Source organism: Ammodytes marinus, assembly GCF_949987685.1.
Source record: "Ammodytes marinus genome assembly, chromosome: 3".
Taxonomy (NCBI): Eukaryota; Metazoa; Chordata; class Actinopteri; order Uranoscopiformes; family Ammodytidae; genus Ammodytes; species Ammodytes marinus.
Window position 1 is genome coordinate 15,653,947 of NC_137232.1, and position 121,896 is coordinate 15,775,842.

General features: G+C 40.1%; 3 protein-coding genes across 3 annotated transcripts in view; all 3 read right to left on the reverse strand.

The window, feature by feature from the left end:
- The window catches only part of mtus2b (microtubule associated tumor suppressor candidate 2b), a gene marked incomplete at its 5' end in the record, with an annotated part of 19,151 nt that extends 15,632 nt beyond the window's left edge, over positions 1 to 3,519 (reverse strand). Inside the window, 2 exons of the mRNA XM_080024745.1 lie at positions 38 to 221; positions 1,711 to 3,519. Of these exons, the coding sequence (XP_079880871.1) occupies positions 38 to 221; positions 1,711 to 3,519 (1,993 nt within the window). The remainder of the gene's footprint in view (positions 1 to 37; positions 222 to 1,710) is intronic.
- A 6,790-nt stretch (positions 3,520 to 10,309) lies between these two features.
- LOC307269452 (high affinity cationic amino acid transporter 1-like) lies at positions 10,310 to 26,388 on the reverse strand. Its single transcript, XM_080052420.1, has 12 exons — positions 26,282 to 26,388; positions 16,185 to 16,600; positions 15,653 to 15,811; positions 15,378 to 15,549; positions 15,155 to 15,288; positions 14,850 to 15,072; positions 14,203 to 14,342; positions 13,896 to 13,998; positions 13,357 to 13,553; positions 13,111 to 13,262; positions 10,545 to 10,653; positions 10,310 to 10,443 (listed from the first exon to the last, which is right to left on the reverse strand). Exons 2-12 carry the CDS (start codon positions 16,552 to 16,554, stop codon positions 10,349 to 10,351), a joined length of 1,854 nt encoding a protein of 617 aa, XP_079908546.1. The 5' UTR covers positions 16,555 to 16,600; positions 26,282 to 26,388; the 3' UTR covers positions 10,310 to 10,348.
- Positions 26,389 to 30,692: 4,304 nt separating this feature from the next.
- Positions 30,693 to 120,721, reverse strand: gbe1b (glucan (1,4-alpha-), branching enzyme 1b). Its single transcript, XM_080054038.1, has 16 exons — positions 120,476 to 120,721; positions 99,403 to 99,572; positions 95,821 to 95,936; positions 93,548 to 93,673; positions 92,743 to 92,878; positions 89,411 to 89,501; positions 87,331 to 87,540; positions 77,235 to 77,350; positions 76,064 to 76,191; positions 75,695 to 75,793; positions 68,746 to 68,856; positions 68,488 to 68,659; positions 54,496 to 54,680; positions 50,713 to 50,843; positions 42,847 to 42,964; positions 30,693 to 32,753 (listed from the first exon to the last, which is right to left on the reverse strand). The coding sequence occupies exons 1-16, from the start codon at positions 120,571 to 120,573 to the stop codon at positions 32,691 to 32,693; spliced, it is 2,070 nt and encodes a 689-aa protein (XP_079910164.1). The 5' UTR covers positions 120,574 to 120,721; the 3' UTR covers positions 30,693 to 32,690.
- Between the last annotated feature and the right edge of the window lie 1,175 nt (positions 120,722 to 121,896).

Sequence of the window (121,896 nt, forward strand, 5' to 3'; positions counted from 1 at the left end):
TTTTTCTCACAATATGCCACACGTATAACCGTCTCACCTGCATGGTCCTGGTAATGGCCTTGAGTTGACACTCCAGAATGGCTTTGGGTCAGTGCTGACCTTTGACTTGACTGCTGAACTCTTGTTTTGGCTCCAGGCTGTCTGGTGACCGCCCCTAACCCCAGCTGAGGCCTCGCGGCTCTGGGTGAGCGGTAGACACTGCCTCCTTCCTGGGCAGCTTGCTGGTGAGGAACATTCCAATACATGGTTAGAAAAATTGTAATTAAGTTGCTCTGAGCAGATAAAACCTTTGCATTACGTACTTTGACATTTTGCTGCTAATTTCAACCACTGTACGTAGCAAAAAGGCTATTAAAGGGGTAGTTCAGGATTTTAGACATAGGGCCTTATTCCCAAGTTAGCCTTGGTGTTCTTTATCAGTGGAGACCGTTTTCAACACATTTAATTCAGTCCTTCTAGTTGCAGAGTGCGCTCGTGCTAAGCTAGCGCACGGCATCGGGGGGATACCAGCCTGCTACTAAAACAGTCTTACCCACTCCACAGTACACCCGAGGCCAATCGATTATAACGCCAGACTATCGATGTAAATGTCTGTGTTGATAGAATAATTTTAGAAATAAAACCAACCTCGCATCGCATGAATTATGGCATTTTGAGGGACTACTTTCTTAGCAGCAGCGGACTTTTACTTTGCTGTGTAACCGAATCACTACAGCAGAAAGTAAACAGAGCAGCGTGGGACAGAAACTGAAACTGCACTGCCACCAGTCTACCGTCATTCTGTCCCGGTTCTCTGCTGCAGCTCCAGCGGGGGCTGTCTCTACAGACGCTCTTTCTCTTTCTGCCCTTTGAGCATCCCTCTCAATTCTTCATCAGTGTATTCCGGCTCGTACAGGTACGGGCAGCAGCAGGTAAACAAACTATTATAGAGCCTGTAACCTAGGTATTAGTCCGCCGCTGCCGCAGCCTACAAGGACTAAAGTCCCTCAAAATGCAATATGCGAGGTTGGTTTTATTTCTAAAATTATTCTATCAACACAGACATTTACATCGATTGTCTGGCGTTATAATTGATTGGCCTCGGGTGTACTGTGGAGTGGGTAAGACTGTTTTAGTAGCAGGCTAGGTATCCCCCCGATGCCGTGCGCTAGCTTAGCACGAGCGCACTCTGCAACTAGAAGGACTGAATTAAATGTGTTGAAAACTGTCTCCACTGATAAAGAACACCAAGGCTAACTTGGGAATAAGGCCCTATGTCTAAAATCCTGAACTACCCCTTTAATAGTTTATGGGCTAAGATTTATCTATATGAAAATGTGTTTTTAGAAGCACTGTAGCAAGTGTGACAAAAGCCTGTCAATATTTAAAAACTTGTTGAAGCCAAATACATGTCAAAGCCAAAGCATCGGCCGATCAGTAGCTTAGCTTTTATCGATAGCATTGTTGCTTGTTATGGTGGGGTGGACAGAGCCACTTTGACCCGTTGGTGGAACCTTGGCTGTGAAAAACACCGGATCTTTTTTCAGCGCGCACACAGTACGAGCAGGTAGTGGATCATGAGAAGATTTTCACTTATTTTGACAAAAAGGTTTTTTGACAACAAGTGTTCCTCCAGAATTGTGACTCCACCTTTAATTATTTTGCTTGGCCACTAATATCATGCAGCTCTGTCATGTGACAACTATATCATATCAAAAGTCTATGTCCTACCTGTTGATGATATTTCTCAGGCATATCCTCATGAAAGCTGCCCGACTTTCCACCTAGCCTTTGAGGGATGGTGCTGCCTTGAGGATAGTGCCCCGCCTTCTGCAACTCCTGACGGTATTTGTCAAACAGCACGTTGGAGGAACATAGCACCGGAGTGGTTTTGGGTTGAGGACCACCCTTTATATCTTTATGAGCTGGTGGGCTGGAGTAGGGAGATTGTCTATGTGGGAGCATAGAGGCTTCGAGGTGGGCATCTGGCACCTGTGGCTTTGCATGAGGATTCTTTCGAACATAGGTAATGATTTTTGGTCGGACATTTTTTGGCTTCTGGGGAGGAGAAGACGTCCTTGGTCCAGGCTCTTTCTGCTGAGGCATGACAGGTTTGGGAATGCCACTGGTCAGGTTTGTCTTGCCTGGAGGTTTTGCTGTTTGACTGAAACCTCTCTGAGGGGATTCACTCCGCTCTGAGCTCAGTGCCCTGACACCTTGGACCTTGGCTGGAGAACAAGGCGGTTGTCTCTTGGGCGAACAGGAGGTGATTTTGGGGGAGGAAGGATTGGCTGGTCGACTAGGGCTTCCCCATGGCTTCCTCCTCTCCAGACTTGAAGAGCCGGAGGTGACAGTGTTCTCAATAGAGCTTTGCTTTTTCACTGTGTTATCAAAGGATAGCTGCTTCTTGAACGTATACTCAAATGATGGCTGCTTTTTATAACTCCTGTCAAACGAGTTTTGCTTTTTCATGGTGTTATCAAATGATCCCTGTTTCTGGCTTATGGCTTTGGATTCAATTGAAGACGAAGTCCCCTGTGTACCCGTCTTTTGTTGGGTGCAGTTCACATCAGTGGCCTCATCAGCTTGTGTGCCTTTATCTATTTTAGTGTTGCTTTCTTCATGGGATTTTCTTGCGCTGAGCGAACACTTAAGCTGAGTACTTCTCCCTCCTTCACAATCTTTCTCTGAAATGGCATTCATAGCTTTATTTCTCTGGTTATTGTTCTCGCTGTGCTCATCAGTGACATTCTTACATAGAACAACTTCATTGCTCACTTTTGCCTGTGGTACCACATCCTCTATGTGAACTGTTGAATTCAAATTCATGTCTACATTATTCCGGTGTGTTGTGCTTTTTCCAGAGGAGGCAGAGGGATGATCTCCCCTTTTAGAGATCTGAACTCTTTCGGTGACGCTGTCGCAACTCTGGGAAACCAGAGTCTGGTCTTCTGAGATGGTTGAGTAGGGACCAGAGGCCATGTGCCAGGAGTCCGTCGTCTGGGTCCTTCCAGCAGTGTCCATTCCAGTGTCCATGTTTGAAATGGTGGACAGACAGGTCACAAAGACGTCCGTTTCTGAGCTTAACTCATTCCTGGATGCCTCATGAGAGACACTAGATTCCTGCTCATTGGCACCACACCGAATATTCTTTCTCTCTTCCCTGTTCTTATTGTCCATAGCTTGCTCCTCATTGGCTTTGCTGCATGATGAAGGCTTTTCCTGATGCTCCCTATGGTCTGTTACTCCGACATAATCCTCTCCGTCTTCAACCACGTAGGCCTCCAGCTCCCGACACTCCAGCATCTCAAACTCAGCCAAGTCGGGGTCGTCACACTGGGAGTCTGTCCCCCAGATGATGACCTTATCCTGCTCTGCTGTTCCAGTCACCAGTCCTGACAGAATGCTGGTATCGCCCGTCGTCCCTCCATCCTCTGTCTGGATATCATTGGCGTTGGCATCGCCGTCAGCCAGCACACCCCCCTGCTGGTTGTTATTCCTCATCTCGCCCTCAGCAAAGGGCTCTGCTCGCTCGCTCATTTTAGAGTTTACAGCACCAGCGCCCTAGAGAGTACTTTAAAAATTAATCATCCATGGCATCAAACACAAAAAAGTCGTTCCACCCATCAAAGAGCCTTAGTGGCACAGCAGGACATCTTTTTTACATTTTGTTCCAGTTGGCCAGTCAATCAGAAAGTTGAATGTCATGTTTAATTTGGAGGATGGATCTTCATGACTTCTGGGGGTCCTTATCCTGTGTTAACACAAACGATTACAAATAAAAGATTACTCAACAAAACAAGTACTTAACAGGTGTGCATTTTTATAAAGCCAGACATTTCAGCAGTGCATAAAATTATATTTTTATTTATTATAGTCATTTATATTTTTTAGCAGCTCAGCATATGTGGATGATATTGTCATTTGTATGTATGATTGTATTGTATCTGTTTCCGCCTGCCTGTGATTAGTGTACATACGTAGAACCCATATGACATTAAAGATGTAACATTATGTCTTATGGACAGCTTGTTTATGCTTCCCTGAGATTTCTTAAAACTAAACTGCCTCTTTGTCATAACAAGATATTTAATATTGCGTGACAACTGACATTTTCTGTAATCTTTAACATTTTACTTTTTGTCAGTCATTGCTTACTGTTCTAACCACTGCTGTAATGCTCTTGTAAACATGAAGCCTGACTGATCCCAGATCATATAGTTCCCAGCCTGTAAGGAACAACAGCACATCACTGTTTGACTTTAGCAGCTTTTAGTTATTCTTGTAGAGGAGCATTGCTTGGCATAATGACAGCATGCTGCCCTGTGGGGCAAACAGGTGGCAATTAAGTCTGTTTGCTCCTCCATTAGCTATGAATGGATTCACATTTATAGTGTAAACATGTAACATAATGGTGTCTTCAGTAACATAATGCATTATTAGCCCCAAATCAAGTGACCTCTGCACACTAGAAGTCAAGAGGAACTTGTAGAAGACAAAAGTAACACTGACTCCCTGAGTGGAAAAAATCAGTCAGTGCCATGTGGGACTGACTCTCCCTACTGAGATCATTATAGGGGAACTTGTCAAGCTTACAGTTAGACTGTCAAAATGAATTATGTTTTCGTATAACAGCCTGGCCACTCTTTACTGATTAAAAGAGTAATATTTAACACCTGCTGAAAACTCAGAGGTTTTTAGCAGCCAGCAAATGTGCTTACTGTCAGCAAATGTGTTCACTGTTTCTTGAGGGGATCTCTAATTGGGTTATACTCTAAAAGGAAAGGAGACAGTGATGCACCATCACTGCAGTTTTCCTTCAGTGATCTTATTTGAAGCCTCCATCTAAACACATTATAAAGATGCCTGCAATTGAGTGGACACTTATACAGTACAGGAAGCTTTATCAGATGCTCTGGTTTCAAGCAGAAATCATTTCTCACCTGCATATTAATTCCCAGGTCTTGGCCATTATTCGTCTCTGGTTATCAAGTTCAGCTAGGTACCTTAACCTCCCCAATACTTTTTTCAGTGAAATATGAATACTGTTAAAAAAAGGAAAAAAAAAAAGGTATGCAGTGTTACCTGAACACGCTGGGACAAAAGCAGGGCCTAAATAAATTCACTATTTGTCAAGGGAATTAGCAATACATGTAGCTGCTCCACCTAATCTCTTTGCTACCTATTTTCCCTCGTCAATTCACTTACACTGCAGGAAATAGCATCTCATTTCCATTGAGACTGTGCAGTTGTGTAATTGCAGAGTTTGCTACATGTTTAGAACAAGGAGAATGAGTTACAAAACATGTATATATATATGTCCCTGTATGTTTTCTTTCTTTTATATTTCCGGAAGTATAGTTGAAAATGAACGCAAAGAGGGTTCAAGGACACCAAGTTTCTGTTTGAAGCACAAGCAAAAACTCCCCAGACTAAATGCTGTGTCAGCACCTGCACTGCAGAAAAGAAACCAATGAATCAGATTATCTCACACCTGCCTCTCCCCCAGACTCCTGATCAGGTCTCTCACAGCACTGTACAGTTACATATCATTTAACATGTTTGTTAGAATATGCACATTTAAAATGTACAGAAGGACAACGATAACAAACCAATACAAAGTGGAGGGAGAGGCAAACAAACCAGTGATCTTATTTGAAGCCTCCACCTAAATAATTTTTTAATTCCATAACGTTATAGAGAACACAAAACAGTTCTGATGTTCAACCACGTTTAGACACAAACTCCCTCTGTGTAACCAACCAGCTGATGAAGCTCGGTCTTACAAGCAGCTTTCTGCCTGACAGGGATGGACGAGAGAGGATGAATTGGATAAATGAAGTCTTGTTTCAAGAGAGAGAGAGAAGCTGCAGTCTGGTAACAGTCTTGTCTCTGCTGCTGCTGCAATGATTGCTTCTCCTTTCCTGAGAATTGATGTTCAACTCCAAAAAACAGAGCACCCAACAGCCCAGTACATCAAACAATCTCATTAGAAGAGAGACAATATGATGGATATGGCTCACTGGTTTAAAAGTTTAAACTTTTCTGTTGTTGTTGTTGCTGTCATCATACTCCAAGAGTACGGAAGAAAACAAGATCAAGGATACATTAAACAACTGTGGGACAGATGGCCCGTGCATCTGGCATCACTAAATCTATATCATTTGAGAAATTGAAGTCAAACTAAGGCTAACATGTTTGGTGCAATTGGATGTCAGAATTTCTTTCGGGATCAATCAAGTATCCATCCATCAATCTAACACACAACATCTCTCAGAACCCCCAAGATGCACCCTTGCTGGCTTTAACGAGACTGAACAAATGCACACCTAAATCTCCCCTGCCTTACCTGCCCTAGTTGTGTGAGTTCACGCTGCTCTGACTGTGGATTCTGTCATTTTCTGCTTCACAGTCTCCCATTATGGATTGCGGGAAAGCATTACAGAGATAATTAAACATTTTAATTCATTTCAACCTCTTTCTCTTCACAAATCTCTAGAGATGTCTCGAGACCACGAGTCTTACCAACTGAGAAATGCAATGCAAGTAGACTGAAGCGACATTCCTTTAAAAAGCCATTTGTCATTTGCACCGTACCAGAACATAATGTACATGCAGCCTGTGTCTCTTCCATCGGTTTGTTTAGTTTTTTCCTAAATTGACATTCCCTTGTTGTTTTCCTTTCATGATTTTGTTTTCTTCCTGCTGCTGCAACAGCTGATAAGCGGTGACACCTTAATGGCATGAGGGGGGATAGAGCAAATTTATGGACTATACCCTACAACATGTTTCCATGTACATGTTTCCCCATCCCCCCATTGTGGAGCAAGTCCCCCCCGCCACCTGCCTTCTAATATGGAGCATGATGGCAAGACCTTCATCAGGGTCTGTTATGAATTCTGTGCATCCTTGCGCGAGTTTGTGTGAATGTGTGTGTGTGTGTTTTTTTTGTGTGTGTATGATCAAATAGAAGCCCCCTACAGCTTTAGCAGTCAAATATCTGAAGCAGAGCAAAGATCAAGGCCTTCGTTCATTTGTCCATCTATGGCTCCACTTGATGCTTGAACTGGAATAATCCTCATGAAATATTGAGGGTGAATAAAAATGGAGGCGTCTCCCTCCCAGTTGAACGCTCCAGTGGCCCTGACTTCTTTGTGTAACCAGCCAGCGCTCGTAGAATATCTTCTGTTGATGTGACTTCAGCACATTGAAACAGCAGCAGCAGCAGTGTGTGTCCAAGGCCTATACCGTAGGTGGAGAAGCATCATAAAATGCGGGAAAACATGCATGTGACATATAGATTTTTCTTGTGTGAAAGAAAAAACATGTAATGGCTTTCGTGGTGAATGAGAAGCCTTAACCGGTAGATGACTGAGGCCTCAGTGGTCCTCCATAGCTCATCAACACATTTTACGTAACAAAATCTGGCCTCTGTAAGACTGTGGTCACTCATACCAAACCAGCAGAAATGTGTCACTTCACTCCTGGTGGTCAATCATTCAGCTGGTGCTGCCTTGTTCCTCATTTTACAGTTTCTAAAAATAAAGTGCATCTACACACATGATCCCCACACAGGAAGAGAGGAGGAGGCTCTTCATGGACATATTATAAAAGGGCTCTTCTGACAACATGTTAGATAAAGGTTAAAAACACATAATCTAGGTTGTGACCTAAACACTCTCTCTCTCTCTCTCTCTCTCTCTGAGGTGAGCCCACCTATGGCGAGGTAACCTTTCTTTCATCTGGCCCATACAACAGCTACAAGAGAATTTGCACTCCTGCAAACAATTAGCCAAACAACTAGAAAACAACAACGTTACGACAAACACCTCCAACTGCAGCATGATCCGCAGTCCCTCCAGTAGATGCAGTAGTGTTAATAGATAGCCTACAGTTATTAGCGCTGTTGATCTGACAGAGATCGAGAGGGAGACAGAAAAACACCCGCCGTCCCCGGTGTGAAATGGAAGTCCTTACCGTATAGTTTCGGCTCATGTGCAGGAGAAAAGCTCGACAGTGAAGAGAAGAAATAGCAGGAGAGACATCCAGGTGGAGCCGTGATGAAGAGGATACAGTCTGCAGCATCGCTGGAGAACAGGGAGGAGAGGAGACCGAACGCCCATGTCAACCTGGGCTCATGTCGCCCCCTGCAGGTCAAATAATCCACTTACTGTACATTTCCTTCAATTATTTAGAGCGACACACTGTATGTAGGTGTTATAGATTGGCCCATTACATTTTTACCTCTAGAGAGATAAGACCTTTTTAAAATCATTATACGAAGATTCACAACCCTATATTTTTATTTAAGTGCAAAGAAAAATAAGCCATTATTATTATTAGCAGTATACTAGTACAACCTGGACAGCTATAGCCTACTGTATCATCTTATTTTTTTTGTTTTGTTAATCAACTGCCTTCAACCGTTTAGTATCCAAGAAAAATATTTTCTTTACTTTTCTTTTTTTTTACAAACAATTAAATAAAGTAAATGAATGTCTCAAAACAAACAGATACAAAAGAGGATGAAAAGGGAACATACATACATAATAAATCAGAGACAAAGTCTGTGGCTCTGACTTTCAGCATCATTTATTTACAGCACAAACTATACAAACCAAAAAAGACAACACATGCTGAACAGCTGACCTTCACTGCTCTTATCAAATGTAAACATGTTTATAATATTATGCATAAATATAAAATCAAAATCTTTTTTACAAGCTTCATACAGTTTTGAAATACTTAAACTTTCAAATGGTGACACATGCAAATCTTTACATTAAACCGACAACGTCAAGGACCAAAATTCAAGGTATTTGTTTTACTTGAAGCCTAACATGAGTTATACTATAACTACAGCATCCATAACAAAAATGCTACATCCCTGTCAGTTAAACAGGATTTAATATATTACATCTAACTAAAAAGGGAGATGACATTCAACTGATGAAGGACTCCTAAAAACAAATATATTATGTCTATTAGCAGTTAACAGCAAAGATACAACTTAACACAATGCTTGTAACAAAATATTTGATACATAAAAGCTGATGGGTGAAATATGTGAAAGCTGTAATATGGCCAGGCATAATCAAAACTGTATTTGCAAAAATAAAAACGTAAACTGTTGGAAATTGGCATTACTAAAACACAGTATTGATGCATGTGATTGTAAAAGATCTCTGACTGATGTAAAAATCTCCCGTTTTGATAAAAATACACACACACTGTGTATATTTACAAAGATTTCTATTATTTTCAAGGCTATTTAATGCTACAGCAACTTCATCAATATATAGCGACATTGTGTTGACACAAAGTCCAATTAAATGTCACAGAATATGGCTTCAGGATCCATCAATCGTTTTCCTCAATGGAATATAATGAGCAAAAAAAAAAACTTTATCATAGATTCTATTTAAAAAGGAACTCCAGATTAAGATATTCCTGGCTAAGGCACTTTCAGATATGTTACTTTGTGAGGTACACCGTTACAGTTTCCTGAGTGCACAGTATCAGTTTTGGCTTTTCAAAATAAAAGCGAGCAAAACAAAAGTGAGTCCTTAAGCTATGGAAACCACATCTGTTCAATGTCAACTGGTTGTAATTCATCCCTTTTAGATGCATGGGCACTTAGGTGAACTTTCTCTTATAAATTATCAATATAAGATTTAAAGTTGTAGATTATATACAGACAATATAAATATATTTCACAATTCTAGCTGATGATAGAGCGATATCAGATCTCTTAAAGGTGTAACATTCATTTGAGAAATAGGCACTTAGAATACAACCTCTGAGGTACTTGATATTAGCAGCTTTTTCTCTTTGGCTAGATAACAAAGTGCAGTTCCCTGATGGGGGCAACAGTAGTGTATTTGATCTCTGGTAAATGTGTGTTGTGAGGAACCATCAATGAGCTTTTGATTTGGACTTAGTGTCCAACACAGATGCATGCAAGTTTGCCAAAAGGGAAAAACATTCTGACAAACTGTGGATCAAGTTTAACTATGGATATATGTACAATTTATTCCTTGATAATAATTTTCTGTCCACAGAATGTATGGTGTTATGTGAAATTGATCAGATAAAAGTGCAAAACATACAAAAATAACTTTTAAACTATAGCAAATATTTTTTTTTAATCTTAATTCATCTGGTGCAACAAAATGTTTATACTTGGCCTTTACATCTAATAAGTGTTTTTATTTTTGAAACCATTTTTGCCCTGAATTAACAGCTGAACGCTCTGATCGGACGGGGTGAATAAAAGTCTCTGAATATGTCTCCTGGATTTGTAGCTAAGAAATTGACCACATGTCAAAGTTCGATATGCAGAACAGATTTGTGAACCTCTAGTTTTTTTTCAGTAATCTTCGTCTTCCTCTTTGGAGGCGTCCTTTGTGAAAGCTTCATTCTCTACACTGTTACGAACACCGTAGCTGAAGTAGATTACGAAACCTACAAATTGAGGAGAAACATTTCCGCAAAGACATTAATTACTTTTCAGAACGTGGAGTCAATATGTTCAATTGTTTGCCGAAAAAAACAAAGTACTGTACCTAAGACCATCCAGATGGCAAAGCGCATCCAGGTGCCTTTGTCGAGCTGCATCATCAGATAGACGTTGATGAACAAACTAATGACTGGGATAAAGGGCAGCAGGGGAACCTGTCAGGAGAGAGCATGTGTATTCAACCAGTAATTACATCACAACCTTTAATGTTAAAAGAGAAACTCTCAAAGCATATTATAATTGGGGGCATGTACCTCATGAATGGTGTTAAAAACAACAACTGCTATTTTTTAAAGTCCAATCATGCATTTCTAAAAGATAATTTCGGACCTGTCAGATAAATTGTGTGTACTATTACGGAGCTGTCATAGTGCTGTCACTGTGGGGATATTATCATTATGAATATTGGTTCATTAGCCTAACCGTAAATTACATATCAGTGGTTTCGTATGTTTTAGTCCATAAAACCTCGTAGACACTTATTTTCCTTTTATATTTTGACACAATGGAAAACTTAAAAAGATTATTCCAAAAGCATTCATAAATCTAAGCTTGTTTCATATTTTTAGGCATTCATTATACTATGAAAATGTTTTAATGAAGTTGCAAAGAGCTGGCTGCTCTATTTAAGACCTATTAAATTGGGGTTTAGTCTCTCCCAGTTGATTTTAATAGTGAAACAAAATTAATCAATAACATTACTTATGGTCTACTTTGTAAATAGACGTTTTTTGGCATGGTAGAACAGATGATAAACTCTGAAGGGCAAATACTCCCCTTCCACACTTTGCTCGTTGACACTTGCTCTGTTCACTGTATTTTACAGCACTCACAATATACTGTAGCAGTTAAACTGCAATAACACAACAAACGTTTAAATGGCTTTTTATGAAACTTTTCTCTCCACTCTATATACAGTCATATGAAAAAGTTTGGGAACCCCTCTCAGCCGGCATTATAATTGACTCTGCTTTCACAAAAAAAAGATAAAAGTGGTATGTCTTTAATTTACCAGGAACAGCTAAGTACTGGGATGTTTTCCAAACAAAGATTTTTTGAAAAGCAGTATTTGGTTGTATGAAATAAAATAAAATGTGAAAAACTGGCTGTGCAAAAATATGGGTACCCTTGTGGTTTTGTTGATTTTAATGCCTGTAACAGCATGTACAACTGATGACTTTAAACACAAAGTTGGTTGGATTATGTTGTTAAGCCTTGAACCTCATAGAATTGTCTGTTTAATCATGAGAAAATGTATTTTAGGTGCCTAAATGCAAGTTGCACTTCTCTTTGACTCTCTGCTGAAGTGAGACAGAATGGGATCATCAAAACAGCTCCCAAAAGATCTTAAAAACAAAGATTATTCATTGTCATGGTTTAGGGGAAGGCTACAAGAAGCTTTCCCAAAGGTTTCAATTGTCAATTTCGACTGTAGGGAACGTTGTCAGGAAATGGAAGGACACAGGCACAGTGGCAGTTAAACCCAGGCATGGGAGACCAAGAAAAAAACAGGAGCGGCATAGGTGGAGGATTGTGAGAATGGTTGCACACAACCCACAGATCACCTCCAAAGACCTGCAAGAACATCTGGCTGCAGATTGTGTATCTGTACATCGTTCAACAATTCAGCGCAATTTGCACCAAAACATCTGCTTTTTATAAAGACCAAATAACTTAATTTTTGTCTCATCAGTCCAAAGCATTTTCTTCCAATATGAATCTGGCTTGTCTAAATGAGCTTTTGCATACTCCATGCAACTGTATCTGTGGCGTGGGCGCAGAAAGGGCTTCCTTCTCATCACCTGGCCATACAGATGTTTTGGTGCAAATTGCACTGATTTGTTGAACCATGTACAGATACACAATCTGCAGCCAGATGTTCTTGCAGGTCTTTGGAGGTGATCTTTGGGTTGTGTGCAACCATTCTCACAATCCGCCGCATATGCCGCTCTTGTACTTTTCTTGGTCTGCTAGACCTGGGTTTAACTGCAACTGTGCCTGTGTCCTTCCATTCCCTGACAACGTTCCTTACAGTAGAAATTGACAATTGAAACCGTTGGGAAAGCTTCTTGTAGCCTTCCCCTAAACCATGATAATGAATAATCTTTGTTTTTGAGATCTTTTGGGAGCAATTTTGATGATCCCATTCTGTCTCACTTCAGCAGAGAGTCAAAGAGAAGTGCAACTTGCATTTAGGCACCTAAAATACATTTTCTCATGATTAAACAGACATTTCTATGAGGTTCAAGGCTTAACAACATAATCCAACCAACTTTGTGTTTAAATTCATCAGTTTTACATGCTGTTACAGGCATTAAAATCAACAAAACCACAAGGGTACCCATATTTTTGCACAGCCAGTTTTTCACATTTTATTTTATTTCATACAACCAAATACTGCTTTTCAAAAAATCTTTGTTTGGAAAACATCCCAGTACTTAGCTGTTCCTGGTAAATTAAAGACATACCACTTTTATATTTTTTTTGTGAAAGCAGAGTCAATTATAATGCCGGCTGAGAGGGGTTCCCAAACTTTTTCATATGATTGTAAGACCTTATGTTCTCTCAGAGTAATTTACAATTTGTACTAATATGAATAAAAATCTCTTTACCATAAAAGTTGGCTTGGCCTTGCTTTGGGGCTGTCTCCCCACAATGAGGGTGAGGATGAGACAGAGGACCAGGATTATACTGAGGACGGATAGGGACCAGTATGCCAGCCCTCCTTGGACAGCTACAACACTGAAGACGCACACCAAAACACCTGTAGGGAACAATACAATAAGTCATCAGATAAAATGCTGTTCACTAACAAGGTAAATAATTCCTTTTTTATCTGGGCTTTGCATGTGTCTCACCAATAATACTGGTGCAAATGTTGACAGTGAACCCGGACAGAGGGGACGGGTCCAGGTTTGAAGGGTAAAATAGATTCCTGAAGGTGAAGTGATCTTCTGGTTGTGTTAACATGATCGCCACGTTGAAAGGGTCAACTTCATGTTCATCCTGAGTGTTGGCCATCTCATAGGCTCCACTGGGCTGTGCAGGCTGGTACCTATACGGACAACAAAACAAACAGTCAAAAACCAAGCTTAGAAACTACAGGACACACAACAATATTTTAAAATTGTTAACAAGTTTGAAAACACACACACACACACACACACACACTGGCTTTAACAGTTTATCTCTACTGAATAATTAACAAATGATTAGGACAAGGCATTATATATACATACAATTCATGAAATATGAACTATATATTTTGGGCTGACACCTGACTGGGGATTTCCTACCCAGTGATTGGATGTGGTGAATATGGTGTTATCCAGCCTGCATCCGCCCTAGCAACCTGTCAACACTCGAATGGATATATAAAGTGAAAGGTGAGGCCTACCTGAGGACTAGCACACAGGCAGCCACCAGAGTGTAGGCCAGCAAAGTGCCAATAGACATGAGGTCCACCAGGTCCCTCAGGTCAAACAGGAAAGCCATCACAGCTGCAGGAGTCACACAGGAGAAGAAATAAACGTGTGATAGATGAAAGACTTATTCAAACAAATATAAAAGGTTAAAAAAAATGCACAAAGAACATTTATACTTTTAAAATGAATTGTTTCCTCAATTGCTATACAGCCTTATGTATTTACAACTGTTTGCCACTAGGAGGCACTGTAGCTTCTGGCCTCCTCTTAGCCACTTACCAGACATGAGCCCTGCGGCCCAGGTGGCGATGACTGGCGTGTTGTTCCTCTCACTGACTCGGGCCAGAGAGGAGAAGAGCAGACCGTCCCGAGCCATGGCAAAGATGATGCGTGGAAGAGGAAACATGGAGCCAAGGAGACTGATACATTGATGGGGACAGAAGGAGGGAGAGGGCAAAGGCTTATAAATACATACAAATTATGAAAAATAATTGGATGTGCACTGCAAATTAGCTTAGTTAATAAAATATTTTGTGAATATTCCCTGCATTTTAAAATGCAATAAAACACTATACAATTAAAACATGTATGGAAATATCCGTAATACAATATGCTGTGATAAAGCTGTTTTCCTTATCTAACTTGATTATGTATAGATAAACGGTGTTATATACAGAATACATTTTTGGTGATTTTGGGCTATATCAATAAAATGTATTCAAAAAACTGTCATCTGGCAAATAAGTGGTTGGAGTAAGTGGATTATTTTTAAGACTACATCCAGATCAAGTAATGAATACAATATACACAACTATTATAATATTCTAAATTTAGAATACTGTATATAAATGATTCATTCCTAAAAAAAAACATGCCAACATTCCCTACAGCTCCTCATGCTGAGAGGCAGTAGTAGAGCCTCTTACCTGCTTGACAAGGCACATAATGAGCCAATGGCCACAGCATAAGTGGCTCCCTCCCAGCCCACATACTTAAAGGCCACTGGCAGAGGGCTGCTCATGTCGAGCATGTAGTAGGGCATCATCAGAGTGAGGGCTGCGGACACACCGAAGTACGCCACAAAACATATAAGCAGCGATGCAACGATTCCAATAGGAATGGCCCGCTGAGGATTCTTCACTTCTTCGCCTGTGGAGGAAATACAAGTGATTATGTCAGAGAGTATAGGGGTGATGTGTGTTGATTATCAATGTAATGTATCTCTGCTCACTTGTAGTTGAAATGCAGTCAAAGCCGACAAAGGCATAAAAACAGGTGGCGGCTCCAGAGAAGACTCCAGACAAACCAAAAGGCATGAAGCCACCTGCACCAAGACTTTCTTCAGATGGTAAGACATCGGACACACTGGAAGAAACAGAAATAAAACATTTGCTTATCTTAAATATAATAAATCGTTCTTTACATATTGGGAATAAGCCTTTCATTTCACTCACTTGAAGTTAGAGTTGTTGGTGGGGTGGAGGATTTCTTCAGGGTTCAAGTTCCAGTTTTTTCGGGTTCCTTTGACAAAGCCGGTGATGATCACAAACAGCAGCACCACTACGTTGATGCAGGTGAATACTTTATTTACCACGGCCGACTCCTTCACTCCAAATACAAGCAGTCCTGCAAGAATATTAAAAAAGACAATGTGAAAAGATGTAAGATTAGGATGAAAAGTTGATTAAACATGAGTTATCTTGCTGCTATCTATGAGGCTGCTCCTCACCTGTCAATAGGATTATGATGAAGACAGCAAATATGTCTGGATACTCTGCAAGGACGCCCGGGGCGTTCATGGACATGTATTGTTTGCAGAATTCCTCGATGTGCCTTCCATTTAGCTCATCAAAGGTTGCGCTCCATGCTCTGGCCACACTTGCAGTTCCTGTGCACATAAAAGTATTAATGTAAACTGAAAAATATCTGGTGTAGCCGCATACTTATTTCTTACCCTCACCAATAGTACTTGGTATCAAAGTTCAATATTTGTTTTGGCACAGATCGAAATGCCTCGATATCAAGTATCGAAAAATGTCCAGCACTGAAATGTTGAGTATCGAAAAATGTCTAGTCGTTTAACGTCAGTGAGCCAATAAGCAAGCAGCATGCTTGATGTGCCCAGATCTAAAGTGCTGATGATTTTGTGGAGCTGCAGTGGCTCAGGAGATCAGGTATTTGTGCTAATCTAAACTGCTGTATCGAAGTCAAGGTATCAGTATCGGTATCAAACATTTTGAACAATACTGAACCCTACTCACCGATGACATAAGCGAGGATGAGGTTCCAGCCTGTGATAAAGGCCCACAGTTCCCCGACCGTCACATAGGTGTAGAGGTAAGCCGAGCCCGTTCTGGGGACGCGGGCTCCAAACTCTGCGTAGCACAGACCTGCCAGGACTGAGGCCATGGCCGCGATGAGGAAGGACAGGATGATAGCTGGTCCAGAGCTGTCCCGGGCCACAGCTCCAGCCAGCACATAGACTCCAGCACCCAGAGTACTGCCCACACCCAGGGCTACCAGGTCAAACGTGTTCAGGCTCCGACACAATTGGGACTGTCCTGGATTACAGTTCACTACCTTCACCCTCAGGAGCTGCCTCCCTAAGCCTTTTAACGTAGACAGAATCATCCTGACAGGCAATATGGACCAAAAGCCTTTACAGAAGATGATTTAGCTGTTGATGAAACAAGACAGGAATTAAAGAGATTATTACTTTATTTTACAAATAGACAAAGGTTAGGGGAAAAAAAACATTCTTGTGCTGTTGCAGTCCCAAATCAGTCATGTCTTTGTGACTATTTTTTAATTGATGTTGATTTGATGTTTAAATACATTTGAATACTAAATTAGCCTTTACCAGAATACAATTAGTACTTCAGACAGCACATGCAACATGTTCAAGATGAATACATTTAATTTCTATTTAAAGATATTTTTTGGCATTTTTATGCTTTATTGACAGTGCAGAGAGACAGAGGTGAAATGGGGCAGAGAGGGGAGTGACATGCAGAGAACGACCGCGGGTGGTCAATACATTTAATTTCTGAAACTATTTGAAAAAATATACTTTACAATTAAATGTCAGGATCAGTTAACATTGCTCAGTTGAATTGTAAAAGCAATGCATCTGCATTCAGCATTCTGATTGTACATGAAAAGTTAGGTCATGTAATATGAACTATTTGGCACCTCTTACTTTTAAAGTACCACAAACGATTTGGACATATACAGTAACTACTTCAAAATGAAAGGGTTTCCTAAACAATTGCTTTTATTTGTGATCAAAGTATATTGCCTAGGTTAGATTGTAGGCAGCAATAACAATCCCTATCAAAGGTATTAATTAAATGGTTGCTGAATTTTCATTCATGCCTGATTTTTGTGACCAAAACGTTGCTTATGAAATAAACGTATCAGCGTTTAAAAAAAGTTTTTCCTAGTTTGACTTTTCATTCATCAAATGACAACATGAACACAATCTTCTTCAGATACTGCAAAGTGAAATAATGAAATATCAATATCACAAAGTCAGCTTCAAGCACTTGTCACTTGTTCATATCTCATTGTTCATTTCCTAATGACAATAGATACAAAAGTAAACAGAACCATGAGGTTGCCAGCCATTCTTATCATAATCCTGGCAGTCGAATATCCTATTTCAAAGCATGTTCCTAAACAGCACATATGTAGATCTGGCCAACAACACAGACAAGTACTCACGTTCACAACACAATACAAAACAGGATCTTGTGTCTCCACTGATACGCGCAGTTACTCTTCTTTCAGTTTATCAATCCACCTGAACTCTTCCTCCACACAGCAGTTGTACACTAATTTGTTTAGATTAGAGAGAGGACGTTTACAAGCGCTGTTTTGACATGTGACGCGCATGCCTCTTAGTGTACAAACCATTCAGGTGTTCGACACAGAAATAGAACAGTGACACATCACATGGTCTCCAGACTAGAGCAGCTGCCATGACGTCATAGCCATACCCCCCATGTAGGTCCCATTGACACTGGCAGGCATTAATCACTATAGTCAACACATGTAAACCAGACAAGTACAACAATAAAATGTGACCCAATTGTATTTTTCCACCTTCTCACAGCAGAAATACAGTTAATTTAAACACAATCGCACACTGTGTGAATATGCAGATGCACAGAGGGGCATGTCTGCTACATATCAGGAATTTATAATGTGTAAAACGTAAGAGTCAACTAAATGAGCCAAAGCAGGAGCTAAACAGTTATGTGTTGTCTGTCTAGGTTATGACGACCTTGTAAGAGCCAGGCAATTCATTGGGTCAACAGTTTGATTAGACCAACATGCGGATGCCATAACAAGCCTGGTGGATGCACATAAAGCTGAATCTACCACTAATATTCAGTCAATGTAAGACGTAGATCATGAAGAAATGTGCCTTTATATGTTGCACAAGTGAGAACACGTCATATCTAATCCAGGGCAAAAGGGGCTAGAACAGTCAGTGGTTCAGAAAGCACCGCAGGGGCATAGTGTAGCTAAAGCATGCCGAGATGTGCAGTGAGTGTCTGAGCTAAAAAAGGATGGTGGGCAGGATAGGACCCTACCCTCTCCTCAGCCAATCAGCTAACTGGACACCTGCGTGCGACTCATAGGGGGCATGTGGGTGAATTTGGAATAGCATCACATGCTGATCACTATTTGGCCTCAGGGGGAAACACTTGCTCCTTTATAATGTCTTTTATGTTAGCTGTGACATTGTTCAAATGCATGGAGAAGGCAGCAGAGTAAACGTATACATTAACTATACACTTCTATAAAGTTAGCACCAAAATGATCATTATTTAAGCAGCTTAATACAGATATTTAGAATGTGGCGTGACTGTCCTAAAGGTTACCAAAATATGTTGCCCGATGTAAGGCTTAACCCAGAGCACATGGGGGCATGAATATGTATTGTGAGAACTCAAGTAACGGAATTTAACATGCATTAAATTGACCTCGGGGCACCACCCTGAGGTAAAGGGAAAATTATGTCAATATTGAATTCAGCCTCAAATCTGAAGGCTGCAACTAAGTTGTTTGACTAGTAAACAGTGGCCACAGTGTTTAATACAAACACACACACACACACACACACACACACACACACACACACACACACACACACCAAGTAGTTATACATTAAAGGTTAATATAACTACACATACAATTAATAATTACTAACAAAAATTAATCCAATGAAATCTACCTCGGAAAAATGAATGAATGAAGAGCGGCATAACCCCCCCCCCACCAAAAGTTCTGTAACAGTTTAAATTAAATTTGTAATGTGTTTTGTATCTTTGTTCACACACACACACACACACACACACACACACACACAGAGAGAGAGAGAGAGAGAGAGAGAGAGAGAGAGAGAGAGAGAGAGAGAGAGAGAGAGAGAGAGAGAGAGAGAGAGATCACACCAGATAAAAGCATCACCTCTGCTGTAGAATGTGAGTGGTGACACCCTAGTTAAAAGCCAGGTGCAGTGTCAAAAACAGTCCCTCGTTACAGCAGCTGACATGACCTTGCAGGCTTCTTTCTGATCCAATGTTTACTTTCTGTTCCTTCCTCATGCTCTATACTCTATGAACTTCAGGCACAATCACAAATGTCACAGTGACATCAAATACAGCATGTACACTATAACTTGTCTGTTTACTCTGTGAGGTGGGATGTCAAACGCTTGCAGAAAGTATCTCTTCAGGGCTTAAAACTTCCATCACATGCCTCAGTAGTAAAGAATGGACTGATTCACAGAAACAGTCCTCAGTCTGAGAAAAGTGTCGGACCACTGACTGGCATTGGGCCTGATATATTGCTCCCCTTTTATTATAAAAACAAAAACAAGAACTTAAAAATCCTCATTTATTTGGCAGGTAATAATTGCCTATTTCAAATGCTCAAAAGCTTGTTTGAAATAATTTGCATATTTTTTTTAAGCATTTTCGGTAACACTTTATTTGAAGGCGTATACATAACGCTGTCATAAGACTGTCATAAGACTGTCATTACACTGTCATGACACATGTCATGAACATTATGAATGGTTATGAATGGTTATGACTGTTGTCATAAAGTGTCATTCGGTAAATTATGTCACGTTTAATGACACATTGACATTGTATGAGATGTCTTTTTTATGACAACCTGACATAAGCTAAGACAAAATAACTTGTCGATGTCTTGGTAATGACAACCTGACATAAGCTAAGACAAAATAACTTGGTAATGACAACCTGACATAAGCTAAGACAAAATAACTTGTCCGTGTCTTTGTAATGACAACCTGACATAAGCTAAGACAAAATAACTTGGTAATGACAACCTGACATAAGCTAAGACAAAATAACTTGTCCGTGTCTTTGTAATGACAACCTGACATTAATAAAGACAAAATATCTTGGTTATGTCGACTTGACATTAACCAATAACATGACCTGTCATAAACATGTAATAGTAGGCTTAATAATCAAATGTAAAAAACTATTTTGATTTATGTTGTAAGATTACATTAAACTGTCATATGTGGAAGGTTTTGATATTGACTGTCATGAGACCTTTATTATACTGTCATGAATGTTTCTGTTGGCCTGAAGTAAAGTGAAACAATTTGGACAGTTCGTTAACATGTCATGAAGCGTTATTACACAGTCTAATGCCTTTATAACAGGCTCATGAATGATTATTTTGGCCTCAGGTAAAGTGAAACAATTTGGACAGTTCATTAACATGTTATGAAGCGTTATTACACTGTCTAATGCCTTTATAACAGGCTCATGAATGATTATTTTGGCCTCAGGTAAAGTGAAACAATTTGTACATGTCATTAACATGTCATGAAGCATTATTATACTGTCATGAAGTATTGACTTTACCTCAAAGTGAAACAATTTGGACTTTTCAGTAAATATTATTACACTTAATTATACACACAACAGTGTTAACTGCAGTAGTATCCCCTTTATAGATGTAACATGAAGCATATCAGTATTACATGTGGAAAATACCTTAACAAAAGCAATATAAGTCAAGACAGTCTGTTTTATTTGCATTGAGACACTAAACAAAAAATATATACATACACTTAAAACAGAAATAAGAACTACTTTAAAATCAAATGCACTTTCCAGTCCTTAAATTAACAATCCAGAGATTGTATGTTATATAATATATGTTATAATGGCTGCTAAAAATCACCAGGAAGAGATCAGCTTAAACACAAAAGGAGGGCAAATGGCACTCAGCCTTCAAACTTTGTAGGCATGTTAGCTTCAGCATATAACTACTAATGCAAACTTGTAAGTGAATACGGTGCTTAAACAGGCAGATTGCAGATCAGCAAATCATAGAGCTATTAGCACACACAATAATAACAGAAATATACATTAGATCAGGTTGAAGTAAATAAAAGATACATAAAATAAAAGAGACTGTGTAGGCCTACTGCCCTGGCAGTGCGTAGTATGGAGCATGACAGCCAGCTAACATTTAAAAGCCCAATAAAGAATGAAAGACACAATGCTTGACTTCTCTTGTTTCTTCGTTAATCTTGTATTGGTAGGGTTTTCTTTGTAAAACTGTAACATAGACATGAAAAAATAAATCAATATACACACAGTACCAGACCTATACAGACAGTAGACAATACACACTAAGTAGTATATGGTAAGTATACACACAGCTATGCTATTCCTATTTAAGTATTAAACAATACATGACTGTAAAAACACAGCTTAGCATGTGTGACAAAGTATAGTGAGCTAGCAAACAATTAGCTTCTGTAGTAGTGTACCTGCTAGCTAACAGGGCCACATGTGCAATCAAATAAACATACAAGTAGCTTACTTTACATTCTTACACCTGAAAGCTAATGATAACATTACAAACTATCAACACTTACATTCAAATAGTCTCCAAGGCAAAGGCGTTATAAAGAAATACCCTGCAGCATTTATCTGTAGGCTATGCTGGTCCTAGTCTGCATACAACTGTGAACAAAATGTAGGCTACATGATGAAACACCGGAGATTTGGCGCTAGATCCTGTATGAAACACGTGAGGGCTCACTCTGACACTTTTTCCAAAAACCAAGATAAAATAAAAATATTAACACTTCATATTCACTTAGGAAAACTGCTATATAACAATACTTGCAATTGCAATATGTCAAGACAGTCTGTGCTGCCTTAACTATAAGTCAGTAATTATTGTTGTATAGCAGTTTTTCAAAGTAAATATGAAGTTTTAATATTTTAATTTTTGGAAAAAGCGTCAGAGTGAGCCCTCACTTGTTGCATACAGGATTTAGCGCCAAATATCCGGTAGTAGCCTAGCTTACAATTTTTTTCACAGTTGTATGCAGTCTACCGGGACATCATAGCCTATACATGCTGCTGAGTATATCTTTATAACGCCTTTGCCTTGGAGACTATTTGTCTGTAAGTGTTGACAGTGTGCAATGTTAACATTAGCTTTCAGGTGTAAGAATGTAAAGTAAGCTACTTGTATGTTTATTTGATTGCACATGTGGCCCTGTTAGCTAGCAGGTACACTACTACAGAAGCTAATTGTTTGCTAGCTCACTATACTTTGTCATACATGCTAAGCTGTGTTTTTACAGTCATGTATTGTTTAATACTTAAATAGGAATAGCATAGCTGTGTGTATACTTACCATATACTACTTACTGTGTATTGTCTAATGTCTGTATAGGTCTGGTACTGTGTGTATATTGATTTATTTTTTCATGTCTATGTTACAGTTTTACAAAGAAAACCCTACCAATACAAGATTAACGAAGAAACAAGAGAAGTCAAGCATTGTGTCTTTCATTCTTTATTGGGCTTTTAAATGTTAGCTGGCTGTCATGCTCCATACTACGCACTGCCAGGGCAGTAGGCCTACACAGTCTCTTTTATTTTATGTATCTTTTATTTACTTCAACCTGATCTAATGTATATTTCTGTTATTATTGTGTGTGCTAATAGCTCTATGATTTGCTGATCTGCAATCTGCCTGTTTAAGCACCGTATTCACTTACAAGTTTGCACTAGTAGTTATATGCTGAAGCTAACATGCCTACAAAGTTTGAAGGCTGAGTGCCATTTGCCCTCCTTTTGTGTTTAAGCTGATCTCTTCCTGGTGATTTTTAGCAGCCATTATAACATATATTATATAACATACAATCTCTGGATTGTTAATTTAAGGACTGGAAAGTGCATTTGATTTTAAAGTAGTTCTTATTTCTGTTTTAAGTGTATGTATATATTTTTTGTTTAGTGTCTCAATGCAAATAAAACAGACTGTCTTGACTTATATTGCTTTTGTTAAGGTATTTTCCACATGTAATACTGATATGCTTCATGTTACATCTATAAAGGGGATACTACTGCAGTTAACACTGTTGTGTGTATAATTAAGTGTAATAATATTTACTGAAAAGTCCAAATTGTTTCACTTTGAGGTAAAGTCAATACTTCATGACAGTATAATAAAGGTTTCATGACAGTCAATGTCAAAATTAGACAGTGTAATAACACTTAATGACATGTTAATGAAATGTACAAATTGTTTCACTTTACCTGAGGCCAAAATAATCATTCATGAGCATGTTATAAAGGCATTAGACAGTGTAATAACGCTTCATGACATGTTAATGAACTGTCCAAATTGTTTCACTTTACTTCAGGCCAACAGAAACATTCATGACAGTATAATAAAGGTCTCATGACAGTCAATATCAAAACCTTCCAAATATGACAGTTTAATGTAATCTTACAACATAAATCAAAATAGTTTTTTACATTTGATTATTAAGCCTACTATTACATGTTTATGACAGGTCATGTTATTGGTTAATGTCAAGTCGACATAACCAAGATATTTTGTCTTTATTAATGTCAGGTTGTCATTACAAAGACATGGACAAGTTATTTTGTCTTAGCTTATGTCAGGTTGTCATTACCAAGTTATTTAGTCTTAGCTTATGTCAGGTTGTCATTACCAAGTTATTTTGTCTTAGCTTATGTCAGGTTGTCATTACCAAGACATCGACAAGTTATTTTGTCTTAGCTTATGTCAGGTTGTCATAAAAAAGACATCTCATACAATGTCAATGTGTCATTAAACGTGACATAATTTACCGAATGACACTTTATGACAACAGTCATAACCATTCATAACCATTCATAATGTTCATGACATGTGTCATGACAGTGTAATGACAGTCTTATGACAGTCTTATGACAGCGTTATGTATACGCCTTCAAATAAAGTGTTACCGCATTTTCCATGCCTAATTGCCTAACATGTCAGAAACATGTAATTTCCACAGCACTTATCCAACTCTCCAACAGAGCACAAATGGTCTAGTTAAATACCCAACAAGGCGCATAATTCTAGTTCATTTATTTATTCGTAGGGAACTGGAGCAGAAAATAAACACTTATCTGATTTATGTTGGTCACTGCACGGTCAGTTATTCTAAATGGAACACATATCAAAAACAGATATACTCTCGAACACCTTTGACAAAGTTTTTTGGTCTAAAGTATCAATATCAAATGTATTCTATGTTACGTGCGTCTGTCGCAGTTTTACCTTCAAATCTAAAACAAAATGAGAGAATCACAGGATTGAATGCCTACCAAATGCAAAGTTCAGTCAAGAAAAAAGTCATTTAGTTCAGCAGAGAGAAAACTGATGCAGAAGCGACCTTGGGGAAATCAAACTCAGACTGAGATATCAGCTGTGTGGATAACACTGGAAATGAATGGCGACAACATAAACAAAGCTGAAAAGAAATACAACATAGTGATTTGTTTTTTGTTTGTTTTGTAGAGGATGGGTTCAGCCGTATTGAAAGGATTTGAATGCCCTCTTTTACTTCCCACAGATAGTGTTTCCGTCCTGAGTTACCGTGGCAGAAAGAAGAATTATTGCACTAACAACACAATCACTTAGGAAGATATTAATTCGATAAATCATTTGAACAATTAAGACTTTTGAAGCCTGATATTAGATTTAGCTGAACTATGCATTTTTTTTTAAATGTTGTCCCTGTCACCTCCACTCAAATCCCATTGGAAAGGGATCTCTCTACATCCTTCAAGGAACGGAGGAAAAACTACAGTGCCAACGACACATTTGGGCAGACAGACATAACCCAAAAAATGCCTAAAATGATCCATATGTCTACTTTGCTTTCGTCATTCATGCAAAACCTATGTTTGTATTTTAACTAATTTCTCTCACTGTCCTCTACTCTTTGTTCTCTCTCTCACTCTGCCTGTCCCTTACTCTGTGACTCCTCACTTCTATCAGATAAAGTAGACTAGAAGTAATTTTAGCAAACATAATTACTTATTATTTATTAAATAGATGTGTTTAAGTTTGCACCATTAATGATTTGAGTTATAAAAATGTATTTCAAACAGTAAGAGGACGTAAATTGCGTGTTATACATTACTTTTGTAATAAATATGTATGACTATAATAATTATGCCAGGTGTTTGAGCTGCTGTTATATTTAGCCCATCTGTTCCACTGTAATTAGCCTACAAAAGAACATACAGGCTGTATCTGTGGTTTAATTTAAAGTGTTTAAATAGGATCAGTTTTTATTGGTGTGGAACAGCATAGGAATAATGCTAATCCTAAATGTTAAATCCCAAAGCTGTGCTTTGATTGAGGAAATATTATAATGTCTTATGTCTAACACAGAGTCATACAGTAGGCTATGTAAATGTTACCAGCCTGAAAATATATTAATAAAAAAAAACATGTAATGACAGGCAATTAATTTAGAGATACTGAATGGAAAGAAAAACATTTATATATGCAAATGTATATATGTCTCATCAGCCTGAGTCTCCCATTGGAGGGATGGAGTTAATGTCTGGGAATGAATGTTCCTGAACTACAATACGTCCTCTAGTAAAGTTCTCAAGTTACCTTCAGCTGTCTGTCAGGTTCCCTCAAGTTGTTGACATGTCAGTAATTCCACGACTTTAAGTTTGTTTTATTGTAAGCAGCACCTCGGAAAGACTAGGCTACCAAGATCCGGACCGCTTTGACCTTAGTTGGGGGTTGAACGGCCATGAGTTTACATTGCATCAGCCGGGTGGGCAAGCTACTGTACTACGGTGCACATGGCTTCCTCAAAGAGCAGGATACGCGTGTCTTTAAAGGCGACCACACTGTTGCTTCCCCCTTGCTCTGAACAAATAGCTGCAGCCTGCGAAATGCGACATTGTTTGTTTTAACAACTTTAATTTCCATTTTCAAAGGGAATCAAGTTATTGGAATTTAAACGCCCCACCTTCTTTAGAGGACGCCGATCAGGCACAGCTGCTGTAGCCTCTTTCACATTCACATGGATCAGGCTTTCATTAGGCTGATATTTCTGACAGATGGTCCGTCAGGAAGTCCGCCCATATATAAAAGAAAGATCAGTTTCTACATGTTCACATTTCTACAAAGACAAATCCTCCTGTCACCACCAGATGGCGCTCTTTACAAGCCAATGCCCATGGTCCAGCTCCTCCTGTGGCTATGTATCTTGGAGGCAACCTATATGGGATGGTAAACAGTAATTTACCCCACACGCCTGGGTTAATTTGTACATTTGCCTCTATATCAGGACATTCCCTGTTGGTCCTACTTCCTTTCATTTTACCATTCAAACACAACAACGGAATGATTATGGATTTCTTGTGAAGTTTAAAATTCTCTGGAAGACAAAGCTGTTGCAATCCTTTATCCTGAGTTTCCTGCTGTGGTCGTGGAGTGGCAGCATGATCCTCTTATTTCAGCCTGATTCTTGTTATTCAGGCCCAAAATCTACACCAGGATTTGGGATTATCAAAGCAAAGGGGGTCCTTCTGATCGCTCGGACATACCAGTCATGACTGACTAAGCTCCATCCATGGAGAGATTCCTTCCAACCAGATCAGTAGTTTGTTGTATTCCCTGCTGAATCTATAACTGCAGAAGGTGTTGAGATCAGTGGGATATTTTGTGCCGCTTCATGATCTTTGACTCTAACTAGTACATGTATCAAAGCGTACCGAGACATAATTGGTGAGAGGAAGTGCTGTTATGTGCTGCCTTATCTGACATGTTTCTAGATTTATGGTCGACTGCCGCTCACCCTGTGGGCCAATTGTGGATCTCTTTGATAAATGGACGTCACTGCGCTAAGGTGATTTTGAAAGTAATAAAGTTCCTCTGAGACTCAGAGATGGAAGTTCTTCAGGAAAAATAATTGCACCGCACGCTCACCCTAACCAAATATTGCTGGATTTAACTATTTTAAGATAAAGCATCATCTCTCTATTTTTCAGGTGAATTATCTCTCACCACATGAACTTAGGTTAAAGGTGAAGTCAATGATTCTGGCGAATGCTTGTTGTCAAAATCACTTTTGTCCAAACCAGTGAATATTTCTTCACAATCCGCTAACTGTATGTAAGGTCTGTACGCTGAAAAAAGAAAAGCTAAAGTGTTAATGCACAGCGTAGATTCTGTAAACAAAGGGTATGTAAACAAAGGGAGCCACCGTAGCTAGCAACATGCCAGTTTACAGAGCCTAGGCTGTGTATTAACACTGGATTTGTTTTCAACCAACACACAGTTTGGAAAAGCTAGTGGATTGTTCGGAGATATTTTGACCACAAGCATTCTCCCAATCACTGACTCCACCTTTAACCACCTTCATAAATGATAACCAGTGGATTTCTGTAGCAATGCAGTTTACAGTGTTTTCCCAGTTCTGGTCGTCAGGAGCTTGAGTACTGATGGGTTTCATTCAAGCTGTTTAATGAGGACTGAATAGACACTATATACCAGGAGAATGCATTTAATTACCTACTGCAATAGAAAACAAGTGGCACTTTGGGTCCCAAAGATCTGCATTGGAACCCAGTCATTGCCAGTGATACATAAAGGCTGTAATGACAAAAAGACAATCAGCACACTCTGCTGGGCCGGACAACAGTCCCAGCTCGCACATTGATCTCCCCTTCTTCCTCACTGGTGCCAGAGTGAGTGCTGCATGGAGGAAGCCTGATTCAGACACCAATAAGCTTTACACTCATATCAATCACAATAAAGGTATACAATTCAAATCACTTTGACCCAGGAGGCTAAGGACCCCTCCCATATCAAACTTTCTGATGCTATCCTCCATCATTCCAGGCTGAGATCAGAAGCTTGATTTCCATTTGGCTTCATGCCTTTTATTGAGATGTATAATATTCACATGTTGTAGCAGACATTGGCCTCCGTCAAAAGGAAAAAGCTCCAAATGTAACCCCAGTTTGTGCCTGTTATGAAAAAAATGGATCTGGTCTGATCCTCAAGAAAAAAAGGGATTACTCAAAGACTCTTCTTACCATCTGGATGACAGAAACACATATGAACTGTATATATTACACACAGAACGTAATTTGCTGAACTGTTTTCGCCAAACAAACATTGAAGCCAGAAAGGAAATTTTTTCCTGCTCAATTTCTACAAGTTGAAATCAAATATTAAAGTTTTATTGTAAGTTATTTTTGCCTATATTGTTTTATTTTAATTTTAATGTGGCAGCCCATACTTGTTTTATTGTTCACTTCTTACAGCCTGTTTGTCTTCCTAACATGACACTAAAAGTGCAATGTTTATATTATCAAGGCTCCTATTCGCCTATATACTACAACTCCTATACATACAAACTTTGACCAAATTAAAACGGAGACAGAAGTTATGGAGGAGAGTGCCCTGAACAATGCTAATCGCTGGTCTGAAAGGATCAGGTTTCATACTGTCTGCCACAACCATTCAAAGCTGCAGAGTCCAGTGTTCGTGAAAACCACAGGTTCATTTTCTTCAAAAACCAAGATGGAGAATAATTGTGCTTGACAGTTACACATATTCAGGAGAGGTAAGAACAAGTGAACTTTTCATAGCATTATGTGCTAAAGGTACAAGTGGATAAGGAGAACAAAAAAACTAACCTCTGTAATAGTCCTTGACATAAATATTGTATTATTGCAGTGAATAGGTTAAAGCAGCGTGGGCTAAAGAAAGTTCAACTCTTGACATTTTTGCACATGTTTATTCAAAACTGATGGAGGTTTGACAGAATTTTCCTTGGTGTACATGCTGTTAAGTAGGTTTAGTTAATTGCTTTTCTCTGCTATTTGAACACTTATTTCATATTAAACTAAAGGGAAGTCAGCTGATATCCAACACACTGCAGACCCTTTTTATCATGGCATTCAACGCCATTTTCCATTCAAATCTTGTCGCTTTATACTAGACTTTGAAATGGCTGGATATGAATTTCTGTATTTGTTATCACATTAATTAATTGTTGATTTTCCTACAGTTTAAATGCCACGTGACCTAACAAATATTTCACAAATTAACACAATTCATTTTATTTCTTATTTCTAAAGAGCTTGTCTCAGCCTTAGCGAGCATTCATCTGGAAAGCACAAGTAACAGAATGGAATATAATCAGGCATTTTGTATCAGCTGCAGCATGCAGTGTGCACGGTGAAATCCCTTCCTGACTTGAGCAGTCTCGGGGTTTAGACTCTTTGTGCATTTACCTACCCCCAATTCTGACTTCGACAATATTGTATTCCCATGGATCTTCCATTCAGGCATTTCTAAGCCTGTGAACCCATAAACTATTTTAAAAAAGACAACAGAGAATACACTCTTCGAAATCTTCTAACATGCAACACAACATATATGTCATGTATGCATATTTCATGGCAGTCATATCTACAGGGGTTGAAATCAGCAAAATGCAGTGCAACCCCATGTGTAATAGCCATCGAACAGTTCTTGCTGTAACTGTTAAGTAGACGTTTAACTCAGGCTAGGTCTGAGGCCATGTTTTGAGGTGGTGTTGCATGATGATGTAAGCTGTTATTTGTCCACTGTGTAAACACATTTGCATGGTGATTGGACTGGGCTGCATTATATTGTACAAGCCATTCCCCTTGGTGGCAAATACATATTATAAAGTCACCGATTGCTATTTTTGGAGAAAAATAAAAGTTTTTTGGGAGGTAGGGAACTTATTTTTGGCCTTTTTTTGGATACCTGAGAGGTAAGAAACTGAAGTGTTGCATTAGACAATTGAAACCACTTCAAAACATAAACCAAACACCCATGCACAGACACCCAGGAGTTAACAGAAATATACAGGGTATAAACCGGGTCACAGTAAAAAACACTGACAAAACATTTTAAATAGATAAATATATATCTTCCTAACACCACACAAAGGCAGCCCCTAAAATGGTGCAGAATTAAATTAGCATTTTTGTGAAACAGCCTCTTTAAAATGCTTTTCATGGTGCAGCTGTTATTAAGAAGCTGCTGTATCGATGCCAGCGCACAAAGGCACATAATCTGGTGTAAGTAGCACAATGTGTGGATGCCTAGGAAATGGAAATTTAAAGTATTATGGTCTGATGAGTTGTCTTTCATCCCCCTTACATCATGTTGTGGGAATCACTGAGGCGATTGCTCTGCATAGTCCCGTAAGACTGAAAAACAGCTTCCAAAATTAGAAACTCTCTGACTATCAAGACCAAAAAGAACAGTTTTTGTATCAACTAGGCCTACTTGATGACTGAGTACCATCATAATATATGGAGTATAATGAAGTACCTCCATTTCCACAACTGTGCAAATGGGACAGAATCAGACTGTACATCCACTTCATCCACAATTTCCTTGTAGCTCGACAGGCACCGATTTATTATGATTAGGAATAATAAAAGAAATATGCTGCAATAGTTAGCGTATATCAGACATCAACTTTACTTTTGAGAACAAATGTGAACAATTCATTTTGGCAGTGGGTAAAATGACAATGACACTGGGTCAGGTGAGAGATGATTAAACACTCCACTTAAGTCTCACAAACCTTGTGACTTGAAATGTATGCCGAGTGATCCTCTCTGTGCTTTTGGAGAGGTGGAAAAGGACATTTTGGAACGCTATCGGTGTTATACAAAAAATAAATGGCATGTTCATGATACTTTTGGCTAAGTGCGCAAGGATGGTCCCTGAATTTAAATTTGTTTTTCTTCAGCTGCAGGGTAGGCAGATCAAAACCATGCCATGTGCAACAATACACCGCCTAAATGACTGAGTCTGTACTAATGCAGTAGGTGTGGATCACAGAATTACAGTATCCATGCCAGTAAATCAAGGCATAAGCTTTTATCTGGGATGCCCGAAATCAGCTCGTTTCACTTATGACAGTATTGCTTTGAAAACATGTGCTGGGAATGATGAAAATTATATAAAAAAGACACCCATTCAAATAGTAAAAAAGTGTCTTTTAGAGGGAGGATGGAAACCAAAAAGGCATAAAGGCTGGAAATGTATCAATTATCAACAGTCATTTGCGAAACATAACCTCAAAGGATGAGACCTCTTGTATGAGAGACCATTTTTAATGACATGTTGCCTGACTGTGTTAGTTCAGCGGTCACAAAAACAGTCACCTATCATCATTGATGTTTCTCGGTATACGTACACACATTGTAGTTAATCAATACGTAACAGCTACAGGGGGCACAGAATGAGGATTGCAGATTTTCTTTGAGATGTTCAATCGTCAAGTGTGTTGAGAGGAAAGTCACAAAAGTCAGCACTAATTGGAATAAGCACACGCCATTCTCGGCATAGATTCAGTTTTTGTGTTGTTCCTGGTCTGATCCCAAGGGAATGCTACAGTGCCTAAGGAAGATGGTGCACATCATTTAGTATCATAAAGTAGTCAGGTGTGTGAGTCATATTGTACGTGTGAAAATGGTCTTCTCCCACACAAAGTGCTGTTGATCATCAGTGTCAACCTATTTCAGTAGAATTTTGCAGAAGAGTTTGACAACAAACTACTTTAATGTTATTTACTGGAGCAGAAAACTATGCATCAATTTTGGCAAAGTTTGAAAATGAGTTTAGTGCAGCTAAAATGCTATTTGTAAACTATATGCAACACAATGAACAATCCAAATTAGGCAATTTTATCACTTTGCTGTTGCTGCAAATTACTGGCTTAATAATAGGGTCGTGAATAACCACATGAATGCTCCCAGTAGCCACATAAACCCAAACATTACAACACAACTGTTTTAGACACCCATTAAAAGAACAATAATTCAAAGCAGCTTATCACTTTGTGCAAATTACATTTTCTTTTTATATTTACAATGTCCCAAAATGGAAAACAGAGAAAGATGGTTATCCTGTGATTAAATACCTAGACATTTTGATTTTCAAGAGCTGGTAACAGTGTAGATTTGTGTGTGTGTTGTTGACATCATAACATTGTTTGTAATTAAATACAAAATAATTAAACGTAATAATTAATGCCGGTCATGTGTTTTCAGATGACACGCCAAATTCAACAGAGCCTATAAATGGCTGCTGGCTAGTGGTGGATGGACTCGGCAGGGTCTTAAGTTTTAGCATCTAGCTGCTGGTTAGGTTGGACGCTTCCCAAATGGAGCAATCTGTAGTAAATGGGGTTACACAGTATCTAAGGTTGCAGATGCTTTTCCCCCCTCTGCCATTTAGGAAAAAGACTCAAACGCAAAAAGTGGGTTCGGGAGGTGTGCAAGGTTGACACTTTAAGATGAAGGTGATTGTTAACACTCAGTTTGAAGTTGGAATCCATTCTCCATCCAGGTCTCCGTGGAGACAATCATCCCCTAATAGCAGTAATTTATCTCCTCGTTGGCCAGGACAATAGCTGTTCTGCAGGGGATGTAGACCTGAGAGAGAGAGAGCGAGAGAGAGAGAGACAGAGAGAGCAAGAGCGAGAGAGAGAGAAGTTTAATGATGTTAACAAAATCACGAATTTTCAGAGATGGCTGAATTTTCAAGTTTATCTTTTTTTCTTCTTTTTAAAGTCAGACACTTGTTGGCGGTGCCTTGATGATCAGGCGTGATTGCTTCTCACAATCAAGGTGGACATGACAACTAAACGAAGAGAAGGAGGAGTAGAGAAAATACAGCGACGAAGAGGACAGAGGTGGTTTTTAGAAGGATATTCAGATCTGTGCAGAAAAATACAAAAGTACACAAACACCGCAGCCTTGATTGAAGAGGGCAATCAAAGGGAGAGAGAGCTTTATTGTGAGTTTGTTGCCGCTACGTTAAGACCTCTGGAGTCAGCAGACCAGCGTAATGAGAGAAGTCACAAAGTGCTTTAAGTTGTGCCTGTAGACTGGTTCATTTTAAGCTTTAAGCTACAGAGAATACGCATCCTGGCAAAGTTGGTGCTGCAACCTTCTTGATCAGGGACTCAAATTCATACCATTAAAGGTGCACTATGCAACTTTGGGTGGGCCATAGAAGTGAACATTTTCTAAGGTATATTCTCTTAACTGGATAAACAAACTTTCCTCACAGGACAATTGGATCACTGGCATATTGTACGAAATTAGGAAAAGCTACCTTAAAAGTTATTGTTGTTGTTAACAGCAGCAGGGCCCACTGTTTTCTATTCAAACATATTCTAGTCTTACTTTTGGTTCCAGGTTCCTCAGAGTAATTTTGTTGTGATTTATGATGATAGAATAATTCAATAGTAAGAATCACATTTAGAGAAAATATGTTTTGTAAATTAACTGCAGGCTCTGCAAATGTCCCCCTCCCCTGGAACTGCAAAGTGCACCTTTAACATTGCATTGCAGTCAAAGCTTGTGCATTCAAGTGAACGATCCGCACTTGAGCAATATGGCAAATAATGTAACAAACAAACAAACAAACAAACAAATAAATAAGTAAAGGATCCTAATTGGTTCATTCTGAATGCTCCAATCAATGCAATACCTCTTGTGTTTCATCATCATATATATTGGATGGCTGCACATCAACTGTACATTTAGGATTCTGTGAAGATACAATCTGCCAGTGGGCATACACTGAGCTAAAATAATCTCCTGGGTTTTGGGTTGACTGAAGTAGAATAAAAATAAAACATGTCAGCAAAAAATAAGCACACCATGAAGCAAAAGCCAAAGGAACCAAAGCGTGGAAATGTCAGATTCCCCATATATACAGTACAAAGAAATCTTAGTGAGGGCGTTAGTTTGGAGCGGTGTAGCTAATAAAAACCTTTGATCAATCCTTTTGATATTCACAGTATATCGTTTGAAGGCAAGGAGCCACCGTGTACCATTAGTCACTTCAGATTTATGCCAAAGGGGGAAGCACCAAGCAGACATAAATGATGCTATATTTCCCCAACATAAAAAGTGAAAAAAGAAGAGCCGGAGCTGTAAACAATTCAATCACCCCCCCTGAACTCTTCAAGCCGCCCCTCGGCATCAGCAGGATCTGAGCTCGCGCTGTGGACGTGTTTCTTTGGCAACAGTTTGTCACCGAGGGAGTGGAGCAGCCCAGCGCCGAAAAAAATACACACTGACACAGACATTGGTGACTAATTAAACAGTCACAGTGGGAGAGTCTCCACTGCAGAGAGAGAACGGAAGGCAGAATGAATCACTGCACCTGTTTAGACAAAAGCTACACCGCAGCGCCTGACCTGGAATACGTCGACAGCTTTTATGTCAACCATTTAGCTAGCAATAGTGACACGTTCTAAATCAATCTGTGAATAAAGAGCAGTTTATAGTCCCAAGTGTTGGCACAGCAATTAGTTTAAGACATTCCAATTTACATATTTCTCTTCAGGTTGCATGAATGAGATATCCCAGATATTACTCATTAACACTTACAATTTAGGGATAAATATTATAATTAATAATATTTCCCATTGATGTAACAGTTCAGTCAGAAATGTTCTCCACCAGAACAAGGTCCACTTCTATTCAACAGAGCTCATTCAAAATGACATGTGGGAATGGAGTCAAAGAGTGACACTGTTCAGAGTTATTTCATCACACATTACAATGTACTCAATGGGGGCACCCTTAGCTCAGTAGGGCACATTGGGGGGCCATGGGCCTCGGCCAGCAGCAGACCCGGGTTCGATTCCAGCCTGCGGTCGTTCTCTGCATGTCACTCCCCTCTCTGCCCCATTTCAACTGTCTCTACACTGTCAATAAAGCATAAAAGTGCCAAAAAATATCTTAAAAAAAAAACAATGTACTTTATAGTAACAGGTAGTCCCGGTAACTTCTCATAGACATAAGAATTAAAGGGCTACACCAATGTTTCAGCCCATTTACCACAAATGATGTGGCTTTGACTTTTGGCAAACCATTTTGTAAACTATACTGCTATGTTTTAGAATTTGTTCCCTAATGTCAACTTATCTAGCCATAAGCACACCAGGATCAGGATCTCGTAATTGCGAGAAAAGATCTCGTAATAACGAAATCAGGATCGCCCTCTCATTCATCAATAACGTGGCTGGCTGCAAGACAGCAACGATGACGCTATCCGACGTCATCATCTTTGATCAACTACTTAAAGAAATAATGTGCGAACTGACAAAAATGAATAGTTTTCATGTTCACTGTAAAAGGGCCAGGGATGGCACAAATTGAAGAGCAAGTGAAGCAGTTCGCAGGTGCTGTAGTGGATGGTACATCTGGTAGAAGAAAGTTAGCCTGGGCTTTTTGTCCTTTTTGTAACCTCTTTGGTCTCAAGGTTGTTTCATGTATTGGCTCATATCACACTCACGTGAGAATTTAGATTTTTTTTAACTCACTTCAAGAGCAGAGTCCAACCCGGGCTAACACTCAATCTGATCCATGTTTCGAACAGACTGATTAAGAATTCATGAGCTGCTTCACAGGAATATATCTTCCACTGGATTTCTGTCTCTTGACCCAGGCTACTGGCCAAGAGCAAACCCTGACTGTGTGTGCACTCTTAACGTCCCCAGACCTCTCTCTGCTTGGCTCCATTACTTGATTTAATAAGGATAAACTCTCGCTAAGACCTTCTGTACACACAGGTTGTATTTTAAGCCGAAGAAAGGATATTATATATTGTTCTTTTCCCACAGTTTCTGGCCATCAGTATTGGTTATATTAACATTTAGCTTAGTTGCTGAAATCTTGTTCACAAATCAGCACTTAATTCACCGGGTATTATGTTAACAAAACTAATAAAGAAATACTGAACAATAAAAAAAATATGCAGATTACAAAATGACACCACACAAAAAAAAGTTTTTACTATTTTACACAAAATAGGTGCATATACAGGTCCTTCTCATAATTAGCATATTGTGATAAAGTTCAATATTTTCTGTAATGTACTGATAAACATTAGACTTTCATATATTTTAGATTCATTACACACAACTGAAGTAGTTCAAGCCTTTTATTGTTTTAATATTGATGATTTTGGCAAAAAAGTAAAGAAAAACCAAAAATCCCTATCTCAAAAAATTAGCATATTTCATCCGACCAATAAAAGAAAAGTGTTTTTAATACAAAAAAGTCAACCTTCAAATAATTATGTTCAGTTATGCACTCAATACTTGGTCGGGAATCCTTTCGCAGAAATGACTGCTTCAATGCGGCGTGGCATGGAGGCAATCAGCCTGTGGCACTGCTGAGGTGTTATGGAGGTCCAGGATGCTTCGATAGCGGCCTTAAGCTCATCCACAGTGTTGGGTCTGGTGTCTCTCAACTTCCTCTTCACAATATCCCACAGATTCTCTATGGGGTTCAGGTCAGGAGAGTTGGCAGGCCAATTGAGCACAGTAATACCATGGTCAGTAAACCATTTACCAGTGGTTTTGGCACTGTGAGCAGGTGCCAGGTCTTGTTGAAAAATGAAATTTTCATCTCCATAAAGCTTTTCAGCAGATGGAAGCATGAAGTGCTCCAAAATCTCCTGATAGCTAGCTGCATTGACCCTGCCTTTGATAAAACACAGTGGCACCCCAGACCATCACTGACTGTGGGTACTTGACACTGGACTTCAGGCATTTTGGCATTTCCTTCTCCCCAGTCTTCCTCCAGACTCTGGCACCTTGATTTCCGAATGACATGCAAAATTTGCTTTCATCCAAAAAAAGTACTTTGGACCACTGAGCAACAGTCCAGTGCTGCTTCTCTGTAGCCCAGGTCAGGCGCTTCTGCCGCTGTTTCTGGTTCAAAAGTGGCTTGACCTGGGGAATGCGGCACCTGTAGCCCATTTCCTGCACACGCCTGTGCACGGTGGCTCTGGATGTTTCTACTCCAGACTCAGTCCACTGCTTCCGCAGGTCCCTCAAGGTCTGGAATCGGCCCTTCTCCACAATCCTCCTCAGGGTCCGGTCACCTCTTCTGGTTGTGCAGCGTTTTCTGCCACACTTCCCACAGACTTCCCACTGAGGTGCCTTGATACAGCACTCTGGGAACAGCCTATTCGCTCAGAAATTTCTTTCTGTGTCTTACCCTCTTGCTTGAGGGTGTCAATGATGGCCTTCTGGACAGCAGTCAGGTCGTCAGTCTTACCCATGATTGCGGTTTTGAGTAATGAGCCAGGCTGGGAGTTTTTAAAAGCCTCAGGAATCTTTTGCAGGTGTTTAGAGTTAATTAGTTGATTCAGATGATTAGGTTAAGAGCTCGTTTAGAGTACCTTTTCATGATATGCTAATTTTCTGAGATAGGAATTTGGGGTTTTCATGAGCTGTATGCCAAAATCATCAGTATTAAAACAACAAAAGACCTGAAATATTTCAGTTGGTGTGCAATGAATCTAAAATATATGAAAGTTCAATTATTGTCATTACATTATGGAAAATAATCAACTTTATCACAATATGCTAATTATATGAGAAGGACCTGTACATGCTGCTTCAATTACTGAATCACTAGCTTTTTCCTGTGCCCTGTGCATTTGTACAAGTTTCATAAAGTATATAAACTATTGTATCTTGTATGTCAAGTGTGAGGCAGGTCTTCAATGTCCTGTCAGTTTTACTCTTCACATTTCAGGCCTTGGTCTTACTAAATGAATAAACTGGAATCGTTTAACGGCAGAAGTCCTAGTTCTTGATGTGAGAGTTTCTCATGAAACGCTCTGCTGGGTATATCACGTTGTCAGTTTGCTCAGATGAAGGCTTGCTGCAACATTTTTTTTTGCATAAAGAGAAGAGTGCATTTTTCATCTTTTTGATTCAGCGTCTTGGCTTCATAGCTGTTGAAACATTTACTCTCTTCATATCACCAGGGATAAAATAAAATGAGCTCAAATGCTGGTTCTTTTGTTACTGCTAAACAACCTTACTGTAATCGATGTTGTTACAACCGTATACACCTGTTACATCAAACCCAACACATTTATATTACCTGCCTACAAATCAAATTGGTTTTATATAGTAGTACTGTACTATATTAGAAATATTTTAATTGGGAAATGTTGTTATATATTCTGGAGTATTTTCTATTCTCAATTTCTTTTTAACACAGCACCCCTTCTATGGTCTCTTCTTGAGTCTCTCTGTACTGGTAAAAAACAAGCTAGGAGCTGCAGATTCCGGTGATAATTCTCTGTAGGTTTATCACTAACTCTTTCACACTCTCTTGATGTCTTGTCATTTGATAAATTATTTAACTGGTTAGATCCACTTTAAACGAAATAAAACCGGCCCATTCTCAATCACTTGGAATAAAAGCTGACAGGTGCTCTGCACTTTTACAGATAAATATTTAAGTTATTTAAACAAAGATGCAATTCAAAAGGCTAGTATGTTGAAAGTTCTTCATAATTATTTCTTCATAATAAAATGTAGGTTATTCTTCAAGGTTGACATGAAAAAAAACAATGCAACAAAGTATTGAAGAAAAGAGTCACATCCTAACCTGTGGCATAACTGCATATGATACTGAGTTGTTTATGTCTGATTTTGATATTTGTTACTTGTTGATATGATCTTAGGATGCCGTGCCCATCGGGGACCACTGTTCTATTTAATAGTCGCTGTAAAAAAACTAAATTAACTCTCCCATTCTGCCTAATTACAGACCCAAAACATATCATAACTTTTTTCAATATAACTAGTCACTTACATCAATTTCAACAACGCACAACACTACCAATATGGAGCAGTCCTCTTGTTTACCCACGGTGGAAAGTCTAACAGATTCGATAGTGGTCTTGTGTTTTTTTTGTTATATGTTTTGAGAAGGTGAGGGCATTTTCTCCTTATTGATTTTTTTTTATAATGGTGAAGAAGGAGCTCAAGAGATGTCACATGAAAGCAGACCAGTGCCACATTTGTAGTCAGACAGGGCATTAAGGTTACATGAGCCTACCACCAAGCCAGTGGGATCGCTCTCGGCTTCATCCAATTATGTGCATTTCTCAGACTGAGGCGTGATGCATTCTCGGAGGATAAGAGGGTTTATTATCACTCAGTAACGAGGAAGCCGGAGAACTGACAGACCAATTACAAAGACAGGAAGGGAGAAGTTTTGCGCTAGACTTTGAAAAGCAACAGTTGTTAAATAAGACATGGATGGTGGGCACCGTTCGCTCGCAGCCCCCGCAGATGCGTGCGTCTGATTATTCTTGTCATAACCAGGTAGGTGTGAAGAGGAGGAGAAACCGCATCATTATGCAAGAATACAGTCTCACTCTGCAATCGCTATGAGGGAGCCTAAAAAAGGACAGACAGCAGAAGGGTCCACACCCTGCCTCTGTCAGCCTCAGTCCACTCACTTTAATTCCATTGCCCATTTATCCATAATGGTGCCAACATTAGCAGATGACTCGTTAACTAAACTTCACATTTTGGCCAAGAGGGACGTGGGTGAAGCCAGTGGTGTTATAAATTAATAAGAGTTTGACAAGATTTAAGAGAATGTGGAATACTAGCTCCAAAACTGATGAATCTTAAGCGGCAAAGGAAGATGCTTTTAAGGCACGGTTAAATAACGCTGAATTGATGCTCTGAATGCCAGTGACCTCCGTCCGACTCTTAATATTGAGTCATATCATCTTTCCATTAACTGCAACACTTTCAGCATTGATCCGAGGTTCAAGTTGAGTTCAGGTAAACAAACACCACCTCATCAGGTGCTGTGTCAACCCCACCGGTACAAACTGAAACAGCTTAAGTGTACCGCCTTGGCATATGTATGACTTTACTAAACGAACGGAAAACACATAGAAAGAGATGAAGGATGACTGTGCCGACCACTTTGCAGACGTCACTGCGCTCACTCATTTAATTGGACTCATTAACATAAGATCTAACACATCCAGTCAGCCGAGCTACATTTGGAGTGTTTGGGTGTATTCTGTGCTGATTCTCACTAATTCATCTCTGACCTTATTCAGAAACATCATTCTGCCGTTCAGCATTTTAATCAAGAAAGGATGACATCAGGAAATACAATTAGGGAAACGATAAGCATGCAGTTCTGCTTAGAATGCATATCAGTTTTTCTATTCTGTGTTTTCAAGGACCAGCTTAAGTTCACGCTATTAGCCTAAAGCAGTCTTCAAGATGGAGGCCCAGCGGTTGGTTCTTCCAGATATTTTTCTCCCCTCCGTGACGCCGCGCCGAGCATAGAGCCGTGCACATGAAACAGGTAAGTTCTAACACCATGAATAATTCACAATTGTTTGCCGAGGGAATCTGAAAGAGCGGTTGATATCAGATTCACATAACGCTCAAATGACTCCAGGATAACCGCGGCATGAGCAGACAAGAATGCATATAGAAGTCACATTTGATATTCACAAACAAAAGCCTAATATTGTGGAGAGACCACAAGCAATGGATACCATCCCCCTGATATATGGATTCTAGCTCTTCTCTTTTAATGCAGCCGTGTTTGATAATTTCCTGGATTCTGCATTGAAAAGCTAATCATATTAATGAGGAAGATGCTAAATTATAGAGCAGTGGGAGGCCCCGACCAGGAAGATAGTGGCTTGTTGCCAAAACAACACCACTCATTCAAAAGGCTCTGAAGGATCCTTTCATTGCAAACTCTGTGACAATCTAGTTAAATTGATTTGGTAAAATCAAAAAACAAAAAAACATAAAAAAGGCAAAACAACAATTGTCTGACAGCTATTTAATCATATTTTGTAATTGGTATAAGCAGGTTGTGTGTACACCTCTTTCTCTGCATAGAGGACAACACTAAACCACTGTGAACTGTTGGCCGGGCTGCAAAGAAAGCATAATTGTGTTAACCAATTGGAGAATTCTCTATTCATAAGTAAGAGTTCAGTCAGCAACCAACAGTGGCAAACAAGCATGAAAATAAACCTCTCATAGTGTGAAAAAAACACAGATGTAACTAAAGGCAATTAAGGTGACTCTTTTCCCTTTAACCCATTGATGACGGCTGCTGCGCGATGCCACATTGGCTCTCCTGCCTGATGCTGCGTCGCGCAGCATTATAACTTTATCTAATTTTCATGGCATTCCCAGCATAGAATGCACTGTCATTGGTTCAAATACACATGGGTTTTGTTGATTTTTTGAAGACCACGTGACCACCCAAAAGTTGTGTGGTTTGCCGAAAATCATGTCAATCAAAAAAATAAAAAATAAAAAAATAAAACAAAATAATAAAAAAAATACGCCAGCTATGTCGGCGACAGAACAGTTAGTGGCGTTTGGTGTGCAGAATCAAGGTCTACTATAGACTACTGACGAAAATCACACAACACATTGCATCTATTATTTATTAACAATATTTAATAATTTTCTAATTCATCTAATTTTGACGATTTTTAGAAATATTTGTTGGTTGGTAAGCGCTAAGGGAGCATGTTTAAATAAAACCTGTGAACCTTAACTTTTAAATGTATTTTATTTCATGTTTCTATGTGCTACACAGGCTTAGATATTAAGGTTTTGGTAGACTTGACAATTCGTACTATTTTTTCAGAAAACCCTCAGGCATTAAGGACATGCATCCTAGATTGCCATAGTCATCAATGGGTTAAGCGCTATCACCATGTTTTAGCGACGTTAACATTGTCAACGCCCTCAAGGGATTCAGCATATTCTGAAGTCACCCTGGGAGGATTCGGCATCTGTAGACTACTGTACTGTATATACATTTTTAATCATCCAGGTATACACGTATACAATGTGTACAATAATAACATTAATGGCTGTATTATGTTTTTGTGTGTCAGAATCAAGATGCAGCATTAGTATCTGCTTTAGTGTGGTTGACTGTGGATAATTTAATAGAACCAAAGTCGTTGTCAATGGTTACACCATGTGCTTTTCCTGTTACAACATGTTCAAGTATACTCTGAGAAAGGTCAATAGGGGAATCATGACAGCAGCACACCAACATAGAATTAAATCATATTTTCTTCCATAAGTTACACCTTTGTGACAAGTCAACATGTTTGAAGTGGAAAAGGTAAGTAAGACCAAAACAAAAGCCTGAATGTACACACTAGAAAAATGCCATAGTATCAGTATGAGGTACTAAGGGTGATAGTACAGAAAAAGATTATGGACTTTTAGTAAATTTTGAAATAATGTTAGTGATTTAAATTAGAATATTTACAAAGATTAATACAATGTTTGTCCACATTTGTAATCCTTCATTTTCTATTTCGCAAGATATTGCTGCTATTGTCTCAACACCTCCCACAGATGCTTCAGATGTTTTCCTGCTGCGAGTAGCTCCTCCATTACATAAGTGAATAGCATAGTGGGACAATGGCGTCCATCAAGTCTTTCTAAAAATAATTTATAATGCATACTGGCATTTTTAAGTACACTTCATTGTCACTTTTTTTTGTGTGAATGTAGATTGTAGAGCATCCTCCAACCATGTTAACATTAGTATGCAGAGTGGGATGGTGACACAGCCCAGGTTATTAGAAAAGAGGTTTAGAGACTGGAGTTGATGACAGTGGCAGTGGACTCATAATTGGCGTAAGCGTGAATAAAAACCTATTTACCTGCATGGAGTTGGGGTGACCTTTGAAGGGCAGGGGCTCGGTGAAGAACTCTGTGTTGTGGTCCAGGCGTCCGTGACCTCCGTACAGACCTTCATCTGAATCCAGCTTGATTTTGTATCTGACAAGAATTGAGGTTAAGGCACAACAACAGAAAGGGCTAGATTACATGATCTAAGACATACGAAGCAAAATAAAAGTTTTTTTATTATCACCAGAGCTGTTGGTGTGCAGGCTTGTTTCAGCAGTGCTCAGCTGATTATATTTGTTGAAATTCTCACATCCAGCACTACCAAGTGACATCGCAGAACCCTAACAGAAAAAAACAGACGTTTCCTGAAATAAACTGCTGAAAGCTATGTTAATCAATCTAATTCCCAACATTAACAGTTATTTCAATAAAAAAGTGACCCAAATGAGTCTAATGTCAAAATCCACAACATTTTTTATCTGTGCTGCACCGAAAAAAAAATGAAGGAGAATGAACATTTGATCGTTATTTTGCACAGTCTCTCCTGTGCTTCTGAACAAGGAGATTGCTCAGACAGTGAAGAGCTGACTGATGGCATTTTCCAGTATATGGTTAGAAGAAAGGAGAGGGAATAAAAACCTAAATGTAAAACATGCTATTTACTACAGTAGGGGTAAATAGACAATTCTGACTAAAGTGCGATATAGACCTGAAATGTCTGTAGAAACACATGTTCAGGGAGACATGAGTACGGTCCCCATCTTGTTACTTGTCAAAATCAGCTAGGGTCCTTATTAATATCAGAGGAAACATTTAAGGCATTTTAAAAGCCAGATTAAAAAATACAAGAATGTTCAGTTTGACAAGCGTGTACATCAATATGTATTTATATCAGAACAATCTCTCCAGGCAAAGCTCAGCTTTTTCTCATGCTCAGTGGCATACACACCTGTATAACTTGAAGTCTGTGTATAATGTAAATATCCATAAACATCTGTGCGCTGCATTATTCACTCCTGTCTCTCAGGATCAAGGAGATGTAGAAGTGCTTCTGTAACAAACACCAGGAGAGAAGGAGCACATACATGCAAACAGTCCCCTAATTGGCTGGCTGAATAATCACCTTATCTCCCCATAGGCGATAGTTTGGAGTTTGAGTGCCGTGATCCTACAGCACACTGCCTCATTCTGCCCCAGAGCCGGGGAAAGAAATTCGGCTTTTGCTGCTTTGCTTGTCTGCTTTGATAGTGATGATTAAAAAGAAGTGCTGCTCTGTGCATTGTTTCTACGGTGGAGACAGACCCCCCCTCCTCCACACCTTCTCTGCTCTACTCGCCTTTATGCTGTCTTATTGATAGACAGAAGAAAAAAAAACAAATTTTGCTATAAGGATTTTAAAATAAGAAAAAGAATATGGAAATAATATTTTATCCTGGGTTATTATAATGCTTCCAGGCAACTAAGGATGAATGTAATTTCAATGGTTAATATGGTCAAAAAGCTCCTTTACATTGTTCTGTGGACTGCATGTGGTACTGTATGTGTGTGCATGGCTGTGGCACACAGTGTGCTGGAAATGAAGCATAGTTACAGTAATTTAGAGTTCCCAGGCAAACTTCCCTGCCAAGCAGCCAACACCAGCACAAATTGGTAGTTGGGATCCTTGAGCGATTACGTCTTTGTTAGTGGCTCCAGACGGCTGCTGCAACAAGCACTCGCAGTTCAGCTGTAAAGTATTGGAATCGATACAGGCCTTTGTGAATAAGGCGGAAGATTTAATAACACAATCAATTTTGCCCAATGAGCAGAAAGAAAGGAAGGCAATCCTAAGTTTGATGATCAGAGCCATTGATGACCTGAAAACAATCTGTCCATGAGCGTGATTGCAGCCCGAGCCACCACTTAGTTTCTCCATCAGCTAGTCTGTTTTTTTTTCTCTCTGGCTGTATAAAAGTAATAGCTACACAGGCGTTGGTGAACAAGAGCCGAGCGAGATGTGTGTGCACATCTAAAGAATGTGGCACAGCCTTGTAAGCATTCTAAACGCTGTATCTCGCCTCTTTTAGAGTTGACTTTTCCCCGTCTTCTCTTGCTCAGCCGGAGCACGTTACATCAGAGCCGATAGAAATGGTAGAAATAGATTCTGCCACAGAGAAATAAAAGAGCTGTCTCGCTGACCAACAGCTGAAAATGATATACACTATGATAAAATCATGCCCTTAAAGGCTATTCATTTCAAAATAAAGGCACGTCTGTCGCTTTGTTCAAAGAGTGCAAAGTACAGCCTTCATCAAAACGCTGTTATGGACTCACGGTTTGCGTTGTTTCGTTGCTACGTGTTAAGTTTGGAGAGATCTAGACATTCCTTTGTCATACTTTTCATAAAAAGTGATGAAGTGCTTATTTTTTTAATTCATCATTCATGTGAAATAAGATTAACAGCTTTATATTTGCACAGGAAAAAAACATTATTATTCCAGAGGGCTAAAATACAATATTTGGTTGAATTCGCCGACAAGTGATAAATAAAAAATAAATAAAAATGGAACTGTCAAATTTACTGCCAATGATTTTGAACCATAATCTAAAACGAAGTGAGAACGATTTCTGTTGTTAAAGGTTTTGAAACTAAGAAAACATTGATGTCTTGCTATCGGTTGTCGAGCTTTTTTAAGATCCAAAGTTTTCTTTCTGTATGTTGCACAGGTGGGTAACAGGTCACTTGTAAGAAGCAGGTTTGTATTGGGTACAGTTGTTGATAAGTATGGGGATTATGAGGTTTGGCTTATGCTCTAAAGTCAAGTATTAGTTCAGGGGTTTTGGCTTTGTCGAGCAGCAGAGTATTGTCTGTGTGCAAAAGATAAATGCTTTATTTACCGCTCCATGGCACTATGTTTTATATATATTGAAGGGAAACATTTAAATGGCTGTGGCCTACCCTGCAGGTATTCAGAGCTTCAATTGTTAGCTTGTTTACAACCCGTTAAAATCATTTGGCTCCTCGAGTTTTTGCTCATTCTAATTTGATGCCACTACATTTTGTTAAAGTATCTTTATCCACAGCATGTGTAACATTGACAACATTTTAAATCACAGATGTAGCCTGTGGAGTGATGAGAGATGTTTGTGGCTGATATCTTGTAGAGTTAAAACCTGCAGAGAAAGTAATGTAGCCTTGTTTGTAGCTCTTTCAGTCTAATATTTTTTTCAGAAAACCTGGTACACTCTAGATAATATCAGAGCAAATTACCGTCAACAATAAATGACTGTGTGTATTTTCCTCTGAATTCTAGTTAGTTAATGCAACTGCGACTGTAGTTGAATTATTCCAAACAACATGTAAGGCATGGCTCAGACCCAAAAGGAGAATGATGACCTGACACAATCTCAACTGAGTATTGGTACAGTGTAAATCAAAGAACTATCTGGCCTGACAGATACAGCTTTCAACTGGGATTTCAAATACTCTAACCAGCCAGATAAAGCCCAGTGCCCGAACAATGTGTCCACCGCGAGTCAGAGGGAAAATAATAATAAAAAAAAACCCACTGATGGTTTGAGTGCCTGTCCAAAAGCTGACGTTGACTGCATTTTAATGGCCAACATTTTTAGTAAGGGGCTTCCTTACACTCTCTCTCCTGTTTCTCAAGGAGAGAAAAATAAGAAAACACATTCAAAAGAGGACAATGAGAAGCTAAAGAAAGAGCTTTTCTAAAAATATCAAGTGGCCAAACAGTCATTAAGCATCCGACCAATGACTGGTAACAGAGGATTGAGTTGAGGATTGAGTTATTCATTGTAAATGTAAGAAGGTAGGCTTTTCAGTGTTATTATATTAGCTGTAACACCTCTGAACATGTGTACATTTTTATATTCTTTTCAGCACTACACTGGCAACACTTTTTTCATAAAAATTAGATGTGAAATTATACGGAAGCGTAATTGTATTTGTTCAGTATGATGTAAGAAGGTGATAATAATGTATTGTGTTATAACAAGTTAACACATGATAGTCTTGTTAAAATGTATTTTTTCCTGTTTCCATGCCAAACGGCAAGTGTCAATCCATCCCGCCAAAAAACTTAACCTTTTTAACAATTTAAGATGTATAAGACATATCTGGTTATAAAAGTGATAAGTATCACATTTTCCCCAGTGGCATTAATACGCTGCCATAATAATTAAGCAACACTGAAGAGTTTTAAACAGGGCTGCATTTAACTAAGAATAGGCTGACTATAAAAGTTGTTGAGCAAGCAGACGGGTAACCACCTGAAGGGCCACCTAGACCAACGTGCAGTCATTCAGCATGTTGCTGTGGAGGGATACCCTGTGTTATAACAACAGGACTTGCCATATTGGCAAAGGAAAAAAAAAACACCCTGTATATAACAGCCTACAACATACAATTAAAATAAATACACTCATATCTGTTAACCAATTTAAAAGTATTATTTTGAATCAACCCCTCCACACTTGTAACTGTTTTAATTAGGCTATTATTTATTTCATTCAATTGATCTGAATGTTTTAAATTGTTGTTGTCTGTGTGTGTGTGTGTGTGTGTGTGTGTGTGTGTGTGTAAACTTGTTATGTATTCTCATTGTATATTGTGTATCTGTACTCGACGTCATTGTAAAAGAGGGTCACCCCTCAATTGATCTTTCGAGGTTAAATAAAGGTTACAAACAAACAAACAATTTGGATCCATTCTTGCTGGTGAACAGCATTGTCAGCTGCGTTCAGCTATTATTTCCAGATACACTAACAGTGCGGGGCCCCACTGTGACATCCCTGACCCCCATACAGGTAGAAGAAAGTTTAAGTATATGACAGCTGAGCGTAATGAAAAAGCACTTTTGGACTCTTTGAGCTTGTCTTGTTTACCTCCTCTGCCTCTGAGTGGCACTTTCATCTGTCTTCTTCCCTAATTGGATCCTCTGCACACATTCCCATCGGAGGATCTGCATCTCCTCATCCACACGGCACATTTACCTTCCCCACACACACACACACACACACACACACACACACACACACACACACACACACACACACACACACACACACACACACACACACACACACACACACACACACACACACACACACACACACACACACACACACACACACACACACACACACACACACACACACACACACACACACACACACACACACACACACACACACACACACACACACACACACACACACACACACACACACACACACTTATGTGTTTACTGCTTCTCTGTATAATGACAGCCAGAGCTTTGCCCTCACATTTATTTGCATTTCCTCTCAACCCACCCAGTGTCTGAGGCCTCTCCTTAAACATCAAACGAAGCACCAGGAGGAAAAAAAGATGTGGTTCCATCTAAATGAAAATAAACCCTCAAAAACGGTGTTACAGACACTGCAGCGAGGCTATTAGTGGTGGGCCCTGGATTCACCCCCATTAAGGCAGAGCTGGAAACATGAGGCAGAACCAACAGTTATGCACATCAAACAGGCTCACAATTAACGCATGATATTAAGGGATTAGCGGGTTATGTCCTCGTGCTTCTATTAATCATCAAATAAACTTGATTATTGTTCCGTGTCACTATTCACATTTAATGACATGTTTGGGATTACTTGTCCATTTTAAGGTGGTGATTAACACTCACAATAGAGATTAGCAAAGCTCTTTTTGTATGTTTCTTTTAATCCACTGTAATAATTAGGCTACCCAGGCAGTCAGTGGCATTAAAGGTGGAATCAGCAATTCTGGAAAACTCTTATTGTCAAAATCAGTGAATATCTCTTCAAGCCCCGCAACCTGTCCAAACTGTGAGTGCAATGATAAAAAATCCAGTGTTAATACACCGCCTAGGAGGCCATGTGCGCATACATGTTAACAAAGGGGCCCACTGAGCTAAGACATGCTCGTTTACAGAGCCTAGGGTGTGTATTGACACCAGATTTTTGCGCAGACACAGTGCAAACATGTAGCAGATCATAAGGAGATTTTCACTGATTATGACAATACATATTTTGACAACAAGCATTGGCCAGATTCGCTGACTCAAACTTTAACATGGTTACCAGGTGTAATGCAATGAAATTCACCAATTGATTTGAGATATTGTAAAACATATTGCTTATAAGTAAAAGTATATAATCAGGCTGAAACTGTATTAAAAAACTCTTTTCATTGAGGATATTTCATTACATTTTCACAGAGTTATATTATTTCTTTATAATTCCAAAGAAGTATCAACGTATCCATCAAAAAAAAAAAAATGAACAACGGCTGTTTAACCGCTCCATTGACGTACCATCACAACTTGAGACTGGATTACTCATGTAGTTACGTGAACTGTTGGCATTGTGAGGAACAAACTAACACTCTACGCTGACTCACCATCGTCACATTATTTAAATCATGGCTGAAAAAGTAACACAGCTTCGTTCGTATCCATCCGGGATAACTGTTGGCGTGAGCTTGACTGGGCCCCAGAAGAGAGCGGTGTGCGTTATAATAATAAATACAAATCTGTCAGCTTTCTGTCCCCCTTCACAGCCCTGATCATTAGGCTTGCTGTAATCACAACTGGGGGACTCATTAAATTCCTCTGTGCCGCTCGCTCGGAAGAAAGAGAGCCAATGCCGCTAAAGAGAGAGCTTTCTGAATCACTGGGCCCTGCTATTATTTCACTCCTAATAGCATAACAACGCCACTGTAAACAACTGACTCATATTCCGCTCAACACTGACTGCAGAAATTATATCGCAAAAGTACCAACGTCGGAGAAAACAAGGCCATTAAAATTGCAGCTTTTGCCAAATCACGGTCTTACACAGTGTTAAGAAGCGTGATCCACTTCTCAGTAAAGGAGGATGCATCTTCTCAGAAGGGATTTTTAGTCTCTTAACAGGCGCAATAACTGTATTGGTAGCATTTGACTGTTTAAGAAATGTAGGATATGGAGAAAAGGCAACTTAAGACTCAGATGGCATGCAAGATAATCTTAAAATAACTTTCCTTTTCCTATTCTTGAATTTAATAATACAACAAGACTGTGGTTCAACACAAACTGTTAACGTCTTAAAAATTGCTGCTTTTCTGGAAAGCTGGCAGCCAATAGGAAAGCCGCATATCCTGACATCAACTGAAAGTGATAGTCCATGAAAAGACAAAAAATAATAATTATGGTTTTGTCTGTGTATTCAGAGCCTGATATATCTTATACATCTGTGCCATATAGCTTCATTGTTGACCAAGTTTGCAGCTGAAAATAGTCCCCAACAAGTAAATAAAATGTTTTCCTTTTTTTTTTTAAACACAAAAACAATATATAGCTCTACTAGTGGCATCTTAATTATAACAAGTACAGCTGATCTGATGGGAATGTGGTCATTGGTGAATGCTGTAATGTAGTGTATGGACAAGTGGAAATGTGGACTTGTTGATGGATAGCTAAACGATATCTAGAGAAAATAAGACGTATCTCCATTGGGGACCATTTTTGTCCGTACTAAATTTATCCTGACGTTTCACTCGGCCCAAAAGTGTTGCACGGATATATTCCTTCCCCAAACAAGTGCTTACACTCTCTGTGAACTTTTAAAGTGTTAATGTGTGCAAGGATGATGTAATTCACATCTTTACATTTATGTCTCCTTCCTGACCTTTCCAACAGACGTCTCCGTTATAAAAAAACAGTTAGTTTGATTCTGTCATGCTTGAGAAATGAGTCCATGTTATTATATAAAAGAAGTAATTAACAAAGACATCTGAACTGTGAGAGGCACTGCAGGTAGTGTATGCACTGTGGCGTGACAGAGGAGAGCCAATGTCGTCAGGAAATGAGCAGTAACATGACAGATGAGAGCTTAAAAAAGGATACTTTCCTGAAACTTCTACAGCCACCCTGTAGGCCTCGTAGCTCTTACTGGGGTGGAAGTTGAAGATAAAGAGCACATTTGCCCTGTCAAACACAACGACCTTGTCCTCTTCATGCTTGGCGCTGACAAAGGCCTGGAGGGGGGGTGGAGAGAAGAGGAAAAAAAGCTAATAAAATATTTCTTCATGAATAGTCATTACCTTTCTTCATCTTGGATTTAGAGACTTTTAATGGGTCCCCGTTCTATCAGTGGACTACACATTTTGTCCAAATAGGCTGAATAACACATATACACATCAAATTTCAGGTGGAACTCATCAGCAGGAAGTAGTGGCCCGGGATAGTGTGAGGACACACACACACACACACACACACACACACACACACACTGACAAGCTTTAGACAGCGGCACATGACAAAGCCTCACTCTCCTGTGGAGCGAGCTACTGTTAACGTGTCATTAGAAGAGATTATCAATGTCACCCATACCCCTATTTTTAGTGCCTTGTTCCCCAAGCCAATTTCAGGGCAGCATATTCACGCTCTAACAAGAAGATAAGCATAGTCTGCTGCAACTGGACCAGGCAGAAGGGACGGAGGTTAAGGAATGAGCTGACAGTCTGGAGTCTTTTAACGAGACACATTTTTTACACAGGAAATCCACACATTTGGAGTAGCGCCAAACTCCTCTAGCTGTCTGTAACTGTTATAGCATTGGAAAACCCAAATATAACCTGCATCCATCAAATTGTGACCAGCTGAGCATCACGGTAAATGTGCCATTTTACTTATTATATGTAAATGCAATCAACAGACATATTGCAATTCTGTACAGAGTCTGCTAATGTTTGTTGGAAAGTTCCAAATAATTATCTAACTAATCGTTTTCAAGTTTCCAAAAAATCTCTCTAACATGTAAATATATTGCCCTTTTGGCCTGACAATGGTTTGGGACGAGGCTAACAGTTGCCTCAGTAGAATAAATGAAAATATATTGGCGAAACCACTTTTTCGAATCCAATATCTCCGCACATTGTGACAATCCTCCATGCTTCTTTTCCTCACTGGATCATGGGTTTAGTCTGCTGCAGGTGCAGCCTACAACATAAACAGCAGTTTGTGGAAAACATTGGATTAAAAACATTGTATTTGCCCCAGGCAATAGGTGTATGTTTCCGGGGAGACACAATATATAAGATGTTATTTTCTGGATAAGAGGTCAAAATAATGTTTTGACATTTGCCCTAAGGTTTGCTAAGGAATGCTATGGGATCCAATCGTAGAGTAACACCACCTTACATAAATTTTTTTTTTTTAAGATTCTTTTTTTGGCATTTTAAATGCTTTAATTATCGTGCAGAGAGACAGAGATGACATGGGGCAGAGAGGGGAATGACATGCAGAGAACTGACCATGGGATGCTCTTACCACTTCACCATGAACTGAACTCAATATTAGGAAAAAATAGGTTTACCCTTCTTATGCACACACAAATCTAAACGCTTGTATCCATGCACAGCTTTAACTTGATTACATTAACTATGAGGGAGTGATAAGTATCTTACAAGTTACTGTAACGGTTTGCATCATTTTAAAGTAATGCTTGTATAAGTAGAAGACAGACTACTCTAGATGCCACAGTCCGCTTGTTAGTGTGTGGTTTCGGGACACCTCCAGTGATGCTTTCTCTCCACTAAAAGGAGTGTCAGTTCCTGTTCAGAGTTTGGCCTTTTGAATCTCCCAGCTGCACATCTTCAAAGAGGCGGGCACAAGCCACACTTTACAGCAAAGTCCCTGTCTTTTTCCATTTCCTATTACACCTGAGTGAACAGGGAGAGCTGCAGACAGATTTTCTCCCGTTTCACATTTTAACTACAAAATGCCCTTGGATCCTCACTCTACTATTGAACTAAGCTATACAATATTCCCGCTAAGAACCTTGGCAAAGTCATTGATAAGCTGTCCAGCGGATTCCGACTCATCTGGTTATTACAGCCCAATCCCAGAGCAGTTATTGGCATTATCTGCGAGTGATGCTCTGCAAAGTCTTTTGTGTGATAATGTATCAATCCCGGAATAACAATTGTCTGTTTTCAAGAACTGTCTGAGACTGGAGTGCAGGGTCATTTACAGAAGCCCCTAGAACTGATTTATTATCTCCGGCTTCAGTCTGGTTTTTATACCACTTACTATCTTAGGTGAAGTTTTACATAATGTCAATTTTTTGATTAATGTCTGTCCTTTGAATCCACTTCTTCCCTTCTGTCACTTCCAATCGAATACTTTTGAAGCCCAGAGAGTAAATGACTTGGCAAGACCTTTTTAAATTTAGTTTCTCTTTGAAAAGTTTTTCTTTTCTAAATGGAGGCCATCAACTTCATTGTATTTAAACAATTAAATCAATATTTAATTTGGTAAACTCAACATAGTTTCTTTTTTAATCCTGTCAAAACCTTCTGATGATCACAGAATAATTATTCAGCAGCCTAGTATAACTACAGGACTTTTACTCTTGTTTGATCAAAAGAAAAATTGATTTTATGAACATAGCCAGAGAAAACATGATAAGTAATTACATGATTTTACATGCACATTCTCCTTGGTCTTTCATAAGATGTATGTACTTACGACCAATAACAATTCATAATGGTAAAATCTTGCTGTCAGAGGCGTCTGCATAAAGCCCAATATTTAGTAATGATTCTTGTGATGGATGGTCCTCCTGCTGCCTAAATATCACATCTACACAGAGCTTTTATACATCATGTAAATTAGCGGTAATTCAGACAGCCATTACACGATTTAACAAAATCATTTCACAGACGATTTAAGGTCATAAATCAAAGAAATAACCCAATTAGATGACGTCTTGAGCATACATTGTGGAGCTGTCATACTATATGGTTTTTACCTATCAAAGGCATAGAAGAAGCAGCCAAGAAAGAAACAGCACCCAGCATGCAGCAGGTTCGGCCCCGATGCCAAATGTGTGAGGCTCCACTGCCAGCAGCGTGCCTTGGGATCCATATTCCTTTTCATTTTTCCCCCAAAAGGGAGGTGAGAAATCATCCAGACATTGCTTATTGCTTTGCCTTATACCTCCAAAGCCCTGTGTCATCTGGTTGCAAAGGCTGTAAGAGGTTTCAGCAAGTCGGAAGTTCACGCTTCTGATTGAAAGTGTAACATAAAGAAATCTACCAGACATGATTTAATTTTGCTCTATGATGCATTTGGAGTCGTGCGTGCGTTGAACAGAAATATGCAGGCCAGAGTGTGACGCAGCACACTGAAGTAACTCTAATTGTGAGGACGGATTCCCAGGGATGTGAGGATGGATATTTCTGAATCGATTACAACGACTCTATTTTAATCCCTGTCAATTTAGCCACACTCTCTTCATTTGCATTATCCCATTACTTTTTGCCATCAGCCCCTCAAGAGCAGCACAAAACATTTATTCTCCCTTACCCTTGAAATGCATGCAAAGAGGAAAAACTGCAGGTTGAAAGTGTATTCTATTAGCTTTCACCTATATTTCATACATTTATTCTGAAAAGAAAAATGATCTGATATGAATCATTTATGAACAATTAGTTTGGACACTATATTCTGTATGTGATTAAAATGGTGACATCATATTTTCAGGTGGGGAGTGCCTGTACAAAGCCTACTGTACAGAGTGTGTGTGTGTGTGTGTGTGTGTGTGTGTGTGTGTGTGTGTGTGTGTGTGTGTGTGTGTGTGTGTGTGTGTGTGTGTGTGTGTGTGTGTGTGTGTGAAGTCCTTACAGGTGGGGCAGCCAGCCAGCCATACTTGTCTTCGGTACGGTTCATGTCGCGGTCAAATGCGTAGAGCTGACTGTATCGGAGGTTATCCATATCCACCAGGTTAAACTGCCGCCGGGCGTAGTGGTAACTCTGATTGTTCCCAACTCTAGGGAAATCCAGCCACTCAGGATGGCCAAACTCATTCCCTGCAACACACAGAGAGGGTTGGGGTTATTAAAGAACCTATATAATGAAGGGAAAGTCACACACAGACTCCTCCATGAATTACCATACTCAATCGAGTACTGTGCTATATGGAGGTACTTCAAGTTGAGCAATTTTTAACAAGACAAAAAAAAAAAAGAAACAGGAGATCAAAGGGACCAGAGCCGGCAACAGTCTGCAACCTTTTTATAACCCCAGCAGAGGTTTGTACTTTCCATAATAACACAGAGCCACTGAGCTCCCGCGGGCAATTTTTAACCAACTACAGTGTGTCAACCTCCCTGTCACCCAGGCACCTGCCCTTTCATGAGGAAAACTTAGAAAAACATTGTGCATATAAATCCCATATAGCTTTCATTTGAGTCCAACTTCTTCAGCAAAAATAATGCACCTGCACAACATTTATATATAATTTATCCGTAACAGAGAGCCAACTTCAAGTCAATGCTGGAAGGAAATTGTAAAATGAACATCTTAAAATAAAACAAACACAAATGAAATAAGCAGATAGTACTCACTCCAACTCTCAAGGACATATCTCTTTATAAAACTCTTAATTAATTCCGGTTTAATGTTGATTAATTCAGGTTTAACAAGGCTGTATCTCAATTTCTGAATTATTCTGCCACCTCCCAACAACCAGAACTACATTACTTTAAATATACTCCAGAAGATTGCTCATTTTTCATCTTTTAATTGAGAGGAAAGGCCACTAAGGGCAAGATTAACATCTTCAGAGTAAAGCATCACTGATTGAGAGAGTTCTACAGTCCACACGTATGCTACAGCCAGAGCCGGCCCAAGCCTTCAGGGGGCCCTAAGCGAAATATGATTAGGGGGCCCCTCTCCAATGTTAGCACTGCTGAAACTACATATCTTTGCTAAATATCATTCACACACCCAGTGTTTTCCGCGAGTGCCTCCACTGTGCAGCTTTGCGAAAATGTTAGACAGCCGAGATTCCGACCCTTAGTTAGACCCGCTTAGTTCGCTTATGCCTCGGGCCGGCTCTGGCTACAGCAGACGTGTAGACAACTCCCTGTTGCTACAACGCTGTCACACCGGGAGATGAGATAATGAATCTGTCATCAGACGTCATGACAACATCATAAAACAACAGCCGGAGTAATGGAATTCCTGGCAGAGGAAGAAACAGCCAAGACAAGGGACGGAAGAAGATGCAAGAAAACAGAACACAGGCAAGTAGAAGCTAGAAGCCCCCTTCCCCCCCCCCCCTTCATAAAAATAGAGATGGGATTAAGCAAAACGGACAGGGGCTGACAGCGGAGTCTAATGAAATACATTATGTAGGTGTTAAAAGGAGTAGCAAACAATGAGGCACGCACTGCCAACAGAACGAGCCCACTGCAGCTCTTCCCGAGGAATTAGGGCGGCAAAGAAAGAAGCAAAACGAGAGAGAGAGAGAGAGAGAGAGAGAGAGAGAGAGAGAGAGAGAGAGAGAGAGAGAGAATGAATAACAAGCCTCCCACACAGCTGAACTTGAAATGTAAAGGAGGAAATTACACCTCACACTTGCAACACTGGAAGTGAAAGGCAGATTTTCTTCCATGCACTCCAAAAGGAATGTGGGTACACTATGCATATATACACATTCAAATAACCAAGAGCAAATGATACTACACTGTTTGGTTGCAGACTTGTGAAATATTTACCCAATTTCAATGGCAACAGAGCAGATCAAACAGTTAAGGTGTAGCCATGTGTCTTCGACGGATAACTTGAGCAAGTCTATGACCCACACAGATTTCTATTGACCAACATTGACTTCTATTGGATTATTTTAGGTGTGATGTTTTGTTCAATATTCAGGATAATTTGTCATGTGCACAACAATTACAGCAGCAGTAGTTGGCAATGGAATTCTTTGGTCTCAGGCTCCCTTCGACAATACAATATAAAAAGGTAAAATGTACAGTATAAGTGAAACACACAAGTGAAGAGAGCCGCCTGAGACCTAAATAAACACAATGATAGCAAGTGTGGAGTGTGAAGTGTTTTTGCTTAGACCAATATCAGACTGAGCATATGGTCAGTGGGGATAGAATACATAAATATTCAACTCATATCTAGGTTTATATGGGGTTGCAAATGGTAATTAAAGTGTCTGGAATATAGGGATAATTGATTATAAGGGGTTAGTAACAGATCACGGGATACACTCATTTAAAATTTGCAAGTTTTTCTGTTATGAAGTTGCTTCATTTATAGGTCATGAGGTGAGCAACATAATTAAGATTCTTCTGAATAGTAAACATTTGATTTGTGTTGAGCAATAAACGTGTGGTCTTATTGGCCAAAAGAGGAGGTCAATTGATCAACAAAATCATTCAGTTTAATCATTGTTTGAGTGTTAATCAACACATCATATTTTACGCAAATGGGGCTGTTCATGTTTGGAATACGATGGTCACAAATCACAAACAAATGAACGCTGTTGTTTGAAAATTCTTTGAGTAAAGAGGTCCACTTTTCTGAAACATTACATTGGTATGTTTCAAGGTCTTATGTGTTGGTATATACAGTATAGTTTACTGTATGTATAAACAGTGATTTTGACGACTTTGAATCCATTTGATGTGATTATCCTGATTATATTTTGTTGAATATGAAGATCGGCTCATGTGCTGTAGTTCTGCTTCATTCTCCAACCCTAGAAATAGGCACTTTGTCTGCACTGTGTGTGCTCAGCCAATAGAAGCAAGTCTTTCCAACCTTACTGGAACTTGAGTGCAGCAATGATTCTGCTCCTCATCTACTTTTCTGCACTCCTGTCAAGGTTTGCTCATCAGTGTCACCTCAGCTCCGCGCCTGCTGCCAGCGCGTGGGATCAACAACCAGCCAGAACGTATGGACCACATGGCTTTGTCGTCAGATGACAAGAAGACAGCAGTGCTATAATTGCTCCCTGCATTCACTATGGATGACACCCAAATGTAATCTACAGCGATGCATCCTGCGGTGTGGCAGCAGTTATGCAAGGCCACCCTTAGCAGATAAAGACAACTCCACACCTCTTGGCAGAACTGAAGACAGTGCCTTCATGTCCCTACCATTCTGGAGATGCCGGTGAGTAAGGTTAGAGAGACTTTTCCCGGAGTTTTGAAGTCAGTTTCTCAGACCATCAGTAGCCCCTCAGTACCCAGTAAGCCTAACCCTTATGGCCTCTTTCTCACTTTTACTGGAGGCCACCTCCAAGCCAGTTCCTTATCAACCCGAGTGTTAAGATGTCATGGCAGGACTCTCCTGACACAGCCCCTCTATAGGCCATGCCATGGCCCTGGAAAGAGGTCGTCAGCTGATTGGTTTGGAAAACATGGCTGCCCTGAAGGCAAAAGGGAAGATGAGCTTCTTGGGAGTTCTCTGCCACTGCCACTATAGGCCTGACTGTCTAAAGTGTAAATCTCTCCAACTACCCAGTGTCTTCAGAGCCTCCAGGAAGCAATAGGCCATTTCAAGAGCCTTCCAAAGCCATCCAAATAATTCTCATTCTCTGCTTAACAACCACACTACTGGACTGTTCCAACGCATTTTGGAAAACACAAAACACATGGTGAACTGCAACTTATGTGAGATGAACTAAAAGCCTTGTATTGAGCAAATCCAATATACTGTTAGATCAAATGTACTCCTGTACAATACACGTTTTAGTACAACAATCCTGGGCACTGGTGGACATTGTTGCAGGCCCAAATGGACAGCATGGGCTTGCTTCAGAAAGGCTGGATCCCAACACCGTGTGTAATGAACTGATAACAGGGCAGAGCTTAGAAGATGCAGATACACACTCCACTGTAAGCGATAAGAATACATTAGTTTTCCTTTCGTGCACCTAAGTAACTACTTTATTGTCAGCTTTCTGCAACCTAACCTAACGGAGGAGTCAGTTCTACTTCAAACTCAGTTAATAGAGCTTTATTTGTTCATGAGATGTGTGTTATTTCTAACTGACCTGATGGGCAATTTGGGATTTTTCACCATGTCTGAGAGTAAAACTGGACGCCCAGGAGTTTGGAGACTTACAATGTGACATTTTACAATTTTGGTACACTGTTTGTTTTAAACGACCGCTATATTTTGGCTAGTGTCAGGTGTTCCAGACTGATATAATGTAAAATGGTCTATAGTCAATCAGAATTTACTGCATACTGTGGGCTCTGGTTGTTCCCTTCACTCTGTTTTACAGCATACACTGGTGTGGAGAGGCAGAATTTTGATGGTTTACAGGCACTAAAGGCTTATGGGGTGGGTACAGTTAGAGGGCAATGCTAGAATTTGCAACTACTTTTCAGATGGAAGAAATAGCTTGGTTACAAGTTTTCCTTTATCTTCATGTATTTTATAAGGAGTTGCATCAATGAAAACCCAAATAAGAGTATTCCCGTAGGGTTAAATAAGCTTACTCTGATTGGCTGAGCACACACTGTATACACACATTTCAGTATACGGAATGGGATATATAGCGGCTTACCCTGTAGGGCCTGATTTGAGGGCTCCACTTGTAGTCATGAAACAAGAGTTACAGTATAAAACAAACTATTTCAAAACTACTTGAAAACGCAAGCATGACTGAGGATTTTGCTCAATGAAATACGTCAACGTCATTCAAGAATATGACAACCTTCCCTCAAGGAAAGAAACAGGATTTTTATACAGTATGAAGGCCTTCATGGTATTGTCTGGATTCAGGTAGCATTTCAAGACTTGTCAAGAGGGAGCAATGGCATAAAGAATACTCTCAAACACTGTGCTAGAGGCTCCTCCCTTTAAAGTAGCACCTTGCAGGGGACTTTAGGGAACTCATTCTCATGAAGAAAAACAAATCCACACTCAAGATACTCCTTCATTGTCAGACATCAATATCTGATGTTCAATGCATTATTTACTATTTGGGTAATCCAATCCTCAGTCTGGCCCGACAACATGTACAGTACTTTTGAGTTCCTACATTTCCCAGAATTACTTTGGACAAGCCCCAGGGGAATCTCTCAGTCTCTGTGTTGCACTGTGTTACATACAATATGTGTAGGTGGTGGGAGAGAGAGCAACCACAGTAGCACTATACTATAATAAAAATTAAAATGAGAAATGGATCACTACCCAGTTCAGACTGCAAAAAGCCATCAAAGGGGGTCTTATACTTCACATGCCACTGACATGAATAGGTCCATGATGACGTAAGTTGCAAAATGCAAGTTTAACTATGTGTAATGTATATGAATGCTTAGTGTATCCAGAGCTGTGCTCCAGTTATATGCTACCTCATAATTCTAAGCAGGTTTTTAAAATGTATAGTATTGATATTGGAATACGTAGGCTTGGTATGCTAGTATGCTGTTCATGGACTCTGTTGCCCCAAAATGCAATGCACAAGGGAATTACACCCAGATACTAAAAATCGGAACAAATTGTCGATGGTGATGAAAAAAAAAAAGCTCTGTGAAAATCTCACAAACCAAACAAACAAAAAAGTTGGAAAAGCTGTTTTCTTTCTCCTGAAGTTTAATTAGTTTTCCACTGCTGAATACTGATTCACTGATTTGCATCCGTCAGCCTACGTCTTGTATCATCTCATAGTACAAAGCGGAAAAGTACTTTAAATAAAAACAGAATCCTATGAAAATGTATATATAGTGCATGCTCTATGCAATTAGAATGTAATTTGGCTTTGGCTTCTGCAAACTGGTTTAGTTTTTTTCTAACCAAGGATTGCACCAGATGATTTCCACGATTAGTTCCCCAACCCTCTCATGCTGAAGATGTGCTCGTCAGTGAAGATGTGCTCACTGGGACCAAAACTAGCATTCAGCCTTAAAAACCCGGCTTGACACATTGGGCAGTGGTATCCATACAATACAATTTTATACAAATTGAAGAAGCAAAAAACACTAGCATTTGTGTCCTTGACCGTACTGGTGCAATTAGACAAGCTGTAAAAATAGTTTTCTGTTGTTCTGGATCTGTAGCTTCAGTCATCTTGAAAACATGACAGTTGCTTGAAATCCAGTTTGAAACTGAACAATGTTGCATAATGCTGGTAGTGGCAACTATTTCCCCAAATGTGTTTCTCTCTGCTGTCCCCATTGGTTCATAATTTAGAATTGATAAAGTCACATACAGTCTGAACTGCTGTTCATGACCCATAGCCTCTCTTTGTGTGAGCCTTTTTTGTGTGGCCACCAGGAAAAATAACCAGAGACTTCAAGCGTCTGCGAGCACAGCGGCGTCACTTGCTGTCAGCCAATGAAATTCATTTGTTTTGATTTTCCCTGCGGGCCCGTGCAGGTCACAAAACTGTCCAATGATTGAGTTACCTGCCGGTGCAAGCAATTTTATGTTTACAACTCCTGGTTTGTTTGTAATAATTCAGTCTGAACCCCAAATGGACTAGAAACAAAAGGAAATAATGGATTTTCTTTTCTTCTTCTTCTTTGGTTTAGACTGTTGGAAACTGAACTGCAGGCGTGAACACATTCAGGGCAAAATAATGAGCAAATAAAGGAACTGTTACTGCACACTGCATTTGACATTTTTCAACATGACTAGACTTCATTGTTGGCTCACACTTGACCTGTACAAATAAGCACATTCGGCACATAACAACATTTCTGCTAACAGTTTCTCAACAGTGTGAAAATGCTTAAGTATGGACTTTTTCCCATTAATGAGCAGTAAGGAATTAAACTATTCCCTATCACCCACTGGCTCTTCTGAGTGTGTGTGGAATATGGAGGCAAGGAGGGCATGTACAAACACCAGTGTACACAAATACACAAAAAGCACAAAACACCGGGGTTAGAAAAAAAATATGCCTGATCTCTGTCCGAGACGGCGAGTCCAGATACAGGGCTGGGGCTTTGATAAGCCCTTTAAAATGAGCTACGCTTCATTACCGGTGGAAGTGCACCGACCTCCTCTACCTCTATTTACAATCAGTTTTTATAATGTTATTATTACATGAGGTCTAGTGGAGATGATTGATTTCTTCTGCAGGTAGAGTCGGAGCTCAGCGGAAGCCTTTGACTCTACTTTTCATTTCAGCTTTAAAGAAACACATTGGACACACCTCTATTAGGTAATCATTTCCCGATAATACAGCAAACTTCCTCCTATATGCCTGCATTAATCACCATGCTAATAACCTTCCTCTGCCTCCTCGCAGCTGAACTAACGCAGATAGCACACTCTAAATGCAAGAAGGAAATATGATGGATTCTAACCACAAAAGACATATATAAAGTCATGATTTTAGTCTCATAATAATACAGTATATCTGGGGCCATGTTATCTGAGATAAAGGAGTTTTGGTCAAATATATGCAGGGGTTCTTTTTAAACAATCATTAACATATCATTATAGTTGTTTGCTCCATGCTGTCTAGATGAAGTCAGTAGTCAGAAGATCACATTGACATCAAGCCAACTGTTTATCCAGATTAGAAGTTTGAAACCTGTATGAACAGGTTACTTTTTTGTGTGTGATTTAACCATTTTTATTTCAGAAATGAATTTGGTGAATGCATTATTGGATGGGCGCAACCCTCAGGGCTGATTGTAATCACTTTGGTGATTTCCTAACTTTTAAACTAGACCTTTTTATCTGTTTAAAATGTTAATGTTTCCAATATTTTTGATTTATGACTCAATACATGCAAAAATAAAGACATGCCCAGCAGCCTGAATCTGAAATTCCCCAAAATCATCTGAAATTTATGGCAAACTAAATAGATTTCAAGGTAGTAGAATTTTTATGGTTGAGGGTTTAGTCTAGGGTTTTAGAAAAGCAGTATGTAAATTATGTACAAAAGACCATGTCTGATCCTCAGATTGCAAGTTGTCACCACATCCCCAGCTTTCAGCTATAAGTCGATGAATAAAATGTTATCATAAGCAATACAAATGCTGGGTAAACATACAAATGCTCCCTTCAAGAAGTTGTACTAATAATTTGGACCCATGCAAAAGGATAAAAAATAAAAAATAGAAAAAGTTTCTTGGATAATGTTGATGTGATTCCAAAAATGATATGACTAATGGGGGGCAACCATGTTTACACAAGGTTATGTCAGACAGCTTTTCAGCTGGCACATCCCATTACTCTGCTACACAGCCCTGCATCAGATAAGGGCCTGACAGTGACACAGTCCCCTCAGTAATTAGCAGCACGGGAAGGAGCCAAGGATCAATGTGTTTTCCATTGGAGGGGATTCTGGCAGAGGAAGATCAATGAGTGAATCAGAGGGGATGGCAAGGCGAGAGTCACAGAAGGTTTCAGATGCAGACGCAATGCAATGATTATTTGCACTTGCTAGATTGATTTCTTGTTACTGTGTTAGTGTACACTCCCACTCCCAGTTTACACATTAAATGAGCATTACTGGTCCAACAGCAGTGGTGGGGATTGCCTCGTTCATCCAAGAGCCACAAGCCTGAAAGCATAGTTAGCTCTCAGTGAGATTATCTATTTGAAATGTATGAGCAGGAAGCGCTGATTTTCCATTCATCGGGCCAGGGCCGCAGTATAATGCTTTGCCAGAGTTGTATAGCACTTTATGAATACGGAGTGCAGGGAGAAGTTTTTCAGTTCAATTATTAAGACTATAAATGTGCAAGGTTATCTTAAGTCTCTGTGAGCCCCTGAAAGTCAGGAAGTGCGAGTGCTTCCATTCTGTCCCCGCCGATGTAATGATAAAACCACTGAAGCGTTTCATTACTGCCACACATCTTGACGCTTTGAATGTCATTGACACTCCAACATCCTTTTCCAGTATCCATCTCTCCAAATCTCAAATGCGGATTCTCCCTCTGTCCTCTTGTTGAGTGGTGTTTGCTATTGGTCACGGGTAAATACAAGGGTTCTTTCTATTCTAGGCCAGGCTTGGCACTTCAAATTGATTTGCTTGCTCAAACAATTTGCTCTTGCTCAGCACCGACTAAATTACTCTGCAGTCATTGATCCATTGACACGGCATGTCATTTCAGATCTGCTTGATTTTCTGTTCTTGAAAAAAGAAAATAAGAGTTTATGGAAAACTCAAGTAAAGATGTCAAAATGAAACACCAAAGTACGGTTTCCATTTTGTACTACCGTGGCTTTTTACAACTGCCTTCATCATTTCAAGTGTTAAAAATAAAGAAATAATCATGCTTGCCCCGGCAACCTGAACTTCTCAGGAACAGATTGTAGTGCTGTGTGCCTTTGTTGATTTAGAAAAAAAAAAATTAATTAGAAGATTGTGCTATTTCTTTACATTATTCGTGTTATCAAAAGAGGATACAACCTTTTGTTTAGTGAGCCAGATATCAGTTCCAAAAGGTAACATTCCTTTCTCTGCCTCGTCTGCTTCTACCTGATATCTCTGCTCTTCAAACCAATGAGCATAGCATGACAGAATGGGGTAAAGTGACGAAAGTTTGACTTGTGAGTTTGACTTCTTTGTCTGAGTAATTCTTCGCAGTCCAACTTAACAAAATGTAACACAATTTGATGTCATTTTTTGGTAATATTTCGAGAAGGGAGATTTTCTTTCACTTTTTATCCATATCTAAGACACCTACAAACAAAACCTGACAATAATTAATGCATAAAAGTTTTATACCAAAATTAAACTGTTTAAGACATAACTGTCTGTTTGAATACAATTCATGTTTATAACTATTCACAATAAAGTGCCTTCTAGGGCTTCATAACCCTTTGAAGAAATTAGAATAACTGAGGGAGAGGAGGACAGTTTTATATGTGACCCTATATATATATAAGACCCTACAGTAAAATTGGTAATAAAAGCCTTCCAGTCCAGACTGGGCCAAACTGCATCAGCAAGAGGAATTATCTTTGATCTAGAGGTTACAGACTGCTCACAACCACAAAGACAAGGGCAAGATCAGCATTGGGGACAGATTTTACAAGGCAATGAAAACCATGTTTATGCATGGGCTGTATTAAGATATGGGAGAATGACTTTGAATAGATTTACACATTCACAGCTACACGTTTAATTATAGATGCGAGTATTTACATCAGACTCATTGGCCCTCATTTATCAATTTTGCGTGGAAACTGGTGCAGATTCTGGCGCAAATACCTCCCTACGCCAGGTGTCGCGTGGTATTTATCAAACAGTCGTATCTCGCCAATCTCAGCGTACGCCAGGCCATTATTGATAAATGCGGCGGCTGAAAACGATCGTACCACGCCCCTATATTTTCTCAGTTCAGAGGCCTCGTCCAGAGGTTTTACGACATGGATATGCGAATTACGGCACAGAAGAGGAATTTATCTGAAGTAGAAATTGACAGAATAACAGCGAAAGTAGAAAAAAAGAGTTTCATTTCGGAGCATTACAAGCGGCATCAAAGAACAACAGAAGGCAGCAGTTAGGAAGGAAATAACTGCTGCAGTCAACAGCGTTGGTGTTGACAAAACGATCTCCAGCTGAGGATTTTGCATTTTAGGTTTACATCAGTAGGCTACTATCGCTCAAATGCTATAAAACAGCATATACAATTATATGTCGCCATTTCTTTACATAGATGAAGAAAAAGTGGTCTGACTCAAACATCGCATGTTGCTGTTCTGAAATGCAACCAACTGAGGGTGCGGGCATAATATAGCCTAAGTGGTAGAGGAGAAACAGACGCACCAACTGTCCGGTAATGGTCCCCATGAAATAAATACAGGTCTGCAGAGATTTGAATGATTAGAATGTATTGGCCCTTTTAGATAGCACTACTCAAAAGGGTTGTAAAAACTAAAAATAACACATTTTGCGTTTTACTGTATGACAGCAGGAGTGGTCAGCCTGGCGGTCAGCTGCACAAGCCGACCCAGCAACGATCAGCTGTGAGAGCGCCCACAGTCCTGCTCCACCAGCAGGTCGGAAAAACGTGCCGGTTAACGGCGGAAATCAATCGCTCGCTTAAGCGATCAATAACACATTAAAAGAGGAACTAACATCTAAAAAGTGCGTCAAATAAATAAAATGTTAAGCTGAATGTTGTGCCGTGTATTTTTTATCATAAAGAGCAGTGTAGGCCTACTACATATTTAATACTGTGGCTAACATTTTGAATGAATGCAGCCCCCGTGCCTCAGTGTCCCCCCAGCAGCTCCAGACGGAGATAACTGCCCTTACGCAGTCCCATGCAGCGCTCCTAAGTGGCCGGTGTGTGCACTATTGAATCAGTGCTCCTCCTCAGTTGCGCACCATAAGCTGCACAATTTTAAGTGATTAATATCTTTATTTCGGTCTGAGTAAACACTGCATTTGTATTATCTTCTTATAATTGTCCAACAAAGTCATCGGCTACCCGGCACAGCCTGCACTGCGAGTCCATGCCGTTTACAAAATTGCGTACACGAGCTGAGAGCTGGCGTGGGATTTGAGCGTATCCTACGCTCACGTCCATATTGATAAATGCCGAGATTTGCGTGGAAATGTACGTACACCCATTTTTCTGGTCTACGCAAGATTGATAAATGAGGGCCATTGTCTTTCAATATAGAAGCTCTCACTCTAATTTACTGGACGCAATTGGAGGCATGAACATATATATATATATACATATATACACATATATATACACACATATACACACAGTATATAGCAGATATATATATTACTACTTTGACAAGGCCGTCATTTACATTATTACAAAACATATCTATGGAAATTCATAAGAACACAAGCCTCGTGGTTCTAACTCTGAGAACAGCTAGAAGTAAGCAACATAAAAGTGGCTGAACGGGACTTGGCTTAATAAATACAATGAATCAGAATAATAAAAAGTTGCCTTTTTGTAGCCAGAACAAACCATTTTGATCTGCAAAAAGGCATTACATTGACTAGTTCAGGACCCTTGTCAGTGGGGTGGGGGGGGAGGGGCTACCTTAATCAGAAATCAGAAATCAATGAAAATAATCAATATCAGACATCTCAAGATTGACTTAATAACATCACTGTTAGATTGTATGGTTTCTCACTACATCTACTCTTGGTGATTTCCCTGCAGCACTGATTGGCTGAGAGTACATGTGTCACCAAGAACACAGCAGAATGTGTCCTTTGCGCTGTACTCTAGCCAGAGAATCAGATACAATTATTGTCAACTGTCCTTCAGCTGCCCACATGGGGTCAGTTCTCTGAGATCCTGTTTCGTGATGAGCCGCCCTGTTATGACTGTCCATCGAGAACAGCTGCTTTGATTTCTGCTTCTCTTTCCCACTACACATCAATCCACTTACCAGGCATTCACAGGGTGTTGCATTATTTTTCCTCCAGTAAAAACTGAACATGGTAGAGAACAGTGAGTGAAAATGAATGATCCAACGCCACAACACAGGCATTGTACAGTAGAAAGACTTTGATCATTTGAACTGGAGCTTTTCCCCAGATCACCTTGTCACCAGGTGGAGCTAAAATGCTGTGGATCACAGGCTCAGATGCCGTCTACAGTATAAGCCATACAGCGGAACATGCAAGAAAAATACATTCACCCCACCCCTTCCACCAAGGTCGACTTCCAACATCATTAATTATCACTTTATTATCTTCACCAGCAGGGCCTTGATAGAGCCATGCCGTAGCTCAGATGATGTGTTGAAAATGAGGAGCGTCTCTCAACAGTGGCTGAAAATTGGATCCATTTGAAAAAAGAAAAAGGAATGAAATCCATCTCATCTTAGGAGACAGCCTTTGTCCCCTTATTTCCCCATCAGCTCGGGAAAGTGAGATTTAATGTCAACCCCACTTCAAATGGCTTATCATCAGCCTTGACTCATTGGTGAAGAGCTGCTCCAGAGATGTAGCCATGAAAGAAATATAACAGATCTAATAACTGAACAATTTGTCCCAAATGTAAAATCAGTAACTAAGGCTATTTCAAACTTTAATGAAAAAGGTAATGTCTTAACTTCAAATTGGTTTCTGAGTCTTGCCCCGAAACACACTAGACATAATGATATGTACAAAAATGAATAACACTATAACACGAAACATGACACCCCTAACAGTAATGCAAATGGTCACAGTGGGGATAGCTCATCAATTAAAAATGTATAGTAAATCGTGTTTCTGCCTGTTGCCGATGGAGGACGTCGATGGACAGCAGAATAAATGCACAATTAATGCGCCCCCCACTGTTTTAATTAAAACTGAACCAAACAGAAGGACGCTGCCTCACAATCATGACCTTGATTGCCTCTTGACTGTTAAATGTTCCCCGCTACGATTATATATTAATGTGGCCTGATCGCATGATCTCATTACATATGGTATTATTTAAGATGGTGTAATGTTTTCGTTTTCATTACACACAAAAGTGAAATATTTCATAAAAAAAAATATGTATATTTAGCTGATAACGGCATACAGCTCATAACAATCCAAAATTCAGCATCACAAAATATTAGAATATAACATGAGACCAATCAAAAAATGATTGCCTGTATAATACAGATATGCCGACCTTCTGAAAAGTATGTTCATTCATCCACTCAATACTGTTGTTGGGTCTGGGGTGTCTCACCTTCATCTAGACACACCAGACCTAACAATATGCCGAAAGCAAGTATCAAGGCAACATGCTTTTCCATGACACCTCAGTAGTGCCACAGGTTGATCCCCTTTCATGCGATGCCGCATTAATGCAATAATTAATGCAAAACAAGATCCCAGAACAAGTATTGAGTGGATTAATGAACACTATGTGCTGTATAATCTATTGGTAACTGCAGGGTTAACTTCTCTTTTTCGTTGCCATGATGACTCACCAATGAAGTTGAGGTATCCCTCTCCACCCAGAGAGTGAGTGAGGAGGCGGATCATCTTATGCAGCTGCATGCCGCGGTCGATGACGGACGTCATGGGAATCAGAGAGCTCATATTGGTATACATCTCCTTGTCCATCAACCAGAAGGCCAGAGTCTTATCCCCAACCAGAGCCTGCAGGAGTGGGTTATGTTTTATTACAATGCAGACACTATTGACACTATGATAGTAGGGTCTTGTTGGAAAAAAAAAACGCCTACCTGATCATGACTCTCTGCGTAGGCTATGCATTTCTCTCCATAGCGCCGGTTGACGAGTGTGTGGATGATATTGCCTATGTCCCAGTCTTCATCCTTGAACTCCTTGATGATCTACACCCAACGACAGAGATGGTTTTATTGAAAAAGGGATGTGATTGATAGATGTGTGTAGCTGAGAGATCCAGTCGGTGCCTCTGACTGATGTCTGAAGCTCAGAATTGCAGCTCGGCAGTCTTTAAAACCTTTGTTAAGTTTTTCTCTGGGTTACACTTCTTTTCTCAGATCAATCTCCGTTTTGACATCTCTATATCCGCACTGTGAGTTATATGTCTACCTTTGAATGGCGGTAATGGAGTTTCTAATAACTTCACCGCCACAAGCCCAAGGCAGGGCAGTGAAAGCATCAGCTCTCCCCAGCACCTGAGATGGGCAAGGTCAGAACCTCTCCATTCAACAATAAATCCAACCAGGGAATCACTGGCCTGCCTACATGCACACTTCCTGCCAAAAGGGAGTCATTTTCAAAAGGTCAGAAGAAAACCGGTGGGGGTTACCAAAACACACGTCTGGAGCACATCTGCCCACACAGTGCTGCGATACGAGTTTGCTAAAACAGGTCCTAATCAGTCAAAGTTACACAAACAAACCAGAGCACAGGGCAGAGAAAAAAGGTGAAAAGTGGGCACAGAAGATTCAATCAAGGAGAGAGATGCTAGCAAGCCACAGTATCTATATCAGTCCTAAATGGAGGAGAGAAAAGGGAGTTTATGCCCTCCAATAACCCTGGGTGATGGACGTGCAGCTTGTCTGACTGAAGGGGGAGTTGGCGAGCCCGTCTCAGTGACAGGCTGAGGTAGAGTCTGCTCGGTGGAATTGGCTGCGACAGCTGATTGACACGTCAGGAAGCCTTTATATTACTCTACAGAGCCATAATCCCCCAAGTAAAGAGAGTAAATTGTGCCGATCAATATGTCTGAGATGAACTGGCTGCTCCAACTAAACGGAGGCGGTCCCCGTTCTTTATAACACGATCTGTTCACATTCAGTCCTTTTTCACCTTAGCCTGGTGTGGCCAATATTAGCCATTGCCAACGCCAACAGAAAACCCTCAGCAAGGAACTTATCATCCACATGCACTGCTAATGCTAGCACCTTTTACCTCCCTCTGAGCTCAGTGCACTGCCTCAGATCCTCACACCCAGCCTCTCCGGCCCGGCTATCCTTTGATTATTATCTCAACGTCAAAACTGATCTGGCCTCTGATGCTATGGAGCGTATGCGTTGGAACAAACGTTTATATACGTTCTGAAATCACAAGTCAATGAGCAGCTTTAACAAACTTTGCTTTGAGTGGTCAAGTACGCCTAGAAAAGCGCTATATAAGTATATGTCCATATCCATTTACCATTTTAACCATCCCATTGAATTTAATGTCATTTGTGTTATATGTACAGTATGTATATATATATATATACAAATATACAGTATATATAAATGCGAGATCTTGAAGACATAGAACAAAACATGTATTTTGGTTTGAGCTGTATATTCAATATAACTGTGTTGGGAAGAATAACAGAAATGTCAATTAAAGTCCTTTGAAGAGAGTTCATGCCCTCAACAACCTTTGGTGATTGACAAAAATAAAGTAAAAACAGCAGTGATCCTATCAGGTACACCACAGTGGGAAAACTATTAACACTATTGTTGGCAGAAAGAGAAAGAACAAGAGAGCAATAGAGAGGTAAAAGACGGATAGATTTGTTTCCACAGAGTTTGAATGATGTGTTAATAAATTAGGCTAAATGTCCTAATAACCAAGGCAGATGGGTAACCATTATCATTCTTAAGACCTTCTCCTAAATGAAAAGTACCTTGTTGAGTAGGGATGTTTTAGCAGCACCGGGGACAAATGGATAAATTGAAGACTTTACACACACTTTAAAAATGAATTTCACTCCTGCAGCTAAATTGCAACACCAACTGAAAATAAATCAATTGTCTTAATGCTTTTCTTTTCTTTTCTCCACCAGCTCCCAATATAAAAGCTAAATAACTGATTCTGCAGGATACATATACTTATATACCCCAGAGATCATCCCTGCTGCCTCCACATCCACACACAGTCACACACTTTACACTCCCTTACGAATCATTACAATTCAATTCAACCGCAAAAGTGTTCGGGGAGCAATTAATCTAGAAGTGAGAGTGTCTGCGTGGAGGCAGGAGTGACTGGGTTGACGACTTCCATAGCACCAGCTCACCCACATCAGCCCCAACCAGCCCGGCTTCCTGGCACCACTGACACTGCACTTCATCAATGATAATGAGCAGTGCACAAATCTTACTTTACAAGCCTGCTGTCAGGAGCCAACCAGAGCGCTCGGATTAATTAGGCAGAACCAAAAATAAAATATGAAGAAAAAAAAACATTGTAGCAGTGCAGGATGAGGTCATCTCACTGGCCAGTGACATGCTGTGACTGATTCAAGAGCCTCTTTACTACCTATCGCCATGGCTTAGTATAAAGCTCTTGTTTTACATTTGGTGGCTGGCCCCCGGCATCCTTGCCTATTGCAAACAGTTTTTAGTTGCTATGGGTACAGCCTCTCTTTTCGCACATACATCGCCCGCCCCCAGAGAGGAGTAGAGAACGGAGGGTGTGCAACACTCAATCCCATGGATGCCTCCCCTACCTTTTTTATTTCAACAGTTTTTGGAAACTAATGAACTTTCTGCCCACGCAAATGTCTCTGCCGGAGTCCTCACTCAGCTAAAGGGGACTCCTTATAAGCTAACAGTTTTCCTCTTAAAAAAGTCATCTTGCTGAAGAGTTTACATTCTGTTAACTAGCGAGGCCTCAGAGTGCAATTAGCCAATAAATTCAAGCAGGGTGAAGCGGAGAATGCTGCAGTTAAAGGAGGCGAGGGTGACACCGGCCAAACGAGGTCAAAGAGAGTGGGCGCCATTTAAAGGCTTGACATGTTTACATAAACAAGCTAGATTCCATCATTTCTCGCCGGCAGCCTGAATTTTTCACGTTAATTGAAAGTGTTTCCAGCATGACGGACGAGGCAAAGTGTGAGGACCAGAAATGGATTTAACTCCCTGAAACTAATGAGGACAGAGCAGTGCCGGCTGATATTTTCATTAAAAAAACTTTACAGAATGATGAACGGAAAAGAAAATCAGGACAATTGACTCGGAGGTCACTCAAGTTGAAGAGCTGAGAGAAGCAGAAGGGATGCTGGGAAAATTCTCTGCATTGCCTTTTAATCGCGTCCTTAGCCTGCATGCGACCGGCGAGCCCTCCACTTCCTCCGCCTCTAATTGTTTCAATTACGTCTCAATCTATTGTAGCTGGAGGGGACGGCTGCTTGTTAAATTAAAGGGGCTTTTGTGACACTATCCATTAGGAGTGACAGCATTTTATGGTCATAATCAGATCGAATCATCCAAACTTGTGCCGTGCGTGCGCCTTATCTGGTCTGCTCATTAGGATATCTTCATTTCTCACAGCCTGTTGGTCCTAACAGCCTTCTGCAAGTCAGCAAATGAGTCATATCAATCAGGCATGCTGAGGACCAAACACAGCGTGAGGCCCCGGAGCTGGAGGAGCCGTAAGAGAGACTTATTGGTGCACACATCTGAATCTATAAATAAGCTCTATAAATAAGCTCACATACGTGTTTCTCTCTTTCTTTGCATCTCTTTCTGTCTGTCTGTCTGTCTGTCTGTCTGTCTGTCTGTCTGTCTGTCTGTCTGTCTGTCTTGCCTGCCCTAACCTTCTTGATATCTGCAACACACACCTCACTTGGAGGCTCCACTTGAGTCCATGCAAATCCCTCCCTAATTGACACTGTGTGAGAAGAGGCAAGGCTGGCCCCGAGTGCACTTCACTGACTATACCCAGGGCATGTTCATATGAATGCTTCTCTGCACAAAAATACATGAATTTTGCTGCTCACTTGCGCTCACTCCAGTTTTTCTTTTACGATTCATGTGGCGTCAAGTCTCCTCAGGGGAGCAACAACAAATTTAATTGAAAAAATGCGACCAGAAGAAGTTCATTTTACCAATATTACATTGCGAGCAATATTGTTTGTAAAGAAACAAGCAGCAACAAGCTCTCCAGAGGTGGCCCCGAGGATAATACTGTGAAACCCCTTCTTACCATGGAGCAGGCTGCGTCCCAGCGGTGAAGCGCTGCCTGCTGCAAAGCTATTGCAAGCATCACTGAGGAAGGTCAAGTCTGGGACTATCTCTCCCTCCGCCCCCCTCTCTTCTCCTCCCTTCTTTCTCAATACCAAGTAAAAAAAAATCCTGCTGTGAGAGACAGACTTGATTAACGATGCATAGACTTCCCCCATCGAGAAACACAAGAAACTGTAGTGCAAGAGGATTGCATGCAGCGCCGAGGTCACACACTCCGCTTCGCTTTTTCAACAAAATATATGAGTAAATATAACTTCCAGTGAGGGGCAGTGGATAAACAGGTGGAGATGTTCATGAATCTTACAACAGATAACCCTCTTTGCGCATTCAAAAAGCCTTTTTCCTCAAATATCAAAAGGCCTCTATGGTGTTGTAAACACACACACACCCCCAGAGATAACCTGCTGCTTGTCCGCTCCTACAAGTGTACTTTCTAAATTAATATTGGCTTATTTAGTAAAACAACAGTCTGCATACTGATGAGGAATTGGGGATTTCTTTTTAATACAAGCTTTGAGGAAATGCCAAGGGGTCCTAAAAAAAAGAATAGTTACGTGCTGATCCTCAAGTTTTCCAGAAAAGGCAAACTTTACCTCCAAAACAAGGTTGAAAAAAGCTTTCTACAAGCAAGTCTGAACATAAGGCAGGATGTTGGTACTGTTAGAACAGACAGCAAAAAATAAATAAATAAATCTAGATAAAAAATATTAATCGTTGTTTACCCTTTGGATGGATGGCCGGATACCTATGAACCTTGTATTCACCTTAAACATCCTACAGTCATGGACTTTCATACCTGATGGCTGCACTGTTATGAAAAGATTTTTCCCACTGTGAGCCATTAAGTACTTCATCTGTGGCAGATTGGGCTGAAGTGCTGATCTGAAGGGTGCTTCATGTTACAGTTAAGACAGAGAATAGTTGCTGCCCAGAATTTCCAATCCAGTCTAAAGCAACGCCTGGTGTTAATGTATCCCAGCATGGTGTTATTATGTCCGCCAGTGACAGAAACTACTCTTTCAATTTTAGTAGTGATATTTAATATTGAAGCTGTTTTTGTAAAGTTACCCCTCTAAAAATTAAACTTACTGACTTCGTTATCATCCAACCTAATACTATTAGGCTGAGGTTGAGTAACCTAAAAATGTGGTCCCATCCCATCACTATCGCCATGTTCCATTTGTTGGCCCAGGTAATATACTAAATGCAGTGTTAAAAAAACACTAGTTCGTAGCTCCATAGACCTTTATGTAAAAAAAACAGTGTGTCCAACAGTAAAAAAATCACAACATCTGAATTACAGTGGGGAGAAATATGACTCTTCAAAAAAGGTCTGTCCAAAATACAACATTTTCATTGGATCTTGAAAAAGCATCAGTGATCTGGTGAGGGAACTCCCAACTCCCAATTAATGTTGGGATTATAGGACTACACACTGTCAAACTCTGTCTCCATTACAATAAATTTGTTCAGAAAACCCATACATTTTATGATAAAATACATTTTCTAAATGTCTTTACATCAAGTGTTAAAGAGAAAGTAAGTAAACCTTTCCTTCTATAGTATAGTATGGCTGACAGCACCCTCTGTATTTGAGAATGAGTGAGATAAAGAGATAACTGGTCGTGATCTTCGACTATTCAGATTGTCTGACTTCAACAGAATCAACAGAGCATTTAGCTCAAACTGAAAATAATATTTGATTTATTTATTTTATTCTTAAATAAAGCTAGCGAGGACAGACATTACAAACTAAATGATGAATCAAAGCTCATTTAAAAAGTAAATCACAAAAACATCTCAAAAGAAATGTCAGTTTGGGTTAGTGACTAGATGACCTTTGCATTGACATTATAAAAGATAGTCTTTCTTTTGCTTTTATTTTTGATAAAATAACTATGTCCCTTGCACCATTTATATTTAACTCTGTAAAATGTAAGATAATAATGACCTTTCCATTTGCACAGAAGGTATGATTAAGAGGGAAATAACAAATGCATTAGTACTTTACAAAAAGCATAAAGACCTTCTTCAGGTTGATCAAAAAAAAACTCACAGCTCCATGTGAAAAAACATGACTCATGTGAAGAGACTCTTCGGACTGGAAAATATTTTCCCATTTTCACCAGAAATTGTGTTAACATTCTTCAATGTGCCTCACTGTAAATGTGACATTAGGATAGTAATACTGTATAATAATTGTTATTTGTTCACTTTAAGCCTTCTTGGTCCTTCCAGTCAGTAGCTTGTTCGCTATGCTTAATAAAAAGTTCATTTATTTCAAAATAATTGTTTATATGTAATTTCATGAAAAGTACTTTAGACTGCATTGTATGTATGAAAGGTGCAATACAAATAAAGTTTTCTATTGTTGAATACTAATCATTTAGCAATTGTTCCTGTGCATTTATGCTAAATGGGAACACACGCATGCAAGGCAAGATCCTCATTGCATTGTTTCACAAGTTGTAAACTTGAAAGCTTCTGAAAAGGCTCAGAAGCTTAGCAACAGCACAGCTGTTACATAGCACAGGAGAGTTTTAATGCCTCCTCACAGGCCCCGTCACTACCTTTGTCTTTCATCTCCGTTCTGAAAACGCTTTCTCTGTGCTGTACTTTTAGCGAATACAGAAGCACACAATTACAGTTTTTCTTTTCTGAGTTGATTGGGAGGAGAGAAACAATATAGGGCACAACATCAAAACAAAAAAGCAAAGTCAAATCATCTTACCTGAATCCACTTGTCAGGAATGGCCATAGCCAGTCGGTAATCAAAACCCAGTCCGCCCTCCTCCACTCCTCTGCAGAGAGCAGGCATCCCTGACACATCCTGCAGAGAAGTCACACTATTTTATATCACATTTTATCTTGTCAAGAGTCACTCCACAACTCACATATTAAGGGCTGAAGATCCTGTACCACAGGCCAAAAAAAGAGCGACATTCCCATTTCCTTGTGCTTGACTTCTTAATTACACCAATGAATACGTAAGTAAGCTATGCCTAGCTAATAAGTGATTTTAATTAATAATAGCTGTGGGCAGTGTCGTTGCAAAGTACGTGGATGTGCAAGGTGTGTTTGATGGAGTGTGGGTTTTTACCTCAGCAACAGTGATGCAGTCAGGATAGAGCGTATGGAGAATGTGATTGGCAAGCATCAGGTAAACCAAAGAGTCTTCATCCACCTGGAGGCCAAAGTACTCGCTGTAGTCCCCCGAGAAGCCAGAGCCTGAGGAGTCAACACCCACACCATCAACACTCATCATGTGCATCACCCAAACTTTTCTAAAAAATCCTTCAATCCTCAGTGTGTGTGCTGCAGTGGTTGTTTCACCTCACATCTTTTAACAGATTTCAAAAACAGTCCCTAATATCAAGACATTTCTGTTATTTATATAGGCTGATTTCCTGGGTCATTTAAGATAGAAATGATACATTTCTCTTTAATTAATTATCTGCCCACAGGTATATGAGCAACAACGTACAAAGATACCTGTTTATTAAGACACTGTAAAGTACTACCGACCAGTTTAGGATTTCAGAGGGATCCAATATGACGTAACACACATCAGTTTGTCTATCTTCGACCCCCAAAATAGTATCCACAATGTTTTCTTTTGAATCAACATTTGCAATATAGACAAACAGTCTAGATCTATTCCAGCTTTTCTTGGCACATTAATGCATTATACCAATCAACTGTTGATCCACTGAATAGCATGAAATTGTTATCTTGAAATTTTAATTGAAAATGCCCTCTTCACTGAATAAATGATTGAAAAAAAACATCCAATCAGGCAACATTGTAGAATGTACAATTACAAAATTCACTTGGAAGGTTAACCTCACTTGAAATGCTGTAGAAGAGCCGGTCAACCAATCAGGCTCAAGTACATTGAATGGTATGCCTGTGAGTACCTCATTTTAAAATAAATGTGATGAACTACATCTAATGATAAAACATCATCAGAACAACGTTTTCCCTCCAGAGCCTCCAGTTTCATGTTCGGGAAAAGATTCACTCATCTGACAGCAGTTAGTCTATTGTGGCCTAATGTTTTTAAATTGAAAAATGCTTTATAGATAAGACATTCCACCACAGGATGGCTGGGAACAGTCAGACCTTTCAACCTAACTCATACTGGGCTCTTCCTTTAAGCTTGTTGAGTCTGGGGTGCATACTGCGCTGTGGGTTTCAAAGGGAAGGAGGAGGATGTGCTTTAGACACAGTGCCCAGCCCAACACTAGATGCACACACACAGACCAGCTTACCGAGGCCATGGTGATGGTACAGCATAGAGGTAACGCCGTCAAATCTGAAGCCATCAAAGCGGTACTCCTCCATCCACCAGCGCAGGTTTGACAGTAGGAAGCGCATTACTTCCCAGCTATAGCAGAAGACACACAAACAGGTACACACACACACACAAACAGGTACACACACACACACACACACACACACACACACACACACACACACACACACACACACACACACACACACACACACACACACACACACACACACACACACACACACACACACACACACACACACACACACACACACACACACACACACACACACACACACACACACACACACACACACACACACACACACACACACACACACACACACACACACAGCTCAAGGTCAGATAAAGAAGAAGGTGCTGTGAATTATTCACACATCTCAGATCAGGCACTTTAGGCAGCAGAGATTAATTCCCACCGCTACAGGACATTCACAATTTGATAACCAAAGCTCCATTATGTTGGAGATAGAGTGTCAGTGACAGGAGATGGTGTTTTCATTAACTACACCGTAGAGAGGATGCAGTCTTTCAACGTATCCAGTTGTCAGGATGAAAAATGCGGGGCTTATACAGTGCACAGCCAAAGCTTTCCGATATGCATCAGACTGCTCGCATGACCACTGGGCAAGTGTTTAGTATGGCCAGGGCCAATCCCTGTGTATTTGAACAGATAGGATTTCATGCACGTTTGGGTAAACAAACACCATGCAGGGAGAATCGAGTTCCCTCTATCTCGATAAGATAAATTATACACTTATGCTGTCTTTGCTTTCCATCTTTAACATATGACGAGATGCTCTGTCCCACAAGCAAGAGGGAAAATACTTGGGTGAACCATCAAAATGTCTGTTTGCTGGACCGTGGTGGTGGAGATTTGAGGAAGTTTGATTCCATAAATGGGCCCTGTCCCCGTTTCTGACATTAGAAATGGAAGATTCTTCAGGAACTGAACAGTCCCTCAAGGCAAAAGAACACTACGCACCTCACCTCCTCCCATTCAGTGGGGCATGTTGCCATGGAAACGTCAGTTAAAACTAAAGATTTGGTTGCGTCTATGCTGTGTGAGTAATGAGCACCAAATGGAGCATTGTACACACGGATGCAGCGTTTTGAAAGCAACAGCAAAGTGCAGAGGATGTGATGCCCGTGACACATTCATGACACTGATTTAAGGTGAACTGCTGCGTTTGCTTTAGGCCAAAAATCCCGCCTCAGAAAGCTAAATGAACACAATGGTTATATAACCATGCCTTAATACCCTCATTTTTCTTTCACCAAACTAATTTAAATTGAATATAATTTGACCTCCAGAGGTTGACACCAACCTCAACCGAAATTTTTAATTTATTGCACTAAGACAAAATATGTTAATTATTTACCATCCCTGGCTATAGAAATGGACTGAACTGGATAGCATGTTGTTGAACAATTTAAGATGTAAGGCTCAATTTTTAGTACTGGCTATATTAAAATTGTAAAAGTGATATTGAATGAGGTATTCCTATTTCCGGAACATAATGAAACAAAATTACACCCTGAATTAGAAAAGTTAGATACCGAAAAACCTATTTTTTTTGATGGAGAGTTCAACATTTTGGGGTTTAAATTATGCAATTTCATCACGTCAAAAAGTCTGGAGTCCCAGATTCATGCTGCAACAACACTTTAAACTGCAAGAATCCATCCATACACAATCGTTACTCCAAAATACTCTTCTTTAAAATGATGGAATTGGTCCATCTCCTGAATGTTTCAACACCAAGAGGATTACATCCTCTATGGCAAGAAGTCAAAATCCCTGATTTTCTACATCTTTTATGGCAGAAGACAAAATCCCTGTTTTTCTTGCCCCAGTAAGCCATGACAGAAAATACATTGAAATGCGTCGCCTTCTGTGCTCCATTCCTCGGGGATGACCGACCTCGGCACTGTTTGACAGGTGTGAAGCTGCATGTTACAGCGGCGCTTCCTCCCTCCCTTGAGGAAGAGCAAGAGGGAGTCAGGATATGATCCGATATAGCAGCCGGGCTGGGTGGTCACGCAGACCTTGTGATAAATAGATTAGGTCCTCCACTCCACTGCGCAGAGCCAACAAAGGCTCAGACACAATGTATCCACATGGGAGGGAGATAATAGCCAGTGAGAGCCAGAGGGCCCAAGATGAAACCATACTGCCACATTAGGACACACATTGCCATTCATCATCAAGTCCAATTACATAGTGGAAAAGTAGATCCCTATACTTGATGCAATACACTGCATATCTATACAGTTTAATGAAGTTATCACTTCGGTGTTAATACAAAAACATTGCTGATGACACTGTCCTGATGCTAACGCTCTGCAATGACAGTGAAACCAGGTTAGACAGCACTAATAGAGTAACACTCTTATATAGCTGCTTTTTAAGCTATGGTGCGTAATTTATGTCGCCCCCATGAGAAATTCTGAGTAATTACATCAACACTGTCGGCGCATCAACATGAGGTAGACCTTCTGTGACCGCAAATCTATTTTATTCCTTCTGCTGTTAATCCAGGTTTTCATCTTGGTTAGCAGTAGTATCAACAACTGAAACATTTATTGGGTGCTTTTTGGGATTCTTCTGAGCTCCTGCGCCAGTGTCAGGGGTGACGCCAGTTTGTAAACACTGCCATAATGAGAAATACTTTTGGAGCTGATAATCAACCTTGTGTCAATGTGGGATTCCAACACATTATGTTATATTAAAATAAGTTAGTAAGGGTTGAGTTGATCAGAACAGGGCAACCTTTAGGTTTAACCTTGTTGATACACACAGCACACAAACTGCAACAACAACTGTTGCAGACACAGCAGAATATAGAACATGATTGCAAGACCTGGCCCGGACAGACTATCATTTGAGTCTATTTAGAAGCACACTATTGCTAATAAGGCTTGATATAAGATCTGTCACACACAAGCACTCACACACACACACTCACATACACACACCCACACACACACACACTCACACACCCCCACCCCACACACACACACACACACACACCCACACACACACACACACATACACAGACCCACACACAGACACACACACACACACACACACACACAGACACACAGACACACAGATAGTATAAAGCCGAAGGGCTTTCACTAGATCGGGGCCTTTGCGCCGCGGGGGGCGCCTTTGCGCCCGAGGAGACGGCTGCTGTGGGGGTTCCCCCTTTACCCGAGTCCAGGATAGGCTAGGATAGGATAATTGAGGAAAGATCTGAATTATTGTAATGAGTAAATACCATTGGTGTTGGATAGGAGAGACTGTCTACTCGCTGTAACCTGATGTCAACCTTTGAATAAAGTATCCCTGTTAGACCTGACTTCCTGCTCTCCGCGTCTACCTTTGCCTGAAGAATGCCTGCTCCTTTAGTAGTATCTTATGTGGTCCAAATTACATACCACTCGGCCACGGGAACAACACATTGTTCCACCACATCAACTCATTGAATATAACCAACATTCATTTTTATGAAAAAATTAAGCAGTAGCCTATAGCTTTAAAAAAACATACAATAATCCATCTTTTGTGATGATGTTGTACCTGCAAGCACACATTGCTAGAAAAATTCCTAAGTCGCCTGAAATAACAGACATACAGTCAAGTGCGAAAGTTTGTGAACCCCTTGAACATTTTGGAATTTTATTTATTGTAACCATCATTAATTCATTTTTATCAATACCAGTATTTTTTATATGAAATAACAGATGTTTGTTTATCAATTCAACATTTTTCTTTTCCAGAAATCAATTGTTAAAACAGATAAAACAAATTATTTGACGAATGTTGTATGTGCAAAAGTTTGTGAACCCTGAGCTGCATTGCTTAAATGGAGCAGGTAAACACAATCAGATGGGCCAAATTGAGTCATGAAATGGACCAATGTAGTGAGAGATCTTTAGGGAAGAAATTGGGCGGCACTAGATACAACAGAGATAAAACTAGGTCAGTTTAGGCTCACCAAAGTGAACTCATACAGGTCAGACATGCTAAAAGGGGAAACAATCTCAGAGGATCTCAGGAATAGAGTTGTGATGCTGCACATTTGTCTGGGGACAGCTATAATTATTTTAAAAAAAGTTTGAGCTCCATCGGTCCACCGTGAGGCAAATCATCTACAAATGAAGAGCTTTAAGAGTGACTGAACATCTGCCTAGAAGTGGACTTCCTTCAAAAATATCCACAAGCGCCACAAGATAAGTGATTTTTCAGTTAAAAGCCAACCCAAACATTACATCTGGTGATTTGCAGACCTCTCTTGCAGCATCTGGGACAGATGTGCATGGTTCCACAATAAGAAGAAAACTCAGTCAACATGGCTTTCATGGGATGGTTGCTGAAGAAGCCTCTGCTCTCAAAAAAGAACAAAACTGCTTGTCACAACTTTGCCAGAGAGCACCTGGAGATACCTGAAGTCTTATTCTGTGGACAGATTAGTCAAAAATTGAACTGTTTGGTCATAACCAAAACCGCCATGTTTGGGCAAAAACGCAATTCTGCCTACCACCTAGAGAACCTTCTCCCAAGTGAATAATGGTGGTTTCAAATTGTCTGCAAATCTCCAGGTGTAATGTTTGGGTTGGCTTTTACCTGAAAAATCACTTTTCTTGTGGCGCTTGAGGATATTTTTGAAGGAAGTCCACTTCTAGGCAGATGTTAAGTCACTCTTAAAGCTCTCCATTTGTAGATGATTTGCCTCACGGTGGACCGATTGAGCTCAAATTTTTTTTTATGAATTTATAACTGTCCCCAGACAAATGTGTAACATCAAAACTCTATTCCTGAGATCCTCTGAGATTTGTTTCCCTTTTAGCATGTCTGACCTGTATGGGTTCACTTTGGTGAGCCTAAACTGACCTGGTTTTATCTCTGTTTTATCTAGTGCCGCCCAATTACTTTCCTAAAGATCTCTCATTACATTGGTCTATTTCATCAACCAATTTGGCCAACCTGATTGTGTTTACCTTGCTCGATTTAAGCAATGCAGCTCAGGGTTCACAAACTTTTGCACATACAACATTCGTCAAATAATTTGTTTTATCTGTTTTAACAATTGATTTCTGGAAAATAAAAATGTTGAATTGATAAACAAACATCTGTTATTTCATATAAAAAATACTGGTATTGATAAAAATGAATTAATAATGGTTAAAATAAATAAAATTCCAAAAGGCTCAAGGGGTTCACAAACTTTCGCACTTGACTGTATTTCCAACCCCAGCTTCATGTCTGGTTGCTCCTTATCAGAGCCTATATCCTCTTCCAGTCGAACATGGCTGTGACCCAGTTCATGGTCTTTATGTTCCGTTGTGAGCGGAGCAGATATGGAAACATGCTGCTGTGTTTCTAGAAGTCAGTTTTGTATAATGGATCAGGCAGCTTGTCATGATGGCTGAGAGGAAAATATTTAAGTCCCCGTTTCCACAACATCACAGGTAAGCTGCCGATAAGACCAAATAAATTTAAGAAGCTGACAGGTCATTCCAGCAGAAGTGTGATGCTCAAACAACGATGCTAGACAGCCTGATGGATGGTCTGTATTTGTTGGAGCAAAAAAAGGACAAATAAGGTTCCCTCATTTAACACATTTCAAACTTTTCTCCAATCTGTGTGCAGCCATTAATGTGTCCAGGACAGACACTGACAGGAGTGACACCTGCAATAAATTAACATTACCTGGTTGAAGCTTGATATGTTTATTTATTCAGTCATGGAATTATTCATTCAGCTTGTGATTAAATACACATATGCACAGTAGATTCTTGAAGGATATGAATTGCTGATGTTTTATAATGTCCTTTCTATAAACCTCTGTGAATAAAAGTAGACATTTTAATCATGTTTGGTCGTGACATATCCTTAAATCAAATAAGCCACAGTCAAAGAAAACAGAGTTCAATCAGCCAATCAGCACAATGTGTGTCTTAAAACTCAAATATGTGCTCTGTGTTGGACATGTGTATGAAAAATAAATAAATAGATGTTTTCACTTCCTACGGCACTGATTAGCAGCCCTCCAAGCAGTCTGGTGGAGCTGGCTGCCTCAAAGTGTAAACTCTTGTCTAGCTGTCTGACAGATTGTCCCTGTGTTGCCATGCTTTGTGTCAGATATCTGCTATTTGTCTGGCATTCTTTAGGATACCTGGCAGCTAGCTGCTTTTGCTTGTCATCCTGGGAGGAATATTCTGCTGCCCTCGAGGCAGTTTGTATGTTAAGCAACCTGTAATTAGTATCACCTTGCACTTAGTGCCTATAAGAATCCAATTCGGTCCGGCGGGCAAATTCAGCCCCATCACAATTCTCTCAAATAGACTGTATTTTGGTGGAGCAGGATATCTCTGAAGGTGTACGCTCTCATGAATAATCACTTAAATGATATGGTATGACCTTCTTGGCAAAGACATCGTATAAAATGTAAGCATGTCTACAGAGTCATAGCTATATAGTTGTGTTAAAACATGCTGACCACCTGGATTGGTTACTCAAAGAGGTGTTTTACTGAGGAAATAACAGTCCCTGGGGTCATGGGACCCAGTTAAAAACGGTTAACTTAATGAATTTGCCAAGCTTAGAAATGTGGTAATACTAAGTATGACTGACTCTTAATTTACATCTCTTGCAACTACATTTTATTAATATTATTAAATCAAAATGCAATTCGCAGTACATTTTTTGTTTCTCTGCAATCTACACTCTATAAAACACGTATTTAATAAGTAAATTATTCATTGGTATCACATAAAACTGCCATGATGATACTTTTTTGCAATTTTTTCCCCAGACACTTTAAAGAGTCTGGGGGCCATGAAGGTGCAGAGCTGCTATATGTTCCTTCCGACTGGCTTCATCCAGCACCTAGTGGAAGCACTGCAGGCAGCTCCAACCAGCCGCCATGCACAGCTCACCTACAGCTAAGTTCAGCTCATTAGCTGAAGCTCACCAGAGGGGAAAAACAGCTTTTCCCCTTGCTGCGTGGCCTGATGGGGCAGGGGAAATAACTCATGGGTAATAAATACTAAAATGACTGAATTTCCACTGAGTTGACATTTCAAGCGCGAGTTTATTGACTGATCAGACAGTAGCCAGGACTCCAACAGTGGCCAAAAGTTGGTCAGAGTATGTACAAACCTAAATAAGGGTGATATAGATTGTTTTTTGTAATGGTTTCTGCTCTGCTTCTTTAAAATAAAAAGCTGTCATTTATCAGCAGGATGCTTCCCTACGTGCCTCCCCCTTGTGTACAGTTATTTTACTTTAGAGAAAAATATCTGTTCTGTTATCTTACTATTGCGTTATGTTACTGCAACCCAAAGACTATCTTGTAGTAATGAAAATGTATATGGCAAATGCTGTTTTTATAGTAGGTTGCAAACATTAACAAACAAACAAATATAATGCAATGGGTTTAGAACTTTATTATAAAGATGATAACCTACATAATGTTGTCTTATTTGAACTCCAACCTAATCTCATTAAGGGAATGTTTTAAAGATATCTTTTGGGCTTATTCATTTTGAAAAAAATTAAAACACACACACAGAATTATCTTGTCAAAGCGAGAATTATTGTCCCTTGGTCCCTCAAACACAGGTTTGATCCCTGAGCAGGAGGACATGGAGAAGGGGTTTAAAAGAGTTTTCAAAAGCCTGGCCCTGGGCCTATTTTTCATATCTTAACAATTCACACAAAGATTGATAAAAAAAGGATGCAAATGATCCTGAGAGAGGTGGTGATGGGGTGGGAGGGGGGGATTATGGAACGAGCCCACATCAAGCTTCTCAGAACTCACATCTGAAGGCCCTGATCTGCAAAAAGGCTTGGCTTCTTTCGCTGCCAACCACGTACACACAGTACCACAAGCTTCTTTCACTCGGCCACCGTCTCAAGGTGACTTTCATGTCTTTGAAAAGGTTTATGAAGGAAACGACGGCCAAAAAATAGTGCTAATATCCCTCGGTTATTTTTTTGTTTATCACATCAAAAGAAATTGAGTGTCAAGTGCATCACCTTGTACATTCACATCAAAGGTAAATTCAGATCGATTTTGGAGTTTAAGGTCTTTAACAGATGGTCAATTGATGTATCAAGCAACATCCTTTGATGTTTCAAGTGCACTTGGAACATTTTAGTTAAAAAACGAGGGTTCAAGCAAAGCCTTTACTACCTTTTCTCCACTAAACTGAATTGATTCATCCCTATTAACAATTTAGTAATTCAGTTAGAAGTTTAAGCTTCAACTTTCAGCAAAGAAGTAGCAAGAACTTTCTGACATACACGAACCAAAGTGTCAGCAAAGCACGCGTCTGCAATGTCTGCAGGGCACTGAAGTTAACAACTGGATAGAAGGAATAGGTAAACAGCATTCTCTCACTTCGCTGAGCTGAATGTCTAATGAGGAAAAATTGAAAAAAAAACACATACCAATAAAAAGTTGTTTTTAATAAAGATGTGGAAGAGGAGTAGCAACAAGGCAAACATAGCTTTGGTCTGATAGCCAGTATCCGTCAGTTTCTGTCGATCTAATAAGATCATCATGGTCAGAGTGGGGTGGCTGAGAGCAGGGTTGTTAGATTAAAAACAGGTTGTGTTTCACACTAGGATCGCGGCTAGCCCCAGAGGATCATTTCCTTCCAAAGGGATTATAGCGGAAAGCTTGACACAAACGTTGATTCAAACAACCTGAGAGAGAGGCAGACAAGACAAATGAACTGGGGATGACATTGCGGAGCTCCTTCGGGCTTTTACAAATGACTCCTCATATGCCTCCCAGTCGTGGCATATGTCTGCACCATGTTTAATGAGCGCTTCTGATATAAGGAGAGTTCAATACCTAATGAAAGAAGAAAACCTTGTTCCCCTATTATAGACCCCATGCCTGACACTAAACATTGTCTAATGTATTGGAAACCGCTGCACACCGACACACACAGCTATAAAAAGGGAGTTCAAAAAAGCCATTTAATAGACTCAACAGTGCCTGATCCTCTCTAATGTGTGCCGGGATCATTTTCTGGGTACAAAGGCTAGAGGAGACACTTAATTAACAGGACCTACAACAACAACACAATCAATGGTTTTGTTGTGTACCGAGCACCAGCCTTTCTTGTTTTTCCTTAAACTTTTGTAAGTAGCTGAAAATACAAACATTATTAGCAAAGCCTGCTGCCAACATATAATCCTTACTTCGGAACGCATTCAAATTCAAGACCTGTCCGGCCAAATGTGTTAAAAAGGTAAGATCAAGAGCATCTGAGGAAACTAAAATTCACTACTAATAGCCCATTTTACGCCTGAGAAATATCAGATTAACCGTGAATTTGACTGGATGGCCATTTCAGTGAGACATGTAATATGTCATCTTGAGATCATGTCTTGCATTCGACCTTCATCACGTAATGCTGTATCAGATGGCATGAGGAAATATGAAGAGTGGTATGTCAACTCCCACATAGCCCCATTTATCAATCTGTTTATATGTTGCTTTAAACACATTTGTTTTAAAATCAAAAGCGTGAGCCCATTCATCAAGCTTGTTTTCAGTTGTAAACATGTTCATAGCTGATGCAGTAATGTACAGCTGGAAATATATTTCATAAATTTAGCATGTAACATTTAAATGCAGCTTTTAATCTCCAAAACTACAATTTCCGTCACAACTTTGCAATCACTTGTTATTGTTCCCTTCCATAAGAACACTTTTTTCTTACCTTGTCGAAATTGAAACTGTGAAATTGCAGTTTGCAAATGTAAAGCTTCCGAAGGATTTTAAAACATGCTTTCACCATGAGGACCAATGCACATCTAATACATTCAGTTGATCAAAAAATTTATATTATCTTGAAATATCTAAGATATTAGTTTTTTGTAAAATGTAGATATAATGTGAAAGAAGATATTTTATATATCTCTTTAAAAAATACACCATTTAATGCCTTTGAGTTTACTTTTCAATGACTGCACTCTTTCTTCATGCAGATGAATGTGAACATAGGATCCAGACAGGAGGTACCTGGAGTAGTTGAAAAGGCGGCTGTCCCACTGGCTGTGCTCCCCTCTGGGTGGAGAGTGGAAGAAACAGGAGTCAGAGCCATCAAAGTTGTTGAGGCCGTCCTCAGTGTTCTTGGAGGCGTGGCTGTGAACCACATCCAGCAGCACCACGATGCCCATGGAATGAGCCACATCTATCAGCTCCTTCAGCTCCTCTGGGGTACCGTAGCGACTACACACACACACACACACACACACACACACACACACACACACACACACACACACACACACACACACACACACACACACACACACACACACACACACACACACACACACACACACACACACACACACACACACACACACACACACACACACACACACACACACACACACACACACACACACACACACACACACACACACACACTGCATCAACACTGTCGGTGCATCTACATAAGGTAAGCCTTCAGTGATTATATTCCTTCTGTTGTACTTTACGTCCATGTTTTTTTTCTCAGCAGTAGAATCAACAACTGAAACATTTCCTGGGTGCTTCTAGAGCTCCAGTGTCAGGGGGTGACACCAGTTTGTAAATGCTGCCTTACTGAGAAATACAGAGAGTTTTGTGGAGCTGATAGGCTTGATCAACTTTGTGTCAATTTGTTTGGCGAATGTAACCGACATTCATTTACATGAAAAAGGTACGGTATATAGCTTTAACCCAAACAGAAACCTCATCCTTCAATCTAAATCCTAAATTTCCGATAAGCATTTAACAACTAGTGAGCAGTATATGTATTTATTATTGAACTCCCTGGGACAACAAATTGTTACATGCGATATAAATAAAATTGCCTTGACTTATTTCACAAACAAAATGTCCTTTGTAGATCATTTGTTCTATGATCATCCATTCCAACCACACTGCGACGAGGGCTTCCTGCGGTATTATGACTCCTCTGCAGTCCTTTAATGCTATTTAAAAAGGATCATAAAGACGACACTATGGAGCTCACATGACACTCCACGGACCAACTGTAAAGTATGCATACATTCATATAGATAGACACACATATCTCTCTGCACACTATTCACATTGTCCACTAGCGTCCCATCTTTCCTTCCAGCTATCACTATATCAGCCCCCTTGTAAAACAGGACACATAGCGCCAGTGTAACTCCGCTTCCCAGCACTCAACCGCTCAGGTTTTAAATGACACAATGAGAGATCAATCACGGGTGAAATTGGACCATATACATTACACTTCGGGTTTATGCTCTACTCTAAAGCAAGGGAGGAGAGATATCTGAAAGAAAATAAATAGTCCAACTCTAGCCCACCTTTTATGATTCCCTCCACTCTCTGGATTAACAGCAAATGTATTTACAGCGTGTCAGACTTCCTAAACTTGGTTTTAAAAAAGGTGCCACGAAGAACTTTTAACTATTTCAGAAATAGTCTAATTTTTCCTCTGAAACGAGACCATCAGTTCAAAGAATGATATTCGTTCTTAATGCAGTTGTCATGGGTGCACTCACTCAGGAACTACGGCTGTCATAGTAAAAACACTACCTATTTTGTACAAAGGGGGTGCAAGAATGAACACAAACTGAAATTTTCTCGGAGCACCTTTACGGGTGACTATTTATAAGAAGTGGGAGCTTCTCACTAAGTCTCCTCTTCATCATTAACCCCTACCAATAAACATCTAATTATCAATCTTTAAAATTATTTCCAGTTGTATTAAAGTGCAGATACAGCAAGTGAAGGAGAATGGGTGTAATGTGTTAAACACAGCAAATTAATAAATAAATATACCTTGTGGTTATAATTGTAGCCCTGGCTAATTGGGTGACACCTGTAGTCAAAGGCGTTTTTCACATAAAAAATCTGTAGGAGTTCTATTAGAAATTATTTTCATCACCGGTAGCAGTTAACACCTTTTGAGCAGCAACTTTTAGAAATGTGACAGACAAAGAGTTTTAGTTTCTACTGAATCAAAACATGCTATGACAGTTTTTTTAACCGAACTTTGAAATCAAGAGTGTAAAAATGCACAAACCTCAAAACAGACATAGTGACATGCATTTACCTGGAAGCAGCAAAGAAATTTGTAATCTGATATCCAAAGCTTGCATAGTAGGCATGCTCCATGATGGCCATCAGCTGGATACAGTTGTAACCTGGAAACAAAGGGCATTTTTTTCCATGTCATCTTCTCTTTTCGTATCATTAAGTGGGTAATATATCACATTTTCATGGCCTATACCGATACAGCAACATTGAGTATCTGCACATACCGATGCCAATCTGATACCTACTGTATGTCTTCTATCCCTGTCTCAAACAACTAAGCTGTTAATAATACATTTGTATGGATGAACTTTGTTTAACCTACCCATTTAAAAAAAAAATAATGCTCAAACTGTGAAACAAATATTATAGTCCCCTAAAGGAAGAAATACAAAGCCCACATATGATTCAGCTATGCAATACTGCAGGTCTTCTTTTCATGTAAACCTTCTCACAGACAGAACTTTAAGCTCCATTTTTGAGCAGAAGTAAAGTTATGAGAATTTAGCATATTTTGACTGTTTGATATGTATAAAAGCAGCTGTAGAAGATATAAACTGGGCGATATCGTGCTAAAGGATGGTGATGAGTTTTCAACATATCGTCAAGTGATTTTGGTCGGTATGGGAAAGAAACTGATATGCAGTTTCATTACTGATGATTCTTAGACTGTGTGTACCACATAGGGTTAAACAAGACGTGCTTCCTATTTAATACATATAAATATGCACAACATTATCTACTGTTCTGATGTACTCACGTACATTTAGTACAACAAACATCTGGAATCATTACAACTAAATACCACTTGACCCGTGTCAGTCATACTGTATGTATGCAGCTCCAGGCATGTTCTCTTTTTGACAGAAGCTCCAGCATCGTAAAGACAAGCTGTGGCTACAGAGGAACACCAGCTATCAGAGTCAGGAGGTCATGTACAACATTTCAAAAAAGACCCACGAAAAAATGCTTCTATGAATAAGAGAACAACAGGCTTTTAAACTGCCACTGAGCACTCCAGAGGGAGGCCCTGAGGTTTAGCAGATTTATTTATTTATATCGCAGCTTCTTTTCAGTCAAGAGATATTGAAAAGAAAAATGTCACCTTCTAAAGGAGTGTGACAAAGCACCGGGGTGAGAGGAAGTTTTTCCCTTTTTTATATTTATATAGTTATATACAGTACTCTCTCCACAGTCAAGAAAAGGAAATGGCAGGCAGAGGCAGCCCGTCACTAGAGACGAGGGAGTTTATCCTCCTGGAGAATCCTATTGTGCAGATTCCCTCACTGCTGCAGGTAGATTCTTTGACAGCATTTACTCTGGCAGTTCTCTTTCCCACTAAACTGGATGACACAACCAAGGAAACAGCACTTATCAGATGGCTCCTGGTTCGCCGTGCCAGTCATATCTTTGCCTTTTATTAACGTCAGGGCGGGAAGCTGCATTTGAATGCAAAATAATGCCACATCTCATATTAGCAGAATTGCAAACCAAGACAGGAATCTGTCCAATAAGTTTAAATTCCCATTTGAATAGCTTTTCATCAAAAGGCATTATTGTGTTTTATTATCGTGAAAATGAATCAGACACCCTGGTTAGGAGTCACAAATGTAGTGACCACGTAAGACACCGCTCGCAAGTGAATGCACATTTATATTTCTTTTAAATATAAGTAAGCTTAATCATAGCTGCAAGCAGCAACAGACTCTCTATTCCAGTCCTGAAATGTAGTGATTAAGGAAAAGGGTGTCATTCTCTAGGCCAGGGTTTTTCATATTTTACATATTCATCCGCGTCCCCCCTGCCATAAGGGGCGCGCCCCACAGTTTGAAAACCACTGTTCTAGTCAATTTGTCTTCAAAACAACAGTTGAAAAAAAGAAATATTAAAATTTGGTCAATCACAAAAAATTAATTGAAAACATTTCACTATACTAGCTCCATCATTGGAAACTAAAACAAAAATTGGTATGGAGGACATTTTTAAAAAGTAACATTAATAGTTACAGCTGCCTGATGAATAATTGGTTTTTATCAGAGTTCAAGTTTGGAACAATGACAGTTTATTCTTATAAATATTCATATCAAGTACAAGTAAGGCATCCACTGAATTTATTGACTTTCAGAAATGTTTAAATGTTTATCAAGTTGACTAATAAATAAACTCTATGTATAATTACTCTTAGAATAGCTGCAAAAGCCAGTCACATAAAACCGGAGGGTCAACCAATCAATCAGCCCACAGTCAAGTGCAGAGAAACTTTTTGAGAGTTAGACTGAATTAATCAGAATGAACAAATGTGTGTGGAGTGCATGGAACAGCAAAAATAAATAGAAATACATTCGAAATCTGTAGTAAAAGTAAAATCTATAGCTTTCCAAGTAATTGTGACAATTTATCATTATATAAATTGTAGGTCTGTATGGTATTTGTGTTACTGAATGATACACAGTGCAGGGAAACTGCATTTTTTCTACTTTGGCTGTCTGTGTCAGGATCATGGAAAGGGAAACAAGTTGTCAGTTTTGGAGCCATACCTAGCTGTGTGGTGCGTGACTTGTGCTGTGGAGCCCTTTTTTTTTTTTTTTTTTTAAACAAGGCACAGTCCAATGGTCGGTGATCCCTGTAGGTCAAGCAGGATGTTTACTTGCTGATGTGGATGTGAGCAGAGGGAGTATGACAGGTCAGCCACTGAACACACTGCTATGGGAGCAACAGTGACACTCAAAGCAGCATGGCATGCGTGTCTGCTGGGTGGTGGACCAGTGTTGACAGATTGGCACAGGACACTGGCTGACTGGAAAAACATGGCTCTCGAACCCACTCAACTCTTGTTTTTTCTCTTTCAACATTGTTGGCTCTGATTTTATGTGTAGGGAGGTACAGAATATACAAACCTCATCTTAAAGCCCCTGTAAAACAAAATCCTTCTAGCTATGTCATTTCGGGAGTTAGTTGCATGAAAGTAAGCAGTCATACGGCCACACCCACACAGTCCTGTCAAACGGTCTAGACAGTAAAAAAGCCTATTATAATATCTATGAATTTTCAATCAGATTTTTTTTTAAAGCGTATTAAGAAACCCACCTTTAATATCATATATTGATTTTTATCATTTTAGACCAGATTTCCAGAGGCTTTTAAGCTTTGTTACTGCTTTTGTTCTTGGCTGGAGGAGATGCAAAATGTTCTCAACTTGAGTCAACACAAGCTCTGACACTTGGATATGGAGAATCACAGCAGGATGATTGCTGTGCACTTCTTACAGACTTTTGTAGCCAACGAAATAAGAGAGAAACTATAGGAGGAAGTGAAAAATATCAACGGGTATAAAATGGTCTCATGTCTTACCCAGGTCTTTTATACGCGGCAGCACCTTGTTTGTGAAGTTGGTGTATGAGGCAACCTTTTCCTCAGGTGAAGCGATGCCCACGTGGGCTTCATATATTCTCAGGCTCCTGGGTTTCTTTGGCCGAGGGTGGATTTCCTGCAGAGGAAAAAAACAAAATTATACAGAAAATTATGACTGGTCCACTGCGTTTTCCTAAACATTTTTTTTTAAATACAGTACATTCGGTGAGTAAGTATGCACTGAAAGGTCAACGTGAGAGTTTTCTGGGTCTCTGCACCCACTTCTTACCACAGGAGGCTGATAATACTTCTGCACACGTTAAATATTAAAAAACATCTATGATTCACACTGGCTGTGTTACGCAACAGAAGAGGGATATGTTTTATACATAGAGAACCAGTTTCCCTGATGGCTGCCCACCAGGTCTTGTGAACCCACTATTTGAAGTGCGTGATTGAGCCACTCGTAAATAAAGTGAAAATAAAGGAAGTAAGAGGGCTACGCTAATTAAAATAACAAGCGATAAAGAAGGCAAGGTGGTGTTTAATAGCCTCTTATTGTTTTCACTTGTGTAACCCTTGTGCTGAGAACGTCAAGTAGTGTTGAGACACATTCAGACCCTCTTAAATCAGCTGTATCAAGCACCCGCATTAAGAGTAGCCACAACAGCTATAGATGTAAGGCTGATTTTAAAATGTAAAATAATATGGGAGGCTGTTTGAGGAACTGACAGACAAAACAAATCAATAAAGGTAAATAAAAACTGAAAAAAAAACATTAGTTAAACATTTAATAATAACTTACAACGTAGGCCTGAGGGGGATCCCAGTGAACCCAGCCGTAGACAACAGATTGGTCATCGTTGGTCACATATTTTGCCCAGGGCGAGTTCCGGTACAGGCGCTTACCCTCCTTGGTGTGAACTACCAACTAGGAGATTGAGACAAATGGCTGTTAGGTCTTAGCAAGGGCATTGAGAATGACATAGAGAGGGGACATTCAAAATACACAATCGGATCTCTATAAAAGCTCAGAGCCAGGGGTACACACATTGTCTAAAAGTACGAGAGAGGACATGGATGAAATGGAACACATTGTAGATTATCACTAACCTACAGGAAGGACGGTTCATCGATAATATAGAAACTGAAATATGATGAAAAAAGCAATGCATAAGAGAAAGGGTTTGGGGGGGGGCTATAAAGTCCGCTGTGGCTTCTGTGTTTCTGTCCCTGGATGTATGTGGTCGTTTGTGAAGTCAGCATTTATTTACATCTTCAAAGCCATGAAATGCTTACTTCATAAAACTGTGCTGTTCCTCCTCATCCATTACAGAGAAGAGATGATGCAGATTGTTCAACCAATAACCCAAACATTTGTCAATGTGTCAACGGGAAAGCCGCCCCTCTTCCACATAGCAGCTCCCTGCTCTCCAACACCATATACAAAGCTTTAGAAGACATGGTATGGTTTAGGAAATAGAAAACTACAGTATAGAGCAGAAAACTGGTTGTAATCAATCTGGATTCGATGATAATTTTGCCGTGTTTTATTTTTTAGCCCCTGGCTGACCGATCCGGAGAGGAGATTTTTATCCGGCTAGGGAGCAATTTAGAAAAACTGAATCATTATCCTTTGCCTCTCATCCATTATTTCTGCAATTCAGGACTGAAAGGGGGCCGAATAAGTAGAGTTTGGAAAATCTAACTGACGAGTTACTTTGCCTCCATCATTCAAATAAGAAAGGAGAAAGCCAGCGTGAGTTGGAAAAACCCACCAAGAAATCGATCCTGTAGTGTTACCCGCAGCATGTGTTCACCCTGTTTTGTCCCCTGCAGAAACAGGCATTATAACCCAACTAATTCTGGCCACTGTTATGAAGTAATGACTGTTCCAATGCCACCTGCCTGCGAGCAGTACGCCAGACCCCCCTCTGGGGTTTTTTCATTATGGCCAGGCCACCTGGGGGTTAGCTGCCTGGCTCCCCTCATGAAATGCTTCACAGTTTATAGGATTAGGAAAAGATAGTTGGATAAATGGACTGGCATAAAGGCTGACAGAGCGCTGGTCCTTCAGACAAATTGGCCAGTATCAGGCACATTAAAGAAAAACCAGACTGCTGGGCAGGCTGAGGGGGTGCATGGACAGGAAGAACCAATAAGCGCCAAGCAATATGCAGGGAAGTTAAGGTGTGAAAGAAATAGTGGGTGTTTGATTGCTTGGATAACACTTCAGTTCACTTTTAATAAAGTGTTGCATACTCTCGAGTCTCGACTTACAAAGAGCTTATTGTTAAAACTGTATACCCGCAAAAGGGACAGAGCTTGTTAATGGAGACAAATTGGGCCCAGAACAAAGGGGATGGAAGGGCAAGCCGCTCTACACAAGAGTGATTGGAGCTAGGCTTGTGCTTCCATGAGGGAGTGCTGTGGAACTAATTCTGAAGTGGAGCTCACAGCAAGACAGCCATTCATAGGCAGCAGGGGTGCACACGGAGAGGCCAGGTGCCAGCGTTTCCATCTGCTTCTTATCGTCCTTAGACTGACCTCCGCTGACAATGGGAGCCGGGCAGCCTGTCCAGGGCACGGGCGTGTGCCAACCATGACCTGCTCCCAAGGAGAGTGCTGCCACGGCAACGCCATCCATTCTACGACTGGCATCTCATTTCACTTTGATTTCTCATCCGTGCTGTTTGCTTGGGGAGACAATGCATAATGGGGAGGTGCGTCTTTTGCATTTAACCCTGATGAATTATTTACTATGGAGCTAAAAACCAATCATCTATTCTACACCCACCGTGGGCTGTGCTTCTGCACAGACCAACTGAACAATGTGCGGAGGGATACCTGCCTCACACAGTAGCCGAAATAAAAAGCCATCAGATGGGCTCCTTGGGTGTATCTAGCCTCCGCTGTGTAGATTGTGTAGTCTCCCTCCTGCACGCTCAGAGTATGACATGTTTTCACTTCATAAGACGCCACACATGACAGGGAATGTCCTTCGTCCGTTACATTGACACGGCAAGAAGACACCTACAGAGGGTGAGAAAACAACTAGGAAGGCGCTGTGTTCGCTACCTTGAGTTTGGTGTTATGATCCACGGCTGGAGACTTGTCAGGCTTGGGCGGTATAATCAGTTCCCACTTGCCAAATTCTTTCTGGGTGTAGCGGTGGGAGAATTTGTCCCAGCCATCTATGGGGGAAACACAGAAAGGAATTTTTTAAAGACATCAAATTAATTGGTTAACAACACAGAGCCAAAAACTCAATTCTGATTAGTATCTTGATCTGAGGAAGCCATGTGATCATACATGCCTATGACAGAACAGCCAAAGTCAGAACATGAATCTCTCTTGTCCCCTTGGTATGGTATCCTGAAAAAATTACCTATGGTCTCTGGCACAGTTTAAATGTACTATTCTGAAGAAAACAAAGCTTACATTACCTGTACAACTGTGCTGTATTATTTGTTAGACTGACATTTACATATTATTTTTATGCAAAGGAATTTCTAAATATAGCTTCTTATAAGCTTCTTATATATATATATATATATATATATATATATATATATTTATATAGCTTCTTCTGTCCTTGATTACGGTGATGTGGTTTACCGGCATGCATCACATTCATGTCTTAAACTCCTGGACTCTGTTTTTCACTCTGCTTTAAGGTTCATCACAGGAGATGCTTATGACACACACCATTGTCTTTTATATGAAAAGGTTGGGTGGTCCTCCCTTAAAGAGAGACGTGGCGCACATTGGCACATTTTTATTTACAAAGCCTTGACCGGGAAGCTTCCTCGTTATTTAACAGAAATGCTGCAAATTTCAGATGGGCTTTATCAGACCCGCTCCACTGATATGCTTATGCTTTATGTCCCACAAGCCCGGTTTGAGCTGGGAAAGACAGCTTTTAGCTTCAGTGCCCCCGACTCCTGGAACAACTTACAGCAACAAATTAAACTAAATACCTTCATATCCTTTAACCAATTTAAACAAACTATCTTAAATCTGCCAAACTCTACCTGTAACTGTTTTAATTAGGCTATATTGTACTTTCACCCATTTAATTTTAATGGCTGCTCTTCACCACTGTGTACCGGTAAATGTTTCAATTGTTTTTTTTTTCTCTTCACCTGTTGTTGTGTATTTGATGTATTTGCATTGAATATTTTGTATGTATTGTTGTTTTTCCTTTGAATTTGTTTTGAACTCGACGTCATTGTAAATGAGGGTCACCCCTCAATTGGTCTCTCGAGGATAAATAAAAGTTAAATGAAAAATGAAATGATTGTTATTACCTCAGTTTTTGTTTGTAATATTATTCTGTATTTTAAAAACAAACAAAGGCTTTTTGTTAATTCACCACCAGGAGTGGCCAAAGTCAGACATTTTAATCCAACCACGCCGGGATCTCTAATTATTTGTGATTGCAAAAAATGGACAAATAACAATTGCACTCTTCCTTTTTTCAGCGCGTTGCCACTTTTCCTTGTGCAATTAACAGCTTTTTGCTGAGAGTCAACAATGTCACTTTTGTTCTATTTCTCCCCGTGATCCTGATCTTCCTCTTTAATTTTCAGAATTTTACACTTCATCTTCATACCATTTGTATCTCTGCCGTGTCTGAAACTTCTGAAGTTATTATTTCTTGCTGTTTTTATTCGCTGCACCACTCTTTATCATGAGTAAAGCAGCAGGTTCAGTCATCTAAAAGAAAAACTGATAAAAAACCACTTCACTGCTCAATAAATGTTATCTTTGAGGGAGCAACACATAGGCATAACCTGCCCAATACACATTAAAGATTGTCATTGACTGACAGGATTTTATTAGGACAAAAAACATTTATTATAAAGCAACCACCTTGGCATGTCAATTTAGGGATTATGTTTTTATTCAGTAATCCATATCTGCTTGCCACGTATGAGCATAAACAACGATGGCATAGAAAAATGAATCACAGGAGGAGATGCTCCAGAAGTGACCGGGCACGACACCAGCACTCTTCAGGCGAGCCGAGTCATGTGTTTTCACAATTTATATATCTCCCTTTGCTTACACTCCTCTGAAAAAAAAACTGTGCATTACGCATCCAACCTGCTACATATTCATATGACTAAGGCCTGCCGGGCTGTTTCCACATTTACTAGGAAATTGAAATCAAATAATATGACTGTCTCGTGTCAAAATGTAATCTCTCACAGAATTGAATGTCGGAATTGAGCTTCTGCCCAAGGTCCCGGGAAGATAATTAAAAAAGGGAAAAGGAGCGGGAGAAATATGGAAAAGGGGAATGGCAGCTACATAACTAACTAGCACAAAAAATGTGTAGGGACAACCAATAAATTGACAAATCTCTGGTTTGGCATACAATATCAATCTGAGGGTATTACTGTTTGCATTTGCTTTCCTTTATCATTACCTGCAGTGCGTCAGTTCAGAATGACTTTGGCACAGAGGAAAAGTGTTTGCGCTGTGGCGTGGCATAGCAAATGGTGTTTGAGTCATGTGCAGAGCTTTACAAATTTTTCAACATCCTTATTTTTCTTTCTATTAATACATGTTTTTGTCCTTTGAGGTTAATATATTACTACTGCGTGTGTAATAGAGCTCAGTGCATTAATATATTTGATAAAGAGATTCAAAGAAAGGAAAGAAAATGACACTGAGATTGCATTTCATTGTATATCTGTGTGATAGATGAAAGCCAGTCTCATTTAATCTTGTTAATGATGACGAAAATAAATAATTGCAGCACTTCCACAGCCCACATTAACTGAAAAAAACACTCAAAAGACTATTAACCTGAAATTACTTTCAAAGTTTAAGACCGGAGGGAATGGAGATTTCAGTGCAAACACAGAGGTTGCACTCTCCCAACAACTTTGCGGGGAGATGATGAAATAACCGGCTACTAAAATATTAACCACCACTTCCCCATTCAAAAGAAGCCCCTTCAGTATGCAAGTTTATCCTGTGTAATCAATATTTTCCATATTTCCTACTCCCAGGTTGCTTGATCAAAAGGGCTGATACCCTTGTACCGCAGTTCTCTCTGATTTTTCTTAATGTTTGGCACTTTTGTGTTCAAAAGTGCAGAAAATGTAAAATTTCTTATTTAATGCCCCATTAAGGCATGCAACCTTCCCGTCTGCACTGAAATCTCTTTTTCCTTTTTGGTCCCAGCAGTGTACATAGCTCCATTTTGAAGTGGCATTTCGTATTTATTAATGCAAATTATATTTGCTAATGATTGTTACTATGCAACTGAAGTGAGGCATAAATCCATCCGTCTTCAAAACCCAGTGATGACGCGGTGCCTTATGCTTTAGAGTTTTTTTTCTATCAAATAACTCATTATTTTAAAGGTGCTAGGAAGAACTTTAATAATCTCTGAAACAGTCTCACTTTTCCTCTGATGATCATAAATGACATTTAACAGCAAACAACACCATCAGTACAAAGAATGCTATTTTTATAAAGTTTTTCTTACAGCTGGCGTTAAGCAAATAATTCAATTAAAAAATTTATTAAAATAAATAAGCATCAATAAAATGCTGTAGTATAGCTGAGCTGAAACAACCTGGACATGACACTGCTGAGGTGTTGTTGTTCAGAAGAGAGACGGTTCTCCTCAGGAATACTTACTGAAGTCACCAGTGAGGAAGAGGGCCTCTGCAGCCGGAGCCCACTCCTGAAAGAACAGGCTGTTGTCAGGCTGTCGCTGCACCCCAAAGGTGTTATAGCTGCGTGTGAACTGGTCGAAGCCTCCCTCCGCCTCTTCCAGCTGAAAAAGCTGCTTCTGTAGCAGCGCATACCTTCAAAAGACAGGAAACACACGCACAACTGTATGAATGAAATGGAAAAGCCACTATTGGATACACAATCTGCTGGATACATATATTATACATCATCAATGATGGGATGCATCAAGCTGTCTCCTCTGCTTCTACTTGACATGGCTTTTTTATACATTTACCAGAATGCTTTTTGACAAGCAGGATGGATACCTAAATCATATTGTTGTTGCTCTGGTAAGTATTCACAATGGCAACAAACAATGTTGCCACGTCCAAATAACATCCTGAGCCATCAATTAAAGTTACTGGGGACACGGACATCAAACAGTTACTACGTTGTATAAGTTATGTTACTTAGACCAGAAAAAGCGGCCCATCCATGTCAGTGTTATCACTTTTCACCCATTAACAAAATGTATAACGACAATATTTATTAATTATCCCATCATTTCTGTGTAGTTAATGGTATTCCATTTAACGGGTTGTTAAGTTTTTTTAATATATATATATTTTTTCAAATGTTTACAGAGGACTTTTCCTTTAAGGGTGACATAGAAACTAGGAGGACAGTTTGAAATTCTTGAATACTGATGAATGGAAACAGGCATTCTTAACTCAATGAATCGAGCTATAAAACAAATATCAATAGGAAACCTTAATGATGTTACATCATTTTTTTAAAGATTCAATATTTTACCTGTCGCTCTTCTGCAAGTCATTGTAAAATGTCACTTTGTGTCTAACTAAGTGAACAACAAGCAGAATAATTCAAGTAAAATTTAATAGTTATATATAACTATTAAAGCGACAGGTAAAATATTGAATACACAGTCATATGAAAAAGTTTGGGAACCCCTCTCAGCCGGCATTATAATTGACTCTGCTTTCACAAAAAAAAGATAAAAGTGGTATGTCTTTAATTTACCAGGAACAGCTAAGTACTGGGATGTTTTCCAAACAAAGATTTTTTGAAAAGCAGTATTTAGTTTTATGAAATTAAATAAAATGTGAAAAACTGGCTGTGCAAAAATATGGGAACCCCTGTGGTCTTGCTGATTTTAATGCATGTAACAGCATGTAAAACTGAGGACTTTAAACACAAAATTGGTTGGATTATGTTGTTAAGCCTTGAACCTCATATAAAGGTCTGTTTAATCATGATAAAAGGTATTTTAGGTGCCTAAATGCAAGTTCCACTTCTCTTGGACTCTCTGCAGAAGTGAGACAGAATGCGATCATCAAGACAGCTCCCAAAAGATCTTAAAAACAAAGATTATTCATTGTCATGGTTTAGGGGAAGGCTACAAGAAGCTTTCCCAAAGGTTTCAATTGTCAATTTCTACTGTAAGGAACGTTGTCAGGGAATGGAAGGACACAGGCACAGTTGCAGTTAAACCCAGGTCTAGCAGACCAAGAAAAGTACAAGAGCGGCATATGCGGCGGATTGTGAGAATGGTTGCACACAACCCAAAGATCACCTCCAAAGACCTGCAAGAACATCTGGCTGCAGATTGTGTATCTGTACATGGTTCTACAATTCCGTGCAATTTGCACCAAAACATCTGTATGGCCGGGTGATGAGAAGGAAGCCCTTTCTGCGCCCACGCCACAGATACAGTTGCATGGAGTATGCAAACGCTCATTTAGACAAGCCAGCTTCATATTGGAAGAAAATGCTTTGGACTGATGAGACAAAAATTAAGTTATTTGGTCTTTATAAAAAGCAGATGTTTTGGTGCAAATTGCGCTGAATTGTTGAACGATGTACAGATACACAATCTGCAGCCAGATGTTCTTGCAGGTCTTTGGAGGTGATCTGTGGGTTGTGTGCAACCATTCTCACAATCCTCCACCTATGCCGCTCCTGTTTTTTTCTTGGTCTGCCATGCCTGGGTTTAACTGCCACTATGCCTGTGTCCTTCCATTTCCTGACAACGTTCCCTACAGTCGAAATTGACAATTGAAACCTTTGGGAAAGCTTCTTGTAGCCTTCCCCTAAACCATGACAATGAACAATCTTTGTTTTTCAGATCTTTTGGGAGCTGTTTTGATGATCCCATTCTGTCTCACTTCAGCAGAGAGTCAAAGAGAAGTGCAACTTGCATTTAGGCACCTAAAATACATTTTCTCATGATTAAACAGACATTTCTATGAGGTTCAAGGCTTAACAACATAATCCAACCAACTTTGTGTTTAAAGTCATCAGTTTTACATGCTGTTACAGGCATTAAAATCAACAAAACCACAAGGGTTCCTATATTTTTGCACAGCCAGTTTTTCACATTTTATTTTATTTCATACAACCAAATACTGTGTAACCCTAGGGTACACAAATTTACTTTAACTGAGATGTTTGTAAATAATATGTTATCAAAAAAATCAAACTGTAACAGAGTACTGGGCTAATAGGTAGGTTGGTCTCGTGGAGCTGGTGGAGGATTAAAGACACGACACAGATATTTGGTACCGGTTTTGTATTTCAAATAAACAAAGAATAATCACTTGACTCAATCAAGGAAATATAAACAAACATAAATAAAAATTAGGCCTTCAATTCAATTCTTCAATTCAATTATCTTAGATGTTCACACTTGGTATGGGCACACTTTACTCCATACATTTAGATTCACAGTTCCCAGTTCTACTTAAACATTGATTAGACCAAACATAAAACAATGCATCCCACACACTTCATTCACTGCAGGTTAGATGTGTTTGTGGGTGCAGTATGTTCAAGGAAGTCAGTGTTTGTTTGGGCAGGGGAAATCCTACCACACTCCAGGCAGCCAGGCTTGAAGCCTGCCTTTTTAGGGAATTGGACTCGAGTTTGTTCTTCTCCTTTAGCTCGCCATCATCTCGCTCCGGCAATAGGGCCTGACCTGTTTAGGTAAACAGGTAAGATTACAAGTCTGCTCAATTTGGGAGCAGCATTTTTAATTAAGTGTTCCATTTTGGAGCTCTCACCAGTGTTCAGTGTTGGAAGCGTCCTCCTCAGCAGCAGATCAGCTCCCCCATGTTTTCAGTCACAGTCCAGGTAAGTATGTTTTGTTTCCAGGGTTGGTAAGTATGTTTTGTGTCTCTCCTGTGTTGTGCTTCTCTTCCAAAAGTTCTGATTGACTGGGGTTTTAACTGTGTCCTGCTGCCTGAATGCTTGATTAGCTGATTTGTTTCACCTGGGGAATGGGGGTTGGCTCAGGGGATTTGATTGGCTCAGGGGATGTGATTGACAGTTTGCCAATTTCAACAGTGTTACATCCTCCCCTTCTGAAGGAATGCACGTCCCGTTGCATCCTCGTTGTGGCTGGTTAGTCACAGGCATATTCAACATAGGCATTGCTACAGAGGGCACCACATGATCTAAACTTGGATCCACTAAAGATGTGGTGACAGCATTGCTTAGACCTTGGAACAATGACTGAATGACAGAAATTAGTGGATTGCCTAATTTTGTGTAGTGAAGTCGTTCAGGTTCCTTTCTCTGTCTTTTTGGGTACCTGCCAGACTCTTCCGTTTGGTCCGGAGGTAACGGGTTGTTTTCTTCATCAAGCAGCTCATTTGGGATTTCATTCGAGTCACTAGTAGATATTTCAGGTAAGTTTATTGCAGGTGTCATGTTAGGTTCATTGCTTGGTTCAGGTAAGTCTTCATTTTCAGAGTTCTGTTCAACAGCTGTGTTATTGTCTGGTTTGGGTAAAGTTACATCAGGCTGTGAGACAAGCTCTGTTTGTAGAGGTGAGTCAGGTTCTGGTTCTATGTCAGGGTCAGGGACTGGTGTTGATTTAGTTTCCCCTGATTCAACTTCATGGGATATTGTGACAGGGATGGTTTCAATAGGGACAGGGACACTCTCCTCCTCTGCTGAGGATGGTATAGGAGAGGATGCTGCACAAGGATGGTGGGGGCTGTCCCGGGAGGATTTTCTCACCCGGTCTCTATAGTGAACTGTGGTGAATATGGCAGGTGAATCTCGTAAGTTTCTTTGCATTGGGATGTCATAATCAGACGAGTCGGAATCAACATCTTCTTGTTGAAAGGTGTCATTCTTGGGATTCGGATTATTACGAGTTTGGGGTCTTCGGGGTAAGTTGAGAGTGACAGGTTCCTCTGAGTCATTGTTGGACAGAAATCCACAAGGCAGAAGCAAGTCCCGATGCAGTGTGCGCAGAGGGCCATTTTTGCCTTCAGGTTTGACCGTGTATACTGGAAGATCTCCTGTACGGTTTACAACGACATAGATGTCAAACTCCCATTTATCTGCTAGCTTATGTTTTCCACGCAGTCGAACATTTCTGACAAGAACTCTATCGCCAATAGTGAGAGTGGATTCAGTAACTCGTTTATCAAAACGTGCTTTGTTTCGGCTTGCAGCTTTAGCAGCATTGCGACTTGCAATTCTGTAGCTCTCCTCTAGGTTGGCCTTAAGCTTTTGGATGTACTGAGAATGTGATGGTTCGGATTGGTCAGAGGGAAGACTAAAGGCCAAGTCTATTGGTAAACGAGGTTGTCGACCATACATTAGTTCATATGGACTAAAGCCAGTAGTGTCATTCTTGGTACAGTTATATGCATGAACCAATGGCTTAACAAAGTCTTTCCAATGAGATTTGTCTTTATGACTCAAAGTACCAAGCATCTGAAGGAGAGTTCGATTAAAGCGTTCCACAGGATTTCCTCTCGGATGATAAGGAGTGGTTCTGACTTTCTTTATTCCAGCCATTTCACAGAGTTCCTTGATTGTTTTAGACTCAAAGTCTCGTCCTTGGTCACTGTGGAGTCGTTCAGGGAATCCATAATGGACGATGAAACTATCCCAGAGTGCTTTAGCGACAGTACGAGCCTTTTGATTGGGAGTGGGAATAGCAACTGCATATTTGGTGAAATGGTCTGTGATCACCAATATATCTTTGGTATTGCTACGATCTGGCTCCAGGGACAAAAAGTCCATGCATACCAACTCCAAGGGACGGCTGGTAAGGATGTTGACTAATGGAGCAGCTCTTTCTGGGGGGGTTTTACGGCGTACACAACGACTACATGTTTGTATTTTATTCTCCACTGAAGCTGCCATCTTGGGCCAGAAGAAACGAGCTCGTACAAGATCAAGTACACGGTCAACTCCCATATGTCCCATGTCATCGTGAAGACTTTGTAAGGCCAGAGCTCTCAGATCTGCTGGCAATACGAGTTGAAGGGTAGTATTTGCACCTTCTAGTCGTTTTCTGTACAAGATACCATTTCTCAGCGTGAGGCGATTCCACTCCCTCAGTAAAAGAGGAAGCTCAGGAAGTTCTGCTCGAACTGTGGGGGAAGGGCTCACTCCTGATTCCATTTGCTGAATGACTTCTCTGATACAGGAGTCAGCTCTTTGCTTCTCCCTCATGTCATCTTCCGTAAAATGAGAGATTACAGGAAAACCACTCTGGTGTTCAACAAGGAGTGTGCTTGGAACGGCATCAGAATGGAGTGCCAGTGATTCCACCAGTGGTAATGAATGATAACCCCGACTAACATCAGCAACAAGGGAGTTACAGACTATGTGTTTGTCACAAATGGCCTCTACCTCTGACTCAGACAAATGCTGTAAGGCAAATTGCCGAATTCTTTCATTCTCCTTTTGGGAAGAATAATCATTCAATAGGTCACCATGTGGACGTCGGGATAGAGCATCGGCATCGACATTCTGTTTGCCCGCTCTATACTGCAATTTGAATGTGAAGGTGGAGAGGTCAGATAGCCATCGATAGCTAACGGCATCCAGCTTAGCAGTTGTTAGCACGTAGGTGAGAGGGTTGCTATCAGTGACCACTGTGAAATAAGCACCATAGAGGTAATCATTAAATTTTTCAGTGACAGCCCATTTAAGAGCCAGAAACTCTAACTTGTGTGCTGGGTACTTCGACTCACTGCGAGTTAATCCCCTGCTGGCAAATGCAACAGCTCGTAATTTCCCTTCCTGTTCTTGGTACAATGCAGCACCCAATCCTGTGGTACAAGCATCAGTATGGAGAATGTAAGGGAGTTTAGGGTTGGCAAATCCCAGAACAGGGGCAGTAGATAGTCTTTCAATTACTGTTTCAAATGCTTGTTGACAAGCTGAGGTCCATCGAGATCCAAAAGGTTCCTTTGGGTTGCGATACTGGACAGTTTTAACTTTTGTCTTTCCATGTTTGTGAAGGGGTGGATATCCAGCTGTGAGGTCAGTCAAGGGCTTAACCAGTTGGGAGTAGCCTTTAATAAATCTCCGGTAATACCCAGAGAAGCCAAGGAAAGACCTCAGTTCTTTGAGAGTACAGGGTCGTGGCCATGTCTTGAGAGCTTGAGTTTTTCCAGGATCAGTTTCAACACCGTTGGCAGACACAATATGGCCCAAGTAGCGTACTGAGGGTTGGAAGAATTTACATTTTTCCACTGACAACTTCAAACCATAGTCTTTTAGCCGCTGGAGCACCTTAAAAAGGCGTGTTTCATGTTCCTCCAGGGTGTCAGAAAAGATGATGATGTCATCTATGAACACTAACACCTCTTTTAGATTGAAATCACCCATACACTTTTCCATCAAGCGTTGAAAGGTACTTGGGGCATTGGTAATTCCTTGAGGCATTCGGTTAAACTCCCAAAAGCCTAGGGGACAAACAAAAGCAGTTTTCTCTTTATCAGCTTCTTCCATTTCAATCTGATAATATCCTGATTTGAGATCCAACACAGAAAACCACTTAGAACCAGCTAGAGCACGGAAAGAGTCTTCCACATTTGGAAGGGCATAAGCATCTTTGATGGTCTGCAAGTTAAGCTTCCTGTAATCAATGCAGAGACGGACAGAATTATTTTTCTTACGAATGATCACAATTGGTGAAGAAAAGGGTGATTCTGACTCTCGAATTATGCCTGCCTCGACTAGCTCTTGCAGATGTTTGCGAACTGCGTCCACATCTTGTGGATGAATTGGTCTAGCACGCTGTTTAAAGGTTGCGTCATTGCTCATTTTGATGTGATGCTTTACTTCATCCGTCCGACCAAAATCCAGGTCGTGCTGTGCGAACACTTCTGGCATAGCATTGAGACGGTTGGTTATTTTTTCTTTCCAATCAAAGGGTAAAGCTGAATCACCAAAATCAAAACTCAATGTGGTAGGTTTTGAGGGTTCTGGAGATTTGGGAAGATCAGACTGAGTAGAATCAGGTTGAGAGACGGTCTGCTGTTTCAGGATACTCTGTACTGCACTCAATTCAGCTAGTACAGTCTTGGGTGGTAGGGTAATGTCACGTCTAGTCTCATTGTTCAGCACCACTGGAAGGCGACTGAACTGTTTGGATGGTAATGTGATAAGACAACTGGATACTAATAACCCACAGGGTAATGAGGAGTCTGATGGGGGTTCAATGAGGGCCCATTTCTCTTGGTGGGGACCTCGATTGTTGACGACACCATGTAGTACTACAGTACTATACGCTGGAATCACTACAGGGGTCTGGCCTGAGAGTTTTATCAACCCCAATTTACCATCACTGGAGTACTTGTGCCTCAGTTCCATGATTTTCAAGACAGCGCGATAGCCATGATGGGATGGAAGAAAGCTGGGGTTGTGTTGACAAAAGTCTGAGTAGAGGAAGTCAAGTGTATTGGTGCCAATCAATACTTGTTCACTTGTCTTGCCTTCATGAGTTGGAACTACCAAAGCAAGAGTAGACACTTCGACTTCAACTCCAACAAAGTCCTTGGGAAACGTTACAGACAGTTCAACGTAACCAAGATAAGGCACTTCTTGTCCATTTGCTCCTTCTATCTCTAGAAGAGTAGTTAAAGGCTTAATTGGTTGATCGGCCAAGAACTTTGCATGATAGGATGAAGGAATGGTAGTTACTTGCGACCCGGTGTCGAGGAGACAAGTGGTTGGGTTACCAGAAATTCTGACTTGGGCTGTGCTTTTAGTTCCCACTAGTCTTTTAGGAAAGCTAGAAGGGTAATCGTTTACTTTGGTTTCCTTCATTTGTACCCGCTTTGCAGTGGGACTTTTTTCATTTTCATCAGCTCCTGAATGTCCCTCTACAAGAGCTGATTTTAGTTTAAATCACTGGAAGGTCGGAATTTCATTTGTTGCCGTTTCTCGTGCAACTGTGTCCTCTTAACTGCTACCAAGGAAGGGTTTGGTGTTTGATCACAGTGGGTAGCAATATGACCATCCTCTCCACAACTATAGCAGTAACCAGCACGAAGTACAGTACTTGACTGAGGGAATGGTTTGGATTGCTTTCCAGACTGACTAGGTCTTGATCTAAGAGTGGTTTTGTCGGAAAACTTGCCTTTGCCCACTGGGTTACTTGCTGGGTTTGAATGAAGGGAGGTGGTCAAAGCTGACAGTTGACTTTGTATTTGAAACACCATCTTCTTCAGTTGCTCAATTTCTGAAGACTGCTCAACCACAGTACAGGAACCAGCATTATACACATGTGAGGCACCATGTGATTTAGAACTGGGGAATGCTTGTTTGGCTGTACCCAAGTGATGCTTCATACGACAGGCTTTAGCAGCATGTCTATCCTCCTCCACACGAATTAACAGGAGTAACTCTGCAAAGGATGGGGGGTTGTCTTTCTTTTTCTCCAACTGTAAATCACTGATGAGGGCATTGTTCCAACAGCCACGACAAAACTGTTTCAAGAGATGCCGATTTAGTTCAGTGGGAGACACCCCACCTCTCTTCAAGGCTGTGTTCAAGACTACTTGAAGACGATGCAGATAGTCAGAGGGCGTTTCCCCAATGTTTTGCAAGGTACTCAAAAACTTGGCAAAACATTCATCCCCATCGGCTACAGTGCCGTACGCTGACTCTAACAGCTCAAGATATGCATTGGGTAAGGCACGAGGGCCTAAATGTTTCACAACATCAGTAGCTGGTGGCAGCAAGCTATCAAAGATCTTGCGAGTTCGATCCAAGTCAGATATAGCCGGATCTATGAGAAGCAAATCCACATGTGTCCGCCATGTCTCATAATCAGCTTCATTACTGGGTCTTGCAGTTTTCCCAGAAAAGGCTCTGAGTCTGAACTTTCCATGAAAATGGGACGCACCATTTTCTGTCTTTACAATGTGTTCCACCAATACCTTCTGAATTTCAGGTGGATTAAGCACATCAGCTGATAGTGTGGGAGGGCTTCGACGACAGGTTGCTGGAGGGGCAAGATAAGAAGCAAAATCACTGGTCAGGCTTGGCGATTTCTGTTCTTTATGTGCTGGAGGGAAATTCGCACCAGTGTCTTTATGAAGGAATTTCTCCTCAGTTTTAGAGCGTGGCACTCTTCCACCATCATACAAGGCAGGTTTCTCTTCAGCCTTCATTTGCGGGGTCCGTGTTACAGACTGAGAGGACATTTTATCTAGTTCCTCCTTAAGCAGAATTTCAAATGACTTTCCACTTAATTTTGCAATTGCCTGCAGTTCCTCCATGTAGCTCTTGGTGGCGCACTTGCGAGCAAGGGGACTATATACACTGTCTAAAGAGCAAACCTGGTAGATGACCTCTGGTGTGGTAGGACTTTTGTATGTTAGGGGAAGCAAAGGTGCAAGGGACTGCATTGCAGTTCCATGTGTGAACTCTAGAATACCATGTCGAGGGTATTCAGGTGTGTCAATGGTGAAAATACGGTGTACAGCACCAAATTGGGAAAGATATCCCTCTAGTTCCTTATCTGTGTCAGTGTGAGTTAAACTAACTATAACCACTGCATCTGGGATTTTTATGGACTCTTGCATTACTATTTCCATATTGTCAACAACAAATAACTCAATATACCCAGAAAAGTATGTTCATTAATCCTCAACACAGCTCCTGGCTAGCTCGCCACTTATGTAACCCTAGGGTACACAAATTTACTTTAACTGAGATGTTTGTAAATAATATGTTATCAAAAAAATCAAACTGTAACAGAGTACTGGGCTAATAGGTAGGTTGGTCTCGTGGAGCTGGTGGAGGATTAAAGACACGACACAGATATTTGGTACCGGTTTTGTATTTCAAATAAACAAAGAATAATCACTTGACTCAATCAAGGAAATATAAACAAACATAAATAAAAATTAGGCCTTCAATTCAATTCTTCAATTCAATTATCTTAGATGTTCACACTTGGTATGGGCACACTTTACTCCATACATTTAGATTCACAGTTCCCAGTTCTACTTAAACTTCATTCACTGCAGGTTAGATGTGTTTGTGGGTGCAGTATGTTCAAGGAAGTCAGTGTTTGTTTGGGCAGGGGAAATCCTACCACACTCCAGGCAGCCAGGCTTGAAGCCTGCCTTTTTAGGGAATTGGACTCGAGTTTGTTCTTCTCCTGGCTAGCTCGCCACTTATGGAGGTTCCACCGACACAAATATCTGTGTCGTGTCTTTAATCCTCCACCAGCTCCACGAGACCAACCTACCTATTAGCCCAGTACTCTGTTACAGTTTGATTTTTTTGATAACATATTATTTACAAACATCTCAGTTAAAGTAAATTTGTGTACCCTAGGGTTACAACTGCTTTTCAAAAAATCTTTGTTTGGAAAACATCCCAGTACTTAGCTGTTCCTAGTAAATTAAAGACATACCACTTTTATATTTTATTTGTGAAAGCAGAGTCAATTATAATGCCGGCTGAGAGGGGTTCCCAAACTTTTTCATATGATATATATATATATATATATATATATATATATATATATATATATATATATATATATATATATATATATATATATATATATATGTGTGTGTGTATGTGTGTGTGTAAGTTCTGTTGTTTGCATGTATTTCCAACTTTTCTAAAATGTTCCAGCACAGCAGTGTAGCAGGGCTCAGTGCTGCATCTTAATTTGTCCAAGCCAACGTTATCTCTTTGAGGTCCTATGGTACCTCAGGATGCCAACCTGCTTCATTCCCTCAAGAATGTGTGACTACAGGCGTATCCTGGGAGATAAAACTTCTGTCTGTTACCTTCAACTGCATGGGAAGGATAGACTACTTTGCAATTTATCTCACTTAGGTTCCTGCAGCCAGCTGGTGTTCATATCAGATTCCCCCGTAGTACAGAAAGCCCCTTTCAGCCGGCTGAGTTAAGTGCACTCTCCCCCATAGCCCTGAAGCCAAGCTCAGACTGGTCTGTGAATGCCCTGGGGCTAGTCATGATGGGCTGAAGTAACCGTGTGATTTCTCAGCAGCTGCTCCCTGTGTTGTTCAGCATTGTGGATGGATGCAGACGGTTGCTTGCCAAAATGTAAACCTATAAAGTCCAACCAATGCTGCCACATGGCTCCTTTGCCACTTTGTCACCATTTCAAGAAAAATGTTGAAAGGAAGGAAACAAAAGGCAGGATTCACCTAAGGACAGAATATTAACAGGCATGAAAGCAATGCCTTTGATTATAACAAATGACTTGCAGGAGGTTGGACCAATGGGAATAGGGCGCCAAAATCCCCAATGGACGCAGTATTCACTGCACATCCCGTGGCGTCTGTCTCCACTTGAGATTGCAGCAATGAGGCGAGATCACACATAACAAATGAATTGTGCCACAATTCATTTCAGGAAGTCATTTACAGAGTTGAAGCTGTAGGCAAAATCTAAAAACTTTGATTTATTTCCCTATTGATTGTTATCAGACGGAAACTGTCTGCGAGCACCCGCTCTTGTCCTCTGTGCCCCTATCTACAGATTTGAGTTTATTGAAGTTGTCATTCTTCCTCTCCTCCATCCATTTAACTAATATACACATTCTACAGATGACAACAATATCAACCACAGGGACTGCACATGGTATCCAAGGGCAACATTTGGCCATAAGAAGACATCAAGATGCAAAGAGCATAGCCTCACACAGCGTGACCATTCCACCACATATGACCAACCTTTCTTCTCTGGCACTGGCTCTGCATTCCTAATAATATCAATAAAGCAAGAAAAAAAAATCAATGATAGAAGCAGAACTGAAACTCAATTCACAACTGTTATCTCCCCGTCTTTGGTTAGAGCCATCACAATTCTTAGTAGGTTATGAAGTACTTTGAAAGCCTTGAATGTGATTTTGACAGCTCATGTATTCAAACTAGTAACTGCCCATTAAAAGCTAAAACGATTGAAATACCTTTTAAGAGTGTCACACTTCAAACAAAAATTTGATGTGGCCCACGTGTACCAATGCAAAGAGAAAATAATCCATCTCAGTTTGATAGAAATGTGAAGAGCTTCGAATCTGGATTTAAGAGTCTAAGTAGGATTTTTATTTACGGTAATAACATTATCTTAAAAATTATTCTGATGGTATAAGAAATTGTTTTGTGTTATTTGTCATCAGTCCCGGTGCCTTCTTTTGATGATGCCACAAGAGATACTGTTATTGAGCTGAACAATGAAGTTCTTTATTATAATAAATTAGTAAATCAAAGCAAATACATTTTATTAATATTGCCATAGCCCAGTATCACAAATAGCCATTTGCCTCAGTGGGCTTCACAATCTGTACAGTTATATGACCCCAGTCTGTCCTTTGACTCTACATTCACCTGAGAAACAACCCCCAAGACAAACTTGGCATTCTTTTGCTCTTTTGCAAACTTCTGCTTAATCTTAGTTGCTTAATGCTTCACCCATGTTCACAATATGTTGCTAACTGTTTCTATTGGCAGTTTAGTGCTGGGCAGGAGACCTATTCTTATAATCAGACCTGAAAATAGACTGCAATAAATTAGGGTGATAAGTGTGGTGGGCCTGATCCAAAACAGTAAGGCTGCAGGCCATAACACAAAAACGATGAACCCCTACACACACAGAAACTATAATTCATAGGGGAAATGCATGTGGGTTTGTCATAACAAAATATTCCTAGCAACTTTATGAAATACACAACATTAAAAGATCAGTTATACGCCTGGTATATGCCTGCAGCCTGAATGTTATTAAGACTGATCACCATTTCTCTGTAGAATAAACCAATAATTCTGTTTCACTAAGAAAGATCGCTGCTCATTGTCAGGTAGGGCACAACAAGAGACATGACTAATTCCTGTGGCCAGACATTACAAAAGAGTTTTGTCCTGTGCCCCATTGGGTGGTAATAGAGCAGCAGGAGATTGTAGATGGGAGTCACCGATTACAGGCCTGGATCTCTTATCGCTTGGTTTGGGTAACTGTTCTTTATCTACAATGAAACTGGAGAAAATATCTAACAGCACAACTGAGATATTAAACCTACAGATAGTATTGCACCCCCAGCAAAGGGTACAAATGACGGACATCAACCTCAGGTCAAATGACTAAATTAGTTCAGTGTCAGACCAGGTATTCCTTAGAATTGTTGTTGTGCTGTAATTTGTTGGTGGTTTCGAATTGGATCCTGTTGAATCACTGATGTGGCATTCAGAAGTTTGTATTGAAAAGTGTTCTGCTAGTCCCAAAGTCAAGAGTTGAGACTGAGAAGGTACTGAAAGTGGGACTTATGGATAGAGCTCTTCTATAAAGAGAAGACCAAGTCAGAAAGCACAAGAAATAGGTCATCAATTGTTGAAGGCTCAATCAAAGCCAGGGTTCCTGATTTGTTGGAGAAGGTTATAGTCAGTAGAAATCTTGTTGATGAGAAAGCTGAAGTAGACCAGCTGGGGGGAGGGAGGGGCACTCTCCTGAGTAAGAGAAATGAGGTTCAGAAACAGCTGGAGAAACCGCAGTCCAGCTCTGAAGCCTGGTGAGGAGCAGCAGAGGATCGATCATCTGCAGAAAGATCGTCCTCCTCTGGGACACAGCAAAGGTCAATCAAACCCCACAGGAAACACAGCAGGAGTGGACTAAAAATCAGCTTGGCATGCGATCCAGGCTGGCCGCTAGATGATCCAAAATAAAAATAAATGGATAGCCAAGCTCCATGCTTGACCCCAGCACTGGCAGACAAGTACAATATCACCCACACACTATTTGGTGGCAGGGGGATGTCTCTTTGAGTCGTCTTCCAGAGGTTTGGTCTCATTTACATTATGTGTTCAACGTTTGTCTTTGGCTTCTCAGAAAGATTGGGCTGGGATGAGAACCTTAAGGTAGCGTTTGTATTTAAAACTGACTTAACAAAATAAATGTACCTAATTAAGATACATCTCCTTTGTCTTTTCTTACAATGCAATACCTTAAAACCAAAACTAAAATGGCTCCATCGTTAACCGGCTGCAAAACGACAATGCAGGAGGAGGGAAACTTTAAAACTTTGTGTGGACATGACAACACAGAAGGTGGGGTTGCATTACTGAATATTAATATCAAGTCACAGTCAGCCAGTTATAGGTTTGTCCTGTTACTACATATTTCAGTTAATAGCATACATTGACATCCAATCGTTGAAATTAAAACTGACAATCTTTATCCACAATAAAACTTGTGCATGTGTCAGAGTTCCTGAGGTCAACACAAGTTCACTGGATATATAGTCGGGTCAATTTAAACCAATTTATTTGGCTGCCAATCTCCTTTCAGCAAAGCCTTATTATCTGCTTCCTTTTTTATAAAGTTGATCTAATATTACCATATGAGAAAAGAATCTTTGGGCGGGTTTTATCCTTAACTATTAACAGAAGTTTTCGACATAATCATTTGGAGACCGTTTGGTCGTGATGCACAGATGACTTCGTTATTAGAAAGAGATAGACACAGGCATTGAGTCCTATGGTACTTTCAAGATCAAAGTCAAAAATGCAAAGTAGATTCATAACAAAATGCACAAATTCAAAATAATGATGTTAGTGTAGTTTCTTGTAGTTTCAATGTTACCTGAATTGATCAAACACATAGATGGATTTGAATTACAATAATTAGAGAAACCAAGTCAGTTACAATAAATATACCCCTTACTGTACAAACGAGAAGCTCTGCATTTGACAGACAGGATGGGAGAAGGGAGGGAAAAATCGATCATCTATTTTAAAGAAAAACCTGTTTTAGGGGGGACCAAAAGTGTGTATCAGGTTATTATCACAGACACACAAAAAAAAGTCTGTACTGCAACTTTAAACACAGGTACGGTATAAGTTGGTTGAGCCATGTAAAGGGATTGAATGATACTAACAATTTCAAATGGATCGCTTACACTGGACGTCATATCTCAGTTTCAAGACTTTTTCCCCAGGGAGCAGCCAAACTCCACATAACCCGCTCATACAGTACATACAGTCACTGTTAGACAATCTGATATCTAAATTTAGAGTGAGTGTTCAAGTCTGTTGCTCTGTGTATGACTGATGGTGACAGCTGAAGTGTTAAGATGGTCTGCAACAGCCCGCAGAAACAAAAGGTAGAAAGCTTTTCTCCGCTTGATCTCAGCTGGCCTAAAGAGCTTCCATACAGCCCAGCAGGAAGGTGACTTTCAAACAGTGTTGTTAATGTCTTTCTTTGACTGAGTGCATTAATGTGGCTAAAGAAGCACCTGAACATTTGCAGAGAGGTTGATGGATGATAAATACCCTGCAAACCTCATATACCTTTGTCGACCCTCAAGCAAGGTGACAGGGAAATACGTTCTGCCAAATATATACTTTAAAGAAGTTATATAAACCATTCACTAATTCTAAAATAGGTAGTTTCAGGGGCACCAAGTAGCTCAACTAGTAGGCTGCATACCATTAAAGCCAAGTCCTTGTTGCAGCAGCAACGGGTTTGATTCCAGTTTGAGCCATTTGCTGTATGTCTCCCCATACGTTTTTCCAAAAGGGTTGTCTATCCTCTCTAAAAAAACATTAAACATACCAAAAATGCTTGGGCGCTGGTGTTGTAAAAACACTAACACTTTTGCCCAAAGGGGCTGCTAGAATCAACAACAGAAATTTCCTTGTAGCTACTTTAAATTCCTGTGTTTCAGTGCATTTGGTTTCAGTCAGAGCACAAGCATTGGCAGTCATCACCTCAGAGTCAATAATCAGTTTTGCTTTAAATATATTGCATCACCCCCATCAGCATAGGGCTCAGACTTATTCCTGGTATCCCACTTTGAAATTAGTTTTGATGACATACTCACAGACAAATCTGTGCACACTCTTTGCTGTAATAGGCAGTGGACCCAATGCTCCCTACTTTCATTTGGTCCAATTTAGGAGATTCATGTTGCCACAAGCTGCAAAATCCTAGCAGCACTTCCTGTTGACTTGCGCAACAGGATGGGTAAATAATGAAACATGTCAACAGAGCACTGCTCACTGGGGCTGTAACCTGCGTGCGGCATCAATGCTTGTTTTTCGCAATCAATCTGAAAACTTGCTTCCTGATAAAAAATTAAATAAGAGGTTCCACGGAATAACTCATTTAAATGGGAGGCTTACAAAAAAATCTGCTGTAATCACTTAAACTGTGCATATACCGACTGTGTCTGCTCTGGTCTCAGCCAAAACTTTAACAAACCTGAGAAGTGGGCAGCCTTGCGCCATAACATGGTGGTGAAATTTAAAGAATCAGTCGGTGGGGTCATAGGTCTCTTTCTGATAAGCCATATCAATACTTGGCACTGTGCAGTTCTGTGTGAGAGAACCCAGCGTGATACCATAGAGAGGCTACTTGATGATTTCTATGCTCCTGTTCATGGTGATGAGGATTGGACTCTGGTTATTAGAACACCAGGGCGAGGAGGGTTGTCAAGAATTAACCTTCACACAGCAGTGATGATATATGTACAATAATTTATGTGAAACTTCCATCAGCCAGACAGGTGTTTGGAGACTTGCGTGGGCGCTTATTGAAGCCTAACAATCCCAAGCTGTGTCTGAGATGGAACTGACATGCTCATCTCTCTGCAAGGCTGGAGCCCTGCGTTCACATGCTTCAAATACAAAGCAGGTGGTCCATGACCTGCCACATTACAAGCAAGATCTGACACACTAATGAAAATGGATTAATATCTATGGCCTCTAAGCAGAGTTTTGGGACCTAGTTTCTGGGACGACCCTAACGGTGAACAAGATTTTGTTGCAAAGTGAGCTGCAGATCATTACTGTCTAGTAAAATAAAACATTATAGTCATTATTTTTTAGAAATCCAGCAGGTCTTAGGCTAATTTGACAAGAGGTGGGGACTTGAGCTAAATAACTGAACTGCCATTTTGTGAGCCGGACGCCCTTCCATCCAGAAATTAGGCAACAGGATCTTTCCAAAAAGAGAGAGAACGGAATCTGAATTGCGTGACCATTGTGTTGCTACTCATTACGCAATTATACATTTTCCCTGTTTTTTTAAATCCCCTCTCCATTTTAGTCCAGTCTCTTTTTATCAGACCTGAAATCACAGCATTTACAAATATTTTTAAAATGTAAATAACAAAGTGGAGTAAATAAATATTGAGGCAATACATGATCATAAGTCTATTGATTTAGAGAGTTTATACTCACCGACGTTAGTGTAAACACAAGGTCAATGAAGGACACGCACACTTTATTTTCAGGTCACTGTAAGGTACAACACTAAGGTTTGTTTAGCTGTTGGCATTAGCAAGTATATATATTTCTTGTGAATACTCCCTGTAGCCTATTATTGTGGCTTCTTTTGTATGATACAATTAAATGAGAATAAACAGGCCTAAGCTCAATTTATTAAATTTGAATATATTAAAAGATTTTGTATGTCTCTCCTATGTGGACATAGCCTGGCTCCGCCCACCAAACTACTTCCACCCAAATTTCATTTTCCCTTCAGTAGTCAGTCTGGGGCTAAGGTGAATTCACGTGTTTGAGCTCAGGAACATTTTCGGCCGTCCAATCAGCGAACAGAGCGAGTGGCTGAGAACAATGACGTCGAAGTTGCGCTCCAGTTTCAGTTGAATGCTGCGACCAAACGTTATGCGATTGGTTGGCTGATCCAGAGTGGCACTGGGCAGATCCAATAGTTTTAAACTTCAACAGACACCCGCCTCTAAGTGAGTGAACGTTTGCCAAATAGAGCAGTTTCAGACCTTCTGTACAAATGAAATGAAGTACGATGGTCTGGTAGCACCAGGCTAATGTGCACATATTTAAAGAGATCCTATTATACTACTTTTCTGGTCTTAATTTCTTGTTAAAAACTGCTATAGAGCAACCTGACACGAATCACATCACAAAAAACTATGTAGATTTTCAGGACACTCTTCCTCTTAGGGCGCACTCACACTAGGGCCGTTTGCCTGTTCCGTGCTGCAGGAAGATTCAGCACAATTCCCCCCCTCCCCACTCCCCCCACTGGCCCGTGGTCACACTGCTCGTGGCCTGGGCACGATTGCACCTTGCCTACGTCACCGTGCGCATTTAGGATTTGGAGCGTAGTCTACTTGTAGGCTATACGACTGTTTGTGAATATTTTCATCCGGCCAAATTTGCATCATATATTCCACTTCCACATTAGAGCAACGAGAATCCTTAAGCTATTGTTTTTTTAAATGTAGCCTTGACGTAATAGGTCGCGGTGGACAGTCTCATATTTGTGCAGCATGCTGTTTATTATTAATATAACGGCCCATCATCAGACCATACGTACCGGATGGTTTTATACACATCGATCGCTCCATCAAATCCAAGTCAGAACTTTTTGTATGGGCAGAGATCGGTTTTTTAAGTGTCTTTATAAAGTTTCTTGTTAAACCTTAGTGTAGGCTACTGTTTCTTTATCACCGGGCCGCGGTGTGTTGTTTTGGGTGCGTCTCCACCGCCATGCGTAAAGGCAGTTATGACAGCTGACGGGAGGAAAAAGAAAAAAATCATCTGACGAACGTGAGTAAACACAAAAACCTTTTTGCTTTGCTTTCTGCGCTCACCTATTTAGCTCTCTCCCTCTTTTATTAGCCCACACCTAGGCCTACACACACGTTAATTCTCACACATTTTATGTAGCTACAAGTCCAAGTGGTGGGCAATTCTGGTGCCAACTAGTAAGGCAGCGGACGTTAACGGACTATGCATCCTTAATAAATTCACATCAGGAACGCCGTCTGTGCGCTTGCTTGTGCGCGTGTCATCTCATTAGCATCTGTACTTTGGCCACGGCACACCTCTCCCAGGTGTGCCGTGGCCAAGGGGCTGTTCCGTGCTGGAATACGGATGGCGTGGTCACACTAGCCAAATGTTCTAGACTTTAGTATGCTAATGAGCTTTGGCACGGGGCCGCGGCCCTAGTGTGAGTGGCCACTTACCCTAGCGAGCACAGCAGTCTCTCTCTACACACTGCTTTGAGCTTCTCCGCCCCTCCCCCCCAGCTGCAAACCCCACTCCGTTGTGATTGGTTACCTTCCTTCCAGCAGCGGGAGATTTTCAGGAAGGTGGGGGCATGCAGCCGGAGCTTGCCGGAGCTTGCCTGAGCAGCATTACCATACATGGAAACATGACAGAAACTACCCGAGCGTGACAGAAACTACCCGGAAATTTGAACAAGTTCGGCTTGACCGGCTGCCATAGTGTTTAGTGCTCTGCATAGCCACCCCAGACGGTCAACAGGGAATATGTCGAAATGCATGTACGTAATTATTTGATACTCTAGTATCTACTAAACATGACTATAAATCATTATAACAACGTGTATAGGTCATAAAAGTCGAAAAGTATCATAGGTCCTCTTTAAACATAAATATATTTGCTGACCTGACCTCTCTTTATCATGCCATCAAAATGATGTTCCAAGGAAAGTTTGCCAAAACCTGTAAGGGAAACATTTGTATGTAAAGTCCTTAACATCACATACTTTGCAATACAAGAAATGTTTTGATCACATCATTGCAGAAGTTCAAATCTGGGGCCGGTTTGTGGTATGGCTCTCACCCAAAAGTTCAAGTGGGCAAGGCTGTTAGATGATATATCTGAACTTCGTGCTTTGGTTATGGCATGATTGGCATAACTATGACTCAATTAGGGAGATGCATCATGCAAACATGTTTTCTTCTGGTCAGGAAATCTTGGAATCTACTTGTATGTATTTTGATGCCAGCAGCCATCATATTTTGGCAGAAAAAAAATGCTGAAAAATGTGATTTGAATTTGTGGTGGACATAATCCTAGATTAATAAATGCAGGAGTGCGCACACACAACCAGCTAAAGTCAGCTACATAAGAATTCCACCCCAATAATGAATTTGTATGGAGGCCAAGCAGAGGCTGAAGAGGAACACCATGCAGCCATGGACATATAAATAAACATGCAGCACATGACATGAGTACAGCATGAAGTCCATTAATGTCTGAGAGGTTATTTGTATTGCAGAGCCTTTCACAAAGCAAATAAACAACCCAATCAACTACACTGCGTCCAAGGATTAAAATCCAAATTGTAAAACACATTTTAGGATGTCAGGATAAGTGATGCCTCGATAACAAACAATTAAAAAGAAAAAATGTTTGGCAAAAAAATAATTGTTGAGGAAGAAGGCCTGCAGAAAGCAAAAGCTGTTATGATGCTGGACCATGGTGATGCACAGTCTGGGTCCATCATGAAATGCATCAGGCGCGAATCAGACCGCATTTCAGCCCAAAGCGATACCTCACGACGCAACGTAAACGTCACCTGACAACACATGCCCTCTATTCAACTGTCAAATACAGGAAGTAAAGAATGAACTCTCCTTCTTTCGCAAATTGTCGGGTAAAAAGAGGCTTTTCCAACAGCGGTTCATTAATATTGCATTTGCTGAACATCGTCTAAACAACACACATGTTATTCAGCAGGCTGGGAGAAGGGGGCGGGTCGTACCAAGCCAGCTGCTTTATACGCAGCTCTATGCGACCAAAATGTCAAACTTGACTTCAGAAGGTGACTCTGATGTGTTGACACATCGCTTTATATCTTTTAGTATGCATATTTATTTCAATACAGCTACGCCAGCGTAAACCTGGCTTATGCTCGCTTCACCGGGGACTGGTTTTGGCGACGAGCGGTGTACATAAGCGCCGTTTTAGCCGTGTTTTACCTCCTCTCGAAGTCCTTCTTGTACGGTTTGAGTAAGGGGTCCATTTGGAGAAGGCTGTTGAAGCCAGGAATTGCAACACTATCCTCTTGGTCTGCCATGGTTCTCCGAGACGAAACCAATCGAGCACCGACGGCTGCTGCTGCTGCTGCTGCCCGGACACACTGGCAGACAGTGAAGTGGCATAGACAGAGTACGAGCACTGTGCGCGAGCCTTTTGTCACCGGAGTCAGCGGGCTTTATGCTAAGCCCGTCCCATCATCACAATAGGCTACTCTGTGTTCCCAGCATGTCACGGTTCATGAAAGGCAAGCCGAGCCGTTATGTGCTACAGTGTAACTTTAAGATGACAGCAGAGGAAGCATCTGGCGCGTCAGAATCATTTATGGAAAGATTTTATCAGTCGTTTCATTGACCTCAATTTGTCCTTTGTGTTGAACATGTATTGTTTGTTTTCTTCAATTACACCTCTAGTCAAGCAAACCAATATTTTATTGTAAACCTTATTATATTATTAGCTAAATGGCATATTCATAAATGTAAATACTCAAATCAGAAACCGCTATTTATTGTGTTTGAGAATGAAACCAAACAATTCATGAAAAATATTCTATATTCTAAAAACAAGAACGCTATTAAAACACTTAATATGTGTGCTTTATATAATATTTTTATTTAATGCAATTCTGCATTTTGTATTTTTTGTACCTGTATTTTTAAATATCTGCCATTTCTGTACCCCCTGGCTGTTGTTATATTGCTGATTGTCAATAAAATGTGTAAAAAAAAAAAAAAAAAAAAAAAAAAAGCATCTGGCGCGTCAGGTCAGAGAAAGATGAGAAGGGGGTTTGTGTGCAGATGTGCGGCTATGTATGCTGTGTGGGTCTGCTGCTTGACTTTTGTGGTTGTAAATACATTACAACTGCAAAAGAATCACTCTAATACACATATTAGGACATGTAATATATATTTGTTATATGATAAGCCTATTGCCATAAAGGATGATACATAGGGATTGTGGTGACCTCATTACCTTTATTTTAACAATACTGTCAAACCAATATGCATCATATGTCAACAACTACAGGCCACTTTGTCATATATTTAGCTAAACACACCTTTATAGGTCCTAATCATTTTGGTGACAACACAAGCGTTTGTCTAGAAAACAGGTCAAAATTCTCCTCAACAACACCAAGGCCCATGACACACTATCTTGAGAATCGTTTAAAGTCAGGGAAATGTATTATACACTAAGTTTTCAGGGTCCCATACAGATGATAAATGCAAACAATTTGATCGATCCACAGGACTTTTTTTCCCCCTACACATTCAGGCCACTATTTAAATTTAAATAACTGCATGGTCCATTCTCATTTTGGTCACTCGGTAATACACCTTCCAAGACTCTTTTAGCCCATCGA

Excerpts from the sequence above, each read along its gene's own strand:
- gbe1b (XM_080054038.1), bottom strand. The coding sequence starts at position 120,573 with ATGGCAGACCAAGAGGATAGTGTTGCAATTCCTGGCTTCAACAGCCTT. Across the intron at positions 77,351-87,330 it reads CGCCTTTTCAACTACTCCAG|CTGGGAAGTAATGCGCTTCC; the intron begins GTACCTCCTGTC and ends CTTCTGCTATAG. Across the intron at positions 68,660-68,745 it reads ACGCAGAGAGTCATGATCAG|GCTCTGGTTGGGGATAAGAC; the intron begins GTAGGCGTTTTT and ends CCACTCCTGCAG.
- LOC307269452 (XM_080052420.1), bottom strand. The coding sequence starts at position 16,554 with ATGATTCTGTCTACGTTAAAAGGCTTAGGGAGGCAGCTCCTGAGGGTG. Across the intron at positions 15,550-15,652 it reads CATCATAATCCTATTGACAG|GACTGCTTGTATTTGGAGTG; the intron begins GTGAGGAGCAGC and ends ATATTCTTGCAG. Across the intron at positions 13,554-13,895 it reads GCCTGTGTGCTAGTCCTCAG|GTACCAGCCTGCACAGCCCA; the intron begins GTAGGCCTCACC and ends TTGTCCGTATAG.